The sequence below is a fragment of the Ranitomeya imitator genome, chromosome 5 (genome assembly GCF_032444005.1).
Source record: "Ranitomeya imitator isolate aRanImi1 chromosome 5, aRanImi1.pri, whole genome shotgun sequence".
NCBI lineage: Eukaryota > Metazoa > Chordata > Amphibia > Anura > Dendrobatidae > Ranitomeya > Ranitomeya imitator.
Window position 1 is genome coordinate 584,521,013 of NC_091286.1, and position 144,179 is coordinate 584,665,191.

Here is a 144,179-nt window from a genome sequence, read left to right on the forward strand (position 1 = left end):
CATCTAGCAGTGCCTCTCTACAGTACAGTGCTACATGTTCCACCGACGTGTGTTTCGCCACCTGGGCTGAACCCTCAGTGATTCCTCTGCAGATAAACATCTGGCAAACAGAGTTTCAAATTGGCAGAACTCTCTTGATATCACATGAAAGAATAAAAATGTCTTTGTGCAAAATAAAACATACTCTATCAACAAAAAAGTGACAGAGGTGAATGGGTCTTGTTGAGAAACTTTTGTGTAAATAACACAAGGACATCTGATCTGCTCACTCAGCCGCCCCCTTATCAATACAAAGCGAGATTATAACAGGCAAAGAGCAGCTGGATGAGACGCTCTTCGTATGCTGCCTCGTAACAAATGAGGATGACTCTCCGAGTGCTGCTATGTCTCTGCCTGTGGGGTAAGTACATGTCCATACAAGCTCATGATGAAATATGTCAATTTGCATATTTAAAATGTTGTTTTTGCCACTGGTTCCCAGTGCTGATAACCTCCAAAATTTGCTGTTATTGCTGATCCTGTCACTGTACAGTTATTCATGTAGAGACCTAAATCCTGCAAAGATGAACATGAGCATTAGTGATGAGTAAATCTGACTATAATTGAATTCGAAAGTTTGCTTGAATTTGGCAAGAAAATAACATTCAGATTAGTTATATTTGAAGCTAATGAAATGTATATGATTGTGCCCTGAGGTTTCTCCAGAACCTAATAAACATATGTAAAAAAAATTATACTTGCCTTTCCTGCTGTGCAGCCGCACTCTGGCCCAATCCTTCTCTCCAGTCCGTTCTTCACTGGGCTATCCTCGACATCTTCTAGCACACAGTATCTTTGGCATCTTCCGGCCACTCTATTGATCGTACCAAAGATATGAGAGGGCCGGATGAGTATTAATTTTCTTAAATGTTTTTTTAATCCCTACACTTCCTTTCCCGGCTAGTGGCAATTTTATTGGATTCGCATAAATGAAATTGCAAAAAAAAATTCCGATTCTGACAAATCTGACATTTTTAAAAGACTCAAGACAAATTGACTTCACCTTAAAGTGATTTTCCCATTTCTATAATTATATTTTTTTAATGAATAATATTATCTTTACAGAATAAAACAAGAAATATATGTTTGTCTTTGCATGTGACGTGTTTTAGAAAAAATATTTCATTTCTAACACTAAAATTCAGGGCCTCACACTCTTGAATGATCATGATCCTCTGTACTTCTGTTGAGCCCTGTGTCGCTTCTGAATAACTTCTTCTCAGGACAGTGAGTTGGCAAATACCTGATAGCAATAGATTGATCTCAACATGGGCAATTTTAATTTATTTCTATGGATGAGGTGACCATTGATAGTTTTGAATGCATCAACTGTGTCTCACTATTTAACCAATATTCATTACGCTAGGAATTGCACATTTCATTGGTAGCTCATGGGGATCTTCAGATCATGACCACCCTCTCCCCAGCATGCATAACAGAGCTGCACATAGAATAGCTGAGCTGGGCTACAACCCACTTATCAGAGAAATAACAATATTGTAGAAGGGTTTGGGGACTGGGGGATATTTTTTTTTGTTTAAAGGCTCATTGCTGCATTTCTTTTTATGAAGTAGATATGGTCATTAGGTGTAAATATAGCTGGTATCAGAGGGATTTTCAGCATACCATAGCTGAGCTTTGCTGACAACCCCGATGCTAGATATTTTATTAGAGTAAAATAACAGGGCCCATACAACTTTAGTATTAATGTACAGATGCACAAATACACTAGGTGCCAATATACAAAACATATGCCTACACTATGCATAGTCCCAGATTGGCCATCTTCCTGACCTGGCAGATTCCCGGTGCGCTGGCGCTGCAGCTCTGAAGTAAAAAGTGGGCCAGGGCCCTGTTTTGTGGCCGCTGGCCCTTTAAATATTCTCCATGTCAGACACTCCGCACAGAACTTACAGGCTAGCCAGGTTCGCGTGTCCAAAATAGGGATGGCAGAGTTCGGGGCAGTCTAGGCTACAGGAGGTGTGGAGCGGTGGTGACGGGGAGATGTGCTTCAGGCGAGCAGGACTTGAAGCACATGATCAAGTATGTGACCGCCAGGGGGAGTAGCCGGGGTGGAGACTGCACCCGGAAACCCAGAGAGCAAAGCTCCAGCGGAGGGAGCAGTAGAAATGTCAGGCAGGCTCAGGTCATGACCAGAGGACGGCACAGGTACCAGCGGGGGCAGACAGAGACGTAGTCAGGGCCAGGTCAGGGTCAGAACCAGAGAAATAGGTGTGGTACAAAAGGGGTCAGACAGAACGGGTAGTCAGAAATCCAAGGGGAAGTCAAAACTAATCGAGCTAGCAAACAGTACCAAAACAGTATATGAACTCACAACACAGGGACAAACCGGGTGAGAACCAAGAGATCAAACACGATAAGAGGCAGAGGGCACACAAGGGTCAACCAACTCAGCCAAGGGCACAAGATTGGCAACTAATTAGCTGCCCACTGCCAGAGAGAGGCAGATACAATTAACCCCTGTCTGACCAGGATGGGATAAAGACAAAACCCTGTTCAGGATCACGACGCTTTATATTGTCAAGGTGTATGTGTGTTAGGAGTCGAGTTTCCTCTGCTGCACAGGGGGAATCTCGATCCGTCTCCTCTGCGGTATCCCATTCTCCTCCAGCCGCAGTGGAGCCTGCTCAGCAGGGACGTCGATCCCAGCGTCTCGCTCAGTCTGACTCTGTGAGAAGAGTTACTGCTGCTTCTCCAGCTTCTGCCTGTAAAGCCTATACTGGTCAGCAGCGAGTGGACTTCTCTGGGACTAAGTCCTTGTCTGCGCACACTGAGCATGCCCAGGGCAAGATCTCCCGTTGGAGATCGAGGGTCATGTGCTCAGACTCTGCAGCGCATTCTATTGGTCTTCTTGGCAGGTCTTGGAAGGGCAAAGTTTCTGTGGCCGCTTCCTGTCCTGCAACTATATAAACTGCGCATGACCGCACGGCCATGTGCTAGTGTACAATTTAATACGTGTGTTTGTTGTGAGTGCAAGTCGTTCTTTAAATACCCCTACCCTATTGTATGATTGTTCGCGTATGGAGTATGGCTGCTATCTAGCGCCCGACTTATCACTCAACGTGTCACACACGTGTCAGCGTCTACTGCTGTGACCGCCAGTGCGGTGCCACGCGCCAGTGTGCGCTTCCTGACCCACGTCTGGGTGCTTAGTGGTGCCTGCCAGCACGGCACAGTTCGCACTTCGGTGCCTTAATTATATAATTCCTTTCACACCCAGTAGCGGTGTAGTGCCAGCAAGGGTCTAATCGGACTACAATCCCTGTTGGGGTTTAGTTCGCTGACCACTTGCTCACGCTCTATGTGCGGTACCGCGGTCCTGTGACGCAACAGGATCGCTTTCTTCACGCTGGGTGAGGTTTAACCCACGCGTGTATACTTTTGAATACCGCCATATTGTCTGTCATTTCCTAGCAGCAGGTTTCACCTGCACGGTGGACCCCGGACTGCGAACGCATCTATATCATCTCTCTTGGTGCGTTCCGCCGGTCCTAACAATGTGTGCACGCACAAAGCTACTGTGGTACATTGGGCTGTTTCTAAGCCTTTCCTTCTCTGTGCGCAAGGCAATGGATGCACTGAAGCCTTTCATCTGTCTCCATCTCCACAATCTGGGAAAGTCCTGAGATGGAGCCTTTTTATGTATACTTCTGTCCTAATTTCTCGTTTATGTGTACACCAACCCCAGTGTCTCCTATATATTGTATATACACCAATCTCAGTGTCGTCTATGTAATGTATATACAAGAGTCTCCTATATAATTTATATATAGCAGTTGCAGTTTCCTATGTGATGTACAGTATATAGAGCAGTCACAGTGTATTCTGTATGATGTGACTTTTTGTTAAAAAATATTAACTAAGTACTTTATGTTTTTAATAGCTGAGTTCATGTATTCATAAATCACAGTGTGCTGATATATAATGTATGCTTAGGGTCATTAGGGTCATCTGAGCATGCTTGAATGACAGCGGTGTTGTTGGATGGATTCAGTAACAACAGGGTTTTTGAAGCTCTGGGGGATCATCATAAAGAGGGTAATAGCTGCAAATCAGTACAGAATAAAATGTAGGTTTTATTGTCCCACCTAACATGGCTTACTCTGTATACAGTGGGTACGGAAAGTATTCAGATCTCTTTAAAATGTTCACTCTTTGTTTCATTGCAGCCATTTGGTAAATTCAAAAAGTTCATTTTTTTCTCATTAATGTACACTCTGCACCCCATCTTGACTTTTTAATAATGTGTGTGTGTTTTTTTTAACCCTTTCATACAATTGGATTAATAATGGAAAGGTGTCAGAATTGACGCCTCTCCATTATTAATCTGGCTTTATGTCGCCTTACAATAGCAAGGTGACATTAACCCTTCATTACCCCATATCCCACCGCTACACGGGAATGGGAAGAGAGTGGCCAAGTGCCAGAATAGGCGAATCTTACAGATGTGCCTTTTCTGGGGTGGCTGGGGGCAGATGTTTTTAGCCAGGGGGGGCAATAACCATGGACCCTCTCCAGGCTATTAATATCTGCCCTCAGCCACTGGCTTTACTACTCTGGCGGAGAAAATTGCGCGGGAGCCCACGCCAATTTTTTCCGCGATTTAACCCTTAAATTTAATAGCTAGAGCGCCGAAATTTTGCACATACACACTACTAACATTAGTAGTGTGTAATATGCAAAAAAAGGGGGATATGACATGGTTTACTGTATGTAAACCATGTCTCATATCATGTCGGGTTTAGGCAGGAGAAATGAAAAGCCGGCAATTGAATTACCGGCTTTTCTGCTATATCGCTCTGAAGCAAATATTTTTTAAAAAAATTCCCTTTGACTTTGCATTGGGTTTCGTGTTTCGACCGATCACCGACCCCGACTTTTCAATAATATCGGCCGATTTCACTCGACCCGACTTTTGAGAAAGTCGGGTTTCGCGAAACCTGACTCGACCTCAAAAAATGAAAAGTCGCTCAACCCTAGTCGTAAGTATTCAGACCCTTTGCTCAGACACTCAAATTTAAGTCACATGCTGTCCATTTCCTTGTGATCCTCCTTGAGATGGTTATGCTCCTTCATTGGAGTCCAGCTGTGTTTAATTAAACTGATAGGACTTGATTTGGAAAGGCACACACCTGTCTATATAAGACCTCATCTCACAGTGCATGTCAGACCAAATGAGAATCATGAGGTCAAAGGAACTGGCTGAGGAGCTCAAAGACAGAATTGTGGCAAGGCTATGAAACAACGAGTGAAAAATTTAAAGAGATCTGAATACTTTCCGTACCCACTCTATATAGAAAACTGGGAATAACCACATAGGTCATTGCCATTTTAGGAAAATCACCACTTTTGAGACAAAAATAAAGGCTTGTTTATTAGAAATATACATGTTATGAATAATATGTCATTTTCTTGATTAATCTTTATTCTGACATTTTTCAGCTCTAAGCTCTGCAGCTCCCAATACAAGAAACGTACGTTGGTGTGTGACGTCAGATACTGAAGAACAAAAGTGCAATGATCTGGTGACATCTTGTCATGTAGATGAGATTCTACTAATATGTGTGAAAAAATCCAGCACTGAGGACTGTGTGAGAGCGATCAGTGTGAGTACATCATCATGGAAGTCCACTTGGTAGAAGTGTCTGATCACATAGTGTCTCGCCTGCAGGAGCCAATGACTTTCGGGTGCAATCCTTGGGAAAATGAAGCATTACACAAAGCCCACTAAAATCAATATAATTTGTGTGATGCAGTACAGCATATGTCCTCCCAGGTGTGAGACCATCTTTGTAGGTAGTCTCCATTCTGGCCAATGTATGAAATTGGGCATATGAAAATGGAGAGTCTAACTGATTCTTTCTAACTCTCCTAGAATATCTGAAAAATAGACCTCAAGCATTTGGTTCCAGAATTGTCATATCTCCTCTCGAAACTTTGCAGCATAAGGTTTCATTGAGTGGAGACCTCCCTCACAATAAAGATTTTAGCTTTTACACACATGACAAATAGTGATTTATCACTTAGAGAGAAGATAACCACGTGATTCTGCTCCTTTATTCCATTTTTGTACGGCAATACATTTAATATTCAGTTATTTTGTTTTCTAGAAGAAAAAATTATTGTGTTTTTTTATTAAAAAAGAATAACTATGGTATTAGCTTTTAATAATGATTAAAATAAATTTGAAAATGATTAGAAATAAATCATTTAACACTGAAAGAGTGAAGATCTGGTGTATTCACTGTCTAGTCAAAGAAGCATTCCATCAAGGTTTTTATCTTCTTAATATATTGCAAAGTGAGAAGGACGGCACTCCTGTGAAGTCTCTTGGTGCACGGATAGGGTCCCAACCCGTTACATATAAACAGTTCAAGAATCCAGCACCCAATCTGGTGAATTTATTTACAATGTGTGGAAGGTGTACAAAATGTTTCGGTCATTAGACCTTCATCGATTTTACACTAAATTGTTCAAATAGATTCAGAAAGATTCAAATATATAGCACGTGCGTATCCAGCTCTTTTTATTTCAAGCAAAAGCTTGTTTTAAGGATATGGTGAGCCTATGTAGCCTGCCGCCTGGCGACTCCTGATGCTGCAGTGACCATTGCTCATTTTGCCTTTCTACCCAGTTAATTCTTCTCTTTTCCATTAGGACTATGAATCACTTGATTAAAAAAGACTAGATGAATCCTTCTAAGCTCGATGTGGAAACAGGAAGTCTCTTTTCCCTGTATTAGCCATGAGTCACAGCAAAAGTCCCTGGCAGGAGGAAAGGAAGGAGCAGTTGGGTCAGGAGTTGAAGAGGAGTTTTGCAGGGAAAAGAAACTTGCTGTTTCTATATAAAGCAGAGAAAATAGATGAATTTATTGGATAGAAAGGCGAAATGAGCAATTATGAGTACTACTGTGCATTATACACTGTGTTACAAATTATTATGCAAATTGGATTTAAGTGTCATAAAGATTTAATTGTTTGTTTTTCAAATAAACTTGTGGATGGTATTGTGTGTCAGGGCTCAATGGATCACTGAAATCAATCTTAAACACATGTGATAATTAGTTTTCCAGATGATTCTAATGAAAGGAAAACTACTTAAAAATGATGTTCCACATTATTAAGCAGGCCACAGATTTCAAGCAATATGGGAAATAAAAAGGATCTCTCTGCTGCTGAAACGCGTTAAATAGTGCAATGCCTTGGACAAGGTATGAAAACATTAGATATTTCACGAAAACTTAAGAGTGATCATCATACCGTGAAGAGATTTGTGACTGAAACAGAGCACAGACAGAGTTCATGCAGATAAAGGCATAATGAGGAAGGTTTCTGCCAGACAAATTCATTTGATTAAGAGAGCAGCTGTCAAAATACCATTACAAAGCAGCAAACAGATATTTGAAGCTGCTGATGCCTCTGGAGTTCCTCGAACCTCAAGGTGTAGGATCCTTCAAAGGCTTGCTGTCGTGCAGTGTTCCCCAAGTCCGGTCCTCAAGAGCCACCAACAGGTCATGTTTTCAGTATTTCCTTAGTATTGCACAGGTGATAATTGCATCACCTTCACAGGCAATAATTCCGTCACCTGTGCAATACTAAGGAAATCCTGAAAACATGACCTGTTGGTGGCTCTTGAGGACCGGAGTTGGGGAACACTGCTGTAGTGCATAAACATACTATTTGGCCAACCCTAAACAGTGTTCACAAGCAGAAACGGTTGCAGTGGGCCCAGACATACATGAAGACTAATTTTCAAACAGTCTTGTTTACTGATGAGTGTCGAGCAACCCTGGATGGTCCAGATGGAGTAGTGGATGGTTGGTGGATGGCCACCATGTCCCAACAAGGCTGCGAAGTCAGCAAGGAGGTGGAGGAGTCATGTTTTGGGCCGGAATTATGGAGAGACAGCTGGTAGGGCCCTTTAAGGTCCCTGAAGGTGTGAAAATGACCTCTGCAAAGTATATAGAGTTTCTGACTGACAACTTTCTTCCATAGTATAAAATGCAGAAACGGGCCTTCAGGAGCAAAATCATCTTTATGCATGACAATGCACCATCTCATGCTGCAAAGAATACCTCTGAGTCATTGGCTGCTATGGGCATAAAAGGAGATAAACTCATGGTGCGGCCACCATCTTCCCCTGACAGCAACCCTGTACCTTTGGAGTATCATCAAGCAAAAGATCTATGAGGGTGGGAGGCAGTTCACATCAAAACAGCAGCTCTGGGAGGCTATTCTGCTTTCATGCAAAGAAATACAAGCAGAAACTCTTCAAGAATTCACAAGTTCAATGGATGCAAGAATTGTGAAGGTGTTATCAAAGAAGGGTTCCTAGGTTAACATGTAACTTGGCCTGTTAGGATGTTTTGGAGTTAAATAGCTTTTTTGATCAGTGAATGTGACCTCCTAATGCTGCAAATTCCACAAATGAGCATTTTCAGTTCTTTAAAACATATCAAATGTATAGAAATTCTACTGCGCCTAATAATTTGGAACAGTGCATTTTGAGTTTTTATTCATTTTGGAGATTATACTGTTATCATTGGGAGGTTTCTTGTATAAAATTCGATGTATAATCTAACGGGTGATGACTTTTATTAGACTGACTGTGATTTGCACCGACCATTTAGGAAAATCCGAGAAAAATGTCATTTGCATAATAATTTGGAACATGGTTTAATATGATAATTGCAATGTATTAAGAGGATAAAAATTTTCATGAGAGTACTTCTTTAATGATGACCAAGAAATAAACATTTTTTTTCTGGTGTAAATATTATAAAATATTATAAAAGAGCAGATTCCCTGATCAGGAATTTAGAAGCCAAAGCACGTTATGGCTACAAAGGGGTTCACTCTAATGCCTATGTAATATTTAATCTATACTCTTGGGGCACTGCAGAAAATCAAGCGTTTATTGATATATAAACCTGATCACTGCAGATTGTTGCGGTCATCTCATAGTCGGGGACCCTCTTAACAAAAGTAAATACGAGAAATCATTATCAGTAATGACCCTTTTGCTTTTCAGAATGGAGAAGCAGATGCTATTTCTCTGGATAGTAAAGACGTTTACAAAGCTTCATTAGATCCTTTTAATTTGAAGCCCATCATGACTGAAGCTTATTCTGAGAGCGGTGAGCACTAAATTATTTTACTTATCTAGAATCAACTCTCAAAAATCAGAAATGAACATTTCTATGGTCCTATCCTAACCAAGATATTGGATTTATTAAACAAAATAAAGTCAGTTCACCACCGAAGATGCTACAAAAGTCAGCAGAATTTCGATGGCTTGAACGGTTATATAAAACTTTCAACTTTATTTTGCATTTTTCTTTTTTATGCTCAGCTATCCTTCAGGACTCCTGAATTGTAGTTTTTTTTCTACATAAAAAACTCAATTACTCTTGATTCAGGAGTAGTAGAGTTTTAAATATAGAAAAAATGAAAAACTTTTGTAATTAAACCTTAGCTATTTATGAGTGGCACTACGTCATGAATATGGTTTCATTGCCGAAACATAATAGCTTCATCAGAGGCTCCTGTTCTGTTTTCAGTTTTTACTGCAACAGGGAATGAAAGTGATGTTTGATAGGAAACGCCTTCATTGCTGGATCTTCAAAAAATTTTTGGCCTCATTTTATTAAAGCTGTAAAAATATTATGATTCATTTACTGTGTGTCATGCATGGTAAGTATCCAAAAAGAAATGTAAATTAAAAATGCCAGAATAGTTATTTTCTTGTGTCTTAAGGCAATGTTCATATTGTGTGCAGTCCACATGTCAGTCTCTCTGTCGGGACTTCTGTCTGAAGCCCTGGAAAACAGGATTTGGACAGAACCTCTGAAGGAGCCATTCGCTATGAGGCAGACATAGCCAGATGACAGCTCCCATCTGTTTCTGTAATACTTTGGAGGTATTTACTTTCTATGTCAGTATCATGACAACTTATTATCTAGATCCTAAAAATAAGGTAATCTTCAATTCGCCATGAAACATCATCTCTATTATATGAATAGTTTTTCTTGTCTGATAATTTATTTATTTGGATAGAACATACCCCTTGTATGAGGCATCGGCAGAGTGTGCTCGGAGGAAAAATAATGAAAATAGGGGCATTTGTACCAAAATGTGATGAAAAGGGAAACTACGTTCCAAAGCAGTGTCATGGCAGCACCGGTTATTGTTGGTGTCTTAACGAAAATGGTGAAGAGATCGAGGGAACAAGAACTGCACCAGGAAATCCGGGCCTAACATGTGAAAATAAAGGTACTAACCCATTCTATCAGTGTTCTCACCTCAGTCTCTACATTGGGTTAGTTATGCCCTTACTTACTATAGGTCATTCTTTACAGTTAGGAGTCAGTTAAATCATCTACAGTAGTTAGAGAAATACATTTCTTAAGGTTAGGGATGAAACATTCCACATAATAAATTAGTGGGGGTGAGTAGCAGTCTCTATAATGTATGCTACCACATGGCTATAGGGAGAGACATCGGGGACCATCTGAAAACATTTATTCTGAATACCTACAGAATAAGTGATCTAATAAGTTAATGGAATACACTTTAATCCGACAAGGAAAATACCCCAAAATGACTATAAATAAACTTCAAGTAGCTAAATAGACTTAAATACCAACAAGAAACTACTTGAAACAAATAATCAAAGAATCAATATAAAATTCAATTACCGTAGTTATTTTATTTGACACCAAAAAACAATACACAAAAATTAAAAACAAGAGGGGCAGATTAGCACTCATAGCATTACAAAAAAAAATCAGTAAGAAGATATCAATTCCACAGTGTGGAGTACTGGAAGCACAAAAAGATTTTAACTGCAATACAACATTAATCAATATCCACAATGGGACAAAAGTGAGGAAAAGTGTAAATCAATATATTTGCCAAAATATATAAGTGGCATCTCATGTACTAAAAATATCCTCAACAGGAGCAGTTTCAATGAAAAGAAAGTGCATAGTGCATGATATATACTAACCAGTACTCATGCTGAACGTGCCGACACCACCTCCTCACACTCCAACGCGCGTTTCACACAGTGTGAGGAGGTGGTGTCGGCACGTTCAGCATGAGTACTGGTGGTTAGTATATATCATGCACTATGCACTTTCTTTTTTTTGAAACTGCTCCTGTTGAGGATATTTTTAGTACATGAGATGCCGCTTATATATTTTGGCAAATATATTGATTTACACTTTTCCTCACTTTTGTCCTATTGTGGACATTGATTAATGTTGTATTGCAGTTAAAAATGTTTGTGCTCCCAGTACTCCACACTGTGGATTTGATATCTTCTTATTGATTTTTTTGTAATGCTATGAGTGCTAATCTGCCCCTCTTGTTTTTAATTTTTGTGTGTTGTTTTTTGGTGTCAAATAAAATAACTAATTGAATTTTATATTGATTCTTTGATTATTTGTTTCAAGCAGTTTCTTGTTGGTATTTTAATAAGTAAATGGCTCTCCTTGCCAAAATATATAACCTACTAAAAAGAGGAGTACTAAGCCAATGTAAAATATTTAATCTTTATTAATTACATAAAGAGAAATATGCAAACAAAATCATTTGAAAAGTACCATAGTACATCACCAATATTCATCTCTAAAAGTGAGTATGATATGAATATAAGCCTTACATTTGCGTCTGTGTGCCCAACCTACGATCCGCATCTATCCGCATGCGTCATGTATACATATCTTTAACATTATGTACGCAGTGACATGTTTTTGCATGCGTTCACTTACAGATGCGTATGCATGGGTCATTTTGCGGTGTGCGGCGGGGTCCAGCGAACACATCATGTTGCATTTTTTGAGGCTTCAAATTTTTCGCAATCGTCCGCATGCGGACGATTGCTGATGATTGCGTTCAAAAAACGCATTACTGTCTATGTCTATGGGAACGCATTGGTACTCATGGACATGCGTAAGCATCCGTTCGATACGCATGTGTACTTTAGACTGTGCATGTCCAGAAAATGATATCGCCCCCACCATGCACATAAGAAACGCAAATGCATGCCAAAATGCACTTAAATGTATGCAGCATTTTGATTTGCGTCATGTGCATGCAGACGATATGCTGCGGACACATATGCAAATGTGAACTTAGCCTAAGTCCAGTTCCCATATAGATGTAACCAAAAATATGTAGTGTCACCTAACGAACAGTAAAGGCCTATGCACATTCACCGGTAACCAAAATATGTCCTTTGCTCAGAACAAAATAGACTGCATGCAGAATTATTAGGCAAGTTGTATTTTTGATCACATGATACTTTTTATACATGTTGTCCTACTCCAAGCTGTTCAGGCTTGAGAGCCAACTACCAATTAAGTAAATCAGGTGATTTGCATCTCTGTAATGAGGAGGGGTGTTTTATAATGACATCAAATCCCTATATAAGGTGTGCTTAATTATTAGGCAACTTCCTTTCCTTTGGCAAAATGGGTCAGAAAAGAGATTTGACGGGCTCTGAAAAGTCCAAAATTGTGAGATGTCTTGCAGAGGGATGCAGCAGTCTTGAAATTGCCAAACTTTTGAAGCGTGATCACCGAACAATCAAGCTTTTCATGGCCATTAACCAACAGGGTCGCAAGAAGCGTGTTGGGCAAAAAAGGCGCAAAATAACTGCCCATGAATTGAGGAAAATCAAGCGTGAAGCAGCCAAGATGCCATTTGCCACCAGTTGTGCCATATTTCAGAGCTGCAACGTTACTGGAGTATCAAAAAGCACAAGGTGTGCGATACTCAGGAACATAGCCAAGGTAAGAAAGGCTGAAAAACGACCACCTTTGAACAAGAAACATAAGATAAAACGTCAAGACTGGGCCAAGAAATACCGTATCTTAAGACTGACTTTTCAAAGGTTTTATGAACTGATGAAATGAGAGTCTTGATGGGCCAGAGGCTGGATCAGTAAAGGGCAGAGAGCTCCATTCTGACTCAGACGCCAGCAAGGTGGAGGTGGGGTATTGGTATGGGCTGGTATCATCAAAGGTGAACTTGTGGGACCTTTTCGGGTTGAGGATGGCGTGAAGATCAACTCCCAGACCTACTGCCAGTTTCTGGAAGACAACTTCTTCAAGCAGTGGTACAGGAAGAAGTCGGTATCGTTCAAGAAAAACTTGAACATGCCTCCAACTACTCCACAGCGTGGCTGGCCAGTAAAGGTCTCAAAGAAGAAAAAATAATGACATGGCCCCCTTGTTCACCTGATCTGAACCCCATAGAGAACCTATGGTCCCTCATAAAATGTGAGATCTACAGGGAGGAAAAACAGTCCAACTCTTGGAACAGTGGCTGGTAGGCTGTGGTGGCTGCTGCACGCAATGTTGATCATAAACAGATCAAGCAACTGACAGAATCTATGGATGGAAGGCTGTTGAGTGTCATTATAAAGAAAGGTGGCTATATTGGTCACTAATTTTTTGGGGATTTTGTTTTTGCATGTCAGAAATGTTTATTTCTATATTGGTTTATCTGGTGAAAATAAACAAGTGAGATGTTAATATATTTGGTTTTTATTAAGTTGCCTAATAATTCTGCACAGTAATAGTTACCTGCACAAACAGATATACTCATAAGATAGCCAAATCTAAAAAAAAAAAACCACTCCAACTTCCAAAAATATTAAGCTTTGATATTTATGAGTCTTTTGTGTTGATTGAGAACATAGTTGTTGATCAATAACAAAAATAATCCTCTAAAATACAACTTGCCTAATAATTCTGCACGCAGTGTACAGCTCTTAGGATACAATATGTTGGATAACAAAGTGTATAAGACTACATGACAGTGGACTTTTTCTCGTTTTTTAAATGATTTTATGTGCATATTTCCATTTAACTATGTAATTAGTAAAGATTAAATATTTTACATTGGCTTAGTACTCCTTTTTTGTAAGTTAAACATTTATTCTGAGTTGGTCAGTGTAGTTATCCCAGGTGAAGGAGAGAGGGTGAGGTTTGCCAACACTGTAATGCAGTGAAGTGACGTATCGACTGAAGTTGTGAAAATACTGGAAAACGTGTGCAACGCATCCAGTATTATGACGGATGCGTCGAAGGAGTTCTTGCCTACATTTTCAGGTAAAAGATGAGAGAGAGAGATATTTCCCCTGACTTGAACATTCGTTCCGGGCATGCTCAAAATAAAAAAACGGGATATGTCGCTGGATTCTTGTGTTTGACGGTAAGCGACAGATCCTGCCTTCATAGGCTTCCTTTATAGCCAACGATGGACAGCGCAGGACCCGTCGCTGATCGTTATTCCGACATGCAGAAAAAACGTTCCTCTGAATGTTTTATTCGCACGACGGACCGCTATTTTCCGACGGATCCAGTGCACGACGGATGAAACGGATGGCCATCCATCACAATCCATTGCTAATACAAGTCTATGGGAAAAAACAGGATCCTGCAGAAAAATTTGCAGAAAAATTTGCAGGATCCTGTTTTTTCAAAACTCGGCTAATTTAAACGGGAGGAAAAGACGGAAGTGTGAAAGAGGCCTAAATCTTTACATTATATTAAAAGTAGCCATCAAAACAGAAACTGCAACTTTAATCTCTAGTTTAGAAAAAAAAAACATGCAATGTTTCAGGACCTTTGTTCCCAAAGTTAAGATTATATGATACCACATACATAGCAATAAACGGTTTCATAAACTCTTGGTTATATATCCATTTTTAGCAAACAAAACTCCCTGCTTGAAGGAACGTCAGAAACTGCTCAGTGCTAAACCTTCACCAGCAGTTTTTGTGCCGGAATGTGATGAAAAGGGCAACTATCGACCTCAGCAGTCCCATGTCTACTCCTGGTGCGTGGATGAATATGGGGAAGAGGTTTTTGGTTCCAGAAGTTTCCCTGGAAAACCACCAAAACCATGTGAAGCTTCTGGTAAGAATCTACTTTACTATTCCATCCTCTCCCTGTGCATCGATGTTATTACAGACAGTGATTACAGATATAACACTACACGGAGTCACTATTATGATTTATCACTGATACATTGTGACTCTATAATTGTGTAATATCATTGTTGGGCTCCTTGTTATTGTGTGCTGAAGTGATAGAGAAGAAGGTGGATCTAAGCTCGGCCTACATCAGCTCTGATGGGCTGAGAAATATTTGATGAAAGTATGGTATGAAGGTCATCCTACAATATAGTCAGGAATATACAGAAAATAACACCAATTCTTCTATATTTGTCTTATCAGGTGAAACGCCCTGCATAAAAGAACGTAATAAAGTGCTCAGCGCAGCAGAACCTTTACTAGGAGCCTTTGTACCGGACTGTGATGAAAAAGGCTACTTTAGTCCACTGCAGTCCCACGGCAGCACCGGATACAGTTGGTGTGTTACCAAGAATGGTGACGAGATAAAGGGCACAAGGACTGGACCAGGCCAGTCACCTCCTACATGTGAAGTCCCAGGTGAGGAACTACAGAGTATGTCAGGCATTACATTTGTGGGACCCCGGCTGACCAAGGCCACTTTTCTAAGTCCCAACACAACTACTGAATATACAATAGACAAAACGGCGGTCCGACACAAAGTCACAAAAAATACTACTTTTTGCTTTAATATACCATATTTTGCAACTTCTTAACACTATAAATCTGTCATAAAGATTTGATAAATTCTCTTCTTAAAGTTCAATTCAATATGAAAGATCGCAAAAAATTTTTGCCCTGATTTTTATGCCCTCTTTTTGGACCTTTGCCTTCCACGCCCATCCATTTTTTAAATCAGAAAAGCTTTTTATTAAAATGTTTTGTTACACAAACAGAAAAACACAAAACCCCCAATCCCGCCCCATGCTCAGCCATTTGGTGCTACAGTGAAGCATCATACTTGGGAGTGGAAAGTGCAATAAGCCGTCCCAGCTTAACTGTAAAGTGCTGCGGAATATGTTGGCACTGCAAAAATAAAATGTGTAATATTATCATTAAGCTCTAGTATTTTATACTGTGGTTATCTACTTGAATGTTGCGTATGCCACCTTCGTCTATGCCATCTTAACCACTTTACCTGCCTAAGTGGATCAAGAAAGATAAGTACTAGTCATATCTACTATATAATTGTCTAAGGGTCACTTCCGTCTGTCTGTCCTTCTGTCTGTCACGGATATTCATTGGTCGCGGCCTCTGGCTGTCAAGGAAATCCAAGTCGCTGATTGGTCGCGGCAAAACAGCCATGACCAATCAGCGACGGGCACAGACCGGAAGAAAATGGCCGCTCCATACTCCCCGCAGTCAGTGCCCGGCACCCGCATACTCCCCTCCAGTCACCGCTCACACAGGGTTAATGCCGGCGGTAACGGACCGCGTTATGCCGCGGGTAACTCACTCCGTTACTGCCACTATTAACCCTGTGTGACCAAGCTTTTACTATTGATGCTGCCTATGCAGCGTCAATACTAAAAGGCTCTAATGTTAAAAATAATTAAAAAAAATAAAAAATCAGTATATACTCACCTTCCGCTGCCTTCCCCGCTCCTCGCCATGCTCCGGTAACCGCTCCATGCAAGCGGCAGGCTCCGGTGCCAAGGATGGTATGCGACAAGGACCTGCCATGAGGTCACGCAACCTCATCACAGGTCCTGCGCGCCTGCACGAGAAGGACCTGCCATGACGTTAGGGTCATGTGACCGCAACGTCATCACGGGTCCTGCCCTACCAACCCTGGGACTGGAAGCCGCCGAGTGCACCGCACACAGGCGACATGACTACAAGGGCTCCTTCGGAAGGTGTGTATATGTTTATTTTTTATTTTTTAACCTGTGACATACATGGCTGGGCAATATACTACGTAGCTGGGAAATATACTACGTGACTGGCCAATATACTACGTCATTGGGCAACATACTACGTGGCTCTGTGCTGTATACTACTTCGCTGTGCAATATACTACGTCGCTCTGTGCTGTATACTACGTCACTGGGCAATATACTACGTAACTGGCCAATATACTACGTGGCTGGGCAATATACTACGTAACTGGGCAATATACTACGTGGCTGGGCAATATACTACGTGGCTGGGCAATATACTACGTGGCTGGGCAATATACTACGTGACTAGGCAATATACTACATGGCTGGGCCATATACTATGTGGCTGGGCAATATACTACGTCACTGGACAATATACTACGTGGCTGGGCAATGTAGTGCAATATACTGTGCAATATACTACGTGGACATGCATATTCTAGAATACCCGATGCGTTAGAATCGGGCCACCATCTAGTCTATATATACTTACCTTGTACTGTAATGTCTTCACATCCTTTTCCATCCAGATGTGTCCGGATCCCAGAATTCCAAGCCGCGGAAGTTCACCGACCTCCATATTGGGACATCCAAGTGATGGATGTCTCAATATGGAAACTGCTGGTGGTACCAGCCTCTTGAGCGCAGCTGCACACCATCGCACCACCACACATACACTGTATACGCCGTACGCACCACACACAGACAAACACACTATATATGCCATACGCACCACACACACACACACACACTGTATACGCCGTATGCACCACACACACACACACACACACTGTATACACCTCTTGTGCAGTACCACCAGTGGAACACCATCGTGAATATGTTGCCGCCGGGATCAGCCAAATGTTTCACTGACCGCCGCTATCTTTGTACAGGAGGAGCGCAGAGCACATGGGGTAGAGAGGTCAAAAAAGAGACCATAGATGGGAGAAGCCAGCACATGGGGAAAGAGAGAGTGGATAGGTGGGTGAGCACATGGGGGGGGGGGGGAGAATCTTAACGCTGCAAAGCCTGCCCTCATCGTGACATTACCGCCCTCCCGATGCAATAGCATCGGGCCTCCATCTCGTTCTCAATATTTGCTTATCTTTTAGTTTTTGTTTTTATTAATGTAAGATGAACATAGCTCTTAGTTTTTGCCTGACTGTTCCAATTGAAACAATGATTACAGAGAAGCCTCATTCATACGACTGTGTTGCACGTCCGTGTTCTACCAGTGTTTTTCACGGATACAGCACCTACCCATTACAGTCTATGGGGCTGTTCCCATGTTCGTTTTTTACAGCAACAGATATGAAAAGGGCCAATACAAGTCTATTAATATTGTAAAGTATGTGCTAGAAGCTTGATTATTTATTTATCCATACGTGAAAAATACTTAAGACACACTGAAGATACACTAACCAAATACTGATGACACATGTATCGAAACACTGATGGAACACAAAACCAAACACATATGACACACTGAACACTGATGATACACTGACTAAACACTGCTGACACACAAAACCCACTGATGAAACACTAACATAAACACTGATGACACAAAAGACCAAATACTGATGATAGACTTACCAAACACTAAGGACATGTAAGCAGGTTGAAAAGATGCAGTACGCAGGGATTGCAGAGCTGTACGGTATAATAATATTATTTATTTTAACAGTAAAGGTAAGGTAATCTCCTCACAGGGAGTTAATGAGCAGTGAAGAAAATGGTTTATAGAACAACAAGAAATAAATGAAATTATCAGAATGAGTGCGACTGTCTGAGTTTCAAATAACACTTATCGTAGCTCCTGATGGGGTCCTTAGGCCATAGTCCGATGGGGGTAGTAGTGCCGGCAATGGCTGATTTAGGGTCCTCAGATGAGTTCCAAAGTTAACTATCCATCTTCTGGCAGAAGTGGGCGGTCTCTACTTTTATCCGTTGAGCCCCCAGTCCATTTATCTGCGGAGCAAAAGAGTAAAGCTCTCCACAAGGTTCCTCATGGCACGTGTCTCTCTGAGCAGCTACCGTCACCTGAATGGCTGCTCTGCACAGCTCTGCTCGGCGTGCGCTCCTCTATGTGCCAGCCGAAGTGAGGATCGCTGTCTTAGTCTCTGTCCCACATGGGTGCCGCTGTGCGTCTGTCAGCAATGGGGGAGGCACCTCAGGGTTCTGCACCTGGCCCTCGCTCCTCCGCATGAGCGCTGCACTCTGCTTAGCCAGGCGCTGTCTCTCATATTGCGAAGCGCGCCGCACGCATGCCTCTGCTCACTGCTGGTGGGAAACTAACTGTTTCTTCACTCGCTTTCTCCTCACTGCCTGGCTTAGTCACGCCCCCTCTTTCCAGGCCATGGGGCCTGTCCTGTCCCCTACTCTTTTCCCCGGGCAACATGGGATGCAGACCCAGCATGATGCAGGCACACACAGCCCGGTCTTCCTCCTTACAGTCCCCCTCTCCTTTAGCTCGCCATACCACGAGTGAGGACTCTTTGTGCCGATTTTTTTCAGAGATGGGCCAGATGCCAACAGTTCTCGCACCCATTTCTGCCTCTCTTCACTTCGTTTTGTCAAAGAAAATTGTTCTGCTTCTATTGCATGGGAGGAACAGTATTTTGAGGCAAGTCTTGAATTTTCTCGTCAGGAGTACTCAGAACTTCAGGTATCTCATACAGAATTTCGACATCGGGCTCTTCTCCATGGCATTCAATGTCCTCCTCCACTAAGTCATCTGACTGCACTCCCTCATCAGGCCGCAGCTCTCGGTTTTCTCCAGCCTCACAGCCATCCAGAACATAGAGTGACACCCGCATACTTGGTTCCTCCTTCAAGAGTGCTGTCCCCAACACCTGACTGTGCACTAGGTGTGAGTTCTACCTCCGTCTCTTCACTGGGGTCGCCATCATCTTTAACTTCCATGCTTTTGGGTAATGCAGAAATCATTGCTGCAGGCAAATGACACCGTCTCCCTCACTTCTCGGCATCTGGGGCCATGGCTCTGCCTTGTTCTGGCTCCCCTCTGCTCACTGTACCATTTCTTCCAGTTACAGCATTCTCTCCAGTGAGCATGACCTTTGGTGGGGTGAGCGAATCTTCGTTGTCGGCTGTCTCGTGTAGGGCAACTTCTTGACATGTGTTCCATTTTTCCACAAGTCCAGCACTCACTTCTGCACCTGTCTGGTGGGTGCGTCGGTCTAGTTCGCCATCCTCCAGGAGAGGCATACCCCCTCTGTAAGCACTCTTCATGCCGGGATATTGGATTAGACTCTGGGGCTGCTGCTGGAGTTTCTCTTAGGGTATGTGCACACGTCAGGATTTCTTGCAGAAATTTTCCTGACAAAAACCGGACATTTCTGCCAGAAATCCACATGCGTTTTTACCGCGATTTACCGCGATTTTGACGCGTTTTTGGTGCGATTTTTGTGCGTTTTTTCTCAAATGCATAGAATTACGGGAAAAACGCAGAAAATCCGCAAAAATAATGAACATGCTCATTTTTTTACCGCGATGCGTTTTTTTTTTCGTGGAAAAAAACGCATCCATGTGCACAAAACATGCAGAATGCATTCTAAATTATAGAATGCATAATGTATGCATTTTTAATGAGTTTTTATAGCGTTTTTAGCACGAAAAAATGCGAAAAAAATGGAACGTGTGCACATGGCCTTAGGGTATGTGCACACGTCAGGATTTCTTGCAGAAATTTCCTGAAGAAAACCGGAAATTTTCTGCAAAAAATCCGCATTTTTTTTTTGCGTTTTTTTCCCCGTTTTTTTTGCGGTTTTCTCAGCATTTTGCAAGCGTAATTAGCTTGCAGAATGCTAAAGTTTTCCAAGCGATCTGTAGCATCGCTTGGAAAACTGACTGACAGGTTGGTCACACTTGTCAAACATAGTGTTTGACAAGTGTGACCAACTTTTTACTATAGATGCTGCCTATGCAGCATCAATAGTAAAAGATAGAGTGTTTAAAAATAATAAAATACAATTAAAAAAAATGGTTATACTCACCTGCAGACAGCCGATCTCCTCAGCGGCGTCCATTCCTATAGATGGTGACGTTGCAGTCACGTGAGCGGTCACATGAGCGGTCGTGCGACCAATCACAGGACCGCGACGTCATCGCAGGTCCTTCACACAGACCATCTATAGGAACAGAAGCGGCAGCATGCAGCGCAGAGAGGCGGGAAGACATCGAAGGTGAGTATATGACTATTTTTTTATTTTAATTCTTTTTTTTTGACCAATTATATGGTGCCCAGTCCGTGGAGAAGAGTCTCCTTTCCTCCACCCTGGGTACCAACCGCACATAATCTGCTTACTTCCCGCATGGTGTGCACAGCCCCATGCGGAAAGTATGCAGATCAATGCACTCCTAGGTGTGCGGAGTCACCGCAATTCCGCAAATTTAATGAACATGTTGCTTTTTTTTATGCGATGCGATTTTTTCGCGGAAAAAAAAGCAACATTTGCACAAGAAATGCGGAATGCATTGTAAATAGTAGGAGGCATATGGAAGCGTTTTTTTCGCGTTTTTATCACGTTTTTATAGCGAAAAAACGCGAAAAATACTGTACGTGTGCACATGGCCTTACACTTTGTATCTCTCTTCTAATTACTCTTATCTCTTGCTGTAATTTACACCGAGATTTGGGACTGGACTCCAAGGTAGCAGCAAGGGCTTCCTTTAGGCTCCCTATTTCTGCCCTCATTTTTTGCATTTCCTGACATAATTCATGGGTCCACTCCTGCTCAGCCTCAGCAGTTCTGGACCTAGCATGATGCAGGCACCTGCAGCTCAGTCTCCCTCCTTACAGACACATGGATCAAAAACACTGATCACACACTGACCTAACACTGATATGTAACCCATAATACTGTATGGAAGACTAAAAGGTGCACATAATAATCTATGGAGGACTATATGGTCCAATAATACTGTATGGAGGACTATATGGGGCCCATAATAATGTTATGAGGACGGTATAGGACCTATAATACTGTATTGAGGACTATATGTGGCCCATAAAAATGTTATGAGGATTATATGGGACCCATAATTCTTTATGGAGGACTATATGTAGATTGTGAGCCTTCACGGGCAGGGTCCTCTCTCCTCCTGTACCAGTTGTGACTTGTATTGTTTAAGATTACTTTACTTGTTTTTATTATGTATACCCCTTCTTACATGTGAAGCGCCATGGAATAAATGGCGCTATAACAATAAATAATAATAATAATAATAATATGGGGCCCATAATACTATACGGAAGACTATATGGGGCTCCTAATACTGTATGAAGGACTATATCGGGCCCATAATACTGTATGGAGGATTATGTGAAGATCCTAATACTTTATGGAGGAATATGTGGGACACATTATACTGTATGTAGGACTATGTGGGGCCCATTATACGGTTTGCATAACTATATGGGGTCATTATGTTGTTTGCAGGTATATGTGAAGGGGCCTTTATACTTTTTGCCGGTCTATTTGTGGGACTATGTGAAGGCCATTATACTGTTTGCATGTCTATGTGGGGCTGCTATTATACTGTTTACTATATGGAGGCACATTATGCTGTGTGGCAATCACAGTTGGGGCATCATAGTGTATTACGGTCAATATACTTTACCGAGTCTGTTACAGTAGGGTCTTCATGCCATGTGGTAGAATTGAGGGTACTGTGGAATAATTCACTGTGAGGGTATCATACTGTGTTTCAGGGAGACACTATTGTTAGCATCATTGGGGGTGCCCAATTAGAACTGCTATAGTGATTTGTATGTATGTCCCTGTTCACGTGAATCAATTACTGGATGTACTCGCAGCATGCTGGTATTGTTTTCTCATGCTGTATCGGCATGAGAAAAAAAAGCACTGTTCAGCACCGCGCCATAGTATAACAGAGTATATTCTCTAATGCGAGAGAATCAGATCGATTATGCTTATGAGTGAGAGTTTGACACAAGTGTCATCTTACTGTTATCCAATTCTCTCGCATGATAGAATCACAGCACAGGTGTGGAGAAGATGGAGAACCTAATTTCTCCATCTTCTCCATTGTCTCTGTGCACAAACATCGGACTGCAATGGTATTTTAAACGCAACCAGCATGTTGTGATAGTCTTCTCTTGCTGATTGGCATGAGAAAAATTGGGGCGAGTGCTGTCCGATAAAACATCAGATAGCACTTGGCCATGTTATACATTAGTATGAGCAAGAGGCAGTAATGGCAGATATATATCAGTATTTGAAAAAAGGCTGGATGCTTTTCTCTCAACAAATAGCATTGTGGGATATAGATAATCTAGAGAGAGAGGTGAACCTGATGGGCCTATGTCTTTTTTCAATATATGTAACTATATGTTGTTGTTTCAAAGCCTAAAAGGTGTTTCCTTTCTATGCTATTGAAGGTGTAGTCATGTAATCATTTTTTTTGTCCATTTTTTTCATGAAAAATAATTATCAAATATTTATAACATTCTTATACATTATTGCATCATTACTTATGTATTTCAGCTCCTGTGACGCTGCACTATGCCGTCGCTGTGGTTAAAAAATCGAGTAGCTTCCATCTTGATCAATTGAAAGGCAAGAGATCTTGTCATTCTGCGGTGGGAGAGGCAGCAGGTTGGGTCGCTCCTTTGAATGTACTCCTTAAGAAGAAATTACTGTTGTGGGAAGAACCGGAACCAAAAACTATTGAAAAAGGTACAAGCGGGTTTGGGTACAAGGGAGTATGAGGAAAGCACCAACATCAAAGTTTAATACCATTTTATAAGCTAAAACAATCAAATGCAGTATTTAGTTTGGTACGACTATGGCCGAGCTGATGGCTCAAAGTCCAATGCGGCTAGCGGAAGCAATGTTGACTCTGCAGCATCGCAAAAGTGCTCCGGACAGCATCGGGAGCTAGAGATTCGGCTAACTTCATATCAGCGCTTACAAGATGAACGCCAATCAGCTTGCAAGTGCTATATCCTTCCCTATATCCTTTCCTCTGAGGTGGCCAGTAGCCCAGGCAATGTGCAGAAACTATAGAAGTAAAAATCCCTTCATTCTTGACAACAAAAATATTTTGTCATAAGAAGTAAATAGCAAAGTAGCTTGTTTTTACAAGGAATTTGCAAATTCATCCATTTTAGAAAATAAGAAAATACTTTTAAGGATACCTTTCACACATCCAAAATCTGCAATCCATAGAAATGTATTGGCCCAGATTGCACACATGTGCATGGAGAATATACACTTCTCCACAGGGCACCAGACAGTCTACTGGACCCTCTGCATGTCTAATGTATGGTTTCTTGCACATCATATTATCATATTGTGTGAATAGGAAAATGTCATTAGTAAAAATCACTGACACTCAGTTTGGAAATACGATATCTTTACTGAAACAATAAATATAGAGATACACTTCAAATTCCTACAGCTGATGATGGAGCATTCTCTACTGCAGATTTCCAGTCTATTGACTAATGATTAGAAAAGAGCAGATCAGGCGAAATTCTAATTAATTTTTCCCAGTAAATTCAATTTGTATTTTAGATTTTCTCCACTAATTTACAGTAATCTTCTTTATTATATTCTGGGATCTAGAGAGACCCCAGTGCATAGTAAACATAAGATGTAAAAAATACTTACGGTATACTCACCTTACCTTTCCCCTCTCCGGCTCCTCCACTTGTCTCCATTACCTGTTCAGTCCTGACCTCACCGCTGAATCCCCTAACTAACTTACAATAGGGTTGCACCGTGACCTTGCACGCGCAGGTGCAGAACTGTCCTGGGTCTCTCACTGAGCTGGGACTTCCAGCTCTGATTCAGCCCAGGACAAATCTGCGTAATCAGCTTGAGAAGAGCCCTAGCGTGAGGAGACCCTGGGATTTCAGCGCTCGAGGCGGTGGTAAGAAGCTGTAACGAGGAGTGGACAGGTGATGTTGAGGAAAGAGGGTCCAGAAAGGTGAGCAATAAAGGGAGCATAAGTATTTTTCTAATATTCTTATGACCTTATACAATGCAGAAAAACAGAGGCCAGAGATCACCATATTATTGGATTATCGCTGAAGCAATTTACAAAAATGTGTAGAATTCCACTCCACTCAAACATATTTATTCATCTCTATTAATAATTTATTCCTAATGAAACTTTATTTTATTTGCAATGTACTATCAGGTCCTTTTTAGGTTGTCTATTAATACCAAATAATAGATGCTGTTTAAATTTTTTACCGGTATTCAAGTAAAAAATAGATAGTTCTCCACAATCTGTATTGGTGACATAATTTCTAGAAATTGACTACACTCCATTTCCACCATAGTTGCCTCAGAGATCTTCTCAGCGAGCTGTGCCCCAGGAGCCCAAGAGGCAAACCTGTGTGAGCAGTGTGCAGGCCAGGAAGATAAGTGCACGCGTGGTCCTGGAGAGCCGTACTATGGGGATGAAGGCGCCTTTAGGTGAGGTACAATGCAACTTTTAACCTTGTGTTTCTACAAGGAGTTTTTAGTGAGTTTTTGATGCTACTTATTTTTGCTGCATCACAATTTAATGTTTGTCTAACTTTTGAAAATTACCATTTGACTCTTACTGTCCTCTGAGACTTTATTCTCGCACTTTGTCTGACAATACAAATACAACCAGGTTCAAGGGAGCTTGACAGCATAATTCCATTCTAAACAAACAACAGAACTAAGTAAAATATTTTTTCCAAAGAAAAATCAGTCACACCTTTAGATTCCACATCTGTTGTTGAGATTAATAGAGAATAAAAAAATCAAGTCAATCTATTGAGTGGAAATCTGTTTTGTAGTGAAGACTGCAGCAATTCAGCAACCACTGGTGGGTGAAGAGGTCACGTGACACCAATGTCAAGTGACTACTGGGAATTGCAGCACCAACATCATTGCAATGGTGCTGCTCTGTGAGGTCAGCATCGAGTGTTTTTACATTATGAGGGGCTCTGGAACAATTATGGAGCAATTGTCTAGCAGTATTCAGCCCCTTCAATGAACCCATGTACATTAGATTAAAGTAGTCCAAATATTCCGATTTTGATGGCATCGATCCATGATGTAATGCAGTGTTTCTCAACTCCGGTCCTCAAGATCTGCCATCTGGTCATATTTTCAAAATTTCCTTAGCATTGCACAGGTGATTATTGCATTCCAGTACCTGTGCAATACTAAGAAATCTTGAAAACATGACCTGGTGGTGGACCTTGAGGAAGGAAGTTGGGAAGCACTGATCTAATGTGTATGAAGCCTCCCTGACTCCACCCTGATAGATGATGTTGGAGGAGATAAGGATCAGGCATTTTAAATTAAAAATCCAATATTTTTGATCTGTTGGCACCACAGCACGAGTATTCTACCAAGCGTTCATTTACATGGGGGAGTCAGGAGGGATAGCGTTCATCCAACAGTTATTTAAAGTGTATGGACACCTTTTGGCTATGTTACCATGTAGAAAAAATACTGCTTCTTTTGTGATGTGTCTTTTGTTCAGATTTTCATTGCATTTAACTGTCCCGTGGTGGATGTAATTTCTTGAAAAGTCATGACCTCTGAGTGTTTAAAGATGCTGCTGTCTTGTGCATTTTTGGAGTTTTTCTTTATAGGTTTCTATGGGGAGCCTGAAAAACACGTGTAAAAATTACGCTATGTTTTGAAATGCAGAATCAAAAATTTCTATAATAATAATTAGCGATGAGTGAGTGTGCTCGTTACTTGAGTTTTCCGAGCATGCTCCGGTGTTCTCCGAGTATCTTGGGAGTGCTCGTATATTATGTTTGAGTCCCTGCAGCTGCATGGTTTGCAGCTGCTAGACAGCCTTGAATACATGTGGGGATTCTCTAACAAACAGGCAACCCCTGCATGTGTTCAGGTTGTCTAACAGCCCCATATCACGCAGCTGCCGTGACGCAAACATAAACTACGAGCACGCCCAAGATACTTGGAGAACACCCGAGCACACTCGCTCATCACTAATAATAATCTAATATAAAAATAATTTTTATTTTTATAGCGCCAACATATCTCACAGGACTTTGCAATTCAAATGGTACTTGTACAAACAAGATAAGACTTTACAGAGTAACACATGCTGTAGTTCAACACATACCAAGATGAATGAGAACCCTGGGCACTACCTTACAATCTATGTGGAAAAATGGGGGCGCAAAATACAAAAAGTGCTTGTCATGTAGCACATCAGGTATAGTCCAAAAATACATTAAAAATGCAATGATAATAATTTTAATTTCTATAGTGCCAATGTATTTCCCAGAGGGGACTTGTACAAACAATATAAGACTTTACAGAGTAAAACATAGTTCAGCGCATAGTAGGAGGAGTGAGGGCCCTGCTCACAACTTTGCAATCTATGTGGCTATAGGGGTAACACAAAGGCCAAAAATAAAGTGCTTGTCATGTAACATCCAGCCAACAGTATAATAAATAGGGGCATTCAGATAATGCTGCAGGAACTAGTCAGCAGCCAGCATCTATAAAAGTGCAGGTACAAAGAGATACTGAGTGTGGAAGAAAGAACAAGGGATAGCTCGTTAGATTCTCATGGTGAGGTGATAGGCCAGTCTAAAGAAATGTGTTTTTAGGGCGAGCTTGAAATTGTGGATACTGAGAATTAATCGGAATGTCTGGGGTAGCATATTTCATAAACTTGGTTCAGCATGAAAGAAGTTCTGGAAATAGGAGTGGTAGGTTTGTATTATAGAGGATGTTAGTTTTAGGTCATTAGCAAAGCGGAGAGTATGGTTAAGGTGGTAGAAAGAAATGAGGGAGGAGATGTAGGGTGAGGCAGAACTGTGGAGAGCGTTGTGTGTAAGAGTGATAAGTTTATATTCAGTTAAGTAGCAGATGGGCAACCAGTCCAATGACTGGCACAGGGACGAGGCATCCGTGTAACATTTGAAGAGAAATATAATACTGGCTGCTGCATTCATGATAGATTGGAGAGGGGAGAGTTTAATGAGAGGAAGACCGATTAGTAGAAAGTTGCAGTAGTCCAGATTAGAATGGATCTGAGCAACAGTAAACATTTTTTGCAGAATCAAAGGTAAGGAAAGGTTAAATGTTTTAGATGTTTTTGAGATGCAAGTGAGATGAGTGAGAGAGTGGTCGGATATAGGGAGTCAAGGAAAAATCTGAGTCAAATATAACCCCAAGACTGCCAGCAGTTTATTTGGGAGTAATGGTAGAACCACACACGGAAAAGGCAATTTCATATTTCAGTAGGTTAGTAGAGGGGAGAAACAGAAGAAGTTCAGAATGTAAGCACGAGGTGGTAGTCATGGGCGAGTTCACTAGGTGACAGTCAGTAAGCACCCAGGCCCCTTGCACATAAATTGACAGTTCTAGTCCCAGCCCCGAGTCACAGTGGCTTACCAGAAATATACGGCTGCTTTCCATGCTGGAACGGATGCACCACGCGTCACATTCTTTAGGGCCCAACAGTGGTAACTGGTTTAATAAAGGTGAGGTAAAGGAGAAATGTGAAAATCCCTGAACTGTCCATATTCACAGCAAAGGCTGCAGCAGCAAAGGCAATGGCTCCCAGAAGGCTTCGAGGAGCCAAAAAGTCTCTTGTGGTGCACACACAGTCCTTGTGCCTGTTCCTGCTGCCCCGCAGTCCTTTGGCAGCTTTATCCCTTTCATGGGTATACCACATTCCAAACAGGGGAGCACATCCTGCCACAAACAAGCCTGCCTGGGCCCTGAACTGCAGACAGGGACTTCCTGTCTGCTTGGAAGCTGCTAGCCCAGCCTCCTCAGTTAACCTCTTTCTGTGACTAAACTGCACACAAGACAATATAAAATGGTAGAACGGTAAAACAAGTCAAACACAGCACAACATAACCATAACACATTACATTAATACATAGAGTGAACAGTGCAATACAATATACATTTATGAATAACCCACAGATGGGGCACCGCATGGGGGACCTCATACAGGAAAGGAGAGAGGGAGCAACCGAGGGTCCCCGCCACCTCCTTACAAGTATGTGATAGATTCAGTTTTAGATAGAGGGAGGACATGATGTTATAAACAGAGGACAATCACTGTTATTTTGTAGTAATGTGGGAGTGCTGGCTGCTATAATTGGGTGTTATCAGCATAGAGACTGTGCTGAAAAACAAATTTGCTGATTGTTTTTCCAAGAGGAGTGGGCAATGATAACCAAAGAAAAAACGGTGTTGCTTTTATTCTCAAGTAAAGATTGGCCACCACTATCCCAAAGTACAATTCAGTCATTGATAGAGTCATCTCAATATGATTACAAGGAGAGCCAATCCATTTCACAATCATACATGTCTACGTCCCAACAACAGAGGTAGAGGAAGAGGAGGAAGTTGAACTATTCTGTGATAAAGTTCGAGAAGAAATCAATGCCAAAACAAGACTTACTCATTAGCATGGGAGACTTGAATGCTAAATTGGGCAAACATGGAACCTGTTTTGGAAACTTTGGATTTGTTGAACGAAACAAAGCTAAAGGAAGAGTCATTGACTTTTGTATGACAAATTAACTGTCCATCATGAACATCTTCTTCCAAAATTACAAAAGGAGAATCTACACATTGATATTACCGAATGGGCTCTATAACAATCAGATTGACTACAAATGTATCATTCCTATTAAAATAAGGCCAGGAGCTGACTTTGTAAATGATAATTGACATCAGAGAGTTAAGCTGCACAAATGGACTAGACAACAGGTCGTTTCTAACTTTGATTTGATCAACAATAAACAACAGGCAGAAGACACCCCCTTTCAGCCATGCTTAACAGAAGAGACCCTAAAGATCATCAATGACAGACTGCCAAAAACAAAAGGTAAAAAGCAGGATACAGACACCATCAGTAAAAGGCACTGACAGTGCAGAGGAAAGCAGAGCGCCGGAGGACAGACAGCTGAAGGTAAGTATGTAGTGTTTGTTTTTTTAACATTTACGCTGGTAACCATGGTAAACATCGGGTTACTAAGCGCTGCCCTGCGCTTAGTAACACGATGTTTACCATGGTTACCGGGGACCTCGGGATCGTTGGTCGCTGGCGAGCTGTCTGTGTGACAGCTCTCCAGCGACCAAACAGCGATGCTGCAGCGATCGACATCGTTGTCGGTATCGCTGCAGCGTCGCTTAGTGTGACGGTACCTTTAAGAGTAAAGACAGCCATTCAAGTAAACAAAGAACTTTATTACCAAAGATATTTACAGAGATAAAAGTGAACATTGGAAGGGCAACACAAGGAAGGCATACCTAAAGATCAAAGAGATACATCAAAGAGATACAACCAAAGTTTCAACCAAGAGTGGGCATGTTGAAAGATGCCAACAGCAACAACTAACTGAGATAGAACAGATCAAAGAAAGATGGAAAGAGTACACCTCCACAAGAACTACTCAGTGATATGAGAATAAAATGAGCCAGGAAATGATAGAGTCAAACATCCTGAAAGATGTTGCTTTGATAAAGCTTCAGTCAAGCCAAAAAGCACCTGGATGAGACAATATTCAAATAGAACTAATAAAGTCTTCTGATGCAGCACTTGATGTCATCACTTACCTGTGTCGACAGATATGGACAACTGGTAAATGCCCCAAGGACTGCACAAGATTGTTGTTTATTCCTATTCCAAGGAATGGAGATGCTATTGACTGTGGAATCTATCAGACTATTGTGCTCATACATCTTGGCAGCAAAACCCTACTGAATAATCTACAAAGATGGATACAGCCTTACTTTGAGAAAGAGCTGGCAGAAGAACAAGCAGGATTCATAAAAGGCAGAGGAACAAGAGATGTAATTGCTAATATTAGATGGATAATGGAAATGGCCAAAGAAGACAACATGGAGATCTATTTTTGCTTCATCGACTACAGAAAAATACCGTGAAGGATAGGTGCGCGCCAAACCATCTGATTATCTTCAGGAATCTTTAATTTGACAAAGAAGCAACAGTCCGAATAGAACATGGTACGTGTCATGATTCAAAGAAGAGCAAGGTGTCAGACAAGGCTGCATCCTGCACCATTTCTTTTTAATTTATGTGCAGAAGGAAGGCTGAACTTACAGAAAAATAAGGAATCAAAATTGCTGGACAAATCATCAACAATCTTAAATATGCAGACAATACAACACTGATAACAACAAACGTAGATGGAATGAAGGACATACTGTATTACGGAGAAAGTTCGAACATGGGAGTGCTACTGAATACAAAGAAGAAAAAAAAATCAAAGAGTTGTAAATCCAGGTAGCGGTAAGGTGTCTCAAGAGGCAGTGGAAGCCATAGCAATGCTTTGTCAGACATTTGTAAAACGCGTGTTGGGTGTTTAGTGTTTTTTTTTAACTAGTTATTATACTTTGTATCTGATATTGTCTGCTTTGCTTATCCGTAAAAGTGTACACAATGGGGGAGATAATAAAAAACTGTCTAATATTAAAGCTGGCTTTGTTGCAAATATCAACCAATCAACGCTCAGTTTTCACTTCTCTGGTAAAGCGAAAGCTGCCCTCTGATTGGTTGCTATGTGCAGCTCAGCCAGTTTTGCTATTTGGCAGTCTTGTAAAGATTTTTTTTGCCGACACTGTATATATACCGTCCTTGTGTCTGCACTTTGGGACTTTAACAAAATATTTTTTTATATTCTGCATTCAATAAAGTTCATTAATTTTTAATCAATTAATGTTATTACTTTAGTTTTGGCACTTTTTATGCTTTTGGTGTTTCAATACAAAGAAGACAAAGAATTTGACTGCTGACGGGTATGAATGGGACTCATTTAAGATGGACGTCGCCAAACTTAAAGTTGTAAAAGACTTCAACCTACTCAGGATCAATGATCACCCAAGATGCAGCGATGACATTGAATGTTAATAGGAGAGTAGCTATGGGAAAATCAACAATGAAGTCACTGGACAAGGTCTTCAAATCAAGGAACATTTTGCTGTGGAATGAAAGCACAGCTCATACATAGTCTGGTCAATACTGTAGTAACATATGACTGTGAAACCTGTACAATAGAGAAACAAGACAAAAGAATCAAAATGTGGTGCTGGAGATTTATGTTACCAATACCACAGATGGCACGAACAAACAAATCAATTTTGGAACTAATCAAGCCAGACATGACACGTGAAACCAGGATCAACAAGCTATGACTTTCCTACCCTGGATACATCATATGCAGAGAACAATCACTGGAGAAGGGCATCAAGGTATAGAAGGAACAAGGCGAAGAGGAAAACCAGCAATCTGATGGCTTGATACAATCAAAATAACGGCGTAGAAGACCCTGGTGGACCTATCTAGGCTTGCACAACATTCATCTTCCTACAGATCGCTCATTCATCAACTGAGCATGGCTCGAGATTGCGCAAAAGGCCATTAAATAAGTAAATAATGATTGAAATCAGAGAACCTAACACCCCTTGCCTGTGTCTCCTCTTCTCACTTCCACAGCACTGTGGTCACTCAATTAATACATTATACATAACATAATTACTACAAACATAAGGTACCGTTACACTAAGCGACGCTGCAGCGAGATAGACAACGAGCCGATCGCTGCAGCTTCGCTGTTTAGGTCGCTAGGAGACGTCAAACACGGCAACACCAGAACGATGCAGGAGCGATCCAGTGACGTACTTATCGTTCTCGCCGGTTGTTAGCTCCATGTTAAAACATTGCTGGCATCGTTGCTTTTGCTGTCAAACATGACGAATCACGCCGACCTGACGACCAAATAAAGTTCCGGACTTCTAGTGACGACCAGCGATGTCACAGCGGGATCCAGATCGCTGCTGCGTGTCAAACACAACGAGATCGCTATCCAGGACGCTGCAACGTCACGGATCGCTGTCGTTCTCGTTGTAAAGTTGCTCAGTGTGATGGTACCTTTAGTGTATCTAAAAGTAAATTATCTTTTTAGCAAATACCTCCCCACTGGGACAATCTGTTGCCTAAAGCTGCCCATACACATTAGATGGCTGTCTGACGAACAGTGTCTCTCAGCCGATAGTCCCATATTCCCATAGTTCCTTGGCTGAATGATCGTTCCTGTGTTCTCTATAAGAAATCTGCTGGCTGACACCTTGGCACCCCCACTCACATTAGACAGTCGGCTGAACCTGTTGATATCAGTGGTTTTGGCAGACATTAGGCTAATGTGTATGGGGGCCTTTATGGTGAATCTAGCTCTGGCAGACACTAAGTCATATATTTATTATGGATAAATGGTTTTTTTTGTAACAGGGAGTATAAAATAATGACTTATGAATGCATGCTTTTTTTTCTTTGGTCAGGTGTTTGAGAGAGGATAAAGGAGATGTGGCTTTTGTAGAAGACACAGCATTAACAGGTAATGTAACTTAGGTGTCATTTTTATGGTTGTACTATGACGTATGCAGCCATATCACCAGGGCACTGCAAAGTGAAAAGAGCAAAACTACAGTATTCTAGCACAACATCTCCAGTGCGTTTCACTTTATAATGTTTGATTGCAATTGTACAGTATGCAGGTATAAACCAGCAGCGGGTTGTCTGTCTATTGTTAAAGTATAATTCGGTATAAATACACAGTCTATGAGTCTATGTACCGGCAGACCTAGCTAGAATGGTCAAAGAACTTCCTTCTAATCAAATCACAATTTTAATTAAGGAAGTTCATGTAAAATGTAACTTTTAGTGAATGCTCTTAAAAATTACCACTCATTGCCATATTAGCGTGTTTATAATAATAATAATAATTTTATTTAAATATTCCGCAGCGCTTTACAAATTATAGAGGGGACTTGTACAGACAATAGACATTACAGCATAACAAAAATCACAGCTCAAAACAGATGCCAAGAGGAGTGAGGGCCCTGCTCGCAAGCTTACAAACTATGAGGAAAAGGGGAGACACGAGAGGTGGATGGTAACAATTGCTTTAGTTATTCGGACCAGCCATAGTGTAAGGCTCGGGTGTTCATGTAAAGCTGCATGAACCAGTTAACTGCCTAAGTATGTAGCAGTACAGACACAGAGGGCTAATACTGCATAAAGTGTATGAGAACATGATGCGAGGAACCTGATTACGGTTTTGTTTTTTTTTGAATGTGCCACACAGGGATAGTTAGGTTAATACGTTGAGGCAGTACAAAATCTGAACGCTTAAAACTGTGGGGATTGGGGATTAATCGCATTAACCTAGGTAGTGCATTCCAAAGAATCGGCGCAGCACGTGTAAAGTCTTGGAGACGGGAGTGGGAGGTTCTGATTATTGAGGATGCTAACCTGAGGTCATTAGCGGAGCGGAGGGCACGGGTAGGGTGGTAGACTGAGACCAGAGAGGAGATGTAGGGTGTTGCTGAGCCATGGAGAGCTTTGTGGATGAGGGTAGTAGTTTTGTACTGGATTCTGGAGTGGATGGGTAGCCAGTGTAATGACTGGCACAAGGTAGAGGCATCAGTGTAACGGTTGGTGAGGAATATGATCCTGGCAGCAGCATTCAGGACAGATTGGAGCGGGGAGAGTTTGGTAAGAGAGAGGCCGATTAGTAGAGAGTTACAATAGTCCAGACGAGAATGAATAAGTGAAACAGTAAGAGTTTTTGCAGAGTCGAAAGTAAGAAAAGGGCGAATTCTAGAAATGTTTTTGAGATGCAGATAAGAAGAGCGAGCCAGTGATCGGATGTGGGGGGGGTGAATGAAATCTCGGAATCAACTATGACCCCAAGGCAGCGGGCATGTTGCTTTGGAGTAATGGTGGAACCGCACACGGAGATGGCAATGTCAGGCAAAGGTAGATTAGTAGAGGGAGAAAACACGAGGAGTTCAGTTTTTGACAGGTTTAGTTTCAGATAGAGGGAGGACATGATGTTAGAGACAGCGGTAAGACAATCACTGGTGATTTATATAATAAATATTAATATCACATAAGCAGAAGGCAAACCGTACACTGTCTGCACATCAGTGGCTAGTCCGGCTAATCCAATGTACAAGCGCTCTCCCATGGGGAAGATTTTCTGGAAGTCGGTTGTTACCATCTGGGCTTGCACTCCATAGCGTTTATCGGCAGCGATGGCCACACAGTTCTTCCCTCTCATGGCCATGACGGCCCCGCCGTTATGTGTTTACTCAATGGAAACAAGAATAATACATATGCTATAAACAACGGCAGCAAATGTATGCTCAATGTATATTATTAATATTAACAATAGCTCCAAATAAATAAACAATGATGAAAGGATCTTATCAAGGCAGATAAGATCGTGTGGATCGCCATTGGAAATGTCATTATTATTCATGCTTGGTTTGGCTCTGGTTAAGGTAATAGAGCACTTAATGTTTTAAACTCTTCCTGACATAAAATGCATGTCGGGTCCCTGACTTTGATGCAGTTTCACAAATCGCATCTTTCCCGGCAGATGATGGCTGAATGATTCAGCCATCATCTGTCTCTAAAAACCGCGGATGGGGTTGAGCTTATTCTATGCGCTCATCAGCGCACCTGTGACATGATCATGGGGCTGGTTTGCCAATACAGTTGGGGGTCTGCTGAAGACCCACGTGCCCGTCATTACGGTATTTCTGTGAAAGCCAGCCTGTAGCTGAAGTTCATAGGGGACCATGATTTTCACTATACAAACAGTACTGTAGCAAACAGATGATTCCAGGTTTAAATTCCCTAAAGGGACTAACAAATACAATAAAAAGTTAAAAAAAAAAAATGAAATAAATAAAAATAATATAAATTTTAAATCACCCTTTAGCCCCATTAAAAATAAAGCAGTTAAAAAAAATACACTCATTTTGTATCGCTGCGCTAGAAAAAGTCTGATTTATCAATGTGTAAAATAAATTAATCTGAAAGATAAATGGCATAAGTAGAAGAAAAATCGAAACACCAGAATTACTATTTTTCAGCTGTTACAACATGGCAATAAAATGCAATAAGAGGCAATCAAAACATCGCATCTACCCAAATATGGTGTCAGTATAAACATAAGCCGTCACACAGACTTGTATCCCAAAAATTGAAAATGTTATGGGTCTCGGAATATAGCGACACAAGCAATTTTTTTTTTGTTAACAAATTTCAGACATTTTTTTCACAATACAAATAAAAAACTAGACGTGTTTAGTATCTGCATAATGGTACGGACCCATATTGCCAGGTCAGTTTTACTATATAGTGAATATGGTAAACAAAAATTAAAAAAGCAATAGTGGATTTGCACTTTTTTGGCAATTTTGACGCACTAGGAATTTTTTCCACTGCGTCACATGATAAAATGAATGGTGTCATTTAAAGTACAATGTGTTCCACAAAAGGAGCCATCACATCGATATGTGGACACATGAATAAAAAAGTTATGGCTATTGGAAGAAGGGAAAGAAAAATGAAAACGAATAAACAGAAATTTGCCCTGGCTTAAAGGGGCTAAAAGTGATAACCTTTTAAGTACCTATTGCTCTTGTCTCCTTGGCTCCTCACCCCTTTATTCCCTATATTTGCTGTTATTCTCCTCAAGGCTAAGGAAAGTGGGAGAAATAATAAGGAATAAGTTCAATAACAGGGAAAGTTATTACCGAATTCTTACATTGTGAGGGATATATAAATGTATTTACATTTTCTAAAACATATATGTCAGGTGACAGGTATGCTTTAAAGGGAAACTGGCACCAGGGATATGCTACCTAATTTTGGAACAGCATAACAGTGGCAGAAGCCCGGATTCCAGCGATATGTCACTTATTGGGCTGCTTGCTGTAGTATTAATAAAATCACTGTTTTAGTAGGAGGAGATTTTCACTAGAGGACTAAAAAGCCTGCTGCCAGATAGTCTGTATAACCCCACCGCCACCACTGATTGATAGCTTTCTGTGTATAATGTGCATAGGCGTAAATTTGCCAATCAGTGGCGTGGGTGGGGTTATCCAGAACTTAGCATTCAGAGAACTGCTAGATCCGCAGCAGGCGAAACAGTGATTTTATCAAAATGACAGCAAGCAGCTCAGTAAGTGACACATCTCTGGAATAAGGGTTTCCGCCCCTACGTTATGCTGCTCTGAGATGGGGTAGCAAAAACCTGGTGACAGATTCACATTAATGTCTCTACTCCAGATCGCAGATTAAAAATTGATTCATAGATAAGTTCAGATGTGTTTTTTTATTTCTTCTTAAAAATGGACCATTATTTAGATAATTATCTCACATTGTTTTAGCAAAATATTATCAGAACCTCACAGTTAGGGCCATAGTTTTTTCTAGTCAATGAACATTTAATGCTAAAAACTCTCATATCATTTAGCACATACAGGGGCGGACACAGACAGCTTTGGGGCCCTTGTGCAGGAAATGTGTCAGGGCCCCCTCCTTTTAAGGCAACAAAGCTACATTATATATATAGATGAGTCGTCCCGTGGGCCGTGGGGTACTCAGTACCGGGTCCTGCGGTCCACAGGGGGATGTCACGGTGGCTGCGACCCGGTCTCTGGCCCAGGGCGCCCATGTAAAAGGGAAAGGTCTTTAAAGGGGTAGAGTTTATGTTCGTGACACCACCTGTGGTATTCGGTCAGGGTGACCGACGCTGCGTTAAGGGGTCCACTGGGGTGATGTTATGGCAGCTAGATGGTATACCTTCCCACAGGTGAAGTATGTCCCAAGGGCTTCCCGGTGTGCAGATGATGGATGGTGAGAGGCGCAGAGAAGAACGAGGACACAAGGTTGCAGTCTCTGTACCTTTACTGAAGACTTCAACATCCACAGTCCAGGGCACCAGATCACAGGGCAGGCAGAGTCCGGCCGGTTTGGAGGCAAGTCCAGAGCTGCCTTATCTAGGTGAAAATCAGTAGCCTTCTTTTGCTCTGCGGTGGTGTAGTCCCTTACTGCCTATGGCTTCACATAAGGGTCTCACAGGTGCGGACAGTTAACCTGCAATTAGCTGTCCTGCCGGTCTCTGAAATAAGGCGTAGAGGTCCTTACTCCCTCGGTGTTCCGGCTACCGGGATGTTGCGCCTCAGAAGGAGACAGCTTGAGCGGGGCTGGTCCCCTTCTGGTATTCTCTCCTTTGCTTCAACTTCATTCACGCTCGCTGCAATACAATTCTGCCTTTAAATGTCTCTTTCTGTGAGCTGCAGCTCTGAGGGCATGCACAGCTCCTTTAACCTTCCATCCTCCTCAGACTCTGGTCTGGAACTAACAGAACTAATGTCTGGAGCTCTGCCAGGAACTAACTAATGTTCCCTACAGACTACCAGTTATATATATGTGGGGTTTGACCTAATAAATAGGAGCAGAAGCTTCCCCTGGTGGTTTGGAGTGTGAAATGTGTTGGATGTTTGTGATACCTGGATGCAGTTATCCTTCCTTGCCTCCAAACGTAGCATCACTCTCCCCGAGAGGAAGGCATTACCACTGCGACCAGGACCCTGGGGTGCTGTATATATATATATATATATATATATATATATTGTAAGATTGCACTTACTTGTGGGTTGGGGAATACTCGCTTGGCAGCGACAAAACACACAGCAATACGTTTTCTCCTCAAAGACTCAACTGGGTTTATTACTCCATAAACCCCAGAGGCAGAAAACACAAAACAACAATCTTCATATCATGGCAAATCAAAGTAACAATGTTCACAGCGTCACTCTGTTCCATCAGGACGGTAACCATACACTCTTGGTCAAGTCCAATATTCCGGCTCGCTCTGGAGCCAAACACACAGTCTGGTATTACCTGCTCGTCAGTGCTGCAGGTTTTCCACTGGCAGTACCACACGGGACCTGTTTCTGGCTCTGCAGTCCTCCTCCCAGGACCTCCCAACACCCAGGTTACTCGGGATCACACAGATGGCCCGTCCGGGTACTATTCAAGACGTCCATCCCCGGCTGGGACTGTCCAATACCCAGGCCAACAGTAGCAAAGTCCCACCACGTGCTCTTCAGGGCTAGCACACCCAACACCGAGGTTTCTCTCAGGACCTTGCACCTGTACCATCCAGGTCTGCACACTCAGACCACACAGGACCCCTCTGAAGTGTCTAGCCAGGACACATGGAAGTGTGTCCACACTTGCAGACTCCCAAACACTCACACCATGTGCTACACACACCTCCTTTACATAGGTGTAGCCACACCCAGGTACCTGTCACATGGCTAGTCAGGTGAGCGTGATATCACCACAGGTCCTTCAACACAAAACCATATTAGGTGTTCAAACACACCTCTTTGGGTGGGTTTGTAGGTGACTGGACCCACCCATCTCTCCAATCACCTGGAAGCCTTCCCAATGTAAACAAATCCTTTAGTAGTAGATCTGCTTGAGCAAAACATACCCAAGCTTCCATCACAGGGCACCCCACCTCTGCGATACATACCGTCCATCAATCACATGACCAGTCGCTGTTTCAACACAATTATGTCTCCAAGTGCATCCCGAAGTGCACATGCAGCGCCCCCTGGCTGCAACATTGGTCACTGCACCACAATATATATATATATATATATATATATTTATTATGCCACACACACACATACATGTATATATTACATAGTCTCCTTAATTATGTATTGTGCCGTCCCTTACATATTGGATTTTTATAGAGCCCTGTTTTTTATTACATATCGTCCTGTTTTGATAGCTGTATAATGCAATGATGGCTGATGGGAAAGCTTCTTTTCTAAAGGAAGAGCTGATGGACTGGGAGTCTGGTCACCGGCTCCTCCATCAGTAGTCATTTTAAATCTAACAAGAGTGGGGACTATATGATAAAAAATGGTGCTGTGAATAACAAAAATAACAAGAATACACTACGTAAGAGACAGAGCTGTATATAACAGCAGAGGAAGCTATATAATAAGGGAGGGTATCATATATAACTAGAGAGGATGGTACGTAATAAGGGACGGTGTTATACATACCAAAAGAGGAAACTATGTATCTAAGGATGATGTTATACATAATAAGTGAGTACACTGTACACTAAGGGACTGTGCTATACATAAGTGAGTACTTTATATACTAAGGGACTGTGCTATACATAATAAGTGAGTACACTTTATACTAAGGGACTGTTTTAGACATAATCTAGAATAACGTCTTCCTTCACCTCCCCCAGTTCCTAAATCCATTCTAAATCCCCCTTCCTCCCATCCCAATCCCCCACACCCCTCATTGTCCTCCACCCCCGCATCCCATTATTGCCTTCTCCCCCACCCCCATGATTGCCCTCTTCACCACTTCCATCATTGCTTTCTCTCCACCACCCCATTATTGCCCATTCCACCACCTCCTCCATCATTGCCTCCTCCCCACCACCTCCATCATTGTTCTTTCCACTGCCACCATCATTGCCTTCTCCCCACCACCCCATAATTATCCATTACATGACCTCCATCATTTCCTCCTCCCTACCACCCCATCATTACCCATTCCACTGCCTCCATCATTGCCTCCTCCTCACCACCCCATCATTGTCCTTTCCCCTGCCATCATCATTGTCTGCTCCCCCATAATTACCCATTCCACAACCTCTATCATTTCCTCCTCCGCCACCATCCTCATCATTGCCCTTTCCACCACCAACATCATTGTCTTTTCCCCCACCACCCCATCATTGCCCATTACACTGCCTCCATCATTTCCTCCTCGCCACCACCCCCATTATTGCCAATTCACCACCTCCATCATTTCCTCCTCCCCCACCACCCCCATTATTGCCCATTCCACCACCCAATCATTGCTTTCTCCCCCACCACCCCTATCATTGTCCTCTCCATCAACCAAATCATTGCCTTCTGCTCCATCACCCCCATCATTGCCCTCTCCATCAACCCAATCATTGCCTTCTGCCCTATCACCCACATCATTGCTCTCTCCTCCACCTACACAGACACACACAGCACCATTCACCTCTCTGCATACACAGACACACAGCACCATTCACCTCTCTGCATACACACACACACAGACACACACAGCACCATTCACCTCTCTGCATACACACACACAGACACACAGTACCATTCACTTCTCTGCACACACACACACACACACAGACACAAACAGCACCATTCACCTCTCTGCACACACACCTCACCTCTGCGCACAGTATCCTGAAGCCGCACCATCGCCGGCAGCTTCTTGTCTCGCACAGCCAGGACCCTGAATGTTGATGTCATTCAGCCGCTGCTGTGTGAGACAGGAAGTGCGGGCTGGATGCTGGACAGATATATTCAATGCATTTCCGCTCTGCTTCCAATTTCTCTTGATGGCAGCGCACATGAGGACAATCTGGCCTCGGGGGCGGATAAACTGGCCAGATTGCCCTCATTATTAGCCACCCTGCAGGGCCCCCCAGAGCCTCTTGGCCCTGATGCAGTAGCATCAGTTGAACCGGCGGTATGTCCACCCATGAACAAGGCTTCTCCAAAATCTAGAAAGCTGAAACACTTGTACGTTTATTTCACCATACATCAGATTTCAGTTACAGATTTAATATACTGTATATCTTCTTCCCATATTAATTCCATGTATTGGTCTTCAGGGCAATACTCGGACAATTTTGAGCTGCTGTGTCCAGACAATACTAGAAGACCACTAAGCCAATACAAAATCTGTAACTTTGGAAGAATCCCCAGACATGCTGTGGTGACCAGAAGCTCCGGAGACAAGATGAAGGATATCACTGAGTATCTTCTTCAGGCTCAGGTAACATTATAAGCATCATCTGAAATTATTAATATAGTCATACAAGGCGCATGTGATTAACGGGTAGGCATGTGATGCATTCGCATATACACATCTCTGAAGAATTGTCACATTAAGGACAGAAATAGAGTTAATTTAGTTAATTTTCCGCTTTTGGCTGGAGTCACACTAGCGATTTTAAAATTGGTCCATTTTGGTTCCTGCAAAGTCGGATGAGTGTAATACAAATGTCATGCATTTTTCATGCGAGTACAATTCGATTTTTCACATCTAGCATCCGATTTACATCCGAATGCAGTGTGATTGCTATCCAATTGTAATGCGATTTTAACATGAGCTTTTACATGACATTCTCTATGTCATTTACACATCAATTTGAAAGGAAATATTCATCCAAACATATATATACGGTGGGTGCGGAAAGTATTCCAACCCCTATAACATTTTTGCAATCTGTTTCATTGCAGCCATTTGCTAAATTCTAAAAAATTAATTCATTTTTTTTCCAATTTTTTTTTATTGCATTTGTCCGATTTCATAGCAAGTGAGAATGAATCCTTTCAAAGAGGAATTCATCAGAAATAAACTGAAGCTAATTTATTTCCAATGATGGTATGAAAAATTCCTGCAAAATTTCCAATACAAGTGAAAAGGTTTTGCAAACTCTCTTTACATGTATAAGATGTAGATTGTCATCACGTAAGGGTATGTGTCCACGTTCAGCATTGCATCGGGATTTGGTCAGGATTTTATGCAGGTAAAATCCTGACCAAATCTGCACCTGAGGTCACTGGCAGGTCACCTGCGTTGTCCTTGCGTTTTTCTGCAATGTAAGGACATGCTGCGTTCTTAAAAGAACGCATTTTCGCGGGTCTGCTGCATGCGTTTTTTACTGCATAGTGGAGACGGGATTTCATGAAATCCCCTCCACTATGCTGTAACATCTGGACACTGCGTGTTTGACACTGCGGCTCAACGCTGCATCAAAAACGCAGAGTTTCCTGAACGTGGAAACATACCCTAAAAGTGGAGAAGTCTTTAACACACCCTTTCAGATGACTTCCCATGTTTGTTGTCTGACCTGCTCCTTTAATGTGTTTGCTTTTATGTGAGCTGCAGTTTTCGTGGACATTTAGGAATGACAGGGTTAACTGTTAGTGACGGCCCAGGTGGGGATGCTTTAACCCCTTAGCGACCACCGATACGCCTTTTAACGGCGGCCGCTAAGGGTACTTAAACCACAGCGCCGTTAATTAACGGCGCTGTGGAAAAAGTCCATAGCGCCCCCCAGAGGCCGATTTTCTCCGGGGTCTCGGCTGCCGAGGGTAGCCGAGACCCCAGAGAACATGATTCGGGGGTTTTTTAACCCACCCCGCATTTGCGATCGCCGGTAATTAACCGTTTACCGGCGATCGCAAAAAAAAAAAAAAAAGCGATCTCTTTAATTTCTCTGTCCTCCAATGTGATCGCACATCGGAGGACAGAGAAAAGGGGTCCCAGGTGGCCCCCCAATACTCACCTAGCTCCCCCGATGCTCCTCGTGTCTCCCGGTGGGCGCCGCCATCTTCAAAATGGCGGGCGCATGTGCAGTGCGCCCGCCGGCCGGCACCGGGAGAATCTTTGGGGTCTCGGCTGCCGGGGGTAGCCGAGACCCCAAAGAGCATGATCGGGGTCGGTATTACCGACCCCTGTTTTGCGATCGCCGGTAATTAACTGTTTACCGGCGACCGCAAAAAAAAAAAAAAAAAGTAAAGTGTAATTCTCTGTCCTCTGATGTGATCGCACATCAGAGGACAGAGAAATAGGGGGATTCGGGGACCCTAGCATACTCACCTAGGTCCCTGGATCCTCTTGCTGCTCCTCCTGGCCGCCGGCAGCAGAACATGGCGGACGCATGCCCAGTGCGCCCGCCATCTGTCTCCATCTGCCGGCCGGCAGGAGAACAGCAGTTGGGGCTAAAATTAGGGTTAGGGGTAGGGTTAGGGGTAGGGTTAGGGTTAGGGGTAGGGTTAGGGTTAGGGGTAGGGGTAGGGTTAGGGGTAGGGTTAGGGGTAGGGGTAGGGTTAGGGTTAGGGGTAGGGTTAGGGGTAGGGGTAGGGTTAGGGTTAGGTTAGAGTTAGGTTAGGGGTAGGGTTAGGGGTAGGGTTAGGTTAGGGTTAGGGGTAGGGTTAGGGGTAGGGTTAGGTTAGGGGTAGGGTTAGGGGTAGGGTTAGGGGTAGGGTTAGGTTAGGGGTAGGGTTAGGGGTAGGGGTAGGGTTAGCTTAGGGGTAGGGCTAGGGTTAGGGCTAGGGTTGGGGCTAAATTTAGGGTTAGGGTTGGGGCTAAACTTAGGGTTAGGCTTCTTTCACACTTACGTCGGTACGGGGCCGTCGCAATGCGTCGGCCCGACATACCGACGCTCGTTGTGAAAATTGTGCACAACGTGGGCAGCAGCTGTAGTTTTTCAACACATCCGCTGCCCAATCTATGTCCTGGGGAGGAGGGGGCGGTGTTACGGCCACGCATGCGCGGTCAGAAATGGCGGATGCGACGTACAAAAAAACATTTCATTGAACGTTTTTTTGTGCCGACGCTCCGCCAAAACACAACTGATCCAGTGCACGTTGGACGCGACGTGTGGCCATCCGTCACGATCCGTCGGCAATACAAGTCTATGGGCAAAAAACGCATCCTGCGGGCACATTTGCAGGATCCGTTTCTTGTCCAAAACGACGGATTGCGACGGAATGCCAAACGACGCAAGTGTGAAAGTAGCCCTAGGGCTAGGGTTAGGGTTGGGTCTAAAGTTAGGGCTAGGGTTGGGGCTAAAGTTAGGGTTAGAGCTGGGATTAGGGTTAGGGTTTGGATTAGGGTTGGTATTAGGGTTAGGGTTGGCATTAGGGTTACGCTTGGGATTAGGGTTAGGTTTGGGATTAGGGTTAAGGTTAGGGTTGTGATTAGGGGTGTATTGGGATTAGGGTTAGGTTTGAGGTTAGGGTTGAGATTAGGATTAGGGGTGTGTTGGATTTAGGGTTTTGATTAGGGTTATGGTTAGGGTTGACATTAGGGTTGTTTTGGGGTAAGGGTTGTGATTATGGTTAGGGTTAGTGATTAGGATTATGGATCAGGTTGGGATTAGGGTTAGGGGTGTGTTGGGGTTAGTGTTGGAGCTAGAATTGGGGGGTTTCCACTGTTTAGGTACATCAGGGGGTCTCCAAACACGACAGCCAATTTTGCGCTCAAAAAGTCAAATGGTGCTCCCTCCCTTCTGAGCTCTGCCGTGCGCCCAAACAGTGGGTTACCCCCACATATGGGGCATCAGCGTACTCGGGATAAATTGGACAACAACTTCTGGGGTCCAATTTCTCTTGTTACCCTTGTGAAAATAAAAACTTGGGGGCTACAAAATCTTTTTTGTGAAAAAAAAAATATTTTTTATTTTCACGACTCTGCATTCTAAACTTCTGTGAAGCACTTGGGCATTCAAAGTTCTCACCACACATCTAGATAAGTTCCTTGGGGGGTCTAGTTTCCAAAATGGGGTCACTTGTGGGGGGTTACTACAGTTTAGGTACATCAGGGGCTTTGCAATCGCAACATAATGCCCACAGACCATTCTATCAAAGTCTGCATTCCAAAAAGGCGCTCCTTCCCTTCCGAGCTCTGCCGTGCGCCCAAACAGTAGTTTACCCCCACATATGGCACATCAGCGTACTCGGGATAAATTGGACAACAACTATTGCAGTCCAATTTCTCCTGTTACCCTTGTGAAAATAAAAACTTGGGGGCTACAATATCTTTTTTGTGGAAAAAAAAATATTTTTTATTTTCACGACTCTGCATTCTAAACTTCTGTGAAGCACTTGGGCATTCAAAGTTCTCACAACACATCTAGATAAGTTCCTTGGGGGGTCTAGTTTCCAAAATGGGGTCACTTGTGGAGGGTTTCTACTGGTTAGGTACATCAGAGGCTCTGCAAACGCAACATAATACCCGCAGACCATTCTATCAAAGTCTGCATTCCAAAACGGCGCTCCTTCCTTCAGAGCTCTGCCGTGCGCCCAAACAGTGGTTTACCCCCACATATGGGGTACCAGCATACTCAGGACAAATTGGACAACAACTTTTGCGGTCCAATTTCTCTTGTTACCCTTGTGAAAATAAAAATTTGGTGGCTAAAAAATCTTTTTTGTGGAAAAAAAAAATATTTTTTATTTTCACGGCTCTGCATTATAAACTTCTGTGAAGCACTTGGGCATTCAAGGTTCTCACCACACATCTAGATAAGTTCCATGGGGGGTCTAGTTTCCAAAATGGGGTCACTTGTGGGGGATTTCTACTGTTTAGGCACATCAGGGGCTCTTCAAACGCGACATGGCGTCCGATCTCAATTCCAGCCAATTCTACATTGAAAAAGTAAAACGGCACTCTTTCTCTTCCAAGCGCTGCGGTGCGCCCAAACAGTGGTTTACCCCCACATATTGGGTATCGACGTACTCAGGAGAAATTGCACAACAACTTTAGTGGTCTAATTTCTCCTGTTACCCTTGTGAAAATAAAAATTTGTGGGCAAAAAGATCATTTTTGTAGAAAAAATGCAATTTTTTTTTTTCACGGCTCTACGTTATAAACTTCTGTGAAGCACATGGGGGTTCAAAGTGCTCGCCACACATCTAGATAAGTTCCTTAAGGGGTCTAGTTTCCAAAATGGTGTCACTTGTGGGGGGTTTCCACTGTTTAGGCACATCAGGGGCTCTCCAAACGCGACATGGCGTCCAATCTCAATTCCAGCCAATTCTACATTGAAAAAGTAAAACGGCACTCCTTCTCTTCCAAGCTCTGCGGTGCGCCCTAACAGTTGTTTACCCCCACATATTGGGTATCAGCGTACTCAGGAGAAATTGCACAACAACTTTTGTGGTCTAATTTCTCCTGTTACCCTTGTGAAAATAAGAATTTGTGGGCGAAAAGATCATTTTTGTGTAAACAAAAGCGATTTTTTATTTTCACGGCTCTACGTTATAAACTTCTGTGAAGCACTTGGGGGTTCAAAGTGCTCACCACACATCTAGATAAGTTCCTTAAGGGGTCTAGTTTCCAAAATGGTGTCACTTGTGGGGAGTTTCCACTGTTTAGGTACATCAGGGGCTCTCTAAATGTGACATGGTGTCCGATCTCAATTCCAGCCAATTCTGCATTGAAAAAGTCAAACGGCGCTCCTTCACTTCTAAGTTCTGCGGTGCGCCCTAACAGTGGTTTACCCCCACATATGGGGTATTGGCATATTCAGGAGAAATTGCATAACAAAATTTATGGTTACATTTCTGTTTTTACACTTGTGAAAATAAAAAAAATGGTTCTGAATTAAGATGTTTGCAAAAAAAAGTTAAATGTTCATTTTTTCCTTCCACATTGTTTCAGTTCCTGTGAAGCACGTAAAGGGTTAATAAACTTCTTGAATGTGGTTTTGAGAACCTTGAGGGGTGTAGTTTTTAGAATGGTGTCACACTTCATTATTTTCTATCATATAGACCCCTCAAAATGACTTCAAATGTGATGTGGTCCCTAAAAAAAAATGGTGTTGTAAAAATGAGAAATTGCTGGTCAACTTTTAACCCTTATAACTCCCTAACAAAAAAAAAATTTTGTTTCCAAAATTGTGCTGATGTAAAGTAGACATGTGGGAAATGTTATTTATTAACTATTTTTCATGACATATCTCTCTGATTTAAGGGCATAAAAATACAAAGTTTGAAAATTGCAAAATTTTAAAAATTTTCGCCATATTTCTGTTTTTTTCATAAATAATCGCAAGTAATATCGAAGAAATGTTACCACTATCATGAAGTACAATATGTCACGAAAAAACAATCTCAGAATCAGCAGGATCCGTTGAAGCGTTCCAGAGTTATAACCTCATAAAGTGACAGTGGTCAGAATTGCAAAAATTGGCCTGGTCATTAAGTACCAAATTGGCTCTGTCACTAAGGGGTTAATTGGGCATTTTAGGAACTGAGTTCTTGTTTCCAAACTTTGTTAAAACAAAAAAGAGAAGTAACCTCAAAGACCAAAGAGTGGCAGAAGTTCTTACATACAGTAGGCAAGTAGAGTGTCTATAGTTACTGCAGAAGTCAACATCAGCCAGACAGAAAGTAAGTTCTATCAACCAAGAACCCTGCAAGAAAGTGGCAGAAGCATTATCCTAGAAGTGAGAACAGCCTAGTGGGAAGCTGGGAGAAGTTCTAACATAGTTGGTGTAACAACTCTGCTGGCATCATGGCATGGCCTCTCATCTCTCACACTATCTTACCCACTGCTCCAGGCCATAATTTGGTTTCTGTTTCTTGCCAGCTCCATATTCTGTTCCTCTGTTTCTCTGCATGCTTCCTGGCTATCTGCATAGAGGGGCGGCGCCTGAACGCTCTGTTTCTTATATGAATCAGGTGCACCTGTCTAATCTATTCCTGACCAATTACCAAGAGGCCTCCAGTATTTAGTGCAGCTCCACCCAGTGGACTGGGCCTGTGCAATGTGTTAACTCAGTTTGTGCTTAGCTTCTGAGTTTGCCAGGCCTTGCTCTGTGTTACTCCCTCTCTAGAGACTTTTCTCCTTGCCTTGCTTTGATCTTGTTTTCTGCCCTCCAGGAGGCAGAATATTCTGGTCCCTGTGTCTTTGTTCTTGTTTCTTGTCTTGTTCCATTTCCTTGTCTGAACTTAGTCTTATCTCAGTCTCCTTGTCTGTGGCTTCCTTCCCTGTTGTGTCTTTCCTTGTGTTCTCAGTCTGCTTCTGCTCCGCACTCTTGCAGCTCTGCCTGCTCTGTACCTTTGTGGCTTTACCTCTGCTCCGCACTCCTGCAGTTCTGCTCCGTTCTACTCTGCTTAGCTTCTGCTGCTGCAGTAATCTCTTGCTGCAGCTCCTCTCCACATTCCTTGCGGTTCTGCTTTGCTTTGCTGCTGCAGAAACCACTTGCTGCAGCTCCTCTCCACATTCCTTGTGGCTCCGCTCTGCTTAGCTTCTGCTGCTGCAGTAACCTCTTGCTGCAGCTCCTCTCCACATTCCTTGTGGCTCCGCTCTGTTTAGCTTCTGCAGAAATCTCTTGCTGCAGCTCCTCTCCGCATTCCTTGCGGTTCTGCTCTGCTTAACTTTTGTTACTACGCTATCTCTTGCTGCCCTTCCGCTCCTATCTTCAGACTTGCACTTCTCTTCCTGTGTGAACAAGTCCAAACCTGTTCCTTCATTCTCCTTTCCTTCTGGCTTGTTTCCGTACCTGCATCTCCTGTGTGAACAGGTCCCAACCTGTTCCTTCAAACTTCTTTCCTTTTTGCTTGTTTCCTTACCTGCACCTCCAGTGTGAACAGGTCCCTACCTGTTCCTTCATACACCACACCAACCAGCCCTGTGTCTGTCGTGCCTGCCAGTCTTGTGTCTCTGCCAGCTCTGTGTCTCAGCCGTGCCAGCCTACTCATTTGAGTTTCATCTGTGCTCTTCTGCCAGTCCTGCCTGATGCTCACACCTGTCCTAGTGTTCCTGTTCTCCAAGTGGAATCAGCAGCCACAGCCAGACACCACCCTGGAGTAGCACCTGGCAGCTGCCTGCTGCACAAGTCTGACCTCACCATCAGAAGCTCCAGTGAAAACCCAGGCAGCTGTCATAGTCACGCCCCTTCCAAGGTAGTCTGGCTTGTGGCACAGTGGGGCCACAAACACCCCGAGCTCACGCCCACCAGTCAGGGCGTGAGCATGACAGTTGGGAACCATGGTCGTGCAGAGCTATAAGGGTCCATGTCCACGATTAGGAACAGCTACGGGTTTGACGCTTCATATTTATACAGCATCAAGCCCACAGCAGCCAGATGTTACATCATAGTGGATTTCTAGAAATCTGATGTCCACTATGAGTGCATAGCCGCCTGTGGATCACCCGTGTCTTTCAAGTTCGCAGCATGTCAATTTCTCTTGCAGAGATGCTAGTTTGCGCAACAGAAATTACATCAATAGAAATGTATAGGATGTGGTAAATCCGCACGGTTCAGTGAACACATACGGATGATTTACCTGTGTTCAATAGAAGGCAGCGCTTTGGATGCAGGGAACATGCGCTGCGTCCTAAGTGCTGCTAGTTCCGGATCGTGGGCACCTGTCCTTAAAGTCCTAAGACTGCTGTGAGTTAGACAAGGTAGCCTGTATTCATGCAGTTGTGGACTATTGTCAACTTAATGTGGAAGATTTAGAGAAGAAATTCTAATTCTTGCCTCATGGGAGGATTTGGAAAAGTATCTGCTGCAGACGGTGTGCAGAAAGTATTAAAATCAGTTTACACGTTGTCTTTCTGTAGCCCACTCCTTTTAGCTGCCTAAAGGAATAACTGATAGTGAAATAGTGAAAGAAACCTTCTGGCCCAGGGTTGAGCGAAACGGATCGGACAATTTCAAAAGTCGCCGACTTTTGGCAAAGTCGGGTTTCATGAAACCCGACCCAATCCTAGTGTGGGATCTGCCATGCGGTCAGCGATCTTTGCACCAAAGTCGGGTTTTGTATGACGCGCTCAGCGCCATTTATATATATATATATATATATATATATATATATATATATATGTCATTGAGACACATATATATATATATATATATATATATATGTATATATATATATTTATATTTACTTCAGCGTGATATAGCAGAAAAGCCAGTAATTCAATTGCCGGCTTTTCATTTCTCCTTCCTAAACCCGACATGATATGAGACATGGTTTACATACAGTAAAACATGTCATATTCCCATTTTTTTTGCATATTACACACTACTAATGTTAGTAGTGTGTATGTGCAAAATTTGGGCGCTGTAGCTATTAAATTTAAGGGTTAAATCGCGGAAAAATTGGCGTGGGCTCCCGCGCAATTTTCTCCGCCAGAGTGGTAAAGCCAGTGACTAAGGGCAGATATTAATAGCCTGGAGAGGGTCCACGGTTATTGGCCCCCCCCCCTGGCTAAAAACATCTGCCCCCAGCCACCCCAGAAAAGGCACATCTGGAAGAACCATTAAACCCCATTAAACCATTTCTGGGGTGGCCAATTTTTTCCGCGATTTAACCCTTAAATTTAATAGCTATGGCGCCCAAATTTTGCACATTAGTAGTGTGTAATATGCAAAAAAAAATGGGAATATGAGATGGTTTACTGTATGTAAACCATGTCTCATATCATGTCGGGTTTAGGAAGGAGAAATGAAAAGCCGGCAATTGAATTACCGGCTTTTCTGCTATATCGCGCTGAAGTAAATATAAATATATATATACTGTATATATGTGTCTCAATGACATATATATCTACTATATAAATCTGAATGTGTGTATGTGTGTGTGTATGTGTGTATGTATGTACGTCCGGGATTGGCATCTGCACCGTCGCAGCTACAGCCACAAAATTTTGCACAGTCACACGTCTGGACCCCGAGAGCGTCATAGGCTATATTGTGAGGTGATATTTTAACCCCGCGCGTTCCAATTCACCAAACAATTTTGCCCCTATCTACATAATGGGGAAAAAAGTGAAAGGAAAAGTGTTGGAGGCGTTGAAGCTACAGCCACAAAATTTTGCACAGTCACACGTCTGGACCCCGAGAGCGTCATAGGCTATGTTGTGAGGTGAAATTTTAACCCCGCGCATTCCAATTCACCAAACAATTTTGCCCCTATCTACATAATGGGAAAAAATGAAAGGAAAAGTGTTGGAGGCAAATTGACAGCAGCCAGATGTGAACAAGGGGGACGTAAAGAGTGAGAGCGATGGCGCCAAAGAGTATATACCGTACAGTTGCTAAGGTGGGGCCCCGACATGGGATACTCACCACACACGGGGATATGAACACACACACAAAATGCGCCACACACTTCCACGTGCTTGAACACATATCACCCTCAGCACACATTTCACCACACATTCTCCAACCTCGCCACATAAAAGTCGAAACACAAAAGTCGCCGCTCAAAACTCGCCACGCGCAGAACTCGCCACATGCAAAAACTAGGCTCTTGCAAAACTCGCCACAAGTGCAAAACTCACCTCATGGAAAACTCGCCACACGCAAAACTTGCACATGCGGAAAAATTGCCACATGCACAAAAGTTGCAACACATGCAAAATTTCTTCACACAAAACTTGCACATACTCAAAAGGCACCACACAAAACTCGCCACGTGCAAAACTCGCCATGCGCAAAACTTGCTGCACACAAGTTGCTACACTAACCTGTCACATGCAACTCGACACACAAAAAGTTGCTACACGCATGTTGCCACATACAACTCATCTCACAAAAGTCGCTACATACATGTCGCCACACGCAACTCAACACACACAACTTGACAAACGAAACTCGCCCTAAAACACACACAAGTCTGGTCTTATCCTTCAAAAATAAAAATCTGATTAATAAGCAGACAAACTACAACAAATGTACCATAAAGGAAATACGGCAGCTGTCAGTCACATGACCTGTCTATTATGTGTATGTGTGAGCTAATATATACTGCCAGGGGGAGGGCTTCCTGCTGGCTGGGGATTTATCAGGCTGCCAATTTAGCTTACAAATACTGAGGTAAAAATACTGAGCAAATAACGTGTGAACGAGGTCTAATACAGGAGGAGATGACACACAGGTATATACTATATACAGGAGAGATGACACACAGGTATATACTTATACTATATAGAGGAGGAGATGACATACAGGTACATATATATACAGGAGGAGATGACATACAGGTATATACTATATACAGGAGGAGATGACACACAGGTATATACTATATACAGGAGCAGATGACCTACAGGTATATACTATATACAGGAGGAGATGACATACAGGTATATGCTATATATAGAAGATGACATGCAGGTATATACTATATACAGGAGGAGATGACACACAGATATATACTATATACAGGGGAGATGACACACAGGTATATACTATATACAGGAGGAGATGACATACAGGTATATACTATATATAGAAGGAGATGACATTCAGATATATACTATATATAGGGGAGCTGACACACAGCAGGTATATAATATATACAGGGGAGATGACATACAGGTATATACTATATACAGGAGATGACATACAGATGTATACTATATATAAGGGAGATGACAAACATGTATATACTGAGGTGATGAGGTGAAAATGAGAGGTATGAGGTGAAAATGAAAAGGTGTGAGTGCAAAATGAGAGGAGTGAGATAAAATAATGGAGTGATCAGAAAATGACAGATGTGAGGTTGAAATGACAAGTGTTAGGGGGAATGAGAGGAGTGAGGGAGAAAATGAGAGATGTGAGGGAGAAAGTTAGAGATGTGATTGGGAAAATGAGAGGCGGGATGGGAAAATAAGAGAAGTGACGTGCTATAACTAACCACAGATATTTACTATGCCCAGGCAACGCCGGGCTCTTCACCTAGTATATATATATATATATATATATATATATAGACAGTACATATGTTTTTATGATTTTTTGAGCACATGGATCCATTGTATGTCCGTATGTCGGTTTTGCAAGCCTGCGAGAAAATCTCGCAGTACGGATGCCATACGGATTACATATTTCCCATTGACTTGCATTGGGTTTCGTGTTTCAGTCGATCCCCGACCCCGACTCTTCGCGATAATCGGCTGATTTCACTCGACTCGACTTTTGAGAAAGTCGGGTTTCGTGAAACCCGACTCGACCTTAAAAAAGTAAAAGTCGCTCAACCTTACTTCTGGGTACTCCGCTAATCTCTGCACTCCGGACCCAAAGGAAATCAGGTGTAGAATACTTTGGTCTGGAACTTTCTATCCCTTTCACAAGAACTTATGTCACTGAACACTCTTCCCAACATGTGGCCTTTTCCTTCTTAAACAATAATGCTTCTTATTTCTTCAATAGTTAATATTCAACTCATTAAAGGGAACCTGTCACCCCCAAAACCGAAGATGACTTAAGCCCACCGACATCAGGGGCTTATCTACAGCATTCTGTAATGCTGTATATAAGCACCCAATATATCCTGAAAGATGAGAAAAAGAGGTTATATTAAACTCACCTAGGGGCGGTCCCGCTGCGGTCTGGTCCGATAGTTGTCGCGGTCCGGTCCAGGGCCTCCTATCTTCTTACGATGATGTCCTCTTCTTGTCTTCACACTGCGGCTCCGGCACAGGCATACTTTGCCCTGTTGAGGGCAGAGCAAAGTACTGCAGTGCACAGGCGCCGGGCCTCTCTGACCTTTCCCGGCGCCTGCGCACTGCAGTACTTTGCTCTGCCCTCAACAGGGCAGACAAAGTACGCCTGCGTCGGAGCCGCAGCGTGAACACAAGAAGAGGACGTCATCGTAAGAAGATGGGAGGCCCCGGACCGGATGAGTATAATCTAACCTCTTTTTCTCATCTTTCAGGATACATTGGTGGCTTATCTATAGCATTACAGAATGCTGTAGATAAGCCCCTGATACCGAAGGGCTTGGCTCACCTTCGATTTTGGGGGTGAAAGTTTAACTTTAACAAGCCTGGGCTGGCACTAACTGTTAACCCTATCCAAGCTAATTACACTGTTGCAAAACACAGTATATAGAACCACATATAAAACAGATTCATGAATCACATTCATAGACATGTTTTTCAGCAGATTTTCAGAAGCGGTGCCGACACTTCTTCCACATCTTTACAATCAGACAGGACACTGATTTGAGGATAAACCTAGGCCTAGGCCTAAATCTAGGCCACTTGCAATAAATACTATGAAGTGCAAAGGCCTTCATTCATGAACAACAAAGGGGAGGATTGTGTCAGTCACCTTTCTAATAAAGCTTTGTAGTTTGTAGTAACTTGTGGTTTATGTTATTTTTTTTTCAAAATCACAGAAAAAAGAGTGCAAACTATTCAGCTCCACACATGGCAAGGATTTGCTATTTGAAGACACCACCAGCGCTCTGATAGCTCTTCCATCAGCAATGGACACTTTCCTCTTTTTGGGACCAGACTTGTTTAACGGCATGAAAACACTTAACGGTAGGAAACATGCTGGGTAATTCTGGTATTGCATGACCTTAATAATCTCTCTAATTCATCAGTTTCAATTTACATATTGCAGCAATTTTCTTTTTTTCCATTAGGAGCTCGTCCTCCTCAAGTTAACCAACAAATACGGTGGTGTCCACAGAGCAAAAATGAGAAGAAAAAATGTGATGACTGGTCCTCAGTTAGTGGTGGAGCCATTAAATGCACAGAGCCGTCGTCTGGTCTGGAGTGCATCAAAATGATTCTGGTAGGTGATCTTTGCCAGCAGAAAGAAGCATCATATGTGGTCGCTCAGAGATGGCGAGTAGATGGGGTGAGGACTAAGGGCAGCAGTAACATGACTTTTTTCTATAATTTGCAGAAAGGTGAAGCGGAAGCAGTAAATCTTGATATAGAACACTCATACATAGCACTGAAATGTGGACTGCTCCCATCGGTTGACGAGTACCGCAACAAGGGTAACTTCAATTAGACGCAAAATATTTTCAATTTAGCTCATCATGTGCATCTTAGTTTTGCCAATTCAAGGGAACATTTGCACATCTCATACTTCACAATTGATAACGAGGGACATAGGGCCAGCACCAATATCTGGTGAACGTAGGCAAGTGCCAGGACTCAATTCTTTTGGGTGGCCTACTCAATGCTGTGGGCACTGCATGTATGGAATAGGCTCAGGAGCAAAGTTTTCTCCATTCAGTATGGATGCCAACTGTGTTCTACAGCCTGAAATGCATCATTGAAAATTTAAAAAAAGAACTTTTTTGTTACAATACACATCTCAACTAGAGATAAGCGAATATTTCAATGGTCGATTCGGATTACGTTCGCCGAATTTGCAATATTTGCCAATTAATTCACCAAATATTGGCCGTACATAGCCGGACGTCATTCACGTCAATTGGAGACAAAAACAAACGCATGCACAACACCTTAGAACGGCCTTAAATGCTGCAAAAGCACATCAAATGAGGGACAGACACCAGGAAAGTGACCTCCATTCACCCACAGTACAAATTACAGCATGGAACTGCAGCAATCAGCCAGGCATGAGGTATAGAGGTCTGGGACAGCATTTATAGCTTCCCAATGAATGTTACAGTAAGACAAGGTGGGTGAGGGATTGGTGTGCGACCCCTTTGCTGTGAGCCCTGACACAAAATGCAACACCTCGATCTGCTTTTATGCTGAGCCACACTAAGGTGGCACAAATATCAGTTTTCTAGACTACCATTGTCAGAAAAATATAAGGATAGTAACATGGGTAGTTGAGTTCAAGGAAGTGGAGGCCTTATGGTCTCAGAGGCCTACTGCTACAGGCAACACGCATGAAGGAGACCCAAACAGGAGTCTACACATTTACAAAAGTTAGTGGCAGACACTACAAAAGTGGCATCACTTTCACCACAGTATACATTGTATAATAAGGACCGACAGGTCTTCCACTACACATAATCCAGCAGATGGACACTCCAACCATCAGTGTTCACATTTCCAAAAATTATTGGCAGACACCATCAAAGTGGCATCAATTTCACCACAGTAGAAATAGTAGAATAGGGACTGACAGGTCTTTCACAACACCCAATACAGTAGATGGACACCCAACCAGGAGTGTTCACATTTCCAAAAATTTTTGCCAGATACCACCAAAGTGGCATCAATTTCACCACATTAGAAATAGTAGAATAGGGACTGACAGGTATTTCATTGCACCCAATGCAGTAGATGGACACCCTACAAGGAGTGTTCACATTTAAAAAAATGAGGGCTTTACACCATAGAAGTGGCATCAATTTCACCACAGTAGAAATAGTCTAATAGGGACCAACAGATCTTTCTCTACACCCAATCCAGAAGATGGACACTACAACCGTGAGTGTGCACATTTCCAAAAATTATTGGCAGACATCACAGAAGTGGCATCAATTTCACCACAGTAGAAATACTAGAATAGGGACTGACAAGTCTTTCACTACACCCAATCCAGCAGCTAGACACCAAACTTGGAGTGTTCACATTTTAAAAAATGAGGGTCTGACACCACCGAAGTGGAATAACTTTCACGAGAATAGAAATAGAATAATTGGGACCAACACGTCTTCCACTACAGCTAACACAGCACATGTAGACCAACTGTGAGATCTTTTGGAACACCTGGAGTGGACCCACAGATCCATGACAACGAACCTCCCAAGGGTGAGCTGACCAGGTAGACCACCTCCTATACAGGGAGCATTAGTGGTAGACCCAAGGGAGACTATTACCGCAGAAGCTGGAACCCGGAGATAGGTAGTAGAAGGTACAAAATAGAGAAGCTGGGCATAGGACGGACAGAGCAGGGTAAGATGAAGTACAGTTTGGTAAGAGCTGAATACAGGCGAGACCAAAGGAGCACTGGGAAGGGGAAGACACAAAGTAAGCAGGACAGGACAGAGACACCAGACTAACAGAGTACAGAGCGGAAACTGGGAAGGCTGGACTGGACGAGGAGACAAGGAAGCCTGGGAAAGGCAGAGAAGCTGAACTGGCTGGACAGAGCGGAGACACAGAACAGGCAGAGCAAAGACAAAGGTGGACCTGAGTCACAGAAGCACAAATAACAGACAGGCAATGAGCAGAGGAAGGAATTGCCTTAAATACATGGAGTGCTGAAGGACTTCCGGGTCACGGTCCTCCAGGATCACAGAAAGGAGATATAGAGCGTCTGTAAATCAGAAAGAGGAAGTGCTGGAGTGGGCGGTGCGCACCCGACGAGAACCAGGGAGCAGAGAAGAATGAAGGAGAAGACGCGCGCCTGCAGGAGGGGTGCGCCGCTGCGGGTAAGTATGAGCGGGGGGACCGGCGGTGGTCCCGCCAGCAGGCACGGCTTAAAGTTAGGCGTTCAAAACTTTCAGGGGACAGCCGTATGGGCTTATCCATCAGGATACCACCAGCAGCGCTTAAAACACAATCTGAGAGAACGCTGGCTGCCGAGCACGATAAAACCTCCAAGGCATGTGAGGCAAGCTCAGGTCACTCATCCACTTTGGAAGAACAAAATGTGAAAGGGTCCAAACACTCCCTGATGGTATTGATTTTTAGTTCTAGATACTCCTGCACCATTCTGTCGATTCGGTCACTGCGCGCAAGACTTGAACTCTGTTGTGCTGATGCACGAGTTGGTCTAAAAATAGTGTCAAATTCCTTCTTCCACTTCCACCGCTGCTGCCAATGTTTTGGCGAATTGACAGGCCAGAGTTTGTAAGTCTACAGCTTTGATATGAACTGTATGCTTCACTGTTGTCTTGGGGAAAAGCTCTCTTAAGGCTATATAAAAGCGTGTTTCGATACTCCAGCATTCGCGGGTCCCTTTCTAGGGTGGGAATCATCTGACAAAATTTGGTTTTATAACGTGGATCTAATAAAGTGGCAACCCAGTAGTCAGCATTATGCCTAATCGTTACTATACGGGGATCATGTTGCAGATAGGGCAGCAAGAAGTCACTCATATGTCGGCCTCTACCGTGAGGTCCGAGCCCATGCTGTGTTGGTGGCTGGGTAACAATGAGGCTCGTTTCTTCTGTCCCCTCCCACCAACCCCGAACAACAGAGAGGGAAGGATTATCTTCTTCATCCGACAGTTGTTCGCCCATCACCTTTTCTTCCTCCATTTGTTCCTCGTATCTTACACCTTTGATATTAGTTTGTCTGTTCTCATCACCAGCCCCACTTGATCACAGAAATCCACCCTCCTTTGGCACCTGCCTGTGTGACGACAGTCTTGAACTTTTAGAGAATCTTATCTCTTCCACAGCCTCCTCTGCTTCCTCTTCTTCTTCTGGGACCACCATCTCCTCCCGCAGGCTATTCAAAAGTCTGCTCCAGCATATAAATGATGGGAATAGTTATGTTGATGACGGCATCATCAGCTCTAACCATTTTAGTAGCCATTTCAAAACTGTGCAGAGGGCTTTAATCTGTGCACACTATGTAAACGTGATATGCGTCACCTCCGTACTGCGTTGGCCCAGGCTATACGACATGACATACTGCATCAGGGCTCGTTGCTGCTGCCACAGTCACTGCAACATGTGCAGAGTGGAATTCCACCATGTTGGCACATCACATATCAACCTGTTAATTGGCATGGACAAAGACCTCTGTATCGATGCAAGTCAATGAGCAGAGGGGTGCAAATGGAGAAAATGAGCACACAGCGTATGTGCTTTCTGGAGCAGGTCACCCAGGCCAGGATAATGGCTGAGAAAACGCTGTACTACCAGGTTGAGGATATGAGCCATGCAAGGCACATGTGTGAGCTTGCCTCATTGTAGGGCCACTGTTATGATCTGGTGATTAAGGAGCGACATGCGTCTAGCTCTGAGCAAGTGGCAACTATACTGACCGCAGTCCCTAAGCTCAACACAACACTAGAAGTAGCCGTGGAATGCTCCTAACTCTGCCTAGGCATCTCGTCACAGCCTAAGAGCTAACTACCCCTAAAGATAGATGCAGGAAAACTATCTTGCCTCAGAGAAAATCCCCAAAGGATAGAATAGCCCCCCACAAATAATGACTGTGAGAGGAGAAGGAAATGACATACGTAGTATGAAACAAGATTTAGCACAGGAGGCCACTTCTAGCTAAATAGAAATAGTACAGGACAGAATGCTGTGCGGTCAGTAATAAAAACTAGAAAAAGTCCACCGCAGAGAAATGCAAAAATCTCCACACCTGACTAAAGGTGTGGAGGGCAAACTCTGCTGCCCAGAGCTTCCAGCTTAGCTGAATAGATCCATACTGAAAAGCTGGACAAATGAACAAAAACAAAGAAAGTACTGAACAACAAAGTCCACAACAAGTGAACTGCAAAAGGACAAGCAAGGACTTAGCTTTGATGAACTGGTCAGAGTGTCAGGAAAGTCCTAAGAGCAATGACTCCAGGCAGGAACAATTGACAACTGGCATTGAATGAGGGATAAGGCCAGACTAATATAGCCGAGCCAGAAAGACGATCAGTGAAAACAGCTGCTGAAGCTAAATCCAAGAAGCAGCCTTACCACTCAAAACCACAGGAGGGAGCCCAACAGCAGAACTCACAAAAATACTACTTACAACCACCGGAGGGAGCCCAAGAGTGGAATTCTCAACAAGTCCCCCCCCAAAGGAGGGGTCACCGAACCCTCACCAGAGCCCCCAGGCCAATCAGGACGAGCCAAATGAAAAGCACGAACCAAATCGGCGGCATGAACATCGGAGGCAACAACCCAAGAATTATCCTCCTGGCCATAACCCTTCCACTTGACAAGATCCTGAAGCTTCCGCCTCGAAAAACGAGAATCCAAAATTTTCTCAACCACATATTCCAACTCCCCCTCAACCAACACCGGGGCAGGAGGATCAACAGATGGAACAACGGGCACCACATATCTCCGCAACAAAGATCTATGGAAAACATTGTGGATGGCAAAAGAGGCTGGAAGGGCCAAACGAAAAGACACAGGATTGATAATCTCAGAAATCTTATAAGGACCAATAAACCGAGGCTTGAACTTAGGGGAAGAAACTTTCATAGGAACATGACGAGAGGACAACCAAACCAAATCCCCCACACGAAGCCGAGGACCAACACACCGATGGCGGTTAGCAAAACGCTGAGCCTTTTCCTGGGACAACGTCAAATTGTCTACCACATGAGTCCAAATCTGCTGTAACCTGTCCATCACAAAATCTACACCAGGACTATCAGAAGGCTCAACCTGCCCTGAAGAAAAACGAGGATGGAAACCAAAATTACAAAAGAAAGGCGAAACCAAAGTAGCCGAACTGGCCCGATTATTAAGGGCAAACTCGGCCAACGGCAAGAAAATCACCCAATCAACCTGATCAGCAGACACAAAGCATCTCAAATAGGTTTCCAAGGTCTGATTAGTTCGCTCAGTTTGGCCATTGGTCTGAGGATGGAACGCCGAAGAAAAAGACAAATCAATACCCATCCTAGCACAAAAGGCCCGCCAAAACCTGGAAACAAACTGGGAACCTCTGTCAGACACAATATTCTCCGGAATGCCATGCAAACGAACCACATGCTGAAAAAAACAATGGAACCAAATCAGAGGAGGAAGGCAATTTAGGCAAAGGTACCAAATGGACCATTTTAGAGAACCGGTCACAAACCACCCAGATAACAGACATCCTCTGGGACACAGGAAGATCCGAAATAAAATCCATGGAAATATGCGTCCAAGGCCTCTCCGGGACGGGTAAAGGCAAAAGCAACCCACTAGCGCGGGAACAGCAAGGCTTAGCCCGGGCACAAGTCCCACAGGACTGCACAAAAGAACGCACATCCCGCGACAAGGAAGGCCACCAAAAGGACCTAGCAACCAAATCTCTGGTACCAAAAATCCCAGGATGACCGGCCAACACAGAACAATGGACTTCAGAAATTACCTTACTTGTCCATCTATCAGGAACAAACAGCTTCCCCACAGGACAGCGGTCAGGTTTATCAGCCTGAAATTCCTGAAGCGCCTGCCGCAAATCAGGGGAGATGGCAGACAGAATCACCCCTTCCCTAAGAATGCCAACTGGCTCAAGGACTCCCGGAGAATCTGGCAAAAAACTCCTAGAGAGGGCATCCGCCTTAACATTCTTAGATCCTGGAAGATATGAGACCACAAAATCAAAACGGGAGAAAAACAGGGACCACCGAGCCTGTCTAGGGTTCAGCCGCTTGGCCGACTCAAGGTAAATCAAATTCTTATGATCGGTCAAGACCACAATACGGTGCTTGGCTCCCTCAAGCCAATGTCGCCACTCCTCAAATGCCCACTTCATAGCCAACAACTCCCGATTGCCGACATCATAATTGCGTTCCGCAGGCAAAAACTTTCGGAAAAAGAAGGCACATGGCTTCATCAAGGAACCATCAGAATTCCTCTGTGACAAAACGGCCCCTGCCCCAATCTCAGAAGCGTCAACCTCAACTTGAAAAGGAAGAGAAACATCCGGCTGACGCAAGACAGGGGCAGAGGTAAATCGGCATTTAAGCTCCTGATAGGCCTCAACAGCCTCAGAGGACCAATTATTCACATCAGCGCCTTTCCTCGTCAAATCGGTCAGGGGTTTAACCACACTAGAGAAGTTGGCAATGAAACGGAGATAAAAATTAGCAAAACCCAAAAATTTCTGAAGGCTCTTCAAAGATGTGAGTTGAATCCAGTCATGAATGGCTTGGCCCTTAACAGGATCCATTTCTATAGACGAAGGAGAAAAAATAAACCCCAAAAAAGAGACCTTCTGAACTCCAAATAGGCACTTAGACCCCTTCACAAATAGAGCATTATCACGAAGGATCTGGAATACCATCCTGACCTGCTTCACATGAGACTCCCAATCATCGGAAAAAATCAAAATATCATCCAAATACACAATCAAGAATTTGTCAAGATAATTGCGGAAAATATCATGCATAAAGGACTGAAATACAGAAGGAGCATTAGAAAGCCCGAAAGGCATCACCAGGTATTCAAAATGGCCTTCGGGCGTATTAAATGCAGTCTTCCATTCGTCACCCTGTTTAATACGAACAAGATTATATGCCCCTCGAAGGTCAATCTTGGTAAACCAACTAGCCCCCTTAATCCTAGCAAACAAATCAGAGAGCAAAGGTAAAGGGTATTGGAATTTGACCATGATCTTATTAAGAAGGCGATAATCAATACAGGGTCTTAAGGAGCCATCCTTCTTGGCAACAAAAAAAAATCCCGCTCCCAATGGTGACGAAGACGGCCGAATATGCCCCTTCTCTAAAGACTCCTTAACATAACTCCGCATGGCGGCATGCTCTGGCACAGACAGGTTGAAAAGTCGGCCCTTAGGGAACTTACAGCCAGGAATCAAGTCAATAGCACAATCACAATCCCTATGTGGAGGAAGGGAACTGGACTTGGGCTCATCGAATACATCCTGGAAATCTAACAAAAATTCAGGAACATCAGAAGAGGGGGAAGAGGAAATTGACATCAAATGAACGTCACTATGTACCCCTTGACAACCCCAACTAGTCACAGACATTGATTTCCAATCCAGCCCTGGATTGTGTACTTGTAACCATGGAAAACCCAGTACAACAACATCATGTAAATTATGCAACACCAGAAAACGGCAATCTTCCTGATGTGCAGGAGCCATGCACATAGTCAGCTGAGTCCAATACTGAGGTTTATTCTTGGCCAATGGTGTAGCATCAATACCCCTCAAGGGTATGGGACTCTGCAAAGGCTGCAAAGAAAAACCACAGCGCCTAGCGAATTCTAAGTCCATTAAGTTCAGAGCAGCGCCTGAATCCACAAATGCCATGACAGAAAAAGATGACAATGAGCAAATCAGGGTCTCAGATAGGAGAAACTTAGGCTGCACAGTACTAATGGTAACAGATCTAGCGACCCTCTTAATATGCTTAGGGCAATCAGAAATAGCATGAGTAGAATCACCACAGTAAAAACACAGCCCATTCTGATGTCTGTATCCCCTCTGTTCCGCTCTAGTCAAAATCCTATCACATTGCATGGGCTCAGGACTTTGCTCAGAGGACACTGCCATATGGTGCACCACTTTGCGTTCGCGCAGGCGCCAATCAATCTGAATGGCCAGAGACATAGATTCACTCAAACCAACAGGCGTGGGAAACCCCACCATAACATCTTTAAGGGCTTCAGAAAGACCCTTTCTGAAAATTGCTGCCAGAGCATCCTCATTCCATTTAGTGAGCACAGACCATTTTCTAAATTTCTGGCAGTATAATTCTGCCGCTTCCTGACCCTGACACAGGGCCAACAGCGTTTTCTCAGCATGCTCTACAGAGTTAGGTTCGTCATACAATAATCCGAGCGATTGAAAAAATGCATCTACATTAAGCAATGCCGGATTCCCTGACTCAAGTGAGAATGCCCAGTCCTGAGGGTCGCCACGCAGTAGAGAAATAACTATCTTTACTTGCTGAATGGGGTCACCAGAGGAACGGGGTTTCAGAGCAAAAAACAATTTGCAGTTATTATTAAAGTTCAAAAACTTAGATCTATCCCCGTAAAACAAATCCGGAGTAGGAATTCTAGGCTCTAAGGCCGGAGTCTGAACCACATAATCTTGAATACTCTGTACTCTTGCAGCAAGCTGATCCACACGAGAAAACAAACCCTGAACATCCATGCCTCCATCCAAATCCCGAATCACCCAGAGATCAAGAGGAAGGAAAAAGACAAAACAAACTAAAGAAAAAAAAATGGCTCAGAACTCTTTTTCTCTTCCTTCTTTTGAGAGGCATTCAGCTCATTTTTGGCCAGTTGTACTGTTATGATCTGGTGATTAAGGAGCGACATGCGTCTAGCTCTGAGCAGGTGGCAACTATACTGACTGCAGTCCCTAAGCTCAACACTAGAAGTAGCCGTGGAATGCTCCTAACTCTGCCTAGGCATCTCGTCACAGCCTAAGAGCTAACTACCCCTAAAGATAGAAGCAGGAAAACTATCTTGCCTCAGAGAAAATCCCCAAAGGATAGATTAGCCCCCCACAAATAATGACTGTGAGAGGAGAAGGAAATGACATACATAGTATGAAACAAGATTTAGCACAGGAGGCCACTTCTAGCTAAATAGAAATAGTACAGGACAGAACGCTGTGCGGTCAGTAATAAAAACTAGAAACAGTCCACCGCAGAGAAATGCAAAAATCTCCACACCTGACTAAAGGTGTGGGGGGCAAACTCTGCTGCCCAGAGCTTCCAGCTTAGCTGAATAGATCCATACTGAAAAGCTGGACAAATGAACAAAAACAAAGAAAGTACTGAACAACAAAGTCCACAACAAGTGAACCGCAAAGGGACAAGCAAGGACTTAGCTTTGATGAACTGGTCAGAGTGTCAGGAAAGTCCTAAGAGCAATGACTCCAGGCAGGAACAATTGACAACTGGCATTGAATGAGGGATAAGGCCAGACTAATATAGCCGAGCCAGAAAGACGATCAGTGAAAACAGCTGCTGAAGCTAAATCCAAGAAGCAGCCATACCACTCAAAACCACAGGAGGGAGCCCAAGAGCAGAACTCCCAAAAATGCTACTTACAATCACCGGAGGGAGCCCAAGAGCGGAATTCACAACAGGCCGCCACCAGGTTGGCACTGTTATCAGACATGGCTTTCCCTGAATGCAGGTTCAGCGGATACAGCCATTAATCATATTCAGCCAGGAGAGTTGTCCACAACTCTTCAGCTGTATGACTGCGATCTTCAAGGCATAGCAATTTTAAGACTGCCTGATTGCGGTGAGCCCTGGCTGCTCAGTGCAGAGGTGGTGGGGGTTTGCTATGCACTGTTGGAATGCATGTCTCGTGATGGCAGAGGTTGAGGGTGTAGGTGGAGGCCCTAGAGGAGATAGTGGAGGCAGAAGCAGTTGAGGAAGTGTTAAATGTAGAGGTTTGGCCTGCAAGCCTTGGGGATTCCAAAACTTGTGAAGCAGCGCTTGTCCCCACAGTCACCAAAGTCACCCAGTGCCCAGTCAGCGAGATATAACGCCCTTGGCCATGCTTACTCGTCCAAGTGCCTGTGGTGAAATGCACCCTGGCAGACAGAGATTTTGTCAAGGAACGGGTGATGTTGTCTGCTACATGATGGTGTAGCGCAGGCACAGCTTTCTTACAAAAGTAATGGTGACTGGGTAATTGGTACTGGGGGAGTGCGATGGCCTTCAGCTTTTGGAAACCGTTGGTATCAACCAGGCGGAAAGGCAGCATTTCCGTGGCCAACAAATTGGAGATGGTGGAGTTCAACCTCTTAGCTTTGTCATGCATAGAAGGAAACAATCTTTTCCGTGACCACAACTGCGGATCCGTGGGCTGGCTGCAGTGCTGTGAGAGGGCTGAGTACGGTGAACTGGACAAACTGCTGGAGAGTGAGAGAGGGGCAGGCGGCGATGTTACTGTGGATTGAGAAACTTGTGGTGCGATCATTCTCTGAGATTGGTCAAAAATAGCAGACATGTCTGCTTCCGTTACAGCTGAAGGTGGCCTCTCAGTCATCGTGACCTGATCATGTAAAGAACCCGATGTTCTGCAGTCAAAGACCTGCATCTCAATAGTTGGCACGGTAACAGAGGAGGAAGAAGCAGCAGAAGCAGCAGATGCGATTGATGGTGCGGCTGATGGTGGTTGATGTCCGCTGGTCCACATTTTTGGGCAGTAGTATTCCCACACTAATGCATGTTGATTGTGCATGTGAAGGTTCATGCATGTATTAGTCAAATTATTGCACTTTTTTCCTCGACTTTTTTTTGCAAAGTTGGCAGATTATGTGAGTGGGCTCAGTCTTTGCAGTGTCAAAAAAGGCCCAGGCTAGGCAACCCTTGCCGTCCCTGTGAGCTATGGACCCACAGATGATGCTGGTCAGCAGCACAGTTGTGGCTGACGATGTATCGCTCGTCGTGGCTGCATCACTACGTGTCTGCGACATATGGCGCAACGTAACCTCCTCGTTTTCCTCCTCAGATTACCTACTCATCTGTGTGCCTCTATGTTCACGCAAACTGGGACCTAACACCTCATCATCATCCTCTGTGTCCTCTGTGTCCTCATCATTCCTTGCCATTGGTGTTACCATCCTCCTCTTCTTGCCCTGACAGCACAGTGCGTGAGCTTCAGATAGCTGAATCTCATCAGGATCACCTCCCCCAGGGTTTAACATCTGATGATGAGGGTCAGAATGCTGTTGGGACCATACTTCTTCCTGCATCGGATCCAAGCTAAAAAAAATTTGGGCATCACTGCAGATTTTCTATTCTCTCTTCTTGACTCTGAGAAGCTTTTGCTTACACTTCTGATGAACATGGCATAGAACAGTTGTTCAGACTCACCCATCTGTGGTTTCGTATACTCAGTTGCAAATATGGAGAGTTGGGACACGGGAGGAAGCAAGGGTAATTTGGGTGCCACATCTGTGGACTGTATAGGGTGTGATGTTGAGGTGGAGGAAGAGAAGGAAAGGCCACTTGAAGCTGCACTTACCATCCACTCGAGTATGTGCTCTTTCTGGGCCTCATCGACAAGGTGTACCACAAACATTACCACCTACCCCATGTACACCTTGAATACCAAGCCTAATTCCCCTTCCACCATGGCCTCACTTTTTCCCAGTCATATTGCTCAGGTACTGTGGTAGGAGCACAGTGTTAACAACCAAAATTTAGATTTTAAACTCTGTACCACCTCCGCAAACAGCAGAATTGCAGCAACAGTAAATTCAAAGTTCAAATATGGTGTGCTGTATCGTCTTAGTCACAGAAAAAAAATGTTTTTGAACCAAGGATGAGGCCTCTATAACACACTAGATGCTACCTACAAACTATTTTTCAAGTCAGGTCCTGTACTGTATGGCGATAATAACAGAAGAATTTGTTTGTGGTCTCTGGATCAGGCCTCTACAGCTTAATTTCAATCCAAACAAATGACAAAGTGTGATACAGTGGGATGTCTAGCTTTTTGCAACTGAAAAATTATAATTTTTTTTAATGTGCCTTAGGTCTGCAGATAGGTTGATATCACCGCCACAAAATCACTACGTGGGATACAGCATGCTGTTTCACACTTATCAACAGAAAAAATTATACATTTTTTTAATGTGCCTTAGGTCTGCAGACGGTTTTATTTCACTACAGCACTAAATTACAATTTTTCACTAGCTACATATGAATTAGAATGCTATACTCGTGCATCGATCACAATAGAAGCAGTGCTGGATTTGTTTGTGCACCTCAGTATGGCCAAAAAAGAAAAAGTGCTGGAAGGTAAATTTAATAGCCATACAGGACACTAGCTACCTACATTATCTGAGTGATATACAACCACCTATCTTACTAGCTAAAATGTGGGATACAGCAATCTTTTCCACATTTAGCTACTGAAATAATATAATTTAGAATGCTATACTACTGCATGGAACACTATAGAATCGGTGCACAACACACTTGTAGGACATGTGCCCTGCAAGAGCAGGCCGGAGCGAGCCGTCCCCTCCCCCCAGACGGCGTACGTGCAGGCCGTCATGACAGGGGTTTTGGAGAGGGAGGATAGAAGGGGTGGGAACATATTTAGGGGAGGGGGATAGTATGCATTAGGGGGGGTTTATAGGGCTAGGTAGGGGGTGGGGTTGGCCAGTTCCCGCTCTGGAGGCCAATAGTGAGGACCTACCATGTCGGCCGTTGAACAGGTGCTGCAGAGGCTGCGTGCGGCGGCCGCGAACCAGCCTCCTGGCTGGCTGGAAGCCCAGGTGACCGGCATTCTGGGCGGAGGCAGCGGGGATGTCCCGGCGGCGTCGGCAGGCGTGCGGCGCTCCCGGCGAGTCAGGCCACCGGAGCGTTTTTCCCCCGACGTGCCCCAGCCTCAGCGACGGCGTCGGAGCCCCTCCAGGGACCCTCCGGACCGAGCTCCTGCCAGCAAGCGTCCAAGCAGGGCCCGGTCCGGGAGGAATCCATCTGCCGCGTTGGGGCCTGCGGCGGTGGATAGGCCTTCTCCTCCATCGCTGCGGGGGGCGGGGCCTCCACGCACCGGATCTTCTTCTACTTCCGCTGACGTCACAGCGGGGCGCCACGGTAATGGCACTGCCCGGCGGCCTGCTTCACCGGCTCGTCCCAGACAACGTGGGAGAGCTCCTGCGGCTGCAGCGGCAGGCAGCGCCGCCGGACTTGCGGTACTGCCATGCCCAACCAGGGATCCCGGACCTTCCCCTACGCGGTCAACGGGTTATGGTAGGAGTCCCGGCAGAGGGCCGCCTGCCGCCGGACAACGGGGGAGAGCTCCTGTGGCTGCAGCGGCAGGCAGTGCCGCCGGACTTGCGGTACTGCCATGCCCAACCAGGGACCCCGGACCTTCCCCTACGCGGTCAGCTGGATATGGAAGGAATCCCGGCAGAGGGCCGGCTGCCGCCAGCTACAGCGGTGCCTCCAGGCAGGGCCGCATCGGGGCTATCGACAACAGGCCAGGACGGGGCATCATCACAGGCCGGGCCTCTGATTCCGGACGTGCCACATAGAAGATCGGCGGCGGACGTCAGCTGGATGAGCGGGACGACTGCGGCTTATTCCTCAGACGTTCGTGAATTGGCTGCAAGCATTTGCGATTTTGGCAAGCGTGGTTGGCGAGAAGGCTCCTGAAAACTGTTCCGCATTGTTTTGTTACATGGACTTGATAGGCGAGGCGCATAGGGCATACGGGGGCCAAGCTTGGCTCCGGTATGACGAGCAGTTTAGACAGAGGAAGGCGGTCCGTCCTTCGATTCGCTGGGATCAGAAGGACATCGGTTTGTGGCTGCGGGTTATGGCGCCGACGAAATTCGGCCATTCCTTTCAAGGCGGGGCCGGGACCGCCGGCCACTCCGAATCGCAGGGAAGTTTTTCAGGGTCGGGGGTTCAGTCCGGACAATCGGGAGGTCAGAAGCACGGTTTGTGCTGGCAGTTTAATGACGGCCAGTGCAAATTCGGAGCTACTTGTAAATTTAAGCACGTGTGCTCGCACTGCAGCGGTTCTTCCCATGGAGCCGCCAAGTGCTTCAAGAAGATAGGAAAGCCAGAGGGTAATTCAAAAGGGGGAGACGCCAGTGAAGCTGGACGCGATGGTCCCCTATCTAAGTAGGTTTCCGGATAGGGAAAAAGCGGAGTTGTTGTTGCTGGGTTTCAGGGATGGTTTTCGTATACGTGCTCCTACTTTCGGTATCCCTCGGGTTTTGAAGAACTTGAGATCGGCTGAGTTGCACGCGGCGGTGGTATCGGATAAGTTGCATAAGGAGGTTTCGTTGGGAAGAATGTCCGGTCCTTTTCCTGTTCCGCCGCTAGATGATTTGATAGTTTCACCATTGGGTGTGGTGCCGAAGAAGGAACCAAACAAGTTCAGGTTGATTCAGCATTTGTCTTACCCAAAAGGGAGGTCCGTGAACGATGGGATTGACCCGAAGCTTTGCTCCGTGGTTTAAACGTCTTTTGACGAGGCTGCACGCTGGATGCGTAGTTGCGGGAGGGGCGCGCTGTTAGCTAAGACTGATATTGAGTCAGCTTTTTGTTTATTGCCCGTCCATCCGGACAGTGTGCGGCTGTTGGGTTGTTATTGGAACGGTGGATTTTACGTGGACAGATGTTTGCCGATGGGTTGCTCGTTGTCTTGTGCATACTTTGAGGCTTTTAGTTCTTTTCTCGAGTGGGTCATTCGGGAGGTGTCAGGTCTGGATTCGGTCATTCACTATTTGGATGACTTTTTGTGCATCGGGCCGAGTCAGTCCGGAAGTTGTGACATGGTCTTGAGGACGGTGTTATGGGTAGCGGAACGTTTTGGTGTCCCCCTGGCGCTGGAAAAAACCGAGGGGCCTTGCACGAGTCTTTCGTTCCTGGGCATTATGATTGATTCCGTTAACTGGGAATTTCGGTTGCCTGAAGAGAAGGTGGTTGGATTGAGAAATGAAGTGGCTCGGGCGCGTCGCTTAAAGAAGTTGCCGTTGCGGGAGGTTCAGTCCCTCCTAGGCAAATTGAATTTTGCCTGCAGGATCATCCCGATGGGGAGGGTTTTTTCAAGGAGGCTGGCCGGTGCTACGGCGGGGGTTAAGGCCCCGCATCACTTTGTTCGCTTGTTTAGCGAGCATAAGGCTGATTTGGAGGTGTGGGACAGTTTTTTGGCACGGTTCATTGTTGATGGAGGACGTAGTCGGTAACGCTGATTTGGACTTGTTTACTGACGCTCCAGGCGGTGTTGGTTTTGGCGCCTTTTTTGGTGGCAGGTGGTGCGCCACTAGGTGGCCGGATGAGTGGTTCGCGTCCGGGTTGGTGAAGAACGTCACTTTGTTGGAAATGTTTCCTATCCTGGTTGCCGTCTACTTGTGGAAGGAAGATTTGCGCAATCGGAGGGTTCGTTTTAATTGTGACAATATGGCGGTTGTCTGTGTCATAAACGGTTTGACGGCCTCTTCTCCTCCGGTGATCAGGGTTCTCCGTCAGTTGGTGTTGTTCTGCATGTCAATCAATGTGTACATTACGGCGTCTCATGTACCTGGAGTGGAGAATTCTGTGGCTGACTCTTTGTCTCGATTTCAGTGGGAACGGTTTCGGTCTCTGGCCCCCAACGCGGAGGAGACGGGTCTGGACTGCCCACAGGAGCTTTGGAATGTGGTATCCGGGCTGCAGGACCTTTGATTCGTGCGTCTTTGGCGCCCAGCACGTGGTCGGCATATCGGTCGGTATGGTGTGATTGGGAATCTTGGATGTCGTTCTGCGGGCTACTAATGGGGGTGAGGATCAGCTGGGCGCTTTGTTGTTGTGGTTAAGACGCGGTGCGGAGGAAGGGTGGTCGGCTTCAAAGGTGGATAGAGTTCGGGCGGCTTTGGCTTTCGGTTTTCAGCTTCGAGGATTGCAGGATCTGACGAAGTTGTTTTTGGTACGGCAGGTGATAAAAGGTTTTCGTAGAAAGGCGGGGCGAGGTGATCTTTGGCGCCCATTCTCCTTTGGTATGTTAGAGCAGGTGGGCATGCGTTTGAGGGATATTTGTTTATCTAATTTTGAGATAGCTCTCTTTTGTTTGGCCTTTTCCCTGGCGTTTTTTGGGGCCTTGAGGGTTGGGGAGTTGGTGTCTCCCACTACGTTTAGGCGAGGGGGGCTCTGGGCCAAGGATGTGGTGCTTATTGGGAGTCGTTTACATTTCTGGATACGTCGGTCTAAGACTGACCAGGCGGGAAAAGGAAAACGGGTGGAGTTGGGCTCGGTCAATGGTTCGCTCATGTGCCCGGTTCGTTGTTTTCAGGCGTTTGCTAGCCTGCGGCCGGTTTTGGATGGGCCTTTGTTGTGCCACGAGGATGGTTCCTTTTTATCCAAATTTCAATTTATTGCCGTTTTTCGGAAAGCTTTGTCGGAGTTGGGGTTGGACGCTTCTCGTTTTGCGTCGCACTCATTTCGTATTGGGGCCGCGACTGAAGCCGCTCTGGGGGGTTTGGCCCCTGAAGTGGTTCAGAGGATAGGGAGATGGGAGTCTGGGCATTACAAGAGCTATGTTAGACCATGAAGGCCTTGTGTTTGTTTTGATCGTACACCTGTATTTTGTCGTGTCATTGTTTTGGATTTTAAGTTGTTTGTATTTTTTAGGTCGAACCCCCATGTTGGTTTGGATCGTCGGCCACTCATTCGTCTATTGGGGCGCAAGGCGAGCGGATGTTCGGCGGGATGGACGTCAGCTCGGGTTTTCAAGGGACGTGGCCATGATAAGGTGGATGGGTTTCAGGGGTTTGTGTTGGAGTGGCGTTATGCAGGAAGTGCATAAGGGTATTGGGTTGGACAGAACTCCTGACATTTTAGTTCTTCACGTGGGGGGCAACGATTTGGGGGTTCGCCCTTGCCGGGAATTGATCCGGGATATAAAACACGATCTGCTGAGACTGTGGGTGTCCTTCCGGGATTTGTTAGTTGTGTGGTCTGATATCGTCCCGAGGAGGTGCTGGCGACACGCCAGATCTGTGGAAAGGATTGATAAAGCCAGAATTAAGGTTAATCGGGCTATATCTAGTTTTGTCGTTAGAAACGGGGGTCTGTTCATTCGTCATTTTGAATTGGAAAAAGGGGGAGATAAATTTCTCCTGGGAGATGGTGTTCATCTGAATGCGGTGGGCATCGATTTGTGGGCTCTCGGTTTGCAGAGCGGTATTGAAAGGGCCATAGCGGTCAAGTTTGGGGGGGCCTCGGGTACTTGAGGTGTTCAAGTACCTCTCGTTGTGGCGGTGGGAGGGGTCCTTGGAGTTGGTACTAAATTGGCCTGGGGGATCCATCGGGATACGGATTCTTCAGTTGGTGTAAAGTTGGTTTCGGGTCTGGTGGTTTGGGGGGATCTTGGCAACGGTGGGCCGGATTCCCAGGTGTTAGGTGGACAATGGTAGCCCTTCGGGGTATTTTGGTGCTCCCGAGCCAGGTGGTTGCGGCTGGGAGTAAATTATGGTCTGGTTTTTATGTCCACTCTATATATTATGTTTTACCACCAGTTTGGAGCTTCAAGGACCTCCCCACGTTACTTTACCGTTAATGTTTGTATGTTTATAATAAAGGGCCACTGTGGCCAATTATTATCCAAGTTTTGAATCGTGTCTTTATTGGGGTTTATTTGGGTACTTGGGATGGGGCCTGAAGATGGGAGGATCCGACGGAGCTATCGAACAATACCAATGTCAAGAGCAGGCCGGAGCGAGCCGTCCCCTCCCCCAGACAGCGTACGTGCAGGCTGTCATGACAGGGGTTTTGGAGAGGGAGGATAGAAGGGGTGGGAACATATTTAGGGGAGGGGGATAGTATGCATTAGGGGGGGTTTATAGGGCTAGGTAGGGGGTGGGGTTGGCCAGTTCCCGCTCTGGAGGCCAATAGTGAGTTCCCGCCCGCCCGCCCTGTTTTTCTTTCCGTTTTCTCTTTGAAATGTTTTGGGGCTAAGTTGCTCCGGGTCATGGTGGCTGGTAGCGGTGGGAGGGGTCCTTGGAGTTGGTACTAAATTGGCCTGGGGGATCCGTCGGGATACGGATTCTTCAGTTGGTGTAAAGTTGGTTTTGGGTCTGGTGGTTTGGGGGGATCTTGGCAACGGTGGGCCGGATTCCCAGGTGTTAGGTGGACAATGGTAGCCCTTCGGGGTATTTTGGTGCTCCCGAGCCAGGTGGTTGCGGCTGGGAGTAAATTATGGTCTGGTTTTTATGTCCACTCTATATATTATGTTTTACCACCAGTTTGGAGCTTCAAGGACCTCCCCACGTTACTTTACCGTTAATGTTTGTATGTTTATAATAAAGGGCCACTGTGGCCAATTATTATCCAAGTTTTGAATCCTGTCTTTATTGGGGTTTATTTGGGTACTTGGGAGGGGGCCTGAAGATGGGAGGATCCGACGGAGCTATCGAACAATACCAATGTCATGCTTTGTCTGAGAATCATCAGAAATGCCACACAAAAAAAAATCCGGATGGTAAATTTTACAGCCACACTGGACACTATTTAGCTACACTATCTGGCTGATACAGCCACCTACCTAAATAGCTGAAATCTTGCTAGCAACAGTCGCAGCGTCAGGAGCAGCCTCTCTGCGCTGTATCAGTGTCAAAATGGCGTGATAACCACTTCAAATATTTATATAGAGAGGGACATGTGATTTCAGCAGCCAATGACACAAGCTGTGGTTTCAGAACCTTGTGGGTATTTCCTGTGCCCTGATTGGCTAGCCACAATGTGCACACATAAAGTTAGGGGGAAAAATTACTAATGTACTGTGCTTGAAAGAACATCACACCTCTGAGCTCTGCAAACCCCATCCCCTTCATCAAACACGTGCCAAACGCTCATGATACACCACAATTATTGTTGCTTAAGGGCTGAAAATATTTTTGTGGCAACGCAAATATTTTCCCGCAATTTTACCAATTTTTAACGATTGTATAAAATTTTGCTGGGGTTTCCGATCACGAATCCAAATGTGTCATATGCGTGCAGAATTTATGCTTGGCGATCTTTTCCGATCAAATTCTCTCATCTCTAATCTCAACAGTGAGTCTAACACAACTGAAACAATATATTAGGCTATCCAGAAGTGCTGAAGCACTATATTTTCTCCAAAACCATACATTTATTTATGCATTATGGATGCATCACTGGCCATATTAGTCCTTGACTAGCGATACCGGCCATATTAGTCCCTGACTAGCGATACCGGCCATATTAGTCCTTGACTAGCGATACCAGCCATATTAGTCCTTGACTAGCAATATCGGCTATATAAGTCCTTGACTAGCAATTTTGTGCTTAGACAACAAGGAGCAACAGCAGAACCACTTCCTTCCCGTAGGTGAAAAGGTGAGGAGCACCTTGTCCACCCAGGTACCTTAAACATTATTACATGAGGCACCATTCTCTTCTTTTATTATATCTTCCTAGCACACTGTGTAAAATTTTTGTGGACATTTTTTTTCAATGTATACCATAAAAAAATACAACAAAAAAATCATGAATTACGTTTTCTTCACCATTTCACCAAACATGGAACTTTTTTCACTTTTTTGCATTTTATGTTAAAACTATTTCAAAATTACAACTCAACCAGCTAAAAAAACAAGCACAGATATGGCTATGTCAAGGGAAAAATAAAAATGTTATAGAAGATGGCAAGAAAGTAGCGAAAGTCAAAAAGTGAAAATTGCATATTCATATCTATGTATTTACAGTGGGGAAAAAAGTATTTAGTCAGTGACCAATTGTGCAAGTTCTCCCAAAAGATGAGAGAGGCCTGTAATTGACATCATAGGTAGACCACAACTATGAGAGTCAAAATGAAAAAAACAAATCCAGAAAATCACCTTATCTGATTTGGCAAGATTTCTTTTGTAAATTATGTTGGAAAATTAGTATTTGGTCATTAACAAAAGTTCATCTCAATATTTTGTTATATATCCTTTGTTGCAAATGACAGTGGTTTTCTGTAATTCTTCACAAGGTTGGCACACACTGTTGGTGGTATGTTGGCCCATTCCTCCATGCAGATCTCCTCTAGAGCAGTGATGTTTTGGGCCTGTCGCTGGGCAACATGGACTTTCAACTCCCTCCAAATGTTTTCTATGGGGTTGAGATCTGGGGACTGGCTAGGCCACTCCAGGACCTTCATATGCTTCTTATGAAACCACTCCTTTATTGCCTTGCCGGTGTGCTTTGGATCATTATCATGCTGAAAGACCCATCCACATTTCATCTTCAATGCCCTTGCTGATGGAAGGAGGTTTGCTCTTAAAATCTCATGATACATGGCCCCATTCATTTTTTCATGTAGATGAATAAGTCGTCCTGGTCCTTTTGCAGAGAAACAGCCCCATTGCATGATGTTATCACTCCCATGCTTCACAGTAGGTATGGTGTTCTTTGGATGCAACTCAGCATTCTGTCATTTCCAACCACGATGAGTTTTGCTTCTACCAAACAGTTCTACTTTTGTTTCATCAGACCATATGACATTCTCCCAATAGTCTTCTGGATAATCCAAATGCTCTCTAGCAAACTTCAGACGGGCCCGGACATGTACTGGCTGAAGCAGGGGGACACGTCTGGCACTGCAAGATCTGAGTCCCTGGTGGCGTAGTGTGTTACTGATGGTAGTCTTTGTTACGGTGGTCCCAGCTCTATGCAGGTCATTCACTAGGTCCCACATGTGGTTCTGGGATTTTTGCCCACCGTTCTTGTGATCATTTTGACCCCACAGGGTGAGATATTGCCTGGAGCCCCCAATCAAGGGAGATTATCAGTTGTCTTGTATGTCTTCCATTTTCTTATTATTGCTCCCACAGTTGATTTCATTACACCAAACTGCTTGCCTATTGCATATTCAGTCTTCCCAGCCTGGTGCAGGGCTACAATTTTGTTTCTGGTGTCCTTCGACATCTCTTTGGTCTTCACCATAGTGGAGTTTGGTGTGTGACTGAGGTTGTGGACAGGCGTCTTTTATACTGATAACAAGTTCAAACAGGTGCCATTACTACAGGTAATGAGTGGAGGACAGAGGAGCCTCTTAAAGAAGCAGTTACAGGTTTGTGACAGCCAGAAATCTTGCATGTTTGTAGGTGACCAAATGCTTATTTTCCAACATAATTTGAAAATTAGACAAGGTGATTTTCTGGATTCAATTTTGACTTTCACAGTTGTGGTATACATATTATGTCAATTACAGGCCTCTCTCATCTTTTTAAGTGGGAGAGCTGGCACAATTGGTGTCTGACTAAGTATTTTTTTTCATCACTGTATACAGAATGAACCTTTCAGTTTAGGAGAGCAAGGCAAGAAGAGGCCGCCGGGAACCTACATGTCGGACTAGACAGCCACAGGTTTTTCAAAGGATATTCTCTCTGAAACACTGCAGCATTTTGGAGTAAAGCATACATGGCAGCATGAATCTCCTGAGAGGTTAATTTTAAAACATATCGTACATACTGTTTTAAAAACGTTATATGTAAAAAATGGTTTCTGTTTCTTTTTTTTTGGCAGATGACTTGATCCCGTGCCAGATACCTGGGTCAGAATATTCAGGTAACATGCAGTATACATAATATAGGTACAGTACCGGCTCTAGTGAATACTGTAGTTATAGATCTGCTGATATCACTGACATAAAACCTTACACTTTACACCAGAACATCACTCCCAGATTTATCAGCGTGCCCTGAACATGGCCTCACAAAACCCATTCATACAAAAAAAACACAAACACTAAAGATTTTGGATAAAAATGGCCGTGTAGTTTATTCAGGGTTACATAAGTTAAATAAATAAATACCAATAAATAAATACTTCAATTAAAACTCAAATTCCATATTACTCCAATAAACCAATCCACCCATACATGGGTGATTTTCCCACAATTAAACTACACAACAGTGCATTACAAACATTAAAAAAGGGGGAGGGAGGGCGGGCTTCTTCTTTTCTTCTTCACCAGCAGAATGACTAAATCCCCTGAAACCAGGGTTTTTATACACAAATATTTGGGCGCCCAGCACTTCAATAACCAATCAAAACAGTTAAAATTGGGCGCCAGGCAGAACATACACAAATATCTGGGCGCCCAGCACATCAATAACCAATCAAAACAGTTAAAATTGGTCGCCAGGCAGACCAGAAGGAACTGGATAAAACCAGTTTCTCCTCACCTCATCTGACTGACCTGACCTCTAAATGACCCATAGAAAAATTGTCATATTAAAACCTATAGGGTCTATGAGGCCATGAGACCCCCGCTGTATTTCTTCTGGGTTCACGCTGGGGGGCTAACATGGCCTCACAAAACCCATTCATACAAAGAAAACACAAACACTAAAGATTTTGGATAAAAATGGCCGTGTAGTTTATTCAGGGTTACATAAGTTAAATAAATAAATACCAATAAATAAATACTTCAATTAAAACTCAAATTCCATATTACTCCAATAAACCAATCCACCCATACATGGGTGATTTTCCCACCAGGCCAAAGCTCAGCGAGCCAAGGCCCCCCCAAAACCACACAGCCATTTTTCAATTATTGACTGTAAGTCAAGGTTAAAAATATCCAACCCAATATCCGATAAATGAACCAAATCAGGCCTATAGAGGCCTGGTAAAAAACCTTCCAATTCCCTATGCCTAAAAGAGAAACCTGAAATTAAAGGAAAGAATTTCTCCATAGATTTGTTGACTCTTCTCCGAATTTTATAAAGAAAAGAAAGATGATTGTTATGCCATAATAATCTGGGGATGATCTCGGAAAAAACAAAAGAACAAAGGGCAAAATTTGCCTAATACTAATAAAATCCGATCTCATGGATGCTAACAAGTCAAGAGTCCTGATTTTACCAAGATCATTCCCAGACACATGAAAAATAATCAAATCAGGAGGATACTTAATCAACCATTTTTTAACTTGCTCCACCACCGAAAACCATTTTAAACCTCGAACTCCAAACCACCAAACCTGAATATTGGAAGGATTAAAAGATAAGTTCTCTGAGTAAACTCGCTGACTAGCCCTCTTCTGGGTCCAGAAGATAAAAGAATGTCCCACTATCCAGATTACTAACGGACCTAAAAGAAAACCAAAATTAATAATCATATAGATCATGTCTAATATACAGTTTGAACCTCTTGGAATTCCATCTACCCATCTCCTTTATTCCAGACTCAGAAATTCCGGCCCTAGCGGCCTCGGTGGCCGCTCCAATTCTAAAAGAATGGGAAGTAAATTTAAGATGCTCCAGATTCAAAAAATACAGACATTTTTTTAAAACAGAATTAAATTGAAATACTGTGACCGGTGATAGATCCCTATGAATAAATAATGGGCCCTCAATTAAAGGTCTAGTTTTAATCCAATGAGACATCAAATTCACAGGGCAAATGGACGGATCAGAGGCAGAGTGAATTTTCAACCTAGCACCTCTACCTAACTGATCTGTCTTAGATTTTCTAATAAAAAGAGTTAAAAAGGCTTTGTGAATTTGAACATCTAATAACATGAGCCCTGAGGGTTCAGTTTTTTGGCAGAAACTACCTCACCAATGCGAAGCGCACCAAAAAAGGACAGAGAAAAAATCGCACTGAATAAAAGGGCCTCATTAGAATTTACACAAACGTAAGTGAGGCTAGAGCATAAATCCTTAAGTAGAGCTAAAGATATAGGCCTTCTAGCATCAGGTATAAAATTGGACTTTTTGAGGCCCTTCAAAAACTGTTTGACTGCAAAGAAACTTGTTAATGGAATGTTGCCAGAAAGTTTGAGGAAAAAAGAAACCCCAGCCAGGCATTTAGCTATAGCTGAATATGACAGACCCATTTGAGCCATGTCAGCAGCAAATTTCAATGCTGCTGATGAGTTAGGAACCAATGGGTCATAACAATTCGAATCGCAAAAATTAATCCATTTACGCCATGCAGCTGAATAGTTAGCCCATGATCTCACAGATAACGAATTTTTAATAAAATGTGGTATTAAATTGTAATCACGTCCCATATTGCAGGGGATAAGAAGGTTGCTTCTGGGTCCGCCCTGGGAACCTGTAGAAAAAAATGTGACCACTGACGATTAAGCAGAGAGTCCGTCAAGCCTAAAAATTTACTCTGACCTAGATTAGCCTTCAGCCATATATTACATTTTAGACATACGAACACCATTTGTCTCAAGATCTTAGCTACAACAGTATTTTTTGAAGACAACGTATTAATGGCAAAAACTACCGTCTGGTTAGAGGAAAAAAATAAAATTCTAGAGTTCTGCATTAGCGACCCCCAAATGTAAATTCCAGCAAAAATAGAAAAAATCTCAAGGAGAGCTGAATTGCAAACCAAACGCTCAGATACCCAGCTTGAAGGCCATTGGAAAGAGGTCCAATGAGAAATACAAAAAATGCTACCGCCGAGCCGCTTGTCAAAAGAAAAAACCAACGGAAAAGAATCAGCTGCTACAAAGGATGACTGCCACAAGGATCTGCCATTATATTCCGATAGAAAGGTGAGCCATAATCTAGCATCCTCTTTGAGATCAGAACGAATCCTGATATGACAATGAGGAGAAGATACGCCTTTGGTGGCATCATATAAACTTCTGCAAAAAACCCGACCAATGGGAATAACTCGAACTGCAAAATTCAATAATCCAAGCAATGACTGAAGCTCTTTAAGCTTCACCTTCTCTTTTGACAAAAATTTAGACAAAGCAACGCGAAGTTTCAAAACTTTTTCCATAGGAAGGCGAGACTCCATTTTTTGGGAATCCAAAGTGATTCCCAAAAATTCAATTGTTCTGGAAGGACCTACTGTCTTTTCGTGAGCAATAGGAACCCCGAAAAATCGCACATTTGAATAAATTTGTTAAGGGCATTCTCACATGTGGGGGAGCCGAAAGGACCAATAAACAAAAAATCGTCTAAATAGTGGAGAATACCCGCGTCCTTGCAATTATTTTCTAGAACCCAATGAAGAAAAGAGGAAAAACTTTCAAAATAAAAACAGGACAAAGAAAAACCCATGGGTAGGCACTTATCGAAAAAGAAACAGTCATCAAAATAAAAACCTAAAGAGTTAAAACCGGACGGGTGAACGGGGAGGAGTCTAAATGCAGACTTAATGTCCGATTTGGACATCAAAGCATTGCAGCCAAATTTATTAATGATCTCTAATGCAGAATCAAAAGAAGAGTAAGCTACTGAAACTAAGGACTTATCCACCTCATCATTCAAAGAGGAACCTGCTGGGTGGGATAAGTGATGAATCAAACGAAAAGAGCCCCCATCTTTTTTAGGTACTAAGCCCAAAGGAGATATACGAAAATTAACAAAAGGAGGTGTTTCAAAAGGCCCAGAAACTCTGCCAAGTTGAATTTCACTGATAATTTTATCCCTAGCAACATCTTGATTGGCCTTTAAGGACGGTAAATTAGGAACGACTAAACAACCCTCCCCTTTAAATTGAGGTACAAAAAACCCTTCTAAAAAACCAGAAAACAACAATTCACTGATCACCCGATCTGGAAATTTGCTTAGCCATGGGGACATGTTTGCCAGGCTCACTGGAGTCTGCGCTTTTAGTAATGTGCTCTTTAACAGAGGACTGCTGAGCTGCTTGCTTCTTGAAGCATTTAACCATTGGGTGCGAGTTTCCACAGAAAGAGCATTCGTGACGGAATCTACAATTATTGTTCCATTTGCAAAAGGAATCATTATAAGCAAAACAAACGCCCCGCTTCAAAGTGCCAGCGGGGGTCTGTTTCACATTGCTATTTCTCTGTGGAAGCATAAGGTTAATCCACAAACCGATATCCTTCACTCCCCAATGTAGCTCAGGGTGAACCGACAATTTGTGCCTGAAAGCTTCATCATAGTTCAGCCAAGCGAACCCGCCGAAATTCCGATAAGCTTCCAGTATTATATCTAAGTGTTGGAATAATTTGCTACAGAGATGGGGAGATTTTTCACCCAACACTGCAGCAAAAATGGTAAAGGCCTGAACCCAATTGTTAAAAGATTTATAGCTAGTGCGTTTAAATTCATCAGAATCAGCCTTATCCTCCTTTTTATCAGGTTTAAAAGGCTGATCCTTCTTGGGTAATAAGGAAAAGATATCTACATATTGATTATTCCAAATAAGCTCTTTAACAGAAGAGCTCAAGTGGAATCCCAAAGGAGATAATTCACAGGTCAATGCTTCCTTAAAAGTATTAACAGGAATAATGTTGGCGGGCAACGTGTCAGAGACTGCAGCACTATATGTACCTGATGTGCGTGCAGTAGAAGGAATAACTTCCCTCAATGTATCCGCCAACACTTTCCTAATGATATTTGTGAGCTGTGAGTGAGGGACAGAGGTAGGCAAAATAACAGTCTCACCCCTCGATGAATGTTGTCCAGTCTTGGGATCTCTGCAGGAGCTGGAGCTCAAGCCCTCCATGTTGGGCGAGCCCATGCGATCAGCTGCTGCAGACGGCGACTCCTCTTCATCCTCCTCTGACTGCGACGCTGGAGCGTCCCGGATAGCGTCGCGGATCAACGACGTAGATGCTGACGCTGCTGCGGGAGCCGCTGATACCACAGCGCTTTTACGGCCGCGGTAAGGTGCAGGCCTCCCGTCTGGAACAGCTGATGAAGACGGGGCCCTGTTCCGGTGCTGGCTGCGGAGGCCTCGCGCAGGGCTGCGAGACTTCTGTGACAGGCGGCGTCGCGACTTCCCCCTCACTTCCTGTCTTGACCGGCCGGAAGCAGGAGGCGACGCCGACGGAGAATAGGGAATCCTCTGTCTTCTGAGGCGCACAGAAACCGGAGATGCCGGCGGGGCTGGAGAGGCTTGACACGCCGGCTGAAAGGAAACTTCTGGAGGGGGAGGGAACGCCTCAGCTGCCGCGGAGGAAGGTTCTATAGCCAAGCAGCGCTGAAGCCATTCCACTCCACCCTCAGCGCCGGCTCTGGTCAGGAGTTGCTGCAGGAGATCCTCCATCCTCAGGTGCCTCTTCTTCTTTTCTTCTTCACCAGCAGAATGACTAAATCCCCTGAAACCAGGGTTTTTATACACAAATATTTGGGCGCCCAGCACTTCAATAACCAATCAAAACAGTTAAAATTGGGCGCCAGGCAGACCAGAAGGAACTGGATAAAACCAGTTTCTCCTCACCTCATCTGACTGACCTGACCTCTAAATGACCCATAGAAAAATTGTCATAGTAAAACCTATAGGGTCTATGAGGCCATGAGACCCCCGCTGTATTTCTTCTGGGTTCACGCGGGGGGGCTAACATTACCTACTGGTCTCTGTGAGGTAGTTATGTGTATGGGGGATCTCTATTACTAAATCTGTCAATTCTTTGTGCTGAATTAATTACAGATTTTACCCTTCATATTACATAGAATCCACTCCAAATTTTACATGTAAAACATATGAATTGTGTCACTGATTTGTCACTGTTTTCCCTCCGAATGAAATATCCAGCTGATTACTGAGGCATTTTAGAGGCGTCCTGTATTTACTGTGACATTTATTTTTATGGTGCAGAGTTTGGATCATACAGGATTGTGGCCTTAGTGAAGAAGACGGATAAAGATCTCACATGGAACAATCTTCAAGGCAAAAAGTCCTGTCACACCAGGGCTGGTGACATGATAGGATGGAATATCCCTGTCTATCTAATTTCTAAGAAGACCAAAAATTGTGACCTTGGTAAGTATCAGCTGTATATACTGTATATCTGTATATACCATACATCTGCATCAGCTGTATATAGTGTACATCTGTATCAGCTATATATACCGTACATCTGTATCAGCTGTATATACCGTACATCTGTATCAGATGTATATACCATACGTCTGTATCAGCTGTATATAGTTTCCATCTGTATCAGTTGTATATAGTGTACATGTGTATCAGCAGTATATACCATACATCTGTATCAGCTGTATATTCCTTACATCTGTATCAGCTGTATATACTGTACGTCTGTTTCAGCTGTATATACCATACATCTGTATCAGCTGTATATACTGTACATTTGTAGTAGCTGTATATACCGTACATCTGTATCAGCTGTATATACCGTACATCTGTACCAGCTGTATATACTATACATCTGTATCAGCTGTACATACTGTACATCACTATCACCTGCATATTCTGTGTACCGGTATCAGCTGTATATAAGGTACATCTCCATCAGCTTGTGGTAGGTTGACTCACTCAGCTGCTTTCAAAGGTAGACACAGGAACACTTCTTGGGTCAAACGCCTGCTGGTTTATTAACCACAATATAAACCATGAAAGGATTTAACAAAATAAACATGGCCTTTCTGGCATAACGTCAAAACAAAAGATAAATTATAGCAAAGTCCAAATATCTAAGGGTTTCGCCCACTGAGGATTCAGTACACTTCAGCTCCTACTGGAGCTATAACCTGGAGACATTCCTGTCTCCAAACACAGATCAGACAAAGAAAAAACATAGAAAAAGCACAAAAATTGAGCTTGGTTTGAGTTGGAATACATGCAACACATAAAAGCTTGTTCACATTGGCCATAAAACAAAAAACCTACAAAAAAAAATGAGCAAAAACCCTGCAGTAACTAAATAAGTAAAAAGCAACAGTGCATTTAAATAACACAGAGTTATTAGTAATACTGTTTTTGGTCAAAAATAGCACAAAAGCCATCCCACCTCGACAAGATGACTCTGATCGGAGTGGTCCTACGCTGTCTAATATTAAAAACCTTATCATGCATCGAAGTTGACCTCAGTGTGTGAATAAGTGCAGGCAAATGGACCGGGTCCCAACCAGTGGACACCAGTCTGAGGAATCCTTTGAGTGTAATTTCTAGCTCAGGAAAGGGAAGCCAAACCCCAGCTTGCACAGAATGCAAAAATACAAGGAAAACAAAAATTTCAGCTGGAAGTAAAGGCTCCCCCACACATTCTCTGGTTTACCAATTTATCTATATATATAATCGTCTAAGGTGTACTTCCGTCTGTCTTTCTGTCTCGGAAATCCCACGTCGCTGAATGGTCGCGGCCAGTAGGCCACGATTAATCAGCGATAGGCACAGTCTGGCCGCGAATTCGCCCCTCCCTACTTCCGTCCAGTCAGTGCCCACTCCATACTCCCCTCCAGCCAGCGCTCACACAAGGTTAATGGCTGCGTTAACGGACCGCGTTATGCCGCGGTGTAACGCACTCCGTTAACGCTGCTATTAACCCTGTGTGAACAACTTTTTACTATTGATGCTGCTTAAGCAGCATCAATAGTAAAAAGATCTAATGTTAAAAATAATAAAAAAATAAAACATCGTAATATTCTCACCTTCCGGCACCTTTCCCGCTTCTCGCGACACTCCGGTCCATGCATTGCGGTCTCGCGAGATGATGACGTAGCCGTCATTTACGGTCATGTCTCATGGGTAATGACTTCAATAATGTCTTCACCCATGAGATTTGACCGCGAGTGACCTATGAAGCCTTGTTCTCAGAACGAGGCTCCATAGGTTTCAGTAGAGAACCGCTGGACCGCTGGACCAATAGATCAGGTTTTTGAGGGCCCCGGGCGAAAGAGTCTCAGAGGGCCCCCCTCTTTAACACATACCATGATTCATGATGCACAGATACAGCAGAGAAATATAGCACAGCCAAGTATCATACAGCCCACGTAGCGTATCATACAGCCTACGTAGCGTATAACACAGCCACGTAGTATATAACACAGCCCACATAGTATATTGCCCAGCCACGTAATATATATTGCACAGCCACGTAATATGTAGCACAGCCACGCAATACTGTATATAGCACAGCCACGTAGTACATAGCACAGAGACGTAATATATAACACAGCCCATGCAGTATATAACACAGAGATTTCATTATCATGAGAGGCCAGGCTACAATGACAGGTAACACCTCCATTCAGATCTGATAACTCAGAAACTACCAATCACAATAGGTGATGTAACTCCCTTTATAATGACACACTCATTAGATGTTTTGAAACAAAAGATCTGAGTACCTTCACACTAAACGATATCGATAGCGATCCGTGACGTTGCAGCGTCCTGGCTAGCGATATCGTTCAGTTTGACACGCAGCAGCGATCAGAATCCTGCTGTGATGTCGTTGGTCGGGGCTAGAAGGCCAGAACTTTATTTGGTCGCTGGCTCTCCCGCTGACATCGCTGAATCGGCGTGTGTGACGCCGATTCAGCGATGTCTTCGCTGGTAACCAGGGTAAACATCGGGTTACTAAGCGCAGGGCCGCGCTTAGTAACCCGATGTTTACCCTGGTTACCAGCGTAAACGTAAAAAAAACAAACACTTCATACTTACCTTCCGCTGTCTGTCCTCGGCGCTGTGCTTTCCTGCACTCACTGTGAGCACAGCGGCCGGAAAGCAGAGCGGTGACGTCACCGCTCTGCTTTCCGGCCGTTGTGCTCACAGCCAGTACAGAGAAGCAGAGCGCCGAGGGACAGACAGCGGAAGGTAAGTATGAAGAGTTTGTTTTTTTTACTTTTAGGATGGTAACATCTCTTTGGATTTCCCTGTTATCCTGACCAGTTCAGCAAAGCTAAGTTTTTGCTTGCGCTTTTCTGTTCACAGATTGTGGACTTATCCGTTCAGTGCTTTCTATGTTTGTCCAGCGTTATCAGTATGAATTAATTCTGTCTTGTTGGAAGCTCTGGGAAGCAGATTTGCCCTCCACACCTTTAGTCAGGTGTGGAGATTTTTTGTAAACTCTGCATGGATTTTTGTAGTGTTTTATACTGACCGCACAGTATTCCATCCTGTCCTATCTATCAAGCTAGACTGGCCTCCTGTGCTCATCCTGGTTTCATTCTGTGTATGTCTTTTTCCTCTCCACTCACAGTCATTATTTGTGGGGGGGGGCTAATCTATCCTTTGGGGATTTTCTCTGAGGCAAGATAGCTTTCCTGCTTCTGTCTTTAGGGGTAGTTAGCTCTTAGGCTGTGACGAGATGCCTAGGGAAAGTTAGGAGCATTCCACGGCTACTTCTAGTGTTGTGTTGAGCTTAGGGACTGCAGTCAGTACAGTTACCACTTCCTTCAGAGCTCGTTCCATGTTGCTCCTAGACCACCGCATCATAACAGTACAAGTGGCCAAAAATGAATTACATGCATCTCAAAAGAAGGAAAAGAAAGTTCTGAACCATTTTTTTTTCTGTGCTCTGGTTTGTCTTTTTTTTCCTCTTGATATCTGGGTGGTTCAGGATATATGCTTTGGCATGGATGTTCAGGGTTTGTTTTCTCGTGTGGATCAACTTGCTGCAAGAGTACAGAGTATCCAGGACTATGTTGTCCAGACTCCGGCTTTACAGCCTAGAATTCCTACTCCTGATTTGTTTTTTGGGGACAGATCCAAGTTTTTGAACTTTAAAAATAACTGCAGATTGTTTTTTGCTTTGAAACCCCGTTCTTCTGGTGATCCCATTCAGCAAGTAAAAATCATCATATCCTTGCTGCGTGGTGACCCTCAAGACTGGGCTTTTTCTCTTGAAACAGGGAATCTGGCATTATTGAATGTTGATGCATTTTTTCAAGCGCTCGGATTATTGTATGACGAACCTAATTCTGTGGATCATGCAGAAAAAACCCTGTTGGCCTTGTGTCAAGGTCAGGAAGTGGCAGAGCTATACTGCCAGAAATTTAGAAAATGGTCTGTGCTCACTAAATGGAATGAAGAGGCTCTGGCTGCTATTTTCAGAAAAGGTCTTTCTGAAGCCCTTAAAGATGTTATTGTGGGCTTTCCTACGCCTGCCGGTTTGAGCGAATCTATGTCTCTAGCCATTCAGATCGATTGGCGTCTGCACGAGCGCAAAGCTGTGCACCATATGGCAGTATCCTCTGAGCAGAGTCCAGAACCTATGCAATGTGATAGGATTTTGACTAGAACAGAACGGCAGGAATTCAGACGTCAGAATAGGCTGTGTTTTTACTGTGGTGATTCTGCTCATGTTATCTCTGATTGCCCTAAGCGTACTAAGAGAGTCGCTAGGTCTGTTACCATTAGTACTATACAGCCTAAATTTCTCTTATCTGTGACCCTGATTTGCTCATTGTCGTCCTTTTCTGTCATGGCATTTGTGGATTCAGGCGCTGCCCTGAACTTAATGGACTTAGAATTTGCCAGACGCTGTGGTTTTTCCTTGCAGCCTTTGCAGAGCCCTATTCCTTTGAGGGGTATTGATGCTACACCCTTGGCCAAGGATAAACCTCAGTACTGGACACAGATGACTATGTACATGGCTCCAGCACATCAGGAAGATTGCCGTTTTCTGGTGTTGCATAACCTGCATGATGTTGTTGTTCTGGGTTTTCCATGGTTACAGGAACATAATCCGGTGCTGGATTGGAAAACTATGTCAGTGACTAGTTGGGGTTGTCAAGGGGTACATAGTGACGTTCCTTTGATGTCAATTTCCTCTTCCCCCTCTTCTGAGGTCCCTGAGTTTTTGTCGGATTTCCAGGATGTATTTGATGAGCCCAAGTCCAGTTCCCTTCCTCCGCACAGGGACTGTGATTGTGCTATTAACTTGATTCCTGGTTGCAAGTTCCCTAAGGGCCGACTTTTCAATCTGTCTGTGCCAGAGCATGCCGCCATGCGGAGTTATGTTAAGGAGTCTTTGGAGAAGGGGCATATTCGGCCCTCTTCGTCACCAATGGGAGCGGGTTTCTTTTTTGTTGCTAAGAAGGATGGCTCCTTGAGACCCTGTATTGATTATCGTCTTCTTAATAAGATCACTGTCAAATTCCAATACCCCTTGCCTTTGCTTACTGATTTGTTCGCTCAGATTAAGGGGTCTAGTTGGTTTACTAAGATTGACCTCCGAGAGGCATATAATCTTGTTCGTATTAAACAGGGTGACGAGTGGAAAACTGCATTTAATACGCCCGAAGGCCATTTTGAATATCTTGTGATGCCATTTGGGCTCTCTAATGCTCCATCTGTGTTCCAGTCTTTCATGCATGATATTTTCCGCAATTATCTTGATAAATTCATGGTCGTATATTTGGATGATATTTTGATTTTTTCCGATGATTGGGAGTCTCATGTGAAGCAGGTCAGGATGGTGTTCCAGATCCTTCGTGATAATGCTTTGTTTGTGAAGGGGTCTAAGTGCCTATTCGGAGTTCAGAAGGTCTCTTTTTTGGGTTTTATTTTTTCTCCCTTGTCTATAGAAATGGATCCTGTTAAGGTCCAAGCTATTCATGACTGGATCCAACGCACATCTGTGAAGGGCCTTCAAAAATTTTTGGGCTTTGCTAATTTCTATCGCCGTTTCATTGCCAACTTTTCCAGTGTGGTTAAGCCCCTTACTGATTTGACGAAGAAAGGCACTGATGTGACGAATTGGTTCTCTGAGGCTGTTGAGGCCTTTCAGGAGCTTAAACGCCGATTTACTTCTGCCCCTGTGTTGCGTCAGCCAGATGTTTCTCTTCCTTTTCAGGTTGAGGTCGACGCTTCTGAGATTGGGGCAGTGGCCGTTTTGTCTCAGAGGGAGTCTGATGGTTCTTTGATGAAACAGTGTGCTTTTTTTTCCAGAAAGTTTTCGCCTGCAGAACGCAATTATGATGTCGGCAATCGGGAGTTGTTGGCTATGAAGTGGGCATTTGAGGAGTGGCGACATTGGCTTGAGGGAGCTAAACACAGCGTTGTGGTCCTGACTGATCATAAGAATCTGATTTACCTCGAGTCGGCCAAGCGGCTGAATCCTAGACAGGCTCGATGGTCCTTGTTTTTCTCCCGTTTTGATTTTGTGGTCTCGTATCTTCCGGGATCTAAGAATGTTAAGGCTGATGCCCTCTCTAGGAGTTTTTCGCCTGATTCTCCGCGAGTCCTTGAGCCGGTTGGCATTCTTAAGGAGGGGGTGATTCTTTCTGCTATCTCCCCTGATTTGCGGCGGGTGCTTCAGGAATTTCAGGCTGATAGGCCTGACCGCTGTCCTGTGGGGAAGCTGTTTGTTCCTGATAGATGGACAAGTAAGGTTATTTCTGAGGTTCATTGTTCAGTGTTGGCTGGTCATCCTGGGATTTTTGGTACCAGAGATTTGGTTGCTAGGTCCTTTTGGTGGCCTTCCTTGTCGCACGATGTGCGTGCTTTTGTGCGCTAGTGGGTTGCTTTTGCCCTTGCCGGTCCCTGAGAGGCCCTGGATGCATATTTCCATGGATTTAATTTCAGATCTTCCTGTTTCCCAGAAGATGTCTGTTATCTGGGTTGTTTGTGACCGGTTCTCTAAAATGGTCCATCTGGTACCTTTGCCTAAGTTGCCTTCCTCCTCAGATCTGGTTCCATTATTTTTTCAGCATGTGGTTCGTTTGCATGGCATTCCGGAGAATATTGTCTCTGACAGAGGTTCTCAGTTTGTCTCTAGATTTTGGCTGGCCTTTTGTGCTAGGATTGGCATTGATTTGTCTTTTTCTTCGGCGTTTCATTCTCAGACTAATGGCCAAACTGAGCGAACTAATCAGACCTTGGAGACCTATTTGAGATGCTTTGTGTCTGCTGATCAGGATGATTGGGTGTCTTTCTTGCCATTGGCCGAGTTTGCCCTTAATAATCGGGCTAGTTCGGCTACTTTGGTTTCACCTTTCTTTTGTAATTTTGGTTTTCATCCTCGTTTTTCTTCTGGACAGGTTGAGCCTTCTGATTGTCCTGGTGTTGATTCTGTGGTGGACAGGCTGCAGCAGATTTGGACTCATGTGGTGGACAATTTGACGTTGTCTCAGGAAGGGCTCAACGTTTTGCTAACCGCCGTCGGTGTGTTGGTCCTCGGCTTCGTGTGGGGGATTTGGTTTGGTTGTCTTCTCGTCATGTTCCTTTGAAGGTTTCTTCCCCTCAGTTTAAGCCTCGGTTTATTGGTCCTTATAAAATTTCTGAAATTATTAATCCGGTGTCTTTTCGTTTGGCTCTTCCAGCCTTTTTTGCCATTCATAATGTTTTCCATAGATCTTTGTTACGGAGATATGTGGTGCCCGTTGTTCCCTCGGTTGACCCTCCTGCCCCGGTGTTGGTTGAGGGAGAGTTGGAATATGAGGTTGAGAAGATTTTGGATTCTCGTTTTTCGAGGCGGAGGCTTCAGTATCTTGTCAAGTGGAAGGGTTATGGCCAGCAGGATATTTCTTGGGTTGTTGCCTCCGATGTCCATGCCACCGATTTGGTTCGTGCTTTTCATTTGGCTCGTCCTGGGGGCTCTGGTGAGGGTTCAGTGACCCCTCCTCAAGGGGGGGTACTGTTGTGAATTCCGCTCTTGGGCTCCCTCTGGTGGTTGTAAGTGGCAATTTTGTGAGTTCTGCTCTTGGGCTCCCTCTTGTGGTTTCAAGTGGTATGGCTGCTCCTTGGAGTTAGCTGTCATCAGCTGCCTCCACTTATCGTCTCTTCTGCTCGGCTATTTAGGCCTGGCTGTTCCTTCAGCCAGTGCCACTTGTAAATGGTTCCTGGTTGGATTCACATCTCTTTGGATTTCCCTGCTATCCTGACCAGTTCAGCAAAGCTAAGTTTTTGCTTGCGCTTTTCTGTTCACAGATTGTGGACTTATCCGTTCAGTGCTTTCTATGTTTGTCCAGCGTTATCAGTATGAATTAATTCTGTCTTGTTGGAAGCTCTGGGAAGCAGATTTGCCCTCCACACCTTTAGTCAGGTGTGGAGATTTTTTGTAAACTCTGCATGGATTTTTGTAGTGTTTTATACTGACCACACAGTATTCCATCCTGTCCTATCTATCAAGCTAGACTGGCCTCCTGTGCTCATCCTGGTTTCATTCTGTGTATGTCTTTCTCCTCTCCACTCACAGTCATTATTTGTGGGGGGCTAATCTATCCTTTGGGGATTTTCTCTGAGGCAAGATAGTTTTCCTGCTTCTGTCTTTAGGGGTAGTTAGCTTTTAGGCTGTGACGAGATGCTGAGGGAGAGTTAGGAGCATTTCACGGCTACTTCTAGTGTTGTGTTGAGCTTAGGGACTGCGGTCAGTACAGTTACCACTTCCTTCAGAGCTCGTTCCATGTTGCTCCTAGACCACCGCATCATAACATGGGTGTGCCTAACAAACCCTAGACACCTTGACACAGCCGGAGGACTAAATACCCTTATAGATGGAAATAGGAATTCTACCTTGCCTCAGAGCAGAACCCCAAAGGATAGGCAGCCCCCCACAAATATTGACTGTGAGAAGGAGAGGAAAGACACACGCAGGCAGAAAACAGGATTTAGCAAAAGAGGCCACTCTAGCTAAAAAGGAAAGGATAGGACAGAATACTAAGCGGTCAGTATTAAAACCCTTCCAAAAATATCCACAGCAGATAATACAAAAAATTCCACCATCTAACTAAAGACGTGGAACGTATATCTGCAACTCCTGAGAATCCAACAAGACTGAGAAAATACTGACACAATCTAAGCTGGACAAGAAAAAACAAATGAATAGCACTGAATTATCAAGCACACAGCCTGTGTGCCACATAAACAAAACCAGACACTTATCTTTGCTGAATTGGCAGCAAGGCAGGAGGAACCAGACAGAGGTCCAAACCTCCCAACAACCATGGGCAACTGACAAGCACTAATGAATCCTGCACACCTAAATACCCCAGTCACAACTGCAATCAGCAGATACACCTGACCAGGACTGCAATCCAGGGACAACTGCATTACCACCTACAACAACCGGAGGGAGCCCAAAAGCAGAATTCACAACACTCTCCTCTCTCCGCTCTGCCATCTCCATCTTGGCCAGCTCCACTTTGGTCCGCTCTGCCATCTCCATCTTGGCTAGCTCTATCCTGGTCCGCTCGGCCATCTTTTCCTTCAGATCAGTATGCACATCAGCTATCACCTCTCGTATGATCTCTACTGCAGGGTTTGGGCCATAGAACGCCAGTCTGTTCTTTACCTCCCTCTGGAATTCAGTCTCCTCCACGTTCACATTGGGGGGTGCTGCACTGTCGTGTTCCATGATGGCTGCTATCAAATCCGCTTTTGTTTTGTTGCTGGCAATTAACCCTCGGGCTTCCACCAGATCTTTTAATGTAGTCCTCTTTAACTTCTGTTAGTTGTCTTCCATTCATTCCTTTCCTCCTGTAGAAGGGATATCAGATCCCGCTGTCTGCCACCAGTGTAACGGGGTCTACTAAGCTGGGGTACCTCTTTCAGTACCACCCCGTGTTTCAGGAGGTCCACTCTGCTTTGGCTGGAGTCTGAATGAAGGACGCTGGCTGGAATTGCTTGATTACATGAGAGTATATAAAAGCTGACTGCTTCTCCACGTATTTCCAGTCTAAAGAACACACTTTATTTACAGCATACAGAATATATAACACAGATAAACAGGGCAGGCCAATAGAAAAAGCAGGCCAGACATACATTACAATAGCCGCAGGGGCCCGGAGCCTGCTGATATTTACTGTGGGAATTACAAAGGTGGGGGAGGACAGAAGGGGGATATCTTGTCCTCTCTGCCCAGGGGCGCAGCCTGTGGACTGATGCATTTCACATGGAACCTATTATACATAATATATACTGCATAACATATTCTTGGTGCTGGGGTTCTGTAACACCACACAAACATTATTGGAAGTACACGTTTTCCAATGGTCATAAAAATCATAGACTCATCAATATTTTATTCTGATTTGTTGCCAAAAGTTCCCTATTTTTATGGAATGTCTGTATTTTATGATCGGTTGGTAATGATAATCCTGCTGAGAAAATAAATAACAATGCTGATATGTTTCTGTCCCCAATAGGGTCTTACTTCAGTCAGAGCTGCGCTCCGGGATCCCCCATTGATTCCAATCTCTGCAAACTGTGTATTGGTGATCCACAAAACCCCCAGGCAAATACAAAATGTTCTATAAGCGACAAAGAGGCGTATTATGGCCATGAAGGGGCCATCAGGTAAAGTAGTCTAGTAAGATCATTCCTATCCATCCTGCTCTTGTCATTTTACATGCAGTGAAGGGCGATTCTTGGGTTTGTAATATACAGTGGGGCAAAAAAGTATTTAGTCAGTCAGCAATAGTGCAAGTTCCACCACTTAAAAAGATGAGAGGCGTCTGTAATTTACATCATAGGTAGACCTCAACTATGGGAGACAAACTGAGAAAAAAAAATCCAGAAAATCACATTGTCTTGTTTTTTTAACATTTTATTTGCATATTATGGTGGAAAATAAGTATTTGGTCAGAAACAAACAATCAAGATTTCTGGCTCTCACAGAGCTGTAACTTCTTCTTTAAGAGTCTCCTCTTTCCTCCACTCATTACCTGTAGTAATAGCACCTGTTTAAACTTGTTATCAGTATAAAAAGACACCTGTGCACACCCTCAAACAGTCTGACTCCAAACTCCACTATGGTGAAGACCAAAGAGCTGTCAAAGGACACCAGAAACAAAATTGTAGCCCTGCACCAGGCTGGGAAGACTGAATCTGCAATAGCCAACCAGCTTGGAGTGAAGAAATCAACAGTGGGAGCAATAATTAGAAAATGGAAGACATACAAGACCACTGATAATCTCCCTCGATCTGGGGCTCCACGCAAAATCCCACCCCGTGGGGTCAGAATGATCACAAGAACGGTGAGCAAAAATCCCAGAACCACGCGGGGGGACCTAGTGAATGAACTGCAGAGAGCTGGGACCAATGTAACAAGGCCTACCATAAGTAACACACTACACCACCATGGACTCAGATCCTGCAGTGCCAGACGTGTCCCACTGCTTAAGCCAGTACATGTCCGGGCCCGTCTGAAGTTTGCTAGAGAGCATTTGGATGATCCAGAGGAGTTTTGGGAGAATGTCCTATGGTCTGATGAAACCAAACTGGAACTGTTTGGTAGAAACACAACTTGTCGTGTTTGGAGGAAAAAGAATACTGAGTTGCATCCATCAAACACCATACCTACTGTAAAGCATGGTGGTGGAAACATCATGCTTTGGGGCTGTTTCTCTGCAAAGGGGCCAGGACGACTGATCCGGGTACATGAAAGAATGAATGGGGCCATGTATCGTGAGATTTTGAGTGCAAACCTCCTTCCATCAGCAAGGGCATTGAAGATGAAACGTGGCTGGGTCTTTCAACATGACAATGATCCAAAGCACACCGCCAGGGCAACGAAGGAGTGGCTTCGTAAGAAGCATTTCAAGGTCCTGGAGTGGCCTAGCCAGTCTCAAGATCTCAACCCTATAGAAAACCTTTGGAGGGAGTTGAAAGTCCATGTTGCCAAGCGAAAAGCCAAAAACATCACTGCTCTAGAGGAGATCTGCATGGAGGAATGGGCCAACATACCAACAACAGTATGTGGCAACCTTGTGAAGACTTACAGAAAACGTTTGACCTCTGTCATTGCCAACAAAGGATATACAGGTCCTTCTCAAAAAATTAGCATATAGTGTTAAATTTCATTATTTACCATAATGTAATGATTACAATTAAACTTTCATATATTATAGATTCATTATCCACCAACTGAAATTTGTCACGTCTTTTATTGTTTTAACACTGATGATTTTGGCATACAACTCCTGATAACCCAAAAAACCTGTCTCAATAAATTAGCATATTTCACCCATCCAATCAAATAAAAGTGTTTTTTAATAACAAACAAAAAAACCATCAAATAATAATGTTCAGTTATGCACTCAATACTTGGTCGGGAATCCTTTGGCAGAAATGACTGCTTCAATGCGGCGTGGCATGGAGGCAATCAGCCTGTGACACTGCTGAGATGTTATGGAGGCCCAGGATGCTTCAATAGCGGCCTTAAGCTCATCCAGAGTGTTGGGTCTTGCGTCTCTCAACTTTCTCTTCACAATATCCCACAGATTCTCTATGGGGTTCAGGTCAGGAGAGTTGGCAGGCCAATTGAGCACAGTAATACCATGGTCAGTAAACCATTTACCAGTGGTTTTGGCACTGTGAGCAGGTGCCAGGTCGTGCTGAAAAATGAAATCTTCTTCTCCATAAAGCATTTCAGCTGATGGAAGCATGAAGTGCTCCAAAATCTCCTGATAGCTAGCTGCATTGACCCTGCCCTTGATGAAACACAGTGGACTAACACCAGCAGCTGACATGGCACCCCACACCATCACTGACTGTGGGTACTTGACACTGGACTTCAGGCATTTTGGCATTTCCTTCTCCCCAGTCTTCCTCCAGACTCTGGCACCTTGATTTCCGAATGACATGCAAAATTTGCTTTCATCAGAAAAAAGTACTTGGGACCACTTAGCAACAGTCCAGTGCTGCTTCTCTGTAGCCCATTTCGGCACCTGTAGCCCATTTCCTGCACACGCCTGTGCACGGTGGCTCTGGATGTTTCCACACCAGACTCAGTCCACTGCTTCCTCAGGTTCCCCAAGGTCTGGAATCGGTCCTTCTCCACAATCTTCCTCAGGGTCCGGTCTCCTCTTCTCGTTGTACAGCGTTTTCTGCCACATTGTTTCCTTCCAACAGACTTACCATTGAGGTGCCTTGATACAGCACTCTGGGAACAGCCTATTTGTTGAGAAATTTCTTTCTGGGTCTTACCCTCTTGCTTGAGGGTGTCAATGATGGCCTTCTTGACATCTGTCAGGTCGCAAGTCTTACCCATGATGGGGGTTTTGAGTAATGAACCAGGCAGGGAGTTTATAAAAGCCTCAGGTATCTTTTGCATGTGTTTAGAGTTAATTAGTTGATTCAGAAGATTAGGGTAATAGGTCGTTTAGAGAACCTTTTCTTGATATGCTAATTTATTGAGACAGGTTTTTTGGGTTATCAGGAGCTGTATGCCAAAATCATCAGTATTAAAACAATAAAAGACGTGACAAATTTCAGTTGGTGGATAATGAATCTATAATATATGAAAGTTTAATTGTAATCATTACATTATGGTAAATAATGAAATTTAACACTATATGCTAATTTTTTGAGAAGGACCTGTATTATAAAGTATTGAGATGAAATTTTGTTTCTGACCAAATACTTATTTTCCACCATAATATGCAAATAAAATGTTAAAAAAACAGACAATGTGATTTTCTGGATTTTTTTTTCTCAGTTAGTCTCCCATAGTTGAGGTCTACCTATGATGTAAATTACAGACGCCTCTCATCTTTTTAAGTGGTGGAACTTGCACTATTGCTGACTGACTAAATACTTTTTTGCCCCACTGTATGAAGATAGAAAATTCATAGGATGCAGCAAATTCTGCATTCTGTTAAAAAAAATTGGTTTGGATAACTCAAAAATTATTTGACCCACAATATAAAGTAAAATAATAGCAGACAAAATGGATGTGATGAGTGTATTTACCGTAAGTTATTGGATTTAATCCTTTAGTGAAGAATAGGGGTCATAAGCTATGAATATAATGAGCGGTCTTAGGAGCTTTGCTCCCTCTGTACAGCGCGGGTGCTGATTGTATTACATACCCGGCAGTAACTGATGCAATCAAAGCTAACTTTAATTGCCTCAGTTTAACCTCTTAACTGCCACTGTGTGTCAAAAGCATATAATAAATGCCAATATCCCAATCAAGGCAAAAATGGAAGCTGGCAGGTTTAGGCAGGTTGCGATAGGGGAAAGAAGAGCCTTGGGATTCCAAAACATTTTTTATTAATACCAACGTGTTTTTGTGTCAGATCAGTGCCTTTATCAAGGAATAAAACCAAGTGTTGCTTTTTGATTTCTTAATTAACTAATGCGCTCTTATTACTTTTGTAGAATGTACCAAACTGTTGATTTGGCCACTCCTAACATTTCTGCTATCTTTTTGATGGATTTCCTCTTTTTTTCAGCCTAATGATGGTTTGTTTTCCTTCTATTGAGAGCTCCTTTGACCGCATGTTGTGGGTTTGTAGCAACAGCTTTCATACGTAAATGCCACACCTGGAATCAGTTCCAGACCTCTTACCTGCTTAATTGATGATAGCTTAATGAAGGAATAGTCCATGCAACCCCTTAAGGGGCTTTTGAGATAATTGTCCAATTACTTTTAGTCTCTTTAAAAATAGGCAGCTACATATTAAAGAGCTTTAATTCCTAACCCTTACTCCAGTTAGGATGCGAATACCCTCAAATTAAAGCTGAGAGTCTGCAGTTTAAGCCCATATATTGATCATATAACTGTATCTTGGTAAACATCTAAAATGACAAAACTCGTGTTGCTGTCCAAATATTTCTGGACCTAACTGTACATAATGTAAGATAACGCTTACTGCGTGTCTTGGGGGGACACTCGCTTGGCAACGGGATAAACGCACTCAGGCATGATTTTCTTACAAAAACAGTCTATTTGGTTTATTTCCACCTCAGCATAAACCGCAACCTCAAGAACTTGGTAGTATGCAACAGCCTGAACACTGTCTGTACACATTCAGCTTTACAGTGGAACTACAGTCCCTCACTGACCCCGGTCAGCATAACACAGATTACAGTCCGTTACCTGTTGGCATCCATCACACTGGTTCCCGGATGCCTCTTATCCTCAGAGGTATCCCATAGAGTAAACACAGTGTTAGGTGTCAAGTTCCCCTCGCTGCACAGGGGGAATCTCGAACCATGTCTGCTGCGGTCTCCCATTCTCATCCAACTGCAGTGGAACGTGCTCAGCGGAGACATCGGTCCCAGCATCTGGCTCAGCCTGATACTGTGTGAATGGTTACTGCTGCCTATCCAGGCTCTGCCTTTGTAGCGAGCACTGGTCAGCGGTGAGCAGGCTTTTCTGGGACTAAGTCCTGCTTTTCACGCACTGAGCATGCCCATGGGAGGACCTCTCATTGGAGGTCGGGGGTCACACGCTCAGTCCCTGTAGCAGCTCCTATTGGTCCACCAGGAAGGTCCTGAAGAGCTGGAACTATAAAAGGTTCGCATGGAGGCACGGCCATGCGCTAGTGTCAAATGTGTTTGGCTTATGCCAGTGGATACTATGCCACTCTATTCATATGTGGTGTGAGGCTGTAGCTTTGGGACTGTACACTCAGGCAGGTAGCTAGCATCAGTGGGGGCAATTAGTCACTTGGCTTAGCATCTGGTTCCTTCATGTGTGCGGTTAGCACAGAAGAGTTCCAGTACAACCCTAGTTAGGGTAATAGTTTTGTGCTCAGCGCGACTCTGTAAGGCAACAGAGATCGCTTCCAGTTCGCATGGGGTGAAGCTTAACCCACGTGTGAGCTCAGAGGTTATCCGCCGTTACTTTACAGTAGATATCTCTGCACGGTGGACCCCGGGCTGCGAAAGCACCTTGTTGCTACCTATCTATACTCGGTGCCTTCCGCTAGCCCTAACACACAGTGTCTCACTCTTTCTCTCTCTTTCTGACCCCGGTCAGTATAACACGGATCCCTGTCCATTACCTGTTGGTGCTGACTACACAGGTTCCTGGATACCTCTTATCTTCAGAGGTATCCCACAGACATCTCTCACTGACCCCGGTCAGTATCCCTCATGGTTATCAGACCGTCCACTCCGGAGGCATCTCACAGTCGTCCTTGCTCTGGCTCAGACTAGCCAGCACTCGCTCCCATGTGCCAAACACACCTGCATTACATAGGTATAACCACACCCAGGTACCTATCACATGGCTAGTCAGGTGATCGTGACATCACTGCAGGTCCTCAAACACATAATCATATACAGGCTTCATCTTGGGTATTCAGACACATCCCGTTGGATGGGTTTATAGGTGACTGGACCCACCCATCTCACCAATCACCTGGAAGCCTTCCCAATGTAAAATAAATCCCTCAGCAGCAGATCTGCTGAGCAAAACATACCTAGGATGCCATCACAGGGCCAGCCACCTCTGCTATACATACCGCCCATTAATCACATGACCAGTCGCTATGCCACAATAGGTATATGGAAAAAAAAAGCCTACTGAGTTCGATGTCTGTGTAATCTTAATGTGATTTTTAGCTAAGATCCGTTCCCCTGGTGAGGCCGTGGAGCAGCAGGATGGAGGAGTGGGCTGTAGACCAGATGTCGAGCTGATGTAGTAGACTTGAAACAATAACCGTTTTAGCACAGCTGGATCAGCAATTTCGAATGAGTTGGTACAATAATACAGCACAGTTGTCATCACGATATAGCAGAGTTGGAAATGTGATGTAGCAGAGAGGACACAACAATGTAAAAGTGTCATTACTGAGTTATAGCAGAGTTGTACTTTAATGTAGCAGTGCTGCAACAACACTAGCAGAAGTGAGGCAGAGAGGTGGTTCACAGCACAAAGTTGTGATAGAACACCAAGCTCCAGAACACTCAGGCAGCATCCTGACCTGATAGATAGAGTCATAGGCATGAGCTTTAATTCCACAATAATCCAACATGCAGAAGAGAAGGATGAACCAGTCGAAGAAAAGAAGAGAGGCAGCACTTTCCACTGGAGCATGACAGAGGAGTAATATCCATATAAAAACTGTATGCATTCAAATATCTTCACCTGAATATGAACACAGTGTCAGTCATGGAAGAGTTAAAGGGTACCTGTCCTGTCCCCAAATGCTATTAACTTGCATGTTAGTAGCGTTCTAAAGCCTGAAAACACAGCTATCGGGAGGAAATTAACTTTATTCCTCCTGGCAGCATCCGGCTTTCTGTCTAAAGCTACTTTCACATATCAGTTTTTTCGTCGCGCCGCAGCGCCGGATCCGGCGTAATTTGTGGAAACCGGAACCATCCCATCCGGTTGGCATCAGTTTCGTCCAGTTTTCCATCCGGTTTTTGACAGATCCGGTTTTTAAGAACGCTCCTGGGAGGCTCCAAAATGTGATTGACCCCCTCAAAACTATATATACAGTCTTCCTACAGCCCATCAGTGATAGGTTGGAGAGGAGCAAGTGTTTGGAGAGAAGATGGATGTCGTTATTGCGAAGATTCTGCAGAACAACGTGGATTTCATTGTGGAGGCGAATCGCTTGAAAGTAATTGTTCTGGAGAAGGAGTGAGAGAGACAACGCATCATGCGTCTGTGCCGACGCCGTTTGTGGATCCACCCCATCACCGCACAGAGAATGACCCGTGGGGTGTTTTCTACACTGCACATGGAGCTACGAGGAAACCCAGAGAAATTTTTCTCATATGTGCGGATGAAAGCAGAGAACTTTGATCTATTGGTGGACCAAATTGAACATCTCATCCGAAGGAGTGATACATATTGCCGATTCTGTATTTCACCGGCCAAGCGTCTGATGGTCACTCTTCGGTAAGCCACTTTTATTGTATGTACTCCTGTAGTAAACTTTAATTGATTGTAATTTGATTTTGTAGTAATTTCTGCCTTGATTTTGATCACAGATTCCTTGCTACAGGAGAATCCCCTTCGTCACTACATTTCCAGTTCAGATTGGGAATTTCCACCATCTCTGGAATTGTAAGGCACACTTGCCGTGCACTGTGGGACTCTTTGCACGATGAATTTATACCACATCCCACAATGGAGAATTGGTTGGAAATAGCCGAGAAATTCCAGCAAGTGTGTCAGTTTCCCAATTGCTTGGGCGCGGTGGACGGGAAACATATCTGTACTGTGAAACCGGCTGCATCTGGATCAGAATATTTGTGTTGGGGATGAAGCCTTCCAGCTGTCAGAACATCTGCTGAAACCCTACTCCAGTCATGGATTAACCCAAACTAAAAGAAATTTAAACTACCGCCTCACACGTGCACGGAGAATGGTGGAGTGCACTTTTGATATTTTGACCGCCAAATGGCGAGTTCTACTGACATCGATAAACTTGAAGACAGACACTGTTGACGAGGTGGTGAAAGCTTGTGTTCTGCACAATTTTGTGATTTCCAAGGAACAGATTTCCATTGAGGACCACTCTGAAGAAACCACCTCGGCTGATTATAACAACATAACGTATAGAAGTTCTGTGACAGTTTAGCAAATTAGGGACCAATTCACAGAATACTTTGTCACCAGAAGGAAGAATAGACTGGCAGGATAAGAGAGTTTGAACAATTTGTCACGGTATTTGACCTACTTTTACTCAAGTTGTGTACCTGTTTGGGTTCTACCCAAAGTATTTTATCTTCTTTTACCCAAGTTGTGTACCTCTTTGGGTTCTACCCAAAGTATTTTATCTTTTTACTAGTGTTGAGCGATACCGTCCGATACTTGAAAGTATCGGTATCGGATAGTATCGGCCGATACCCGAAAAATATCGGATATCGCCGATACCGATATCCGATACCAATACAAGTCAATGGGACATCAAGTATCGGAATGTATCCTCATGGATCCCAGGGTCTGAAGGAGAGGAAACTCTCCTTCAGGCCCTGGGATCCATATTAAAGTGTAAAATAAAGAATTAAAATAAAAAATATTGTTATATTCACCTCTCCGGCGGCCCCTGGACATCAGCGGGAGGATCCGGCGTCCGGCACGGCTTCTTTCTTCAAAATGCGCGCCTTCAGGACCTGTGGAATGACGTCCCGGCTTCTGATTGGTCGCGTGCCGCCCATGTGACCGCCACGCGACCAATCAGAAGCCGCGACGTCATTCCTCAGGTCCTAGAAGGCGCTCATTCTAGGACTTTAGCTGAGGAATGACGTCGCGGCTTCTGATTGGTCGCGTGGCGGTCACATGGGCGGCACGCGACCAATCAGAAGCCGGGACGTCATTCCACAGGTCCTGAAGGCGCGCATTTTGAAGAAAGAAGCCGTGCCGGACGCCGGATCCTCCCGCTGATGTCCAGGGGCCGCCGGAGAGGTGAATATAACAATATTTTTTATTTTAATTCTTTATTTTACACTTCCGATACCGATACCCGATATCACAAAAATATCGGATCTCGGTATCGGAATTCCGATACCGCAAGTATCGGCCGATACCCGATACTTGCGGTATCGGAATGCTCAACACTACTTTTTACCCAAGTTGTGTACCTCTTTGGGTTCTACCCAAAGTATTTTACCTTCTATTACCCAAGTTGTGTACCTTTTTGGGTTCCACCCAAAGTATTTTACCTCTACCAATAAACCATCTTTAACCCAAGTGTTAACTATACCTTATAAAATAAAATACAAATTTGCTGTAAAAACACAGTTTTATTACAATTTTTTAAACAAAGCAATAATAAAATTCAGTTTGGCAACACAAAAAAATAACCTCAAACTTAGAGGTTTGAATATGTCGAGGTGAAGATAGTGCTGGAGGGGCTGTCAGATGGGGACACTTCGACAGTGGGAGTGTAGAGAGAGGAATGTGGTGGTGGTGGGGAATGATCAATAGGTAGTGGTGAATGGGTGGAGAAAGCAAGTGAACGGGTGGATATGAAACTTGTGAGTTGGGTTAGGAATTTGGTATGATGGAGGGGTGTGGCTGATGGTTTGGGAGGATTGGGAGGCTGAAGCGTTGAGGGGTGGAGAAGGGGGTTGGGACATGACGGGTGGATGTGGCTGGAGGTAGTGGGCAGGGAGAGGAGGTGCGGAAGAAGTTGTTGGAAACTGGTATGGGGAGGGATGTTCATACTGGTTTGGATGGTGGAAAGGGGCATGGGCGGGATGCTGGTAGTGGTCTGGATGTTGGGATGGGGCACGGTCACGATGTGGGTAATGGCGAAGGTTGGTGGGACGGGGCTCGGGCACGTTGCTGGTAAGGGTCAGGAGGATGGTAGTGGCTGTAGTGATGGACAGTGGCTGAAGGGGGCAGGTGCAGGAGGGGTGGCAAGCGTGGTGGCTTTGGAGGCAATGAGCGCTAGAGTAGACTGGCAGGCTTCCATTACTTGCATATGCTGATCAGTAGATAGCTTCTCCATTTGCTCGAGTACCGACCGGAAAAAAGTGTGGTTCGGTGACTGACTTGCCTCTGAACGCATCGTTAGCAGAAGTGTATGCAACTCGAGTATGCTTTTATTTATTAAATTGAAACCTGCAGCCATTTGCTTGGACAAAACTTTGTGACAGTTCTGAAATGATGCGTTCAGGTGCAAGAACTCGGGTCCATAGCTCTGTACCTGACCCCTCTGCCGCTGGCGCCCCGAAGCCACAGGTGTACTAGAGGTGCCAGCAGCAGAGGTGTGGGGTGCAAGAAAAGCTATATCCTCCAGCAGATTCATGCAATTGAACCGGACAGGATGCTCCAGCGCTGGTGGATGGGACCAAGGGATCAGATGGGTGGAAAGGCTGGGAAGGTGCAGAGTGGGAAGGTGCAGAGTGTGAAGGTGCAGAGGGGCTGGGACTGTTGAAGTGTCCCTCGGTGGCGGACTCCTGAGGGATCGCCCCAGAAGCATTCAACGCAGCTGCAGGCTCCCGAGTGCTCCCGACAGTGCTGTGGAACAAAGAAAAAAAAAAAGAATTAATATTCTGAAATTGCATGGCCCTTCCTGAAACAACAAAAGAGGGTTAGACATGTAAAACATTGCTTATTACATGTGGTGGGTGATATTTATCTTCGAGTCACCATCGTTGACCTGAGGAACGACAGAGCTTGGGCATACTTGTATCTGCTCCTGCATCCTCCAGAACCACTCTGGGCCCGCATCTTTGTTGAACTCCTTCTTAGCGATCCCTGATAGACCGCCACCGCTTCACAATCCTCTCACCTGTAAAAAAGGAGAAACACAAATTGGTTAAGATACAATCCTTTGAATGCATCAACATAACTGAACTGTGTGTACTTACGTTCTTGAGTCTGGGCCTGAACATCGAGGTCCTCCTACCTCTCAATTAGCTGTTGGCATACTTGTTCCCAGAGTCGATGGGTCACTATGACATCAGCATGGCGGCGGTCACCCATGTTCCACAGCGGCTCCCTTTCTCGGATCAGATCGATGAGGTCAATATTAAGGCCGACCTCCTCACCGTCCGAATCAGAAGCACGCTGTGAAGCCTGTTATAAAAAAGGCCCAAAAAAATAAAAATAGATTCAAAACAAAGAAAATACCCCCCCCTAAAAAAAAGATGCTTACACGATGACGGCCGCCACAACTCTCACGCCAACGACCCTGGGAGCCACTCGGAGGACCTCTTGATGGAGAAACAGAATCCGAAATCTAAGAAAAACATAACAATTATGTGCTTGTAGTTTGCCTTTTTATGTGTTGTGTACATTTTGATATCTATAATGATCATTCTGTTCATGTTGTGCACTGTGTTCAATGATCTGTTTCTATGTGTTGTGTGCATTGTTCTTTCTGTAATCTTTTGTTTTTATGTGTTGGGTGTAGTGTGTGGTTTGTGGTTTGTGGTTCCGCGATGCATGAAGGAAACATACCAATTGTGATCCCGCTCCAGATCTTTCTCCACCCCTTCGGTCTTCTTCCGGAAGCACCTCTTCTGCAGCAGCAGCTTCCTACAAAAATGAAAGATGGAGTATATATATATACATATATATATATATATATATATATATATATATACATACTCTAGACAAAGAGAGAGTGAGCTAGACAAAGAGAGAGAGAGCTAGACAAAGAGAGAGAGAGCTAGACAAAGAGAGAGAGAGCTAGACAAAGAGAGAGAGCTAGACAAAGAGAGAGAGCTAGACAGAGAGAGAGCTAGACAGAGAGCTAGACAGAGAGAGAGAGCAAGACACAGAGAGAGCGCGAGAGAGCTTGAGTGAGAAATTATGTACAAAAGATATATTCACCTCAATGCGCTGCCGACTAGAGGGAGGGCTCCCAGAAGAAGACGAGGGAGGGCTCCCAGAAGAAGACATGGCTGATGGCAGATAGGCTCTTGCTGGCAGGCAGGCCGGCTAGGCTCTTGCTGGCAGGCAGGCCGGCTAGGCTCTTGCTGGAAGGCAGGCAGGCTAGGCTCTTGTTGGAATGCAGGCAGGCAAGGCTACTGCTGGCAAGCAGGCAGGCAAGGCTCTTGCTGGAAGGCAGGGTGCGGAAAGGCTCTTGCTGGAAGGCAGGCAGGCAAGGCTACTGCTGGCAGGCAGGCAAGGCTCTTGCTGGAAGGCAGGGTGTGGCAAGGCTCTTGCTGGAAGGCAGGCAGGCTCTTGCTGGAAGGCAGGCAGGCTCTTGCTGGAAGGCAGGCAGGCTCTTGCTGAAAGGCAGGCAGGCTCTTGCTGGAAGGCAGGCAGGTTCTTGCTGGAAGGCAGGGTGTGGCAAGGCTCTTGCTGGAAGGTAAGCAGGCTCTTGCTGGAAGTCAGGCAGGCGCTTGCTGGAAGGCAAGCAGGCTCTTGCTGGAAGGCAGGGTGTTGCAGGGTGTTGGCTCTCTTGCTGGAAGGCAGGCTGGCTCTTGCTGGAAGGCAAGCAGGCTCTTGCTGGAAGGCAGGGTGTTGCAGGGTGTTGGCTCTCTTGCTGGAAAGCTGGAAATGAGTGAGGGCCTCAATGGCATTCTTTTATATGTGTGTCCTGGGGGCAGACCTATAGGTTCTGAGCATGATCAGATGAAAAAACTGGACCAGGCCGCATTCCGGCATCCATAGACATGCATTGTTGCGAAAAGCCGGAAGAGCCGGATCCGGCCCTTCCGGCTTTTTCGCCGCAGACAAAAAACGTTACAGTAGACGTTTTTTCCAGATGCCAGAATCGAAATGTTTGCCAGATCCGGAAAAAAATAAAAGGAACGCTAGGCCATCCGGCACAATCCGGCGCTAATACAAGTCAATGGGGAAAAACCGGTTCCGGTTTTTATTTTTGCCGGTTCCGGTTTTTCTGAAAAGAGCCGTAATCAGCTGGAATGAAAAAAACTGATGTGTGAAAGCAGCTGACGCAGCTTCAGTCCCCGCTCATTATACAGTGGGGTTTTCCTCTCCACAGCAATCCCCTTTCCAGCAGGTAATTATATGGTTGTTCATGTTACATCTGCAGCTCCTCTCTCATTAGTGAGGCTTAGATTTTCACTGGCAACGCACTAATATCTTTGTGCATTCAGCACTGCATTTGCCATCCAGCCGTATTATGTCCAACTCTGGGGTATAACTTGCAGTCCTATGTATGATTGTGGCTAATGCCCTACCAGGCTAGCTGTCCCGCATATTTTTTTATATTTTGTGGTCATTCATTTTTTTGTAGTCCCCCTTACCTTTGGCTATGGACCATTGTGGCAAGAACTTGATCTTTTGTATTGCACTAAGCACTCTTACTTTGCATCATTTGTTCGGCCATGTGCACTGTCACTTTATTAGCTCTTTTCTGTGTAGCTATAGGAAATTTCCTTAGCACACTTATTGTAGCCTTACACACTTCATCCATATGGGACTTGCTATCATAGGAGCTATACTGACACCTACATATGTATAAATATATACACATCTACTAGTTTATGGTGTTTATATGCATTACCAATCCAGAACCTGCTGATGCATGAGCATTTATTTATTAATTTCTTTTGGTATATATATTTATTTAATGTACATGAAGATTGCTTTGGGGCTACTCTGCCTTGTCCCCATTTCTCTTTACGACTGTTTGTATTTTAAAATTGTTATAAATAAAATATATAATTTTTAATATTTGGTTGGTACTTCCCCCTTTTTTGGTTATATATATCATTATACAGTGAGTGGCCACTGTATGCACACCCGGCACTGATTGACAGCTGTCTTTGCAATTTAAAGGTGCAGATTTGTTTATGACTGTATCCATGCTGTAATGCAGTGGTCAACAATGATGTTTAGAAGGCCGAACTTTTAAATTCTTATTTTGCATCTGTGTTCTCTAAGAAAGTAAATGTAACATCAACTGATCTTCAGGTGCCATCGAAGAAATAAAAGAATCCACTCTATCCATAAACAGTGACATGGTGAGGGAACACTTAGTTAATTTAAATGAATTTAAATCTTTATATAGAAACAGGAAGTATCTTGTCCCTGCAGGACTTATTCCCTCTTCAACTTCTGACCCAGCTGCTCTGCTCCTCTTCTCTGCCATAGACTTTTGCAGTGACTCACGTTTTGTGCAAAGAAAATTTTGATGGGAATGCTTTTTTAAAGTTCGCCAGTAGTGGGAGCCACGTTTTACTGCAACATATTCTTGATTTTTGGCTTGAAATGCGGTCCCTATGATTTGAGTATTCCTCAATGTACAAAATTTCACAAGGGCATTTGATCAAGTAAAATACAAAATTGCTATCGCAAGTGAAGCATCTTTTTACCGGTTATGGGAAATGTGGTCACATTATATAATGGTAGAACAGCTGAGGCAATGTAGATAGGAAAAAGTGCCAGATCTTGTGCTGCCTAGGAATAGCCAGCCACAGGTGTTTTAATCGCAGCAAGTCCATTACCCCTCCACAGAGAGAGAAATTTAGTCTCAGAAGAGGTTTCACAGGTACCCATTCAGATGGAGACGTTTATTCTCAGCGAGGAAAGGAAAGTGGAGGACCTGGTATACGAGAGATGCCCTAATGTGGCTACCAGGTACACATCAATTGGCCAGTTTATGCACTAAACGCTCTCATTTTTTCATATTTCTAGTGCAGTAATGCAGTTCAATTTTCATGTTTCATGTTTGCATGTTTTAGCGCCGCAGTGTGCTGCCTTATTTATTTGATTGTTTGCCTAGGAATTGTTGGCATGGTTGGCGCTTAAGACTATCAATGTTCGCTCTGACTAGGTGATGCTCCATTGTCTCTGGAGACACATTATGGAAGAAACCTGAAATTTGGGGTTCTATCGGTAGGCCCTGCCAAGGAGTGGCCTATGTTTACCGATGATGTGTTGGATAGATGGAACGATAGAATGATGGGTATGTACTGGGGGGATTCTGTTGGTGTTGTCATATGGTTGTTGAGTGGTGTGTTCAAGTTCGGGTTCAGTAGTTTCTTTGGGTAGCCTCTCTTTTCGAATTTCTCTGCCAGGTCTGTGAGTCTTGTGTTCAGAAGTGAGGGGTCAGTAAGCATCTTGGTTACCCTCTGGAATTGGGAGTGAGGTAAGGACTTTTTAAAAGAATAAAGTGCAAGTTAGGAAATGAGCCTATGGATGGGTGCTTCTCAAAAGTGCAGCCAGGATCCAAGTCCTTTGACAATCGGAAAAATTTAAAGCAATAAAGGGAACAATTATCCATAGGCTGAATATGAATACAATTTTATTTTTGTTTCATTCCATTAAAAGGGAAAGGTGTTGTCTAGACACGTTAAAAAGAATCCAACATTCTAATGCGTTTCTGGCTGGAGCCCTTAGTCGTAGGATATTCTATGACTAAGTGCTACTGCCAGAAACGCGTTAGGATGTTGGATTTTGGATTCTTTTTAACCTGTCTGGACAACACCTTTCCCTTTTAATGGAATGAAATAAAACTCAAATTGTAAGGCCTTAAGTTGTTCTAGCGTGACAGCTGGAATAGTACAACAGGATGTTTGTATCTGTCAGTTTTGTGCATAAATCAGAAGTGAGATGCCCACATTCGTCTTTGATGATGGTGTCAAGAAAGTGTGGGGTGTAAGGTGAATTGAAGACCTGGTCTAGCATTATTAATTGAGGAGACAAAAGTAAGTAAAGATTCAATGGAGCCATTCAATGGAGCCATTCCATATGCAAAAGATGTTGTCAATACAGCAATGCCAGCAAGTGGCAAATGATTTAAATAAGTAATTTGTGTACATGAGCTCATCTTCAATAAATGTTCCTGTAGCTTTTTGCATAACAGGGTGCTACAGTAGAGCCCATAATGGTCCCACATAGCTAAGTGTAATAAATGTCACCAAAAAGGAAAATGTGGAATGAAGTACTAGGGATAAAATCCTTATATATTCCTGTAAGTACTCTACTTCCTTGCTAATTTCTAGGGCTTCTTTCCCAAATAGACCTACCACCATTTGTACTGAATTGTCTTGGCAGATCATGGACTTTCCAGTTACACTACATTAAGGCTATGTGCACACGTTCAGGTTTTTTCACGTTTTTTTCACGTTTTTTCGCGATAAAAGTGCGATAAAACCGCATCGCGGTAAAAAAGCAGCATGTTCATTAATTTTGCGCTTTTTTCGCATTTTCCCCACTATTCTATGCATTTGGAAAAAAAAAGAAAAAAAAAACGCATCAAAAACACATCAAAACCGCGCAAAAACGCACCAAAAACGTGAAAAAAACGCATGCGGATTTCTGGCAGAAATGTCCGTTTTTTGTCAGGAATATTTCTGCCAGAAATCCTGACGTGTGCACATACCCTTAATGTGTAAATACAGTATATGTATACACGTTTATATCACTTTTTTATTTTTTTACATTATATATATATATATATATATATATATGTTTTCTCACTTGTTTGCCCTGCGTCATAACTTTGATCGGTACTTTGCTAACTTTAATTATATTTCATTTTTCCTACTGACAGTTTTGGTAAAGATTCCACATATCGATACGTCAATAACGTATTGTCACAATCAAGGAACAAGTTTTCATATATGAACCTTTATAAGGAAAGCTTCATCACTTCTCCTTCTACTGTATGCAACCTGCGGAATATGTTAGCCCTATATAAAAATAAAGATTATTATTATTACTTCACCAACTGAGTGTGCAGTGAACATTTCTTTTTGAGTTTACAAATTTACTCCGCAAATTGAAAAATTAAAATTAATTTAAAAAAGTAAATATCGAATGTCTGATGTTCTAGAAGGTGAACATGATGAGGCGGAAGCAACTGTGGGTAACCACTGTCGAAAACCACTTCCAACCTTCCTGAAATAGGTTTTCCTCCATTATCTGTTACCATGTACAAACCACACAAGGGAAGCAGGGATTTATTGATCACGGACCACCAAGTAACTTACATCTATTTTACTTCCACTCAGCTAAACTTTTCCCTTTGATTTTAGGTGTCTGGTGGAGAAGGGAGATGTGGCATTTGTGCCGCACACGGCTATATTTGAAAACACTGACGGTAAGAGAAGAAGTATCTGACACCGATCCTCACGGTCATGTTAAGCAATGGGGTCAGTAGAGCTGCCCTTATACACCAGATCAGATTGCTGGATGACCCCCCTCTCACCCCACACCTCAAAATTCCCCCAAATTAAAGGTCTGCATATAATATCTCTACCAGTGATATTTAATATTTTTGATTGTTTAATTAAAGTGTTTGCAGCTGTCTTATGCACTTTGTATTTCAATTTCTCATCACATTTAAAGATTTCTGATAGCTGTGAATGAATGAAACATTATTCTTTACATTTAGAATGAAAACCCCTATCCTAAGTTGATAAATGAATGTTTTAATATTCTATTCCTTGACAACAAGCAGAAATTCTGTATATAGTGAGAAACAGAAAACAACGGTCATTAGCAGGTTCCTTTGTGAATTATTTATTTCTTAGGTAAAGGATCACTTCTTATACAATGGATACATATCCAAATTTCCCTGATGTCTTTATTGTAAGGTCATACAGTACAGACCAAAGGTTTGGACACACCTTCTCATTTAAAGATTTTTCTGTATTTTCATGACTATGAAAATTGTAACTTCACACTGAAGGCATCAAAACTATGAATTAACACATGTGGAATTATATACTTAGCAAAAAAGTGTTAAACAACTGAAAATATGTCTTATATTCTAGGTTCTTCAAAGTAGCCACCTTTTGCTTTGATGACTGCTTTGCACACTCTGCTCTGCCTGATGAAGAGACCTGTGTAGTCTCGAAAGCTTGCAATTTGTTACCATCTTTTCAGTTAGCCATTAAAAGGTATCAACCACTGAGGACTCTCAATTCTAAATATTTTGCACACTCTTGGCATTCTCTTGATGAGCTTCAAGAGGTAGTCACCGGGAATGGTCTTCCAACAATCTTGAAGGAGTTCCCAGAGATGCTTTGCACTTGTTGGCCCTTTTGTCTTCACTCTGCGGTCCAGCTCACCCCAAACCATCTTGATTGGGTTCAGGTCTGGTGACTGTGGAGGCCAGGTCATCTGGCATAGCACCCCATCACTCTCCTTCTTGAACAAAGAGCCCTTACACAGCCTGGAGGTGTGTTTGTCCTGTTAAAAAATAAATGATGGTCCAACTAAACGCAAACAGGATGGAATAGAATGCCGCTGCAAGATGCTGTGGTAGCCATGCTGGTTCAGTATGCCTTCAATGTTGAATAAATCCCAAACAGTGTCTCCACTCTCCAGCAAAGCACCCCCACACCATCACACCTCTTCCTCCATACTTCACGGTGGGAACCTGGCATGTAGAGTCCATCTGTTCACCTTTTCTGCGTCGCACAAAGACACGGTGGTTGGAACCAAAGATCTCAAATTTGGATTCATCAGACCAAAGCACAGATTTCCACTGGTCTAATGTCCATTCCTTGTGTTCTTTAGCCCAAACAAGTCTCTTCTGCTTGTTGCCTGTCCTTAGCAGTGGTTTCCTAGCAGCTATTGAAGGCCTGCTGCACAAAGTCTCCTCTTAACAGTTGTTAAAGAGATGTGTCTGCTGCTAGAACTCTGTGTGGCATTGACCTGGTCTCTAATCTGAGCTGATAAACTTATCCTCAGAAGCAGAGGTGACGCTTGGTCTTCCTTTCCTGGGGCGGTCCTCATGTGAGCCAGTTTCTTTGTAGCGCTTCATGGTTTTTGCCACTGCACTTGGGGACAATTTCAAAGTTTTCCCAATTTTTCGGACTGACTGACCTTCATTTCTTAAAGTAATGATGGCCACTCGTTTTTCTTTACTTAGCTGCTTTTTTCTTGCCATAATACAAATTCTATCAGCTGTGTATCCACCAGACTTCTGCACAACACAACTGATGGTCCCAACACCATTTAGATGGCAAGAAATCCCACTTATTAAACCTGTTAGGGCACACCTGTGAAATGAAAACCATTCCCGGTGACTACCTCTTGAAGCTCATCAAGGGAATGCCAAGAGTGTGCAAAGCAATCATCAAAGCAAAAGGTGGCTACTTTGAAGAACATAGAATATAAGACATAATTTCAGTTGTTTCACACTTTTTTGTTAAGTATATAATTCCACATGTATTAAATCATAGTTTTGATGCCTTCAGTGTGAATGTACAATTTTCATAGTCATGAAAACACAGAAAAATCTTTAAATGAGAAGGTGTGTCCAAACTTTTGGTCTGTACTGTATGTCCCCTTATCAGTGTCTCCATGGAGCGCTCAATTGTGTTATTTTCAAATAATATATACCCAATTCTGAACCTGACTAATGAGGGTGGCTCTGATTATTACTGGATAGTGTATACAAATGATGTTATTTGTCCTTCAGGTAAAAATCCGGCACTTTGGGCGAAGGATTTAAAATCTACAGATTTTGAGTTGTTATGTCCTGATGGATCTCGTGCTCCTGTCAACGACTACAAAAAATGTAAACTTTCGGGCATCGCCAATCAAATTGCCATCACCAGACCGGAGAGTGTTAAAGATGTTGTAAGAATTATACAAAATCAGCAAGTAAGTGACTTATATGGCTGCGTGCCGAGCCAATAAGTGCAGAAACGGATTTCATCGTGGTGAAAATTTGTAATTTGTATCACGACATGGCATTGTTTTCTCTCACAAACATAATAAGGCTTCTTTCACACGTCAGTGTCTCCAGTAAGTGTGGTGAGTTTTTACCCGTACCTGAGACACTGACACACGTAAACCCATTCAAATGAATGGGTCTGTGCACATATCTGTGTTTTTTCATGGACTGTGTGTCAAAGTGATCCACACATCGATGTGTCCGTTTTTGTGCAGCTGCATGGATCACATGGACCCATTCAAGTCAATGGATCCTTGTAAACACGTACCGCACGCGGATGCCATCCGTGTGCCACATCAGTACCTCACGGACAGCCACCAGGGAAGAAGCGTTACAGTAAGTGCTGATCCCCACCACCAGGTGCTGAAGACCAGTGTGAGCAGAAGAGAATGATGAGAGTTATATTAAAGTCAGAACAATGACAGCAGGTGGGGTCTTTTGGGACTCTTACTCCCATCATCCGACACTTGCTGCCGCTAATAACAGTGAGAGCAGGAGCGGATGATCTGGGTATCCCTCAGCCGTCGCCTGCGATATAACAAAATAAATGAATGAAAATCCTGGTGTGGGTTCCCCCTTATTTTCTTTAACCAACCAGGCAAAACTCACAGCTGGGGGCTGCAACCCTCAGCTGTCAGCTTCTCCAAGGTTGGTTATCAAGACTAGCGGGGTCCCCACGGCATGGGGTTCCCCCGATTTTTGACAACCAGCCTTGCTAAAGCTCACAGCTGGAGTCTGATATTCTATGCTATTAATAAAGGCCCCCAGCCTAAAAACAGTAGCCCGCTGCTGCCCAGAAAAGGCACATCTATTAGATGCGCCAATTCTTGCGCTTTGCCCAGCTCTTCCCACTTGTCCAGTAGTGGTGGCAAGTGGGGTTCGTATTTGTGGGATTGATGTCACCTTTGTATTGTCAGGTGACATCAAGCCCACGGCTTAGTAATGGAGAGGTGTCTATAAGACATCTATCCTTTACTAATCGTATAGTTATATGTAAATAAAGACACAGCCAGAGTCCTTTAATTGAAAATACCATCCTCCAGCTGTGAGCTTTAGCAAGACTGGTTGTCAAAAGTCGGGGGGACCCCACGCCGTTTTTTAAAATTATTTATTTAAATTATTAAAAAAACAGCATTGGGATCCCTCTATTCTCGATAACCAGGCTGGTAAAGGGCCATTGATATAGCCACCCCCTGCCTAAAAAACAGCAGCCCGCAGCTGCCCAGAAAAGGTGCATCTATAAGATGCGCCAATTCTGGCACTTTGCCCGGCTCTTCCCACTTGCCCTGCAATGGTGACAAATGGGGTTCATATTTGTAGGGTTGATGTCACCTTTGTATTGTCAGGTGACATCAAGCCTACAGCTTAGTAATGGAGAAGTGTCTATAAGATTTTATTTTGTTATATTGCAGGCGGCGGCTGAGGGATACCCCGATCATCAGCTCCTGCTGTCACTGTTATTAGCAGCAGCAAGTGTCAGATGATGGGAGTAAGAGTCCCAAATACCCCCACCTGCTGTCATCATTCTGACTTTAAAATAACTCATCATTCTCCTCTGCTTGCGGCAATCGACGGCAGAGCAGGGGAGAATGATGAGAGCTGTCTTCAGCACCTGCTGCTGGGGAACAGCGCTTACTGTAACGTTTCTTCCCCGGTGGCTGTCTGGTACTGATGCGGCACACGGGTGGCGCATGTTTGCCTCACGTATACTGCATGTGTTACACACACGGACACGGATATCTCCGGTACCATTTTTTTCGGTACTGGAAATATCAGGACGTGGGAAACCGGCCTAAGACACATTGGCCCTGATTCAGCAAAGCAATTATGCCAAAAATGCTTTGAAAGATCATAAAATTTGTGTTGAGTTGGGCAAAATTTTAGCTTTTACTGAAGTTTTATCACCAGTTTCACCCAACTCCTCCAAAATGATGAGCTGTTGTGTTACTTACACCAGAAACCTTACTTCAGTCCACAACTAGAGTAAGATTTGTGATGAGGCACAAGAGGCGCAAGACCAATGTGAACATTGTATTGGTGTATTGATGTATTGGTGACATCTTAGTGTTATATCATTATACTTTTTTTCTGTATAAACAGTTTACACAAACCACAAATATTTCTATCTATATATTGTCTGACATTGCAGTGTTATAGGCTGTGGCCTGTTGTTATGCTGCACAATAAATAGTTTGTCTAGTTAGAGGTCAGAAACGCTATAACAAGGCCTAATACTACCTCTGCTTTTGTGTCCTAGTAACCTTTGGTCAGCCTAGGCACTTAAGCCTGGATGTGACTGTACTATCTATAGTTATACCCCTTTATAGGTGGTTTTACAAGGTGAAATCAAAGTGGTATGTGCATATTAACAGGTTGCTGTGTTGTCTGATTAAAGGGGTTGTCTACTACCTGGACAACTGCTTTTTAAATAAAGCAGTCTCCCGTATAAAATAAAAACAACATATACTCACCACCAATCCCAGGGCAGTTGCAGTGATGTTTGCATCGGAGATAGAGTGACATTCTTGTTCCACGTGAGCCCTGCAGCCAATCAGTGGGAGCTAATGGCTGCTGCACTCTCACTTCTTGCGTTTGTCTGAGACTCACACTTTTGGACAAACCTCGGAAAAATGGAAGAAGTGGTCAAGGAAGGTGAAAGGGTTAACCAGGAAGAGGGTTCTTGGAGCCATAATCCACAGGATACCTTCATTGGTCTTATGCAGTCCACTGTTTGTGTGGAACAGTGGGGACCAACACAATGTTAGGCAAGTGGTCTTTAATATCATTGCCTATCATCATTATTTGTTTATTATGCTTTACTTATATAGCGCCATCTTATTCTGCAACGCTGTACAGACATTATCGGCACTGTCCCCAGTGGGGCTCACAATCTAGATTTCCTATCACTGCGTCTTTGGAGTGTGGGAGGAAACTCACCCAAACACGGGGAGAACATACGATCTCCTTACAGATGTTGTACTTGGTGAGATTTGAACCCAGGGCCCCAGCGCTGCAAAGCAACAGTGCTAAACACTGAGCCACCGTGCTGCCCATGTTTACATGTCCTGTCTATGACTAGTTGGGATGTAATATACAGATTTAGGCCGGTGTCACACCAGCATATGTTTTCTCGTGCAAGAGAATCTGGCAGATTATGTTAATCACACTCAGGTCAAACTCTGTCAGAGTTGGATCCAAGTGTCACTTTGGTGAGATCCGATTCTCTCGCATGAGAGAATCACAGCAAAGGTCCGATGAAGATGAAGAAATTAATTTTACACGCACCCATAGACTTGAATGGGAGATTGCGATCCGAAAATCATATGCACTCCAAGCGTGCTACAATTGTTCTCTCATGCCAAATTAGCATGAGAATAAAATGGCAGATCTGAGCTGCCCCACAGAATAACACTGGTCCAAGTGCTATGCGATAAAACATCGCTTAGCGCTCGGCCGTGTTATATGCTCGTGTCAGCGAGCTCTTCTACAGATATATGTGCTAAAGTTGGATTTCTAATCCCAATATTTACTTTCCTTTAGTCTCTCTATGGACGGACAGGATCCCAGAAGGACATATTTCAGATGTTTTCTTCCAGTTATGGCCAGAACCTCCTCTTCAGTGATCGCACACAATGCTTGGTTGAGTTTGACCGGATGCTGGATAGAGATATTATGGATGATTATTTCGGCAAACCCTTTCACAAACATTTGCTCAGAGACAACGACTGCTTACCAAAATCAGGTACATATTCTGAATCAGGTACTTTACTTCCTCTTATATGGAAATATTAAAAGGTCTGAACAACCATGTATGAGACATCATGAATTTACAGTTCCCCGTAAGGAAGTCACCACTTTCTGTCATAGTGAGTAAAAAGTGGAAATGGCTGAGGACCTCTCTGGGCTGGCTCCATATATCATACTCCATATATATCCCTCTAATCACATACCTATGGCATATCCAATAGATGCTGCAGATGTAGGGAAAATGGGAAGGACAATTAGTAAGATCTGTTTGGATCTGTCCGAAACCATAAATCAGCAGTCCTGAGAAGGTACATAAGGGGAGGTCATCTTTTATATTTCTACTACTGTACATGCAATTGTTTTATATAAAATAGAAAAATATTTAGAATTGAGAGTCCTCAGTGGTTGATACCTTTTAATGGCTAACTGAAAAGATGGCAACAATTCATAGACTGTCCCAATATTTATGGACATAACTGTTAATCACTCACATCATAGTGGTTCTGCTTCACATCACCTGCATTATCTAAGGCATTTTTCTGTGCCCTGTTGTGCATAAATATGTGACTCTTCAGAATTTCTATTAGTCTTTGCCTGATGAAAGGATCTGAGTAGTCTGGAAAGCTTGCAATTTGTTCCCATCTTTTCAGTTAGCCATTAAAAAGTACCAACCACTGAGGACTCTCAATTCTAAATATTTTTCTATCCACTGGCTAACACTGTACCAAGATATATATCTTTCCTGTTATATAAAATAGTAATTTTCATTTTCTTTTGTATCTACAGCTTTGGCCTCTGCTTGCTCGTTCCATCACTGATGAGAAGACTTAGTAATGGGCACCTGGTCATTGAGATGCCATTATTCTTGTTATGTTTGCTGATTTTATCTCTCCATTTTACTATTTTCAGTTTTTGCAGTCATAATACAATAATTATCAAAAAAGATTTATAGTTTGCTTTATTCAGAACATATTTAATTAAAACAGATGAAAAACAGGCAACAACCAATGACTGATTGCTGAGACCACAGAGTTACAAATTAAGATGCAGTGCAAATAAATCAGATATATTACAGGGCTTAAAATAGCCAAAACATGCACAGTATAAGAATGGAAGTACCAAGTAGAATAAAGAAGAATTTCCAGAAATCCGAAACTAACATTTATTTTAATCTTAAAAGTCTCTCTATTTAATGGTATAATCTAATCATTTTTTCTGATATACTTTAATTAAAAACATTTCTAGGATTCCCTCACTACTCGAACTGCTTTGATTTTATTTTTTTCACCTACTTATTCTTTGATGATGCTTCTTTTGAAAATCCTTAGTGAATGCTTGGATACTCAAACGAGACGTCATCAAACGGCAGAAGCTACATCCACTGCAGCCATCTCCTCCCACGCCCTGAAATGAAGCATTATCAGTAACTTCACTTTCAAGGGCTGGTCTGATCTCTGCTCATCAGGTTTTCTCCTTACAAAGCACACTAACAGTGCCCTCTCTTGCCGGCTTGTCACTTCTCATCAGAGCAGGCAAGGGAGTGCACTGTCACTGTGCATTAAAAAGAATATTGCCCAATAAAAATTCCTACTGAGAATCTGTCAGAATTGACAACCGACGCATACTCAGTACAGCAGGGACAGCTGAGCCAGATGTCACTGATGACGCTTTATTTCTGAATGCAGGCAGACGCTGTGGAAATGACCTCTGATGATGACTTTCTTGAGTATCTCAGCATTCACTATGGATTCTCAAACAAAGCATCATCAAAAAGCAGGCAGGCATAAATAAAACATAACATTGCGAGGGAATGATAAGGACTTTATTATTAAAAAATATTAGAAAACATATTATATAAAGACATTAAATAAATAAACTCACATTTATGATTTAAATAGATGTTAGGACCAGGTACGGACTGGGACTGAAATTCAGCCCTGACATTTGAAATCACACAGGCTCATGTTGTTTCTGTACCCAAGTACCAGGTGGGGATATATTACTAATATTATCATGGTTAGAGCAAAGGAAGATTTTCTACAAGACCAATATTTCTAATGATACCCATGGCCTGCTGGGGTAAGTGATGAAATCAGCGACTTTGTGTTCAGTCAAAATCCTTAACAGTATGAGTGTCTTGAGAACACAGATTCTGTTAACAACATAGCAGATAAGACAGCCCACGACCAGACAGGCCCTTTTGGCATTTGCCAGAATTGCCAGGTGGCCAATCCTGCCCTGATTAGGACCACCTCTTTAATGATAAAGATGTTAAAACAGGCAAAAGCCCTAGTATCTAGACCTTGTTCACGCTCCAAACCCAACAACTATTTTACATTCGGTCTTGTCAGGGTTAACATCAGCATTTACAGTAAATAGATCAAACTTTTATTTCTTTACAGAGTGAATTAGCACATTAATTACAGGAATTTGACACAAAGCAATATTTCATTATATCAAAACCAGGAAGAACAAGGGAGACTTTATGAAGACCTTTGCACCATTTTCATGGCATTAGAAAAGTTAAATATTTTTAGCACAACATTGGAAAAGTTTCTGTTCTTTCCCTGCCACGTTTCCAAAGTGATTAGAAAGGAAGCAGGTCTCAGACTTCAGTTTCTAGCTCTCAAACATTTAAACATGCGGCAAATATATTAAGAACAAGCGCATAATATAACTCATCATCCTCAAATGCTATTCAATTTAAAATCTACTATATAAAGCTGAATGTGTGTGTGTGTATATGTGTGTATGTCCGGGATTGGCATCTGCACCGTCGCAGCTACAGCCACAAAATTTTGCACAGTCACACGTCTGGACCCTGAGAGCGTCATAGGCTACATTGTGAGGTGAAATTTTAACCCCGCGCTTTCCAATTCACCAAACAATTTTGCCCCTATCTACATAATGGGGAAAAAAGTGAAAGGAAAAGTGTTGGAGGCGTCGCAGCTACAGCCACAAAATTTTGCACAGTCACACGTCTGGACCCTGAGAGCATCATAGGCTACGTTGTGAGGTGAAATTTTAACCCCGCGCTTTCCAGTTCACCAAACAATTTTGCCCCCATCTACATAATGGGGTAAAAGTGAAATGAAAAGTGTTGGAGGCGTCGAAGCTACAGCCACAAAATTTTGCACAGTCACACGTCTGGACCCTGAGAGCGTCATAGGCTATGTTGTGAGGTGAAATTTTAACTCCGCGCTTTCCAATTCACCAAAAGTGAAAGGAAAAGTGTTGGAGGCAAATTGACAGCTGCCAGATGTGAACAAGGGGGACTTAAAGAGTGAGAGCGATGGCACCAAAGAGTATATACCGTACAGTTGCTAAGGTGGGGCCCCGACATGAGATACTCACCACACATGGGGATATGAACACACATACAAAATGCGCCACACACTACCACGTGCTTGAACACATATTCCACCCTCAGCACACATTTCACCAAACATACACCAACCTCGCCACATAAAAGTCGAAACACAAAAGTCGCCGCTCAAAACTCGCCACGTGCAAAACTCGCCACATGCAAAAACTAGGCTCACGCAAAACTCGCCACAAGTGCAAAACTCACCTCATGGAAAACTCGCCACACGTAAAACTTGCACACGCGGAAAAATTGCCACATGCACAAAATTTGCAACACATGCAAAAGTTGCCTCACACAAAACTTGCACATACTAAAAAGGCACCAGACATAAAACTCACCACGCGCAAAACTCATCACGCGCAAAACTCGCCATGCGCAAAACTTGCTGCACACAACTTGCTACACTAACCTGTCACATGCAACTCGACACACAAAAAGTTGCTACACGCATGTTGCTACACAAAACTCATCTCACAAAAGTCGCTACATGCATGTCGCCACACACAACTCAACACACACAACTGGACAAACGAAACTCGCCCTAAAACACACACAAGTCTGGTATTAGCCTTCAAAAATAAAAATCTGATTAATAAGCAGACAAACTACAACAAATGTACCATATAGGAAATACGGCAGCTGTCAGTCACATGACCTGTCTATTATGTGCATGTGTGAGCTAATATATACTGCCAGGGGGAGGGCTTCCTGTAGGCTGGGGATTTATCAGGCTGCCAATTTATCTTACAAATACTAGGTAAAAATACTGAGCAAATAACGTGTTAACGAGGTCTAATACACAGGTATATACTATAAACAGGGGAGATGACACACAGATATATACTATATACAGGAGAGATGACACACAGGTATATACTATATAGAGGAGGAGATGACATACAGGTACATACTATATACAGGAGGAGATGACATATAGGTATATACTATATACATGAGGAGATGACACACAGGTATATACTATATACAGGAGCAGATTACCTACAGGTATATACTATATACAGGAGGATATGACATACAGGTATATGCTATATATAGAAGATGACATACAGGTATATACTATATACAGGAGGAGATGACACACAGATATATACTATATACAGGGGAGATGACACACAGGTATATACTATATACAGGAGGAGATGACATACAGGTATATACTATATATAGAAGGAGATGACATTCAGGTATATACTATATATAGGGGAGATGACACACAGCAGGTATATACTATATACAGGGGAGATGACATACAGGTATATACTAAATACAGGAGATGACATACAGATGTATACTATATGTAAGGGAGATGACAAACATGTATATACTGAGGTGATGAGGTGAAAATGAGAGGTGTGAGGTGAAAATGAAAAGGTGTGAGTGCAAAATGAGAGGAGTGAGGAAAAATAGTGGAGTGATCAGAAAATGACAGATGTGAGGTTGAAATGACAAGTGTTAGGGGGGAATGAGAGGAGTGAGGGAGAAAATGAGAGGTGTGAGGGGGAAAATTAAAGATGTGATTGGGAAAATGAGAGGCGTGATGGGAAAATAAGACAAGTGAGGTGCTATAACTAACCACAGATATTTACTATGCCCAGGCAACGCCGGGCTCTTCAGCTAGTTGGTATATAAAAATCTTTTTTTAATGCCTGTGTAAAGCAATATTTAACTTTTGCAGCAAAACCCTACGACTGTCCTTACTATAATAATAATAATCTTTATTTTTATATAGCGCTAACATATTCCGCAGCGCTTTACAGGTTGCACACATTATCGTTGCTGTCCCCGTTGGGGCTCACAATCTAAATTCCCTATCAGTATGTCTTTGGACTATAGATGCCACTCACTAGATATCCTCTATAGCAGAGGGAATCACGTGTTATCTGATATTATTTGGCCATATTACAGTAAGACTTTCAGATTATTTTGTCACTTAGGCTAAGTTCACACTGCGTTAGTGCAGTCCGTTCAACACATCCATTAAACGGACTGCACTAATGCAAGTGCCGGCACTTGCACAGCGCTAGGGCAGATGGAGCCTCTGCTAGCTCCATCTGCGCTAGCAGTGCATTAGCAGTGACGGACCCGGAAACGCTGCAGCCCGCGTCTCGGGTCCGTCACTCAATGATGGCACATCGCTAGCGCACGCCCATTGTTGGCATGCGCTAGCGATGCATCCGCCATTGAAAATAATAGCGGCGTTAACGGACTACGTTACACCGCGTTATGTCGCGATGTAACGTAGTCCGTTAAACGGGTCACACTAACGCAGTGTGAACCCAGCCTAATATGTGTTCACTGTTTGGCACTTGTTATATAGATTTTCTAGGTGTAATAGATAATAGATTTCTATCAGTGCTCTAAAAGTGGCTACCACAGATAGTTTTAGTGCTAGCCACTAGTGATGCTCAATGATACTTGGATATCACTTGAGTATCTGGGTGCTTAAATGTGCTTGGCAATTGACGGTCCTCGGATATAATACTCAAATCCACGCCTCGCATATTTGGCACCTGTTACACTGCCAATAAACATATAGCGATTGCTTGCCAGTCACTGTAATGGAGTAGGCATCTTGGTAGTAGCATTACTGTGATTAACTGGCCACATTACCTCATCAGAGGTTATCAAAGGATGCCATTACACAGCTCAGGGACAGTTGTGATTGGAGGGAGAGAGTAGTTGTCCAGGCTTGTATATGCACAGTTTCATTAATCAGAGTCATCTGGTGCTGATGCTGTACCATCCTACTAACAGTACTTCTAAGTTGTTTTTCTGTATTTATGTTACTCGCTCTGCATTTAGCATAGAGCAACTTCTGAAGTAAAGAGGGTGAATGAATTCAGCCTCTAGGCAGGGCTTAGAGCCTTGCATTCCATTGCTAAATATATAGCTCCTGCAGTTGACCACTTTTTTTTGTGAAAACATTGTATTGTCATCCATACAGTTTAACGTGCTTTGTGTGAAATTATGGTGGTTTGAGAATGTTAAAAAATGTTTTGCCTGCTCCAAGAGACCAAATTTTTTTGTTTCAAAAATTAATTTTTGTAATTCATACAGTGTAACATGCTTGGTGTAGTGATGAGCGAGCACTAAAATGCTCGGGTGCTTGTTGCTCGGGTCGAGCAAATTGGAATATTCTGGTACTTGACCCGAGCAACGAGCCCAATGTAAGTCTATGGGAAACCCGAGTATTTTTACCACGATCCCCCCAGGGGTCCTTTTAAGGTCTAAAAACATCAGAAAATGATGGAAACACTGCTCAAAAGACACAGGAACATCATGGGAATCAACCCTGAAGCATTTCTGACTCCTAGGTCACAGCTGTAAGCAATGTTGTCAGAGTTTCACGCCATTTGTACAGGTACACCAAAAAACATACAAAAACGTAACCAAATGAATTTTGCTGGGAAATATGTTAAGGTACATCCTTTCCAGGCTAATTATTTGTATATGAGGCAAAATAATTTACCCCAGACCAAAATGTTCCACCACCACTTGGGCTATGTTCACATGCAAAGTTTTTGATGCGTTTTTCAACTTTAACATTGCTTTCAACCAATACAAATGCATTCACTGGGAAATGTCATTGTAACATTTAACAACCCTAGCTTGCCATGTGGTGTGTGACACATAAGGAGACACATCTTATTTCATTTATGAAGGAGGGACTCTTAATGTCACAAAGAGGGGCATCAAGCGGCATTAATATTCTTAAAGGGCCATTATTAAACAGTGGATCTCCTATGCTGTTATTGCCTATGCAGTGAGTGGCTGGGCTGCCAAGAATTACAACAGACCCCAATACCCCTTTCACGAGAGCTTCAGGAGGGCTTCCTGAAAAAATGTTGCAATGAATGAAAGGCCTGCCCTGCTATCAAGTCGTATGCACCCCAATAAGCCTTTGAACCCAGGTACTGAAAGGCCACAGGAAAACCCACTTCACAGTCTTCAGTTGGTCCTGCCATACAGTTTCCTTATGCATTGAATGCAAGGGCCACCTTGACCCAAGTTTGCACACACCCCAATCCCCCCTTGGAAGAAACAAAAAAAGGTCCCATTACAAAAGAGAGGGTCTCCTAGACTCGTAATGCCCATACACTAATTTTATGGGCTGACAAACATTTCCCCATGGGGGTACATTTTTTAAACATTTTTTTATGTGGATCATAGACACCCTTGCCCAAAAGTTGAATGGCTGTAGCAGCATAAAACATGTTCACCATGGTATTCTAGTGGTGGAGAATGTTGAGATGTGGAGGAAGCCCTTATTAAAAACTAGGCCCAATGTTAAGGAGCGGGTCTCCTTCACTTGTAATGCCCATACACTAAGTGCATGGGCTGAAAAACATTTCCCTATGGGGGAGTAAAATTTTGGGGGGTTTAAAATTATTAACAGGCATCATAAAAACTCCCTTGCAAAAAAAAATTAGTGACTTTTGCATCACTGAAACACAACATGAAGAGCAAACTCACCAAAACTTGTCAAATGACAAATGCACTCGCAGGTTGCAGCAGGCCCCTGATAATAAATGCTAAAGCAGACTTTTGCATCACTGAATAAGTTCACCCTGGTGTTCGTATGTTTGTGGAAGATGAGGATAAGATGGAGGATAGCAACAAACAGACCAAATCAGGAAGCGCATACCCATGCGTTGTTATGAATGAGAATACACCTCCACAAAAAAGACAATGTATTTGAGGTTATGTTTCGCTGTATCACTCAGTGATGTACAGAAGTCTTGCCCAATCCAGCTCTTGTTCATTTTTATAAGAGTCAGCCTGTCAGCATTTTCAGTTGACAGGTCGATGCGCTTATCTGTTATAATTCCACCAGTGGCACTAAAAACCCGCTCTGACAGAATGCTAGCAGCAGCCCAGGCCAGGAACTCCAAGGCATAGAGAGCCAGTTCATGCCATGTGTCCAGCTTGGATACCCAATAATTAAAAGGCACAGAGGAATCCCAGAGGACGTTTGTACGATCAGCAAGGTACTCCCTTAGCATCTTCCCAAACATTGCACTCCTTGTGACAGCACCCTGTGCCTCTGCGCTGGTACGATGGAAGGGTCTAAGAAAACTGTCCCAGAACTTTGCAATTGTTCTCCTGCCTGAGCTGGATTGTACTTCCGTCTCTCTCGCTTGGACTCCTTGGTTGTACAACAAACTGAAGTCTACTGGCAGCGTTCTCAGATGGGAATTTTTTAAGTAATTCCGTTACAAGGGCCCTCTGGTACTGCAACTTTTTAATACACCTCTCTGCCTCTAGAAGAAGAGATTGAAAGTTTTCCTTGTGGTGTGGGTCTAGAAGTGTCATCAACCAGTAATGAGTGTCATCAAAAATTTTAATAATGCGAGGGTCACGGGAAACACAGCACAACATAAAGTCAGCCATGCGTGCCAGACTGCTAACAGGCAAGACTTCTGTGTCCTCACCAACAGGACGACTGACCATGCTGTCCTCAGGCCATCCACGCTAACCTCATTGTCTACCAATCCACGTTGGGATGACATGAGGCTGGGCTGAGTGTAATCACCCTGTATGGTTCCTTGCTCCATGTCCTCATGCTCTGCTTGCAGTGCATCCTCTTTAACTGTGAGCAGAGAGGTTTTCAGAATGCAGAGAAGCAGGATGGTGACGCTAATTATGGCATCATCACTGCTCACCATCTAAGTGCAGTCCTCAAAGTTTTGGAGGATGGTACATATGTCGGACATCCATGTCCACTCCTGCGGTCTTATGTGTGGTGTCTGAACTGAATAACGACAGCCTTCTTGATGCTGATAGTCAACAAATTCCCTCTTCTGCTCACAAATCCTTTCCAACATATGTATTGTAGAGTTCCAACACGTGGGGATATCATACACTAGTCGATGAGCTGGTAGCAGCAAACACTGCTGAAGCACAGCTGAAGCTGTAGCTGACTTTCTAAAATTGCCAGACAGACGGCGTACTTTCACCAGCAGATCCAGCAGTTTCGGGTAGCTTTTGAGAAAACGTTGAATGATGAGGTTAAGCACATCGGCCGGGCAAGGTACGGGGGTGAGCTGACCTTACCTCAGAGCCGCCACCAGGTTCCGTCCATTTTCACGCACGACCACGCCTGGCTGTAGGTTCAGCGGTATCATCCAAAAATCTAACTGCTCTTTCAGCGCTGTCCACAACTCTTCAGCATTGTGCGGTTTATCGCCTAAGCAGATTAGCTTCAGCACAGCCTGTTGCCGCTTGACTCGGGAAGATCTAACAGTTGGAATGGCAACTTCCCTCATGTTGGTGTTCCGGGGAACGGATGCACGCCTTCTGTCTGTGGCCACCACACTGCCTCTTCCTGCCTGTTGGGGTGATATGACTCCTTCTCCATGTGTGCTGCTGTCATCGCTCTGCATGTCCTCCTGCCAGATTGGGTCAGTTACTATGTCATCCAGCACCTCCTCATCCACATCTGCACCCTACTCCTCCTCCTGATTTTCTGGCAATTGTGTGTTATCATCGTCCACCTCTTGTGACACTTTCCCACCATCGCCTTCATGTGACCGTGGCTGTTCAAATCTTTGCACATTGCTACATGCAATCTCATCTGGCCATACTTCAAGTTGACTGGCCGAGAGTCCAGAATATTGAAAGGGAAAACTAAACAGCTCTTCGGAGTGTCCAAGTGTGGGATCAGTTGTCTCAGGGCACTCGACATGGTGGGAGGAACGAGGATCCGTGTGAGGAATATTCGGTCCACACTCACGGCTACTCAGACTTGACCATGTGGAAAACATGGTGGTGGTGGCTAAGTGACTGAAAGCATTATACGCTATCCAACTAACAACCGTTTCACACTGCTCTGGCTTCAATAGTGGTGTGCTACGGTCCCCTAGAAACTGGGATAGGAAGGTCAAGTGAGAAGATGTGGGTCTTTGTTGTGGCACAATTTCCGCTTGGCCACGGCCTCGTCCTCTACATGCACCATCAGCATCACGTCCACTTCCCCCATCCCTTGCCCATTTTAAATGGACTACTGAACTGTTTCAAAAGCTCAAGACAAATGTATTTATTTAGAGAAAAACTATATGTGATCAGTATGCCTGCAAAGCTACGATTTTTCCACCACAGGTACACCAGGCCTCAGCCTCACATAACAGACTGTATGCATTTTTTTGTTTTTTGCTAATATTTTGAAAAAAAGTAAAAGTGAGTTGAACAAGGCTAGCAGACAGAACTATGCAACTTATGTTAGGTGTCAAGTTCCCACCACTTCAAAGGGGGAATATAGAACCATGTCGGCTGCGGTCTCCCATTCTCCTTCAGCCTTAGTGGAGACTGCTCAGTAGAGACATCATTCCCAGCATCCGGCTCAAGCAGATACTGTGCGTTTGGTTACAGCTGCCATTCCAGGCTCAGCCTTTGTAACCAGCATTGATCAGCGGCGAGCAGACGTTCCAGGGACTAAGTCCTGCTTTTCTTCTACTGAGCATGCCCACGGGACAACCTCTCATTGGTGGTCAGGGGTCACATGCTCAGGTCCTGTAGCAGCTCTGATTGGAGCACTAGGAAGGTCCTGGAAGGCTACAGATATAAAAGGTTCACATGGCCGCTCGGCCACGCGCTAGTATAAATCAGAAATCGTGTGTGTGTGGATGTGTAATAATTATAGGGGATAACTCAGGAGACTCTTTGCGTGGAACAAGACAACTACAGGACACAGTTTTATAAGTGGTAATGGTAAAGTCTATATTATCACACGGTGATTCAAACAGGTGCAGAGAGAAACTCAAGTCCACAACACTTGGTGTAAATATTAAACGCAGCTTAGCAGTCTATAGGGAACTTAAGAGGAACATGCAATCAGAAACAGAAAGTCTATGAAGCACAGTTATTCTTGAGAATACTTGACATGAATAAGTCCTTGTTTAGTCCAAACACAGATAGCTATATTTATAAGGCAGTTCAAATAATATCTTAGCTCAACCAGGGAGGCCTGGGTAATAGTCTCAGGTTTTTGCAGAGCAGAAAAAGCTTACATGTCCAGCAAATGCAGATGAAAGAAAACACAAGCAGCAGATGAAGGAGGATTACTGGAAACCGGTGTATGCAGCAAGAACTCAGAGCAGAGTAGCAGGATCACCACACAGGTTCACAGGAGCAGGTACAAAGCCAGGAAGCCACCAGGGTCAGGAGCTGGATGCAAGGCAGAATACTCTAGCACAGACTGAAGGCTGGGGTGGAGTTATATAGAAGGAAGACAGAGTGCACATGAGACCAAAGACGCCATCTTGGAAAAGGGCAGTACTGCACAAAAGGTAATCAAAAAATGTTCAGAGTCCTGACAGGATGTGTGACTGAATCTGGTGAAAGCTCCTTAATCATACCCATCCCTAGTGTTGTTGAATGCACTTGGGTGATTGAGCTACTTAGCGCCAGACTGTGCCATCCAGAATTAGGCATGAGTACACAGCGTCAATTAGCAGCAACCGCCAGTGTGGTGCCTTGCGCATCTAGTGCGCTTTCCTGGCCCTAGTTAGGGTTGTTAGTGGCCTCCGCCAGAGCGGTGCTGTACGCACTCAGTGCAGTAAATCATTATTTAGGTTTTTCCCTGTCACCGCAGTTGCGGCACTGAGCGCTAGTGGTCTAGAGGGACTCTAACCCCATGTCCTTGGGGCAGAGTCCTGTGACCCAACACTAGCGTTCACTCTGTGGTATTGCGGCCCTGTGATGCAACAGGGTTCCCGTCCGCCATTACCAAGCAGCAGGTGTCATCTCTGCACGGTGGACCCCGGGCTGCGAACGTACCTTATACCATCTTTATAATTATTTTGTGTGTTCCACCAGCACTAACATTATACTAGCACCACATTCTGGCTAGTAATGGCGGATGAACAGCGACTACAGCGGTACATCCAGCAGCTGGAGGGCAGGTTGGCGGCTTCAGGCTGCTAGTGTGGCTGCAGCTACTTTGTCCACTGTCACCCCTGCTCCGACATTATCCTGTCTCCTGTTGCCAGACAAGTTTGCTGGTGACAGTAAACTGTGTCGGGGATTCGTGAGCCAGTGTGCTATACATCTCAAGCTCCTGGCCGTCCCACAGAGAGGGCTAAGGTGGGATTTATTATATCCCTCCTGTCAGATAGGGCATTGGAGTGGGCAATGCCGCTGTGGGAGCGCGATGATCATGTGGTGCAGAGTACGCCACGGTTCTTGGGCACTCTGAAACAGGTAATTTTAGGACCTCGTGTCACCCATGATACAGCGCTCCAACTGCTGGCATTGACACAGGGTTCGTCCATGGTCAGCCATTTTGCTGTCCACTTCCGGACTTTGACATCCGAGTTGGAGTGGCCGGATAAAGTACTCATCCCTGTATTCTGGAGAGGACTGGCTGACCATGTGAAGGACGCCTTGGCCACTAAGGAGATATGTGCCACACTGGAGGAGCTAATAGCTATATCAACCCGCATAGACCTTCGTTTTACCTTCGAGCGAAGGTTGGAGCGAGCCCAGTGCAGGCAGAGGTTTCGGCTGGCTCCCACATTCGCCAAACCTCTGGAATCTCTGGTCCAGGCGTCCGAGCCACATGAGGCCATGGAGGTTTCACGAGTGGGGTCTAAGTCCCGGACCGCTCATGCACTCAAAGTCTGTCCTGTCTGCCAGCATTTAGGACATTATGCCAGGAAATGTCCCCAGTGGTCGGGAAAACGTCAACGTCTAGTGGTTGTAGGAGGAGGTACACTAGAAGCGGCGATGTTTTCCTCCAAATTGTCCTTCAAGGGGACAATTACCTTAGGCCCATCCACTCATATGGTAGAGCTTTGCGTGGATTCTGGGGTGGAGGGCAACTTCATGTCTTCTACCTTCACCAAACGGCGAATACCTCTGGTGATGCTCGCCAAACCAGTGACCGTACGAGTGGTGAATGGGTCGACACTACCCTCACAGATAACACACCAGATCATCCCATTTACTCTTTCTATGTCGCCATCCCATCAGGAAATTATTTCCCTGCTAGTCATTCCCAAGGGAATTGATGAGGTCCTGTTGGGGTTCATTAACTTATCGCCAGTTCATTCCCCACTTCTCAACTTTGGTAGCTCCCTTGGTAGCCCTCACCAAGAAGGGAGCAAATCCCAAATTGTGGTCGGAGGAGGTCTCCAAGGCCTTCCTCTCTATTAAGTCCCACTTTGCTAGCACTCCCATTCTACATCGCCCCGATGTAGATAAACATTTTATAATGGAGGTGGATGCCTCATCTGTCGGTGTTGGAGCAGTCCTATTCCAAAAGGATGCTCAAGATCAGAAGCTTCCTTGCTTCTTTTTCTCTAAGACCTTCACACCGGCGGAGAGGAATTATTCCATTGGGGACAGTAAAATTCTAGCTATGAAGTTGGCCTTCTCGGAGTGGAGATACATCCTGGAACGGGCTCATTTTCCCTTCCAAGTCTATACCGACCACAAAAATTTGGTTTACTTGCAGACTGCCCAGAGGCTAAATTCTTGCCAGGCTAGATGGTCCTTGTTCTTCTCCCATTTCCACTTCACTCTCCATTATCTTTCCTGGGAGAAAAACATCCATGTCGATGCTCTCTCCAGCTCTGTAGTATCATCAGTGAAGGAGGAGCCTTGGTTAATTCTCCCTTTGGAGAGTCTGACGACCGTGGCCCAGGTTTCACTAGAGTCTGTGCCCCCGGGGAAGACTTTTGTTCCATCTAATTTGCGACTAGAGGTCCTCTCGGGCTCACTTGTCCAGGGTGGGTGGCCATTTTGGGACTAATAATAGGACATCTGAGCTTCTGGCGAGGACGTACAGCACAGAACAAAAGTTTGGACACACCTTCTCATATAAAGATTTTTCTGTATTTTCATGACTATGAAAATTGTAAATTCACATTGAAGGCATCAAAACTATGAATTAACACATGTGGAATTATATACTTATATGTCTTATATTCTAGGTTCTTCAAAGTAGCCACCATTTGCTTTGATGACTGCTTTGCACACTCTTGGAATTCTCTTGATGAGCTTCAAGAGGTAGTCACCGGAAATGGTCTTCCAACAATCTTGAAGGAGTTCCCAGAGATGCCTAGCACTTGTTGGCCCTTTTGCCTTCACTCTGCGGTCCAGCTCACCCCAAACCATCTTGATTGGGTTCAGGTCTGGTGACTGTGGAGGCCAGGTCATCTGCCATAGCACCCCATCAGTCTTCTTCTTGGTCAAATAGCCTTTACACAGCCTGGAGATGTGTTTGGGGTCATTGTCCTGTTGAAAAATAAATGACGGTCCAACTAAACGCAAATCGGATGGAATAGCATGCCGCTGCAAGATGCTGTCGTAGCCTTCCTGGTTCAGTATGCCTTCAATTTTGAATAAATCCCCAACAGTGTCACCAGCAAAGCACCCTCACACCATCACACCTCTTCCTCCATGCTTCACGGTGGCATGTAGAGTCCATCTGTTCACCTTTTCTGCATCGCACAAAGACATGGTGGTTGGAATCAAAGATCTCAAATTAGGACTTATCAGACCAAAGCACAGATTTCCACTGGTCTAATGTTCATTCCTTGTGTTCTGTAGCTCAAACAAGTCTCTTCTGCTTGTTGCTTGTCCTTAGCAGTGGTTTCCTAGCAGCTATTTTACCATGAAGGCCTGCTGTTGTGAATTCTGTGGCAGAGCTCCCTTCTGTGGTCACAAGTGGTACTTCGGCTGATTCTCTCTGGGAGCTTCCGTTTGTGGAGGAAAGTGGTACTGCGGCTTCTGAGTTTCCTCCCTCAGGTGATCTGGTGAGGTCGTTAGGTGCTTCTCTACTTAACTCCACCTAATGCTTTGATCCTGGCTTCCTGTCAATCTTCCAGTGTTGGACTTGTTTTTCACTGGATCATTCCTGTGGCCTGCTGCTCTGCATAGCTAAGTTCTTATTTGCTATTTGTTTGCTATTTTTTCTGTCCAGCTTGTCTAATTGTTTTGCTGGAAGCTCTGGGACGCAAAGGGTGTACCTCCGTGCCGTTAGTTCGGTACGGAGGGTCTTTTTGCCCCCTTTGCGTGGTTTTCTTTAGGGTTTTGTGTAGACCGCAAAGTTATCTTTCCTATCCTCGCTCTGTTAAGAAAGTCGGGCCTCACTTTGCTGAATCTATTTCATCCCTACGTTTGTCTTTTCATCTTAACTCACAGTCATTATATGTGGGGGGCTGCCTTTTCCTTTGGGGTATTTCTCTGACCAAGTTAGGCTTATTTTCTATCTTCAGGCTAGTTAGTTTCTCAGGCTGTGCCGAGTTGCATAGGCAGAGTTAGGCGCAATCCACGGCTGCCTCTAGTGTTGTTTGGAGAGGATTAGGGATTGCGGTCTGCAGAGTTCCCACGTCTCAGAGCTCGTTCTATGATTTTGGGTTATTGTCAGATCACTGTATGTGCTCTGACCGCTATGTCCATTGTGGTACTGAATTGCCTTTCATAACAGCCTGCTGCACAAAGTCTCCTCTTAATAGTTGTTGTAGAGATGTGTCTGCTGCTAGAACTCTGCGTGGCATTGACCTGGTCTCTAATCTGAGCTGCTGTTAACCTGCGATTTCTGAGGCTGGTGACTCGGATAAACTTATCCTCAGAAGCAGAGGTGACTCTTGGTCTTCTTTTCCTGGGGCGGTCCCCATGTGAGCCAGTTTCTTTGCAGCGCTTGATGGTTTTTTCAACTGCACTTGGAGACACTTTCAAAGTCTTCTCAATTTTTGGGACTGACTGACCTTCATTTCTTATAATAATGATGGCCACTCGTTTTTCTTAACTTAGCTGCTTTTTTCTTGCCTTAATACAAATTCTAACAGTCTATTCAGTAGGACTATCAGCTGTGTATTCACCAGACTTCTGCTCAACACAACTGATGATCCCAACCCCATTTAGAAGGCAAAAAGTCCCACTTATTAAACCTGACAGAGCACACCTGTGAAGTGAAAACCATTTCCAGTGACTACCTCTTGAAGCCCAACAAGAGAATGCCAAGAGTGGGCAAAGCAGTCATCAAAGCAAAAGGTAGCTACTTTGAAGAACCTAGAATGTAAGACATATTTTCAGTTGTTTCACACTTTTCTGTTAAGTATTAGTGATGAGTGAACGTGCTTGCCACTACTCATTACTCGCCCGAGTATCGCTATGCTCGGCGTACTCAGCGAGCAGCGAGCATTTCTGGGATTATTTGGCGGTAACTGCAGTCTCCACACAGCAGTTTTGGCGGACTTTAGAGACTAAATCACGGTGCAGGGATTGTCTGCCAGGCCATGAAACACCGCAGCCATCTTTGTTGTAGTCATTCAGTGATTGGCTGGGCCGTACAGTATCATCCCAAGTATGAGACCTGGCGCTGCCCTGCTCCCCACATTCTGTTCTTGTTTCAGCGAGAGTATGGGAAGCTGCTGCCAAGATAGGGTCAGAATCATGGTTTTAGAGTTAAGGCCCCTTCACATTAAGCGACGCTGCAGCGATACCGACAACGATCCGGATCGCTGCAGCGTCGCTGTTTGGTCGCTGGAGAGCTGTCACACAGACAGCTCTCCAGCGACCAACGATCCCGAAGTCCCCGGGTAACCAGGGTAAACATCGGGTTACTAAGCGCAGGGCCGCGCTTAGTAACCCGATGTTTACCCTGGTTACCAGCGTAAAAGTAAAAAAAAAAACACTACATACTTACCTACCGCTGTCTGTCCCCGGCGCTCTGCTTCTCTGCACTCCTCCTGTACTGGCTGTGAGCACAGCGGCCGGAAAGCACAGCGGTGACGTCACCGCTCTGCTTTCCGGCTGACCGACGCTCACAGCCAGTACAGGAGGAGTGCAGAGCACAGCGTCGGGGACAGACAGCGGTAGGTAAGTATGTAGTGTTTGTTTTTTTTTACTTTTACGCTGGTAACCAGGGTAAACATCGGGTTACTAAGCGTGGCCCTGTGCTTAGTAACCCGATGTTTACCCTGGTTACCAGTGAAGACATCGCTAGATCGGTGTCACACACGCCGATCCAGCGATGTCCACGGGAGATCCAGCGACGAAATAAAGTTCTGGACTTTGTTCAGCGACCAACGATCTCCCAGCAGGGGCCTGATCGTTGGTCGCTGTCACACATAACGATTTCCTTAACGATATCGTTGCTACGTCACAAAAAGCAACGATATCGTTAACGATATCGTTATGTGTGAAGGTACCTTAAGCGTAGGTCTGCAACTCTTACATCCACAACTCCTCGGAAACCAAAAGTCCTTTTTAGGGCTAATTAGTGGGTCCCGATATTGCAGCGCTAGGTAGGCAGGGCACAGCATATCCACATCAGTGCAAGGCCTGCAGGCACTGTATGTGCGTCCATTGGTCCCACTGCATCCTCCCCAAAGCTCCATAACTGCCTGCTGCTGCAGCTTATTTACTGTCTATATACTGTAGGGATTCCACTCACTCAGGTGCGATGGCTGACACTCAGGAGGCGTGTTCCTTTAAAGTTCACTGGGTTTATTGCTTCATAAACCATATGGCAAAACAACAGAAAACAAATAGCCTTTGGTTCAGGCAAAGAAAACAAGTGTCCAGTTCATCCGGCTCAGTCCTGAAGCCTTGACACACTCAGGAGGGTTTCACCTCCACACATATCTACTGTGTTAAGCATTAGCCTGTCTTATATAGGACTAACCACACCCAGTAACCTATCACATGATTAGCCATGTGGTCTGACATCACCACAGGTCCTGAAACACAAATATATGGTTATGTAAAACAAAGAAATATTCCGGGCTACATTACAGCGACAAGGTACCTATGTGACACATACCTCCCGTCGACCACACACCCGTTAGCCATGCTACAATACCTTTATTTTTTTCCCAGAAATTCCCCCCCCCAAAAAAAAAATATATAGTCTGTTCTGTCAGACTGAGGCCTGTTGAAAAAATATAGTTTGTCAGGCATATGTAGCATAGTTGTGTGTGCTAGCCTTGTGCCACTTTTTTTTTATTTATTGGTGTTTTAAATTCACCGAAAAAGGCCTCATATATCTGCGTGCTCCAAGTTTGGTCATTGGAGGCCGGTGTATTTTATTTTTGGCTGTGTGATACTCAAATTCTATACAGCACTATTTTGCCTAAAAAAAATTGAAAGGCCACTGATTTGCCAGTGTGGTATTTCTGTTACAGACGTCATATATCTCTGCTCCAAGTTTGGTCATTGGAGGCCGGTGTACTGTTTTTTTGGCTGTGTGAAACTCAAATTCTATGCAGCGCTATTCAGCCTAAAAAAAATTGGAACGGACACAGATTTGCCAGTGTGGCATTTCTATTACAGCCGTCATATATCTCTCTGCTCCAAGTTAGGTCATTGGAGGCCGGTGTTCTTATTTTTTGGCTGTGTGAAACTCAAATTCTATACAGCGCTATTTAGCATAAAAAAAATTAAAAGGCCACAGATTTGCCAGTGTGGTATTTCCGTTACAGCCATGAATCGTCATATATCTCTGTGCTCCAAGTTTGGTCATTGGAGGCCGGGGTACTTACTTTGTGGCTGTGTGATACTCAAATTCTATTGCGCTATTTAGCATCCAAAAAAAAGGAAAGGCCACAGATTTGCCAGAGTGGTATTTCTGTTACAGCCGTCAACCGTCATATATCTCTGTGCACTAAGTTTGGGCATTGGAGGCCGGTGTACTTATTTTGTGGCTGTGTGATACTCAAATTCTATACATCGCTATTTAGCCTCCCAAAAAATTGAAAGGCCACAGATTTGCCAGTGTGGTATTTCTGTTACAGCCGTCATATATCTCTGTGCTCCAAGTTAGGTCATTGGAGGCCGGTGTACTTATTTTTTGGCTGTGTGAAACTCAAATTCTATACAGCGCTATTCAGCCTAAAAAATTTTTTAAAGGCCACAGATTTGCCAGTGTGGTATTTCCATTACAGCCGTCATATATCTCTTGCTCTAAGTTTGGGAATTGGAGGCCGGTATACTTACTTTGTGGCTGTGTGATACTCAAATTCTATACAGCGCTTTTTAGCATCCTAAAAAATTCAAAGGCCACAGATTTGCCAGTGTGGTATTTCTGTTATAGCTGTCAACCATCATATATCTGTGTGCGCTAAGTTAGGTCATTTGAGGCCGGTGTACTTATTTTGTGGCTGTGTGATACTCTAATTCCATACAGCCCTATTTAGCATAAATTAACTTTAAAAAAAAATGAATACAGTCTGTAAGGTCAGGCTGAGGCCTGCCTGGTGTTTGGGTTTGAAAAATCGTAGATTTGCAGGCATACTGATCACATATTATTTCGCTAGTAATAAAGACATTTGTGTTGAGCAATTGAAATAGTGCAGCAGTCCATTTAAAATGGTTAAGGCAAGGGGCAAGGGATAGGGAAGTGGACGTGATGCTGATGGTGCATCCAGAGGACGAGGCCGTGGGCAAGGTGAAAGTGGGCAACAACAAAGACCTATATCTTCTCACTCGACTTTCCTGTCCCAGTTTCTGGGGGACCGCAGCACACCACTATTGAAGCCAGAGCAGTGTGAAACGGTTGTTGGTTGGATAATGCTTCCAGTCAATTAGCCACCACCACCACCTTGTCTTCCACACGGTCAAGTCTGCGTAGCCGTGAGTGTGGCCAGGATATTCCTCACCCTGATTCTCCTTCCTCCCACCATGCCGAGTGCCCTGAGACAACTGATCCCACACTTGGACACTCTGAAGAGCTGTTCAGTTTTCCATTTCAAGATTCAGAAATCTCTGCTGGTCAACTTGAAGTGGGGAAAGATGAGATCGCATGTAGAGCTGCCCAAAGCTTGGACCAGTCCCGGTCACACGAAGTGGGAAAGTGTCACAAGAGGTGGACGATGATGAGACACAATTGCCAGAAAGTCAGGAGGAAGAGCAGGGTGCGGATGTGGAAGATGAGGTGGTGAATGACATAGTGACTGACCCAACCTGGCCGGAGGATATGCATAGCGAGGACAGCAGCACAAATGGGGAAGGAGGCATATCCCCCCAACAGGCAGGAAGAAGCAGTTTGGTGGCCACAGACATCCATTCCCCGTAATACCAACATGAGTGAAGTTGCCATTCCACCTGTGAGATCTTTCCGAGTCTGGCTATTTTTTTAAAGACTCTGCCGATAACCCCAAACAGGCCATTTGCAGCACCTGCCATACCCGCATCAGCAGGGGTTGCAAAATAACCAGCCTGACCACCACCAGCATGATCAGGCACATGCAAACAAAGCACCCAACTTTGTGGGCTGAACCCCAGGCTCCAGGACCACTGCCTGCTGGTCACACCACTGCCTCTTCCCCTTTTTTGCGTAGAAGCCAATCCCCAGTACACCGTGCTTGTGAAGATGCCTCTAGCCCTGCACCTGTTGTGGCCCACAGTCAAGCAGCACCATCAGCAAGCGCATCAACGTCCTTGTCCCAGTACAGAGCTCAGTTGTCTATAACCCAGTCTTTGGAATGCAAGTGGAAATACCCAGCCAACGCCCCACAGGCTACAGTCCTCAATTATAATATTTATTTTCTGCTTGTGCTAGAAATGCTGCCTTTTAGGCATGTTGAGACGGAAGCTTTCCGCAACCTGATGGCGGCGGCCATCCTAAGGTACTCGGTCCCCAGTCACCACTATGTCTCCTGGTGTGCCATACTGGCATTACACCAGCATGTGTCCCACAAAATTACCCGTGCCCTCAACAGTGCTGTTAACGGGAAAGTCCACCTAACCATGGACACGTGGACAAGTGCTTGTGGGCATGGATGGTACATCTCAATAACGGCACACTGGGTTAACATAGTGGAAGCCGGGACCCAGTCGGACCTTGGGATGGAACACATCCTCCTCACGCCGAGGATTGCTGGCCCTACGTCAATCAAGGTTGCCCCCACAGTCTACAGCTCCTGCACCTCCTCCTCCTTTTCATCCTCCATGTCTGAAATCAACACTTCAGTCAGAAGCTGGAAGCACTGCCTCAGCCTGGTGGCAACAGGCTGTGTTGAAGCTGATCTGCATAGGTGACAAACCGCACAATGCAGAAGAGTTGTGGACAGCACTGAAAGAGCAGTCAGATGTTTGGATGACACCGCTGAACAGCTGCTAAGGTGGGGCCCCAACATGGGATACTCACCACACACGGGGATATGAACACACACACAAAATGCGCCACACACTACCACGTGCTTGAACACATATTACCCTCAGCACACATTTCACCACAAATACACCAACCTCGCCACATAAAAGTCGAAACACAAAAGTCGCTGCTCAAAACTCGCCACGTGCAGAACTCGCCACATGCAAAAACTAGGCTCTTGCAAAACTCGCCACAAGTGCAAAACTCACCTCATGGAAAACTCGCCACACGCAAAACTTGCACACGCGGAAAAATTGCCACATGCAAAAAAGTTGCAACACATGCAAAAGTTGCCTCACACAAAACTTGCACATACTCAAAAGGCACCACACATAAAACTCGCCACGCGCAAAACTCGCCATGCGCAAAACTTGCTGCACACAACTTGCTACACTAACCTGTCACATGCAACTCGACACACAAAAAGTTGCTACACGCATGTTGCCACACAAAACTCATCTCACAAAAGTCGCTACATGCATGTCGCCACACGCAACTCAACACACACAACTTGACAAACGAAACTCGCCCTAAAACACACACAAGTCTGGTATTATCCTTCAAAAATAAAAATCTGATTAATAAGCAGACAAACTACAACAAATGTACCATATGGGAAATACGGCAGCTGTCAGTCACATGACCTATTATGTGTATGTGTGAGCTAATATATACTGCAAGGGGGAGGGCTTCCTGTTGGCTGGGGATTTATCAGGCTGCCAATTTAGCTTACAAATACTGAGGTAAAAATACTGAGCAAATAACGTGTGAACGAGGTCTAATACAGGAGGAGATGACACACAGGTATGTACTATATACAGGAGGAGATGGCACACAGATATATATTATATACAGGAGAGATGACACACAGGTATATACTATATAGAGGAGGAGATGACATACAGGTACATACTATATACAGGAGGAGATGACATACAGGTATAAACTATATACAGGAGGAGATGACACACAGGTATATACTATATACAGGAGCAGATGACCTTTAAGTATGTACTATACACAGGAGGAGATGACATACAGGTATATGCTATATATAGAAGATGACATACAGGTATATACTATATACAGGAGGAGATGACATACAGGTATATACTATATATAGAAGGAGATGACATACAGGTATATACTATATATAGAAGATAACATACAGGTATATACTATATACAGGGGAGATGACACACAGCAGGTATATACTATATACAGGGGAGATGACATACAGGTATATACTATATACAGGAGATGACATACAGGTGTATACTATATATAAGGGAGATGCAAACATGTATATACTGAGGAGAAAATGAGGGGTGTGAGGTGAAAATGAAAAGGTGTGAGTGCAAAATGAGAGGAGCGAGGGAAAATAGTGGAAATGACAGATGTGAGGTCGAAATGACAAGTGTTAGGGGGGAATGAGGAGAGTGAAGGAGAAAATTAGAGGTGTGGGAGAAAATGAGAGATGTGAGAGGGAAAATGAAAGATGTGATTGGGAAAATGAGAGGTGTGATGGGAAAATAAGAGAAGTGAGGTGCTATAACTAACCACAGATATTTACTATGCCCAGGCAACGCCGGGCTCTTCAGCTAGTCATCAATAAAATGTATACATTTTTATTGCTCTGTGATCCAGTTTTCTGTTTTGGGTTATCACAATCAAAAAGAATGCATTGCAGGTGGAGCACAAGGACATGCAGCAAGGAAACAAAAAGGGGGATTACACTCAGCCCAGACTCATGTCTTCTCAATGTGGATTGGTAGGCAATAAGGAGGAGGAGGAGGAGAAAGAACAGGAGCTACTTTCATGCGCTATAGACGGTACTACAAACACATCTGTTTTAGCGTCTGTTCAGCGGGGATGACCTGAGGACAGGGAGGAGGAGGACAGCATGGTCAGTCATCCTGTTGGTGAGGACACGGAAGTCTTGCCTGTTAGCAGTCTGGCATGCATGGCTGACTTTATGTTGCGATGCATTTCACGTGACCCTCGGATTATCAAAATTTTGGGTGACACTCATTACTGGTTGGTGACACTTCTAGACCCACGCTACAAGGAGAACTTTCAATCTCTTCTGCCTGAGGCAGAGAGGTGTACTAAAATGTTGCAGTACAACAGGGCCTTGTAGCGGAATTAGTTAGAGAATTCCCATGTGAGAACACTGGCAGCAGACATCAAAGTTTGTTGTACAACCAAGGACTCTAAGCGAGAGAGACAGAAGTAAAATCCAGCACAGGCAGGGGAACAATGGCCAAGTTTTGGGACAGTTTTCTCAGACCCTCCCATCGTGGCGGCACAGAGGCAAGGGGTGCTGTCACAAGAAGTGCAATGTTTGGGAAGATGGTGAGGGAGTACCTTGCAGATTGTACAAACGTCCTCCGTGATTCCTCTGTGCCTTTTAATTATTGGGTATCCAAGCTGGACACGTGGCATGAACTGGTTCTCTACGCTTTGGAGGTCCTGGCCTGCCCTGCTGCTAGCGTTCTGTCAGAGAGGGTTTTTAGTGCCGCTGGTGGAATTATAACAGATAAGCGCATCCACCTGTCAACTGAAAATGCTGACAGGCTAACTCTTATCAAAATGAACACGGCCTGAATTGGGAAAGACTTCTCTTAGACTCTAGACTTAGACTCTTCTCTTAGACTTCTATTAGACTCGAACAAAGACGACCCAGGAAAACATACTCAGAAGGGAGGTAAGAACATTTCTAAAACAATCCACAGTGAGGAGATTGGAACAAAACAAAATCCTCTAAACTGCATGCTCGCAAACGCCAGAAGCCTGACAAACAAGATGGAAGAACTAGAAGCAGAAATATCTACAGGTAACTTTGACATAGTGGGAATAACCGAGACATGGTTAGATGAAAGCTATGACTGGGCAGTTAACTTACAGGGTTACAGTCTGTTTAGAAAGGATCGTAAAAATCGGAGAGGAGGAGGGGTTTGTCTCTATGTAAAGTCTTGTCTAAAGTCCACTTTAAGGGAGGATATTAGCGAAGGGAATGAGGATGTCGAGTCCATATGGGTTGAAATTCATGGAGGGAAAAATGGTAACAAAATTCTCATTGGGGTCTGTTACAAACCCCCAAATATAACAGAAAGCATGGAAAGTCTACTTCTAAAGCAGATAGATGAAGCTGCAACCCATAATGAGGTCCTGGTTATGGGGGACTTTAACTACCCGGATATTAACTGGGAAACAGAAACCTGTGAAACCCATAAAGGCAACAGGTTTCTGCTAATAACCAAGAAAAATTATCTTTCACAATTGGTGCAGAATCCAACCAGAGGAGCAGCACTTTTAGACCTAATACTATCTAATAGACCTGACAGAATAACAAATCTGCAGGTGGTTGGGCATTTAGGAAATAGCGACCACAATATTGTGCAGTTTCACCTGTCTTTCACTAGGGGGACTTGTCAGGGAGTCACAAAAACATTGAACTTTAGGAAGGCAAAGTTTGAACAGCTTAGAGATGCCCTTAATCTGGTAGACTGGGACAATATCCTCAGAAATGAGAATACAGATAATAAATGGGAAATGTTTAAGAACATCCTAAATAGGCAGTGTAAGCGGTTTATACCTTGTGGGAATAAAAGGACTAGAAATAGGAAAAACCCAATGTGGCTAAACAAAGAAGTAAGACAGGCAATTAACAGTAAAAAGAAAGCATTTGCACTACTAAAGCAGGATGGCACCATTGAAGCTCTAAAAAACTATAGGGAGAAAAATACTTTATCTAAAAAACTAATTAAAGCTGCCAAAAAGGAAACAGAGAAGCACATTGCTAAGGAGAGTAAAACTAATCCCAAACTGTTCTTCAACTATATCAATAGTAAAAGAATAAAAACTGAAAATGTAGGCCCCTTAAAAAATAGTGAGGAAAGAATGGTTGTAGATGACGAGGAAAAAGCTAACATATTAAACACCTTCTTCTCCACGGTATTCACGGTGGAAAATGAAATGCTAGGTGAAATCCCAAGAAACAATGAAAACCCTATATTAAGGGTCACCAATCTAACCCAAGAAGAGGTGCGAAACCGGCTAAATAAGATTAAAATAGATAAATCTCCGGGTCCGGATGGCATACACCCACGAGTACTAAGAGAACTAAGTAATGTAATAGATAAACCATTATTTCTTATTTTTAGTGACTCTATAGCGACAGGGTCTGTTCCGCAGGACTGGCGCATAGCAAATGTGGTGCCAATATTCAAAAAGGGCTCTAAAAGTGAACCTGGAAATTATAGGCCAGTAAGTCTAACCTCTATTGTTGGTAAAATATTTGAAGGGTTTCTGAGGGATGTTATTCTGGATTATCTCAATGAGAATAACTGTTTAACTCCATATCAGCATGGGTTTATGAGAAATCGCTCCTGTCAAACCAATCTAATCAGTTTTTATGAAGAGGTAAGCTATAGGCTGGACCACGGTGAGTCATTGGACGTGGTATATCTCGATTTTTCCAAAGCGTTTGATACCGTGCCGCACAAGAGGTTGGTACACAAAATGAGAATGCTTGGTCTGGGGGAAAATGTGTGCAAATGGGTTAGTAACTGGCTTAGTGATAGAAAGCAGAGGGTGGTTATAAATGGTATAGTCTCTAACTGGGTCGCTGTGACCAGTGGGGTACCGCAGGGGTCAGTATTGGGACCTGTTCTCTTCAACATATTCATTAATGATCTGGTAGAAGGTTTACACAGTAAAATATCGATATTTGCAGATGATACAAAACTATGTAAAGCAGTTAATACAAGAGAAGATAGTATTCTGCTACAGATGGATCTGGATAAGTTGGAAACTTGGGCTGAAAGGTGGCAGATGAGGTTTAACAATGATAAATGTAAGGTTATACACATGGGAAGAGGGAATCAATATCACCATTACACACTGAACGGGAAACCACTGGGTAAATCTGACAGGGAGAAGGACTTGGGGATCCTAGTTAATGATAAACTTACCTGGAGCAGCCAGTGCCAGGCAGCAGCTGCCAAGGCAAACAGGATCATGGGGTGCATTAAAAGAGGTCTGGATACACATGATGAGAGCATTATACTGCCTCTGTACAAATCCCTAGTTAGACCGCACATGGAGTACTGTGTCCAGTTTTGGGCACCGGTGCTCAGGAAGGATATAATGGAACTAGAGAGAGTACAAAGGAGGGCAACAAAATTAATAAAGGGGATGGGAGAACTATAATACCCAGATAGATTAGCGAAATTAGGATTATTTAGTCTAGAAAAAAGACGACTGAGGGGCGATCTAATAACCATGTATAAGTATATAAGGGGACAATACAAATATCTCGCTGAGGATCTGTTTATACCAAGGAAGGTGACGGGCACAAGGGGGCATTCTTTGCGTCTGGAGGAGAGAAGGTTTTTCCACCAACATAGAAGAGGATTCTTTACTGTTAGGCCAGTGAGAATCTGGAATTGCTTGCCTGAGGAGGTGGTGATGGCGAACTCAGTCGAGGGGTTCAAGAGAGGCCTGGATGTCTTCCTGGAGCAGAACAATATTGTATCATACAATTATTAGGTTCTGTAGAAGGACGTAGATCTGGGTATTTATTATAATGGAATATAGGCTGAACTGGATGGACAAATGTCTTTTTTCGGCCTTACTAACTATGTTACTATGTTACTATGTTCTCTACACCACCAAGTGAAAACAGCGAAACATAATCTCAAATACATTCTCTCTTTTGGGGAGGTGTATAGTCATGCACCTCTTCACAACCACACATGGGTATATGCTTCCAGATTTGTTTTTATCCTCCTCCTTATCCTCATCCTCCTTATCCAGAACCACTGTATCACCAGGGTGCACGTGGTCTGTACGGTGCAAATTGGCCATGGGTGCTGTGATGGCACTTTTAGTTTAAAAAAAAAGGATTTTACATTGAAGAATTGGGCATGACATTACATTGGGCCGACTTCTTAACTCTGTCTCCTGCAATCTGTCCTGTACCTGCCAGTAGATCACCAGGGAGAACGTGCTCTGTACGGTGCTCGTTTGCCAAGGGGCCTGTGATGGCACTCTTTTATATAAAAAAAAAGGATTTTACATTGGGGAATTGGGCATGACATTTCTTTGGGCCTACTTCTTAACTCTGTCTCCTGCAATCTGTCCTGTACCTGCCAGTAGATCACCAGGGTGACCGTGGTCTGTGCGGTGCATTTTGGCCAAGGGGACTGTGATGTGTTGTGAATTCTGTGGCAGAGCTCCCTCCTGTGGTCACAAGTGGTACTTCGGCTGGTTCTCTCTGTGAGCTTCTGTTGGTGGAGGAAAGTGGTACTGCGGCTTCTGAGTTTCCTTCCTCAGGTGATGTGGTGAAGTCGTTAGGTGCTGCTCTATTTAACTCCAC

The 144,179-nt window shown here is 43.9% G+C and overlaps 1 protein-coding gene across 1 annotated transcript; it reads left to right on the forward strand.

The window, feature by feature from the left end:
• Positions 1-242: 242 nt before the first annotated feature.
• Positions 243-117,569, forward strand: LOC138638538 (saxiphilin-like). The gene is made up of 20 exons (XM_069727918.1): positions 243-400; positions 5,503-5,666; positions 9,091-9,196; positions 10,116-10,331; positions 14,783-14,989; positions 15,310-15,525; positions 23,396-23,587; positions 25,201-25,336; positions 33,209-33,264; positions 41,443-41,606; positions 54,488-54,635; positions 54,740-54,891; positions 55,006-55,102; positions 76,693-76,734; positions 82,717-82,881; positions 92,955-93,105; positions 109,909-109,973; positions 112,305-112,489; positions 116,103-116,304; positions 117,096-117,569. Exons 1-20 carry the CDS (start codon positions 358-360, stop codon positions 117,125-117,127), a joined length of 2,739 nt encoding a protein of 912 aa, XP_069584019.1. The 5' UTR covers positions 243-357; the 3' UTR covers positions 117,128-117,569.
• Positions 117,570-144,179: the final 26,610 nt, after the last annotated feature.

What these genes read in the sequence shown, in the direction of transcription:
- LOC138638538 (XM_069727918.1), top strand. Translation starts at nt 358, where the DNA reads ATGAGGATGACTCTCCGAGTGCTGCTATGTCTCTGCCTGTGGG. An exon ending in ACCTGGGTCAGAATATTCAG is followed by an intron (nt 76,735 to 82,716) that starts GTAACATGCAGT and finishes TTTATGGTGCAG; the next exon opens with AGTTTGGATCATACAGGATT. An exon ending in GGCCATGAAGGGGCCATCAG is followed by an intron (nt 93,106 to 109,908) that starts GTAAAGTAGTCT and finishes CTTTGATTTTAG; the next exon opens with GTGTCTGGTGGAGAAGGGAG.